This window comes from Scyliorhinus torazame, chromosome 1 (assembly GCF_047496885.1).
Source record: "Scyliorhinus torazame isolate Kashiwa2021f chromosome 1, sScyTor2.1, whole genome shotgun sequence".
Lineage (NCBI taxonomy): Eukaryota > Metazoa > Chordata > Chondrichthyes > Carcharhiniformes > Scyliorhinidae > Scyliorhinus > Scyliorhinus torazame.
In genome coordinates, this window is record NC_092707.1 from 397,280,034 (window position 1) to 397,424,212 (window position 144,179).

The window sequence follows — 144,179 nt, forward strand, 5'->3', positions numbered from 1 at the left end:
CTTTAGTGTTGCTGATTGAGGGATAACCAGGAGAGGCCCCCTGCTCTTTGAAATAATGCTACGGGTTCATTTTGCCTACCCGAGAGCAGATGGAGCTTCAGTTTAAAAGTCTTACCCGAAAGAAAAAGCAAAGCCGATGTTAGTGATATGTATACTATTGGGAACTGTCACAGCTGGCAGTAGAATTGCCCGTCAACATCCCTTCTGCTGGTTTCATCCATTATTAAGCCACGGATGGGGCAGTTTAGTACAAGGGTTTTTGACATCAACGTGCCCTAGTAAACATTGGTGACTCCATGTAGGTGTGTCAAAAGATCATAGAATTTACAGTGTAGAAGGAGGCCATTCGGCCCATCATTGAAACAACAACTGGTACAGGCATTGCAAGTCTGAGAGATAGTATACAGTTAACTACAGGGCAGTTAGCAAACATCACCGGCTGGATTCTCCGCTCCGCCACATTTCAGGTTCATTCCGCCGGCGGGATGCTCCGTTACACCGGCTGGTCAATGGGGTTTCCCATTGTGGGTCAGCCCTACGCCGTTGGGAACCCCCCTCCCACCCACCCCCGGGGACTGCCGGCAAAACGGAGCATCCCACCAGCGGAGAATCCAGCCCCACATGCCTTTCAGTTACCATTCAATCCACCCAATTTATCTTTCTACAGTAACAGAAATCCCAACATGCCATCCAATGCCTCCAGAATAACTTGAGCTATACCAGAACCATTCACGGTATTGATCACCGTGTGAAGTGCTTCCTGACGACAGTCCCAAATTTATCTTTTACCTGTTAACATACATGTCTCCTTGTCCAGAAGTTCTGGTTCACCTCAAAATAGTACTCAGGATTAACCTCCTCTTCGCAATTCAGTATTTTGTTTCATGCATGTCCAGATTATAGGCATCACTAACAGACCAGTGAATTGTTCATCCCTCGTTGCCCTCAGGAATGTGCCTTCTTATACCTGTTGTAGCCCCTGCCAAGTAGCTGGTGCTGGGATTTTGATCTAGTGAGGAGGAAGGAACAGTGATATATGTCCATGTTGGGGTGGTGCGTGAAATATCTTTCATTTTAGTGGCACAGTTTCACTATTTGACAAAGGAGAGTTTATGACAGCAGATGAATGAGTTGGATTATATTTCTTACTGCAGACTCGGACTCTATAGACATATCAGTGGTTAATTTTCTTTGAAAAAAAGATTACACTGATCTTTCTAGGTCGCGTGTAACACTATCACACTCGTGGATTGTAGCTGTATTGTGGCTATGAACAGTTCTATCAGCAAACACTAGACTGTGTGTCATAGTCTCAGGAAAAGGAATAGGCCATGTAGGACAGAGATTAGGGGAAAGCACCTACCCTCGGAGATTGTGATCCCAGAGAGATGCAGATGCAATGGGTACTAAGGAAATCCAGGGATATGGGGTGGCACTGTAGCACAATATTCTTCAAACTTTTTTTCCAGGGACCCATCTTTACCAACCGGCCAACCTTCAGGACCCAACTCGGCCAACCTTCGCAACCCACATCGGCCAACCTGCGTGACCGACCATTTTCTCTTACCTTGTTTGCTGCGGACAAAAATGGAGGAAATGGTTTTGGGTCCCTTTGGCCCTTGTACACGCTCCTACAATGGAACCTGTTGGATGAAGGTGAAGCCTTCCGGTGTCGGAAAGTATGGAGTCTCCATCTGTCCAAAGTTCTGCATTTTTTCCTGTAGAATTTTATCAAATAAACCCCCCCCCCCCCCGAACTTGTAAAAAAATTAAAAAATTAAATGAATAAAATAAATTTAAAAAATAAAAATTAAATGAATAAAATAAATGAATTAAATGAATAAACCCCCCCCCCCAAACTTGTAAAACAAAAAGCTGCGACCGTTTAAAAAAATAGCGGCCGCACTGCGCATGCGCATAGTTTTGCACATGCGCACCGATGTTTGTGCGCGCATGCGCAATGCGGCCGAATTTTTTTTTTTACATGTTCGCGGCCATTTTTAAGGCCTCTTGTAGCCGGCGTTATTAAAAGCCGGCTGCTGCGCGGGGATTTGCGCGATCGGGTGCACCGCGAAGGACGGCTCCGTGACCTTCCCGGCACCCGCCCGCGACCCATCCACGGGTTGCACCTCCGAGTTTGAAGAACACTGCTGTAACACAGTGGTTAGCCCTGTTGCTTCACAGCACCCAGGTTAGATTCCCTGCTGTGCAGAGTCTGCACGTTCTCCCAGTGTCTGCGCGAGTTTCCTCCCACAAGTCCCGAAAGGCGTGCTTGTTAGGTGAATGGGACATTCTGAATTCTCCCTCTGTGTACTTGAACAGGCGCTTTCCACAGTAACTTCATTGCAGTGTTAATGTAAGCCTACTTGTGACACTAAGATTATTATTATTACAGGGGAAAGATGGAAATGAGCAGAAGTTCAGCCATGATCTTACTGGATGGCCCAGCAAGCTGGTGGTCTCTTATGGCTTCCTCCTGCTCCCATTTCTTTAGGTTCTTATGAACAGAGAATGGAGCAAGTAGTCAGATAAAATATTGTGCTGTTTTATTTGTGTAAAAATCACAGTTGCTAGTTTGCTCTGCCAAGATACATCCATGCACGTTAACATCCAAGATCCCAGAGCTAGAATAAGCAATTAAATAGAGTTGCTGTTAGTCAGCAATGTAATGGAAATTTACATACAAGATCAAAAGTGTATATTATACAATTTACATCATTCCCCTTATACAGTACATTGACCTGAACAAGGCGGCTCGGATTAGACCAGAATATGAAGCCTTTCCTCCCTGTCCATCCCTCCTCTTTATCAAAGTACAAAGCCAGAACAGCAAGGCTTGAAGTTACAGAAACCAAAGAAAATCCCAAATTGAAAGAAAACATTTTTTTTTCTTTGAACAGAGAGGAATATATATATTTTCGGACATAAGAAACCGCAAATCACATTAACCCTTAGAATACTGAAGGCGGAAGTAAAACTTAATTATAAAATCTTGTTCTTCGCATAATAATTTAAAGAAATATTCTCCAGCTCTGTACAATTTTCGATTAAACACCCAGTATTTAAATTTAAAGAGGATCATCTTTCCCAGTGTCAGGGAGAGGGACAGTATGTATTCAGTACTCAGAAGGCTATTTTGGTGGAATGGAAATCAGTCAGTAACATGCAGATAGAGGCTGTGTTGTGAGAAATATCAGAGCTCCCCGTCATTAACACATCCACACACACAAAAACTTGTCTTTCCTAAATCAGCGCAATTTATCCCCACATACTCTGCTACTGCACAAACCCCACATATTAGACAGTCATTTTGAGCAAGAATGGGAAGAGGAGTATAGATTCACCCGCTTAATGAACAATCCATGCAAACTGCACAGATTCGCCCCCAGCCTCCCTCCTGAATGATTTAAAGAGAAGCGACATTGCTGTTGCTGCACTTTGTTTTTTTTCCCCCTTCTCACAGGCAGGGCCTGTCGTTTTAAGATCCTGTTACCTTTGATGGATGCACCCTACGAGTGGACAGGCAGCAGCGATGGATGGGGATTGCAAAGCCAAAAGCATAACACTTGCACCTCATCCCTTAACTGCAGGGGCATGAGCAGCCGTCAGGTTCATGTACTGTATGAAACAGTTAAGCCACTGGGATATGGCTACACAGCAGCTTCATTAGTGAGTTCAGTGGACTCAAGTTAAAAAGGCCAGCTGACCACAAGCATCTTGACATACACAAACCAACAGACTGCTTTAACATAGACACAACAGGCTGTTAGTCCTTAACAACTGACTGTCTTATATTTATTAAAAAACCTTAGCGGCTGTCTCTAAACTTTCACCCCGACTTTGAACATATATTATCATTTACCCCCTCCAATTAAAAAGTGGTTTTGAACCATGCCTACCAGTTCATGAATACACTTGTACGTCAGTAGTGCAAAATATTTAATTACATATCTCCTCCCCCCCGAGGTTGTTCCAAATGTATAGGGACATTGCGTTCTTAGTGTTTTTCTGCAGTAATGCAATGAAACAATTTTTTTTTTTTTTTTTGAATGATCTGAAAGTATAAAGGGCAAGGCAAGCCATTTTCACACACAAAATGCGAGAAAGCCCCGCTCCTCGTCCAAAAAGTAAGCTATGCAGATTCAGGAGAGAAGCATTTGAGACACTGGCACGGACATTTTCCACTCCAGCACAGCTCTTCCATCCCTAACTTTTGCACGACCACAATAACTCTAATCAAAGTAACATTCCCAAACTAAATACCAGTCAAGGAGTTTGACCGACTGAGCGCGGGGGTGCTTCACTGTTGCAGCTGGCTGGTAGCTTCCCTCTTTCAACCACAGCAAGTCCAGAAGATTCAACAGGGCATCTCATTTAGGATCTCTGTCCTGTTGGCAATCGAGCTCTGCTGTCTGTAATGTTGGACTGATCCAGGAGGGTTTGTTAAAATATTCGCTCTTCTGTAGAATCAACACTGTTGCAAATCCCTCCCCATCCAGGCCCGAATGCCCATAAGCTTTACAACTTCCTCTTACATTATTGCCCCCTCCCCCAATACCTGAAACACACTGCAGCCACATGTCAAGTCTGCAGCTTGATAAAATTAACCACGTAAACTATCTCTGCATAGTAGACCGGCGATGCTGAACACGGGTAAGCTGTCTGCAGGGTGGAGGGTCCGGTGACACACTCGGACCAAACACGGTTTTTAGTCTCATCCAAGCATCAGGAGGCTCTGTTACAAGTGCGAAAATGGCCGAAGCTGCTCCAGTTGGACCTCGAGAGAGATTCTCTCCTCAAGCACATCCTATGATGATTGTCCGGGATGGAGAGAGGAGAGGGAGAGAGAAAGAAAAGGCTTTGGTTAATTCTTCACACTTGCAATGAAATGAAAATCGCTTATTGTCACGAGAAGGCTTCAATGAAGTTACTGTGAAAAGCCCCTAGTCGCCACATTCCGGCACCTGTTCGGGGAGGCTGGTACGGGAATTGAACCGTGGCTGCTGGCCTGCCTTAGTCTGCTTTAAAAGCCAGCGATTTAGCCCAGAAGAAACTTGAGCATTTTCAGGACATGCTCGCCCACTTGTTCTCACACTTCTGCCAAGAGCAGCACTGGCTAATTCTCAGACTCAGGAAATGCAGGCAGGGAAGATCCTGGGCCCCAGGAATTTTATTAAAAGTTTTTGGGAGACCTGGGGCCCCTGCTGGTCAAGGACATTCAATGAGGCGAGGGAGAAATGTCAGCCCCCCCCCCCCCCCCCGTTACCCTCAACTTTGAAGCAGGATAAGGACCCGGAGCTGTGTGGGTCCTACCATCCGATATCACTGCTGAATGCAGACGGCAAATTGCTGGCAAAGATCCTAGACCCGCAAATTGAGGACTGTGTGCCGGGATGATAGGGGAAGACCAGACGGGGTTTGTTAAAGGGAGGCATCTGCCGGCTAACGTTAGGCATTTGTTGAACATTATAATGATGCCCTCGGAGGGACGGAATGTGGATGTGGCGGTTGCTATGGACGCGGAGAAGGCCTTTGATCGGGTAGAATGTGAATATTTGTGGGAGGTACTTTGACGGTTCGGGTTTGGGCAGGGGTTTGTGGATCGGCTCCAGTTGTATAAGCGAGTGTAAGGACAAGCCGGGCGAGTTTGGGGTATTTCAGTTGCATCATGGGATGAGGCAGGAATGGCCACACTCCCCATTGCTCTTTGCCTTGGCGATAGAGCCAAGGAGAGCGTGGGGGGTGGAGCACAGGGTTTTGCTAGATGTGGACGATTTGTGGCTTTACACATCGGACCCATTGGAAGGTATGGGGGGGGCATGGACAGTTTGGAGGAATTTGGCTGGTTCTGTGGGTATAAGTTAAACATGGGAAAGAGCGAGGTCTTTCTGATCCAGGCGAGGGGGCAGGAAAGGATGTTGGACGAGCTGCCGTTTAAGGTGGTGGTGGCGAATTTCAGATATCTGGGCATCCAGGTGGCACAGGATGGGAGCAGCTACATAAATAGAACTTGGCATGGCTGGTGGAGCAGATGAAGGGGGTTTTAAGGGGTGGGACAGGCTCCCGCTTTTGTTGGCGGGGTGGGTGTAGTCCGTGAAGATCACGGTACTCCTGAGGTTTTTATTAATGTTCCAGAACCTTCCAATTTTTATTCCAAAGTCCTTCTTTAGGAAGATTAATGCATTAATCTCGAGGTTGTGTGGGCAGGGAAATTACAAATTAACTCACTGTTAACGGCTCAGGATTCCGCCCATATCCAAGTCACTTGTGGAAAGGACTATTGAGCAACTTTTAATTGGGAGCCATAAAAGATTAATGAAACTAATAAAGAGCCAAAATACTTGGATTATTGAATCGTTTAGAATCGATCCAATTGTCCTTATGGTGATCTCCATCCTTTAGTATCACCTCTTTAACCAAGGTAATTGGAGAGAAAACACAGAAAGATAGGCCAAGTTAAATTTGCTGTTCGGAGTGTCACAAGCATTGATGTTTATTTAAGTTTCAATGGTATTGCACCCAGTACCTTCAGCTGCTGTTGTAATTCACTGTTGAGTCTGGCTAACACCGTGTTAGTTTCCTTATTTCTTCGGATCGAAGCCTGAATAGACTTTTTATCTTTGCCAAATGACCTATAATTAAAGAAGGTGCATTAATAGCTTTCTCCCTCTTGACCCCCCCAGCTTTGTCACATTTTGTTTCTGCTCCCCTCACAGTAAGGCAGGGTGGTGACTGGTACATAGACTGGCAACATGTGTTAGCACTCGATGCAATAGAACTCAGTAGGTCCAGTCCCGTCCAGGATTCTGCCACTGGAAATCAGGTCTCATTTTCCTGGTGCAAGTAAAAAGCAAGGGGGGAAAAATGTCAACAAGGTCGTGATCAACGCTTTTCACAAGGCCCTTAAAGTGGCACTCCCAGGATCTGGTGTGGATGCAAAGTAAAGATCCAATTCTGTCCCAGCATAATTGAGCTCCAATGTCAAGTGACTGGAGTTAAGTCACTAATTCACCAATGCGATACTTCCCATTTTCAACAATCCTCGGCCCTGGCCTCAGCGACATGCAAGTAATAAGGTAAGAAATAGGAACAGGAGTAGGCCATTCGGCCCTTCAAGCCCACTCTTGCATTCAATGAGATGGCGACTGATTTTCTAACACTATTTTCACATCCCGTAAATTTTTAATGTTAAAATCTATGTAACTCTCAGTTGACCGTTACGTGACTTCACAGCCCTCTGGGGTTTGAGAATTCCAAATATTCATCAACCTCGGTGTGAAGAAATCCCTCATTTTAGTCCTAAATGGCCTGTTTTTAAAAAATGTATTGATGAGACGTGGGTGTCGCAGGCTGGGCCAGCATCTATTGTCCACCCCTAATTGCCCTGAAACGGAGTGGTTTGCCAGCCCGTTTCAGAGAGTTTTGAGTCACATGTAGGCCAGATCAGGTAAGGACGGCAGATTTCCTTCCCTAAAGGACATTAGTGAACCAGATGGGTTTTTCGACAATTGACAATGGTTTCAGATTTTTATTGAACGCAAACAAAATGGTGAATTCATCTACCGAGGTGGGGTTTGAACCCAGGTCCCCAGAGCATTATCCTGGTCTCTGGATTACTAGCCTGCCCAGTGACAATTCCATTACGCTACTGCTTCCCCTAATTCAAGCAAGTCCCCAGCTAGGGGATGGCATCCTTCCTGCATCTACCCTGTCAAGCCTTGTAGGAATATAGATGTTTGAATGGGATCACCTCTCATTCCTGTATACCCCAGAGTATAAAGGCCCAGTCTATTTAACCTTTCCTTTCAGGACACTTCCTCCATCCGAGGAATTATTTTGGTGCACCCCTGTTGCACTCCCCCCACGGCAAGTATATTTATCCTTAGATAAGGAGACCAAAACTGCACACAATACTGCAGGTGTGGTGTCACCATGGCTCCATGTAATTGCAGTAAGACGTCTTTCCCCTTATACAAATATCCTCTTTGCCTTAATTGCTTCCTGTACCTGCACATTAGCTTTCAGTGACTCAAGAACAAGGACACCAACCTGAGTCCCTTTGAAGTTCAGCACTTGATATCAACCACTGTACACTATTAAGCCTTATCCCAACTAGGAATCAGTTAGATGTGACTAAACTATTCCATTAAAATCTTTCCAGCCAATGGAAGGGATTGGGGATGGGGCGGTGTATTGGCACGGGGCAGACATTCAGCTCACTGATTTATTTGAATAGATGATTTTATGGGTCAGCTATAATCTCCCGTTCCTCTTTATAAACATTACATTTGTAGTGAAAGAGTGTAACAGAATATTAAAGCCACAAATTTACCACATGGCAAGTCCCCAATTTCAAGCTGAACTATTGTGGAGAATTGGTAGGCAAAGATTAGCCACTTACCGTTTGGGGTAAGTGAGCAGAGAAGAGGGTAATTTACAGCAAGTTGTCACAGCGTGCTTTTGCTCATAACGGCAGTCAAATTATATTTCAGCAGATGAGACTGCCTCCGCAGTTTGGAAGAGTTCACAACACCAAATGGCAGGAGAAAATAAACTAAATATTGAGATGAGTAACAATGTGGATAACGAACTGTCAATTATCATAGAATTTACAGTGCAGAAGGAGGCCATTCAGCCCATCGAGTCTGCACTGGCTCTTGGAAAGAGCACCCTACCCAAGGTCAACACCTCCACCCCATCCCCATAACCCAGTAACCCCACCCAACACTAAGGGAAACTTTGGACACTAAGGGCAATTTATCATGGCCAATCCACCTAACCCGCACATCTTTGGACTGTGGGAGTAAACCGGAGCACCCTGAGGAAACCCACGCACACATGGGGAGGATGTGCAGACTCCGCACAGAGTGACCCAAGCCGGAATCAAACCTGGGACCCTGGAGCTGTGAAGCAATTGTGCTATCCACAATGCTACCATGCTGCCAATTGCTTTGACATGCACCCAGATCCAACATGCTACACTGATTGATCACTGGAAAACAATCTGGATGGGTACAGGATTTAAATAGAATTATACCTTGGAATCGATGACTGTGCAATGGGCACAGGATTAATTATACTAGTTTTTGGGGCAAGCTCATCCGGTTCAGCACGAAGTTCGTCATCAGACTTCAGTCTCCTGCGGACAGGCTTTGGAGGAGGGACAAGAGATGATGTACTTTTAACCTGTAATTTCAAAAACAAAAAAAAGGTAGGATTCATAAAATTCCTAAATAATATTCAACATCAGATTCCATTTCAGCTGATTTGTAGGTGGCTCTTGGATCAGATTTTCACCCTGGTGTCCATTTTTATCCTCTGCGCTGCACGGTTTTCTGTGGCATCTCTCGAAACATGCAGTGCTGCTGAAGTCTCGGCTGTTTTTTGATGAACATTGCAAACGTAATTGGTGAAATCAGACATTTTTTCTGATATCTAAAACTCTGCTGCCCATGTTCCAACTTGCACCATGTTCAATTCACCCAACATTCCCTTATGTTCATTGACCTCAGCCCAATAATGCCTCGATTAAAATTCTCATTCATGTCATCTAACCCCTTTTCCCTTCCCTCTGTGACCATCTCCAACTCTGGCCTCTTGGGGCATCCCGGACTTTCACAGCTCATGATGTGGAGATGCCGGCGTTGGACTGGGGTGAGCACAGTACGAAGTCTTACAACACCAGGTTAAAGTCCAACAGGTTTGTTTCGATGTCACTAGCTTTCGGAGCGCTGCTCCTTCCTCAGGTGAATGAAGAGGTCTGTTCCAGAAACACATATATAGACAATTTCAAAGATGCCAAACAATGCTAGGAATGCGACCTAGCAGGTGATTAAATCCTTACAGATCAGCCATTGGCTTCAGTTACACTGCTAAAACCTCTCCTGCCACACTGTCCTCCTTTAAGAGGAGCCTCAAAACCTACATCTGTGAGCAAAGCTTTTGATCACCTGCCCAAATATGTCTTGGTGTGAAACATTGCCTTGGTGTGAAACATTGCCTGATTAAGCTCCTCTGAAGCGCCATGTCATTTTATGACATCAAAGATGCTGCATAAAAACAAACTGCTATAAAACTTAGGAAAGATGGAAAAGCATTGATGTTAAAATCTGAACTACAAAACAGTGCTAACTGCAAAAGAATGATAAGTTTGGGCCTTTTCAAAGCAAAACAGAAGTGGAGACGAGTGGGGCATTCAAAAAGGAACGTGCATCTATGTTCGTCGTAGTGTTCAGTTTTGCAGGTAATCCAGAGAGTGACAAGGTTTGGTTGTATCCTAACGCAGGTTCAGATTTCAGATGTCTCTTACAATAGGTCCAGATGACTGGATGCAGATATGCCGTTTTCAGGGTATTCCCTTCCAAAGGGAACTTAAAGTGGGATGATTTAAAAAAAAAAAGCAATCACTGACTTATTTGATGTGGGGGGGTTAGCGGAAAATAATTGAGCATGGTCTCCATAAACTATTGCAGTCCCCATAGAACAGCAGCCACCCGACTCCTATGTGTAAAGGTTCTCCTGTAACCTGGAATTAGGATGGCATGGGCATTCAGAGGCCACTCTATCACTTATTATAAACAGCTTAATTAAGGATTCTACGTACTGTGTTTCCAGTTGGCTTTTCATCACTGGAACCATCTAATTTTGTTGTTCTTAGGGTCCCTGTTGAATCTTGAGGTTTTTCAGCCTAAAATACATTTAAATGTTGATTGAATATTGGTCACAAATGCAGACGATTAACATTTCAGCCCTAATCGCCAGTGACGAAGCTCAAACAATGCTCACCGGAATGGCTTCCGAATGCTTGGCCGAGTCATCCATTTGCTGCTCTGTGCTCTTTGACACAAACGCTTCAAATTGCCGGAAATCAGCAAAGTTGGGCTGCTCTGGCATCTGGTGAGGCGAGGTGCTAGTGTGGGCTGCGTGGCCATCAGCCTCTGCAGCGCGATGCAATGGGGGCGCAGTGACCTAGATAAAGGCAGCACAACAGGAGAGATGCATTTCATCCTTAGCGTTGTGGCGCACCAATTTAAATTCAAGACACGTACAATTGTCTGAAAATTGTCACTATTTGTTGAAGATACTACTTCAAAAATTCTGAAACACATACAGCGAGTTTTCCGCAGCTTTAAATAAAATGGCATGATATCCGAATGACCTGTACTAAAAATGGAAAAACTTGGGACAATTACATTTTATTAAAAATGCTATGCCAAATGTGTTTGTTGACACTAAACTTAGACTAGACTAACAGCAGGAACATGGCATAAGTCTGGCGTTTCAAGTCCCGATTATTCATACCGACTCCCAATCATTTTACTTTAGTTTTCACACACTGGCGTAGGCAAGTGAGTGCCTCAGTCAAGTTCAGCATACACTTCACAGCCAACATTAGATTTTTAAAGCTCAGCCCTATTGAGCCAATTCATTTACCTGCGTGGGCTGAGGTCTCGGAGGCACTGCAGGGGGACAGGTGACAACTCCAGCTTGCGGTTGCCCTTCAGAGCAGCAGTTATGAAAAGGAAAAGCAGAAAAGCAAATGACCAGATATTCTCAAAAGCACGTCACGTTCGACTTACAAAACATCACAAACTGACCTATTACCACACCAGCAGCCGACTCCTTCCGCACGCTGGTAGCAAGATGCCGCGGCCAGAATTTAAACTGTAATCTCTGCATCGATGACCATACTCCCCAAACCGCTTTTAAAATATTCTGCACGATTTGACAAGAAAATCTCTACAATAAACCCACCTGCGTTGCTGGCAGCGAAGGTTCTGTTCATATCTAGGGATGAGGATCTTGAATGTGAAGGCTGGGGTCTTGGTGGAGGTGGAGGAGGTGCAGCAGTCTTGAGAGTATTGTCTGGGGAAGTGCCTGAATGTGAACTGTGGAGAGCACAAACATGTCTGAGAAAGTGATGTATGCTTTCACCTCCGTGATCAGGTGCCTTCTCTACTGAATTAAGCCCATTACGTTTTTTAAAAACTCTCGAGAGAACATATTAATCATAATATATTTCCCTCCACATAGTAATTTAATTCTATAAAACCACAAGCCTAGCATCTCCCCAGAGAAGTCTCCACTTACCGTTGCCGAGTTATGTTGTTTCCGATCTGATCAGTCTCTGAAACAAACGAATCTGAACTACTGTATCCATCAGCTAGAAAAGGAATTGAATTTAAAACATTATTCAAAATTGCCCAAATATAATGCAGAAATTCCAGCAAAAACAGTACATATTCCATGAGTAAATTAGACCACACGTCATAGGAGCAGAATTGGGCCACTCGGCCCATCGAGTCTGCTCCGCCATTCAATCATGGCTGATATTTTCTCATCCCCATTCTCCTGCCTTCTCCCCATAACCCCTGATCTCCTTATTAATAAAATTCTGATGAAGCGACTTGAGTAGTAAGAACTGTGCACAGAATGGGCAGCCAAAAGAGAGAAGGACAAAATAAAAGCAAGTCATGAAAATGAAAATCGCTTATTGTCACAAGTAGGCTTCAAATGAAGTTACTGTAAAAAGCCCCTAGTCGCCACATTCCGACGCCTGTTCGGGGAGGCTGTTACGGGAATTGAACCATGCTGCTGGCCTGCCTTGGTCTGCTTTCAAAGCCAGCGATTTAGCCCTGTGCTAAACAGCCCCTAAGTTAAGTCCTCATCTCGTGTAGGTTGCAAGTCAAAACAAAAAAAGTGACCATCCTGGTTGGGGCCATTGGCAGAGTCTCCTTGGACTGGAACAGTGTCAATCCTCTAGAATAATCCTAACAATTCTATACCTGTGCAGGCTCATGGTACTTTGAGGACTGGGAATCTTCCCGACATTGTTCTCATGCAAGCAGCGTGCTTTCTGCTGGTGAGTTGCATGATTTTAAGTTAAAGCACCATGTGGCAGAGATAAAATACAATGGAAACTCCTGTCAACAACAAATAGACGACAAAGTTGCCTGTGGCAGCGATGTTCACATCCCATGAAGGAATCAAAAACAAAAACATAGAAATTATACTGCGGCTTACAATATACAAAAATAGAAGTGCTACAAAACATTTATTTCCCTTACCTACAGTGTTTCCTGCAACAAACTTCACAGTGGTGGCTAACTTAGCTTCTTCTGAAAGCTCAGGCGAGTTTGTAAGCAGAGGACTAGTTGGGTGTGTTAGTTCTGTAACACAACATCAGAAATCATTTGGATTTCATCAACCACAATTCAAAATGTGAAGAAAACAAATCCTTCCTATGATTAGGCCACAATTTCTGTCACAACAGATCACTGGATGCACTCTAACAGCAGCACGAGCACCCATTACCTTTCAGAAGGGATAGTAGTGGGTACGCTCAGCAAATGCAACAATCCATTACTCCATTTCATGAAATGAAGTCATACAGTGTGGTGTCATCACAGTTCATGTATCTTTGGGAAATCAAACTGACAGCGGCGGAGACAAAATCCGGCCGCCTAATTCGATTTCTAGTTTCAAACACAAAATGCAGTAATGCCACTACAATGAAAAGGGAGATCAATAACTGCAGGGACCAAGTACAAGTAAAAGCATGAAGTGCTTCCCATCGCCAGCTGTGCACTGGGTAGCCTCATCGATCAGTTTTACATTGAAAGGGCATTTTAGAGGCCAGAAATTCAAAATATAACCATTATTAATATGAACAAGTCTGCAAACTTGTGCGTTGTGAAGTTTCCTATTCACTCCTTAAAATGGCTCCTGATGTAAACTAAGTAATGTCCACACAGCTACAATCATGAATTTTACCCGATTTGAAACACTGCACTTTATATAGTGATCTCGCTTGCCCATTGCACCCACTACCACAAACTGACAAACCTATTATATTTAATATTCTAGCCCCAGCATACTTCTTCAGTTTGAGAACCTGTTATGAGACATTTGAACCAATATAACAAAAATAACATTATATTTGTATTCCTAAAGGATATCGAACCACAAAGTGTTCCTTTTTATTGAAGATAAAAATAATACAACAGGGGCTGGGTGGAGCGCTGCAGCTGTGAACTGTTCATTCATCTCTGGGATCTGGGCTCAAATCCAGGCCACAAATGATGTACTGAAGACTCTCTGCCAGCTGAGGTTCAGACATTCAATTCAGTCCCAAGCCAACATAGTATTAGCGAGCTTAGTGTTAGCCTAAGCTGGCAACCTCACTGAAGTGGACATAATGACTGGAAGGAGAAAGTGGGGAATGGGTCAGATACTGAATGATTCCTGAGGTTGGGCAAAGGTTGGAACAATGTAGTGGAAATGTTATTCCATATCCACCATAACCGAACTGTGAGACCTTATGCAATGGGTGCAAAAAGTGAAAGTTGTCCACTCTCCTGGTACTATGATAATCACAAAAGCTCTCATTAAAATCCTGAATGTGCCTGACACAGATACTCTGCATCTATCTATATTGAAGAAAACTGAAGGCTGGAATACTCCTGTTGTGGCGGGACCTGCCATGGGAGATTCAATGGCCCAGCCAAGTCAATTGACTGCCGTTGGGACCGGACAATCAGGGCAGTAGGTTGGGCCAGAAATTCCTGTCCAGAGACTTTGTAGACAGCAGGTCGATTACCATGAATGCATTTTGGTCATGGAGTGACTACACATCAACCTGTGAACAGTGGAGTTTGCATATTCTCCCAGTGTCTGCCTAGGTTTCCTCCAGGTGCTCCAGTTTCCTCCCACAGTCCAAAGAGGTGGTTAGAGGGATAGGGCGGGCAGCAGGCCCAGGTGGGTGTTCTTTCAGAGGGTCGATGCAGAAACAATGGGCTGAATGGCCTCCTGCTGCACTGTAGAGATTCTATGATTCCATGAACTCCTGTGCCTCACCTATTGGCCTCTCCTCTCAGGGAGGTTGAAGACCAGGGAAGGGTGTAGAACGTCCTCAGCAATTTCACAGGAAATATCGAGTCAGTTAATCATTCTCTCGGCACCCTGCTACTACCCTTCTTTTCAACCAGGGGAACAGGATAAGTGCAATTTCTGGCAGGAGCCTTACCACGTGATAGCGGTTGGAGGGAGGAACTCTGGTTAATCTGTCTTCCTCAAGTGTCCAGAAGCACTGAAACCTACTTGCTGACCCACCCAAATAACTCAGCAGAGTTGAGGAAATGGAGCAGGAGGACTCTCGGGTTGTGCACCCAGCACAAAGCTGGGCAGTGATATTACTGACAAAGTCACGGGAATAGGAAATGGATAAGTCAACCAATTTGCACCCTTTAAACATGGTCTGCCAATACCTGGAAGAGCACTTGTTAAATTTTGCCTGCCACAACGAAAACACAAAAAGTGTGTGTCAAAGCTAATCTGCCCATCATGATGGCAAATGGTAACAGAGGTGTTTTTGGAAAGAACCAAAGTAAATCCACACACCTTCCATTCATGAAATGGGTTGCAACTCCAGGGGGAGATGCTGAAGAACTGCCATGTACCCACCCATCCCATCAAGATTCCACGGTTGAACAAGTAACCTTATTCCACGCCCAAGCAGAGAGTGTCTCATTTTATCACCTGTTTTAAAAGAGGTGCTGACAAATAATTTAGAAAAGATATTCTTTAGCAAGCTAGGAGAGGCAAATGTATATATATAAAAATTACATTTTCTCTGGAACTAAGGAAGATTATAGTTACACAACCAAAACCTTGATGGTCAGCCCAGAAATAAATGCTGAATGAGACAGACAGACATGGGAGCAGCCTTTTCATTACCACTTCCAATTCTTTTCAGCTCCATCTCTTGCATGTGAATTTTACTTGGAGTCATGCGGATTGGAACAGGGTGAACGATAGCGGTATCCTGCAAGTTAATTGTTTGGGTGGGGGTAAAGGAAGGGAGGTTGGGGTGGAGGAAAAAGACAATACCATTAGCAATTGCAGAAGAAATGAAATGAAAATGAGATGAAGAGGAGATTTTTTAAAAAAAATTTATTTGAATCAGACTATTCACAATTCTCAAGCGAAGAACTTTTTAAAATGCACCCAATTAATAATCTCACTTTCTGAATATGAAGAGCACATAATGATTTTGACGAGAGTGCATAGAACAGCTGTTATTAAACTATTGTGATTAAGGGGCGGCACGGTGGTGCAGTGGTTAGCACTGCTGCCTCAAGGCGCCGAGGTCCCAGGTTCGATCCCGGCTCTGGGTCACTGTCCATGTGGAGTTTGCACATTCTCTGTTTGCGTGGGTTTCGCCCCCACAACCCAAAGATGTGCAGGGTAGGTGGATTGGCCATGGTAAATTTCCCCTGAATTGGGTTCTCTAAATTTATATTTAAAAAAACCTATTGTGATTATAAAAATGTATAATCCTTGGGGGTCAGGAATCAGTTTTGCCTGAATTACCTCTGACAAAAAAAAAGCTTCAGCACATTCAAATATCAATTCAGTACAATTCCTACTGGTCTCTGATATTTGAAAGAAGACATGATATTCTCTCTCGATGGCTATGGTTTCCTTTCAAGCCAGTTTTTGTATTCCAGTGGTGGAGGTGGCTTGCCATTGACCATGTGTTCTGGTCCCCGCCGCCAGCAACACCTGCCCTCGGGTTTGCCTCCAGTGCATCCCGCTGGCGGGAAAGGATGGAAAATCCCACGCACAGTTCCTCCACAGTGGGATGGATAGATAAGTTCTCTGGGCTCTGCTTCTCCATACCAATGCTGGTGGAGTGTGCAACAATAAAGCAATGGATTTTCCTGGGCCTCTCCGCATCGCACTTTTCAAATCGTACTGCAGCAAAAGGCAAATGCAATCACAAATGAAAGATGTGACATAATTTCATCATATCAATTAAAGGCACCAAAAATGCTGGAGTAGAGCAATGCTAACAGTCATCTCATCAGGGCATTCTGCTTGCAACGTTTCTGCACGTTATCAGGGCAGTGGCAGATTCCACACCTGGGGAGGTGGGGACTTGGTGGCAGAGGGAGTGAAGGAGTGGCGGTGGAAGAATGGGTCTTTTTGGTCTGTGGGACAGAACCCCGTCAACGTTAGCATCATGTGGTCACTAAGTGCAGTAATGAGTAGTGGGAGAAGGTACATAAGACACTTCCCTGGAGTAAAGCACATAACTTTCCCTTTCTGCCTCTCTCGGTGGTGGGCAGAATCTCTGATGTAAACCCCACTAGTTCGAATGACATGACTCGACACTGCAGCAGAGGTTACTTACTCTCCCACTTACAGGAAAGGAGGTGGATACAAAGCTCTTTAAAATCACACTTATTCAAACAGCAAACACATCCAAACAAGGGTATGAAACAAATTAAAATATGCAACAAAAAAAAGGCGAGTGATTGCCCATAAACTTAGCCGAGTCCTTAATCTGCAATGTATGCTAAACAGCACTGCGATCTTATTCCACTATTAAATCAGTAAAGAGCTAACACCAAAATGAGGCAAAAAAATTACAAATGTAAATGACATTTTAGGGGGTGGGAAAGTAGATGAAGAAGAGAAAAAGGAATAGAAAATTATCAGTATTCAGCAATAAGTGCATCCCATACTCATGTTGATTTTTAAGCTAGGATTATAAAACTATATAATAGGCTAGGAAGCCACTTAACTAAAATCAAGTCTGCTCCATCATGTTGCGAACCACAGCTATACTTGTTTTCAGACCCAAATTCCTGTCCTTCATTTGTACTTTTCAATAACTTCTTTTTGTGTGTCTATCTCCCTTTTAAACACCTCAACTGATTCTGCAACTGTGATCTCCTACACAGAAAGCACTCAATTTCTTCCCAGTGTGGAACTGCAAAAATGGAACAGCGTTCCAACCGATCTGACGAGCACTCTATTTGACTGTAACAAACTCTTTACCCTCAGAGCTTTTGTGATGAAGTTCAGCACCAACATGGCCATCGTTATAGCTAGCCTGCGGGTGGTATAAGTTTTAACTGGCCTGTGTACAAATACTCACCCCTTTTTTAAAATTTTAAATTGACAACATAGAACGATTGTTTGCCCCCAGCCAAGTCAGTGAAGGGGTTAGAATTCTGCTCACGTGGAAGTTGAACACGGATGTGCCTGCTGTTTCCATGCATCTTCATTCTGAACTTCTCGGCCACCTATCTACCATTCCTTAAATATTACCATGGCCTCGACTTCAAATCACCAATTCTAGCAGTGTATTCCACAGCCTCACAATCTCAAAATAAAAATACTTAAATCACAGAGACAGCCTGAAACCGGTGGCGTTATTTCTACGGGAGTAAAGAGTAGTTAATGGTTCTCGGTCCCGAATTCCCTGTATCTAATTTTGTTTCTACACTTCATTGTTCCACTCTTCAATCGCAGGTTTCACATACCTTCCTCGCTCTCTTTGCTTACATTTTCACACCATTCATCCATCCAAAATAGAAAATTAACTGGAGCTGCAAGACTGCCACGGACATTTCCTCTTCCATTGTGGGCGGTAAAAGTGAGGCAACAACTGGTTAATCTGTAAATGGATGTTCCTGTATCCAGCTAATCAGTGGAGCAGCAGATCACCCTGGCTAATGCTGTGTTCATGACAATTCTACTGGTCAGCAGTATATTTGGAGAAACCTGATGAATTAAGGAACCTCGAACATCCGTATTTATACAACAACTGGCAATCTGGATGGCACTAAATTCACTCCAGCTTAACGGCTTACCCATGTAACAACCCTGACAAATTCGACATTGTTGCACTAACAACAAGCAAGGCTACTGCACAGTACAAGCTGCAAATACACTTTCTTCTCCCACACGTTTCAATATACATATACCGAAGTAACTTTGCACTGAGAGCAATTGAACAATCTGATTGAACTGATTAACCTTCTATGGAACCCAACTATTAACTACTCTTTATTCCCATAGAAATAACACCACAGGTTTCAGGCTGCCCCTGTGACACTGTATGATTTGATGCAATATTGTGAACAGGAAGTGCCCCATGGTTAATACCCAGAGTGAGCAGATTGTGCCAAGTCTGCAATGGAGTGCAACAACTGGCCTGGGAAGGGAAGAGAAGATTTGAGACTTCAGTCAGTGCTCTTAATCCAGAATGCCTCCCCTGCTGGTTAACTCATATTTGGATACTGGATAGACAGGGCTATATGTGTCTGCTCTGCACTGGCAAACAGTCCAGGTCGCTCAGGCTACACTCTCATCAATGATGGCTTGGTGGGTTTGAGACTGAAGGGCTCCCAGCACTATATCTCGGGGCGGGTGGAATCTGAGAGGAAAGGTGTGGGTATAAAACAGACGGGGAGAGAGGTGGTGCCACAATGAGAGAGGGGAAACAAAAATGGAGACACAAATAAACTGGGCTGGGAGAAGCAAAAAATTAAATTTTAAATCTTCATACAGAATTTAGCCTCCTATCCAAGGACAGTGATTATGCAGATTTCTCACACTTGTAACTGATGCGCCAGTTACAACAAAAGGGAGACCATTTCATTACAGCAGGCTTTAGAATTAGAGACAGAACTTCAATTGTAAGCGCATGCTGATGATTTGGATACAGCACAGCAAGAAGCAAAAAAGATCTGAATGCATCACTATCAGCAGCTCCTTCGAATAGAGTTGATTAGTATATACATATAGTCAATTTCTAACTTTAGCACATGCAAAAGCAGCAAGTTATTTTAAAAAGTTCAGGGTTAATAAAACAAAAGCGTAACATCAGAAAGCCCACTCTACGTGATTCACTTACAGGATCAGCTGGTGCAATGTTAGAATCAAACTGGGTCAGAGTTTGCGAGCTGGAGGAGCGTTCACTAAAAGTCTCCCACTGCTGGACAGACAGAGGAGAGACCAATCAGAATGAGAAAGGTCACACATCACAAAGCTTTTATAAAGGTAATTTTGCAGAGAGAGTAAAAAAAAAGGAGATGATTCAAGTCAAGCATTTTAATTCACAACGCTTAGAACTGCTTGAAGAGGTGGCACCCCTCCTGCTTGCCAGCATGCATTCAATTTTTAAGCATAAATCAATCCTCCAATTCACTGACCCAAATGGGAATATTGTACAAACGCTGGGCTGGGTGTAGGGAAAAATAAAATAAAGTTCTTTCAATATAATAAAGTTATTCTTCATCCTGCCTGATGAAAGACCCCCTCCACTACAAACGGTTATTCCTATTTGGCCAATTCCCCACCAGATCTGTGGGAACTCAACTCTGGCTAGTGAGGAAATGCTCCGGCCCACATAACTGCTCTTCCTCTGGTTGTGTGTGAACGAGAGGGGGCGGGGTTGCCAGCATAGAACATGTAATTTTAACTGTGGACCTGATTAAGGACTGTATGGTCTAAACCTCACCAGCAGGAGCTGCTGACAGCCATGATTCAGGCCACAGCAGATACAAGCAAGTTTGACCTTTTAAAGAAGATGCTTTGAAGGACAGGAATGCTATTCCTGGCTCTAGAAGGCTCCCTAGATTCTTGGACACGTGGCACGCCTCCCTCTCCGCCCCAATTTCAGACTGTCCAAACCTCCAATCTGTTCACTCACCTTGCCGGGGTTTCGGTTCCATGGGTCCTGGCAGCATCCCCACACCAAGTCCCCCATTTTCCACCATAATTGTTAACTTCCAGCTAATGGTGACATAATTCTGCTGTGGGTGGGAGTCAGTGCTGGGAAATGTTGATGAAACCTTGGCATTAGAATATCCCTGGCTTCACACTTCCAAGAGTTTGCTGCCTGCTTCAGCACCCTACATCGCCTGCCCTGAGTAAAAACCCTGAGTTAAGTTGCAGCAAAAAGGGGATTTAAATTGGGATATTTGCACCAAGTGCTTTAAACAAAGGTTGCTGCAGCAGGATTTGAAATCGGTCTATTTTTTTTTATTTTTTTTTTTTATAAAAAGAGTGCTTTGAGCGAGGGAACCTATTTCCACAAGTGTAATTCATGCACTGTGCAATGGTTTTACGGTATTAAATTATCAGTAAGAGATAAGTTTCAAGACAAAAAAAATAAACAAATATTCTGAATTTTGAATACTCCAGCACCTGATTAAAATGCCAGATGCATTAGGAGTTATAATAGAAGGCGACCACATTCAAAATAAAAGCACAACTGCAATCCCATTTTCAATCATCTCACACTGTCTCATTTTATTCCTCAATATCTAGGAACTCAAACAAGACAGTAGTGTCAGAAATCTCATGTGCTGGAAGGAAAGGCAAACCTACCCAACACAACAGTGTGCGGTGTCATGTGTGGAGGCAGTGGAGTTTCAGCTATAGCTGACATTTGCACTCTGCTGGCTTAACATGGAAGGAGCTAACCGCACAGCGAAGAGCACTCTACCCTGCAGACTACAAAGTGGCACTAGCAACTCATCTTTCTATAGTGCCTTTAATGTAGTTAAACATCCCCAGATGCTTCACAGGAGAAATAGCAAAGAGAATGTGACATTGAAAACAGGTGAGAAAAAGCTTGGTCGCTGATGTAAATTCTAAAGGAGCGTCTTAAAGGAGGAGATGATATACAGAGATTTAGGGAATTCCAGAGCTTAGGAAGTAGGCAGCTGAAGGCACGGCCACCAAAATCAGGGATGGGCAATTGGCCAGAATTGGAGGAGTTCAGATACCTCAGAGGTTGTGAAGCTGGAGGAAGTTACAGGCTTAGGGAGGCAGAAACCAAGTCGAGAAAGAACATAATAAATGGGGAGGGGGTCAGGGGTGCCAGGTTGAGAATAGATGAAAGCAATTTGTGGAAATGAAAGCTTTTACAAATCACCCTCGACTATCACGGAAACCTGACTGCTCTCCAGTGAGCACAGTCTGCTTGCCACTGACCGAAGAATCCACCTGCCAGGTAAAGGTAATCCTTTCACTGGTATTCAGAGTGGTCCTGCTCTAGATATCAGTGGAAGGCTTGATCAATGTGTACAGAGAGAAATAAAAAAGGGAATTATATTTTACCTATGCAAGAATACCCTTCTCAAGTTATTCTCAGCAAACAATCAGGTCAGCTTCAATTATTAGTTAAATACAAGGACAATTTTGGTTTTAACATGCATGATCTAAGCACACTTAGCAACTTTTATAAGACTAGGCTTTTGCATTCACTGCATATTTTTATATGAATTCAGCATATTACAACTGGTTCAGACATTCCCCTCAAATGCCCATCTGTGTGAAACATGCTGAATCGCCCTGTGTGACGGTGAATGAAGGAGAGAGTGACAGACGGTGTTTTCACTTTTTCCAGCAAGGCTGATGTCAAGAATACAGGAAACCAAAGGCCATTTAGCTCCATCACTCAAACTCTCAAGTTCTGAATGCTCAATGTCAGAAGTGACCTTTCCCGCAAGTTGTCTTACAATTGTGGAGTACGTGCGGGAAAGAGAAGGGAATTTAACATCCTTATGTACAGCCGACAATGGAGAGCACACACTCCATGACAGATTGCAAAGTCATACTGATCCACATCCCTGCTCTATGTCGGGTTAGCCAGGGATGCAGTATTTTTTTTTAATAACAGGGAATGGTGGGTTGGTGGTGGATGCTACGGCCAATCTCATTGATGCTGGCGGAAGGAAGAAAGTAACACACATAACAAAATAACCTGCTAAAGTTTTCACTCCAGATGAATTTCCAGCTGTGCTCCACCTTTGGGTCCTTGGATTAAACTGAACTGCAATGATCCTAATGATCAAACAGTCCTCCAGTACTCATGGTTCAGGCTCACATAAGAATGACCATTTGTACAAGTTAGCACTGCTGTGCCCCATCTTCAAACAGCAAGTCACTGCCTCCAGGAAAGAAATGTGTGGTGGGGAACTGGGATAACAGGGGCAAATGAAACAAGACAAATGTAAAATGAAACTTGTAAATGAAAATTGTATTTTACGCCAGATATAACCTACAAACTAGTAAACTAGTAAAGACAGGCTGTGGCTATTTGATCTGCAACGGGAATGGATTTCGGCAAAGTCACATGCCAATTATCTTTCTGGCGCAATACTACTTTAATTGTAATAAAAAGTAACATTTGCACGCATTTGAGCTATATTTTTGGATAAGACACTTACTTGCCCCTTGCAGTTCACCTCATTCACATTACACGTCACATTGTATCCACCAATAATGATGAAAAAAGAACACCCTGTCTGTTTGCAAGAATCTATGGACCATCTGCAATGGGACGGATGGACAGCAATGGAATAGAATTTAAACCAGTTACTAACCTCACTGCCCTGGTTCAGTTCTGGCCATGTCTGATTTAGTGAGGGCATCGATGGCGATTTGCTAGGGGGCACTTCTGTTGGCGAGGCTGAGAAGCCAGTCTCAGAACCCCGGTCAGCAACTCCTAAAACAAAAGGTGTGCTAATGAGAACTGTACAACACTAATCTATAAACGAGCTAAAGTGGGGACAGTATGAAGCAAATGAACAACAGAAAAGTTTAACAGTTAAAGAAGGTTTCACTTAATGACTCTTCCTTCAGCAACGGTTGAGAGAACAGGCAAATGGCCAGTGACCAAACCATAGCTCTCTGAAATGAGACTGCCGATGAAACACTATTTTAGCCCAGGGTAGCTAATCTTTCCCTTTTGAAAAAGACTAAACTCCATTCTCTGGGGCCCCATCTAACACCCAATTGTATCCAGATTGCATCAGTCCCTTGCAGCACCAACATTTACCACATTCAGGAAATCATCACAAACCCTGGGTTATTTTCCAGCCCCACTTCCATGTGACAACTCAAGGTTGGAAATGAACCATGACAACCTCTTTTTGAGCGGTCAGGAAGTGGGCGAGCTCCTGGAACAAAGAGCTTTAATGCTGATTTTGCAGTCAGTAACTTGTGCCAACCAGAAAGTTGTGGGTTGTGCACTTTTAGACTACGCTTGGGTACCAGTCTGTACTGAGGAAGTGCTGCACTATTGATCTTTCAGATGAGAAGTTAAAATGAGGCAAAGTCCTACTTGTACAGGTGGACATACAGATTCCTATTTCACTACTTGAAAAACAGAGTTCCATTAATTCTTAGCTTATATGCAACTGTCAAAAGAACAGAATATCTAATCATTTTTCATTTGCTGTATGTAAGACAGTGCTGCATAACTGGCTGTTTGCCTACATAATAACAATTGCAATTCAGGAGTAATTAATTGGTTGCAAAGTGTTTTAAGGTGTTGAGAAAGAGGTGCACTCAGAAAAGCGATGGTTTTGACTTCCGGGTGCGGCAATGACCAGCTGAGTCGCACGTTTCGGCAGCTCCCGGTGAAACGGACTTTTGGGCTCTTGATAGGAGCCCCAACGGCAATTTTGACGGCTAAAAACACTGTGCGGTAAACCAGAAGGGAATCCCCCCTGGATACGGATGGAAAAAGGAGGAGAAAGTGGCCGGATTGCAGTGGATCCTTTAGAACAGCGGCAAGGAAGGCAAGCAAAAACCAAGATGGCGTCGGAAGGTGGCAGTTGAACATGGGGCCCTGAACAACAAGAGTTCTTGAAATGCTGTGTGGAAGAGCTCAAAAAGGAAATGAAGAAAGAGCTGTTGGCCCCGATACTACAGGCGATCGAAGGGCTAAAGGAGGAACAAAAGACCCAGGAGCGGGAGCTTCGGGTCGTGAAGGCAAAGGCAGCCGAGAATGAGGACGACATACAGGGCCTGGTGGTGAAGACGGAGACGCATGAGGCACATCAGAAACGATGTGTGGAAAGGTTGGAGGCACTGGAGAACAACGCAAGGAGGAACAACCTGAGGATTCTTGGTCTTCCTGAAGGTGCGGAGGGAGCGGACGTCGGGGCATATGTGAGCACGATGCTGCACTCGTTAATGGGAGCGGAGGCCCCGGCGGGTCCGTTGGAGGTGGAGGGAGCATACCGAGTGATGGCGCGAGGACCGAGAGCAGGAGAAATTCCCAGAGCCATAGTGGTGAGATTCCTCCGTTTTAAGGATAGAGAAATGGTCCTTAGATGGGCAAAGAAAACTCGGAGCAGTAAATGGGAGAACGCGGTGATCCGCGTTTATCAAGACTGGAGTGCGGAGGTGGCGAGAAGGAGGGCGAGCTTTAATCGGGCCAAGGCGGTGCTTCATAAAAAGATGATAAAATTTGGAATGCTGCAACCGGCAAGACTGTGGGTCACATATCGAGGGAGGCACCACTACTTTGAGACGGCGGATGAAGCGTGGACTTTTATTGTGGAAGAAAAACTGGAATGAGCGCGTTATTAAAAAGAACGTTTGAACAAAGTGGTGGGGCGAATGTGGGGGGCTAAAAAGGGGGGAAAGAGGAGTTTTATGTATTAATCCTGCGATGTGGTAACTTTTCTCTCTTCCACAGGTGGTGATGGGGGGGGGGGGGGGGAAGAGGAGGGGAGGTGGAGGAGATGGGGCGTTGGCCATTGGGGGCGGGGCCAAGGGAGAAGCGCGGGCTTGGTTCCCGCGCTATGATAATCATGGCGGGAATAGAGAAGCAGGAAGGAGGGGGCGTCGCACGGTGCGAGCCGAGGTCACGGGGGGAAGCCGAGGTCGGCCAGAGTTTGCTGACTTCTGGGAGCAACATGGGGGGGGGGGGGGGGGGGGGGGGGAGAGTAATTACGCTAGCGGGGGATCTAGCGGGGGGGGGGGGGGGGGGGGCGTGGGAGGGGGGAATTACTGGGTTGCTGCTGCTGGGGAGAGGGGGGGGGTAGGAAGCCCCCCAACCCGGCTGATCACGTGGAACGCGAGAGGGCTGAACGGGCCGATAAAGAGGGCACGGGTACTCGCACACCTTAAGAAACTTAAGGCAGATGTGGTTATGTTACAGGAAACGCACCTGAAACTGAGACCAGGTTAGGCTACGCAAAGGATGGGTGGGGCAGGTGTTCCATTCGGGGCTAGGTGCGAAAAACAGGGGGGTGGCTATATTAGTGGGGAAGCGGGTAATGTTCGAGGCAAAGACTATAGTGGCGGATAATGGGGGCAGATACGTGATAGTGAGTGGCAAACTACAGGGGGAGACGGTGATTTTGGTAAACGTATATGCCCCGAACTGGGATGATGCCAATTTTATGAGGCGGATGCTAGGACGCATTCCGGACCTAGAGATGGGAAAGCTGATAATGGGGGGAGATTTTAATACGGTGTTGGAACCAGGGCTGGATAGGTCGAAGTCCAGGACTGGAAGGAGGCCGGCAGCAGCCAAGGTACTTAAAGATTTTATGGAGCAGATGGGAGGTGTAGACCCGTGGAGATTTAGCAGACCTAGGAGTAAGGAGTTCTCGTTTTTCTCCTATGTCCAGAAAGTCTACTCGCGAATAGACTTTTTTGTGCTGGGAAGGGCGTTGATCCCGAAGGTGAGGGGAACGGAGTATACGGCTATAGCCATTTCGGATCACGCTCCACACTGGGTAGACTTGGAGATAGGGGAGGAAACAGGAGGGCGCCCACCCTGGAGAATGGACATGGGACTAATGGCAGATGAGGGGGTGTGTCGAAGGGTGAGGGGGTGCATTGAAAAGTACTTGGAACTCAATGATAATGGGGAGGTCCAGGTGGGAGTGGTCTGGGAGGCGTTGAAGGCGGTGGTTAGAGGGGAGCTGATATCAATAAGGGCACATAAAGGGAAGCAGGAGAGTAAGGAACGGGAGCGGTTGCTGCAAGAACTTTTGAGGGTGGACAGACAATATGCGGAAGCACCGGAGGAGGGACTGTACAGGGAAAGGCAAAGGCTACATGTAGAATTTGACTTGCTGACTACGGGCACTGCAGAGGCACAATGGAGGAAGGCACAGGGTGTACAGTACGAATATGGGGAGAAAGCGAGCAGGTTGCTGGCACACCAATTGAGGAAAAGGGGAGCAGCGAGGGAAATAGGGGGAGTGAGGGATGAGGAAGGAGAGATGGAGCGGGGAGCGGAGAGAGTGAATGGAATGTTCAAGACATTTTATAAAAAATTATATGAAGCTCAACCCCCGGATGGGAGGGAGAGAATGATGGGCTTCTTGGATCGGCTGGAATTTCTCAAGGTGGAAGAGCAGGAAAGGGTGGGACTGGGAGCACAGATCGAGGTAGAAGAAGTGGTGAAAGGAATTAGGAGCATGCAGGCGGGAAAAGCCCCGGGACCGGATGGATTCCCAGTCGAATTCTATAGAAAATATGTGGACTTGCTCGCCCCGGTATTGACGAGGACCTTTAATGAGGCAAAGGAAAGGGGAACACTGCCCCCGACTATGTCTGAAGCAACGATATCGCTTCTCTTAAAGAAGGAAAAGGACCCGCTACAATGCGGGTCCTATAGACCTATTTCCCTCCTAAATGTAGATGCCAAGATCCTGGCTAAGGTAATGGCAATGAGAATAGAGGAATGTGTCCCGGGGGTGGTCCACGAGGACCAAACTGGGTTTGTGAAGGGGAGACAGCTGAACACGAATATACGGAGGCTGTTAGGGGTAATGATGATGGCCCCACCAGAGGGGGAAAACAGAGATAGTAGTGGCGATGGATGCCGAGAAAGCATTTGATAGAGTGGAGTGGGATTATTTGTGGGAGGTGTTGAGGAGATTTGGTTTTGGAGAGGGGTATGTTAGATGGGTGCAGCTGTTGTATAGGGCCCCGATGGCGAGCGTGGTCACGAATGGACGGGGATCTGCATATTTTCGGCTCCATAGAGGGACAAGGCAGGGGTGCCCTCTGTCCCCATTATTGTTTGCACTGGCGATTGAGCCCCTGGCGATAGCGTTGAGGGGTTCCAAGAAGTGGAGGGGAGTATTTAGAGGAGGAGAAGAACACCGGGTATCTTTGTATGCGGACGATTTGCTACTATACGTGGCAGACCCGGCGGAGGGGATGCCAGAAATAATGCGGAGTTTGGGGATTTTTCAGGGTATAAATTGAACATGGGGAAAAGTGAGTTGTTTGTGGTGCATCCAGGGGAGCAGAGTAGAGAAATAGAGGACCTACCGTTGAGGAAGGTAACAAGGGACTTTCGTTACCTGGGGATCCAGATAGCCAAGAATTGGGGCACATTGCATAGGTTAAATTTAACGCGGTTGGTGGAACAAATGGAGGAGGATTTCAAGAGATGGGATATAGTATCCCTATCACTGGCAGGGAGGGTGCAGGCGGTTAAGATGGTGGTCCTCCCGAGATTCCTCTTTGTGTTTCAGTGCCTCCCGGTGGTGATCACGAAGGCTTTTTTTTATAAAAAGGATTGAAAAGAGCATCATGGGTTTTGTGTGGGCCGGGAAGACCCCGAGAGTGAGGAAGGGATTCTTACAGCGTAGCAGGGATAGGGGGGGGGCTGGCACTACCGAGCCTAAGTGAGTATTATTGGGCCGCTAATATTTCAATGGTGAGTAAGTGGATGGGAGAGGAGGAGGGAGCGGCGTGGAAGAGATTAGAGAGGGCGTCCTGTAGGGGGACTAGCCTACAGGCTATGGTGACAGCCCCATTGCCGTTCTCACCGAGGAACTACACCACAAGCCCGGTGGTGGTGGCTACACTGAAGATTTGGGGACAGTGGAGACGGCATAGGGGAAAGACTGGAGTCTTGGGGGGATCCCGGATAAGAAACAACCATAGGTTTGCCCCGGGGGGAATGGATGGGGGATATGGAATGTGGCAAAGAGCAGGAGTAACGCAACTGAAAGATCTGTTTGTGGATGGGAAGTTCGCGAGTCTGGGAGTGCTGACCGAGAAATATGGGTTGCCCCAAGGGAATGCATTCAGGTATATGCAACTGAGGGCTTTTGCGAGGCAACAGGTGAGGGAATTCCCGCAGCTCCCGACACAAGAGGTGCAGGACAGAGTGATCTCAAAGACATGGGTGGGGGATGGTAAGGTGTCAGATATATATAGGGAAATGAGGGACGAAGGGGAGACTATGGTAGATGAACTAAAAGGGAAATGGGAAGAAGAGCTGGGGGAGGAGATCGAGGAGGGGCTGCGGGCAGATGCCCTAAGCAGGGTAAACTCATCGTCCTCGTGTGCCAGGCTAAGCCTGATTCAGTTTAAGGTATTACACAGGGCGCATATGACTGGAGCAAGGCTCAGTAAATTTTTTGGGGTGTTTGATAGGTGTGCGAGGTGCTCGAGAAGCCCAGCGAATCATACCCATATGTTTTGGTCATGCCCGGCACTACAGGGGTTTTGGATGGGGGTGACAAAGGTGCTTTCAAAAGTAGTGGGGGTCCGGGTCGAACCAAGCTGGGGGTTGGCTATATTTGGGGTTGCACAAGAGCCGGGAGTGCAGGAGGCGAGAGAGGCCGATGTTTTGGCCTTTGCGTCCCTAGTAGCCCGGCGCAGGATATTGCTAATGTGGAAAGAAGCCAAGCCCCCGGGGGTGGAGACCTGGATAAACGACATGGCAGGGTTTATAAAGCTAGAGCGGATTAAGTTCGTTCTAAGGGGGTCGGCTCAAGGGTTCACCAGGCGGTGGCAACCGTTCGTCGAATACCTCGCAGAAAGATAGATGGAATGGAAAAAAGAAGGCAGCAGCAGCAGCCCAGGATCAGGGGGGGGGGGGGGGGGGGGGTGGAAGAGGAGGAACCAGAAGGACTCTCAGGGTTGTTAATATATACTGTATAATATGTATAGGTCGTTGCGACAGATAATTATATATTGGACTGTTAAATTATATTTTTGGAGAGTGTTACTTGTGATAAGGCAGTTGCCAATTAGGGTTAGTTTTAATTTTTGTTATTTATTATTTATTCATTTTTTGTTTATAAAATAGGTCATTGTTATTTGTGTTGTTATAATATTGTGTAAAGGATGCACAATGTACTGTGTTGGTTGACCAAAAATTTTCAATAAAATATTTATAAAAAAAAAAGCGATGGTTTTTATTCATGCAGTAACTGTAACGTGTCGCTCAGATACATTCCAAACCATTGTGTGTGGTTACAGTGGCAGTCATGTATATGCCAGAGCCCACATACAGCAATGAAATGAGTGATCAGTCAATCTGTTCGCAAGTGGTGCTGGTGCTTGGTCACAATATGAGGTGGACACGGATTCTCTTTGAATTGGATTGGATTGGATTACCGTCACGTGTACAGAGGTACAGTGAAAAGTATTTTTCTGCGAGCAGCTCAAACAGATCATTTAGTACATGAAACGAAAAGGAAATGGTACCCATTTGGTCTTAAGTATCCATTTCAATGCGCAAGTCACCAGAAAACGATAGAACTTTTAACTAATGTGTATGCAGCTATCATGTATGTTTGCACAAATAGCACATACTTCACCCAAAAAGCATCATTTGTGTGATTAGCAATAACGAAACAACTCTGTTAATTTGCAGTAAGCCACCATTCCCCGAAGCATTACCCCCATTTGAAAAATGTAAGTTCAAAACTTTGTTGCATTAGATGTTTGGACTCAACGATTTGGATGAGAATGTACATGGCATGATCAGTAAGTTTGCAGATGATACTAAAATGGTCATTGTAGACAGGGAAGAATGTTATTAAAAATTGCAGCAGGGTGTCTTCCGGTGGCGGCCATGGAGGAGTAGGTCGCACATTTGATAACTCCCACCTGTGACGGACTTTTGGACCTTTTCCCCCCGTTTTTTTCTGGATTTTATGGGATAAATCGGTGAAGAGTGAGACAGTGAGGAGAAATCCCCCTCCGGTGTATGGAGAATTGGACCAGAAGTGGATAAGAAGACAAAGTCCTAGAAGGAAGACGCGAGCAGAGCTGGCAACGCGGGGAAAGCATGAGCAAGGGCCGCGGAGAGACGGCACAGTGGTCGACTGAGCAGCTGTTGGGAGTGTTTTGAAGATTGCTTCGCCAAGGTGGAGGACGACACGCTGGACCCGATTAAGGCTTCGATTGATGAAGTTGTGCAGAATCAAGAGACCCACTGGAGAGCGATCCAGGAGGTGGAGAAAAAGGCGTCCGCGCACGAGGAGTACATAACCGAGGAGGTCATAAGCTTTGACAAAGAGTCATCGGACTCGAAACTTTAGCTCTTTTCTCTCCCTACAGATGCTGCCAGACTTGCTGAGATTTTCCAGTATTTTCTCTTTCGTTTCAGATTCCAGCATCCTCAATAATTTGCTTTTATCGAGCACATAACCGTGCTGGAGACCAAGGTGGAGATGATGAACGACCGCCAGAAAAGAATGCAGGAGAAGCTGGAGGACCTGGAGAACAGGTCCAGGAGGCAGAATCTTAGAATTGTCGGCCTCCCTGAAGGCAGTGAGGGATCGGATGCAAGGACTTATGTGACGGACATGTTGGAGAAGTTGATGGGGGCTGAGGCGTTCCCTTGGCCCTGGAAGTGGATAGCGCGCACAGAGCCCTCGCGAAGAAGTCCCGAGCGAACTAGCCGCTGAGGACGATGGTGGTATGCTTTCTCCAATTCCTGGACAAGGAACACGTTCTGCGATGGGCCAAGAAGGAACAGAGCAGCAAGTGGGAGAATTGTGAGCTGTGCATTTATCTGGGAGAATTGTGAGCTGTGCATTTATCAGGACCTGGGCGTGGATCTGGTCAAGAGGTGAGCTGGGTTTAATTGGGCAAAAACAGCCCTCTTTAAGAAGGGGGTGAAGTTTGGGATGCTGTACCCAGCCAGTCTGTGGGTCACACATGAGGAACGGGACTTCTACTTCGAAACACCAGACGAAGCATGGACTTTGATTAAAGAAAAGAGGCTGGAGGCGAATTAAAAGACACTGAAGCCTTGGAGATGTACTGTGGCGGCAATTTGTTGTGCTGGGCTGTATAAGTATAAGTAGAGCTATGTGTAATAAGGGGTTGTTTGGATGGCTAAAGGTAACTTTGTCTTGCAGAGAGCTGGTTAGAGGGGGGATGGTCTTTGGGGTTGGTTCTGTTTTATGGGTGTTTCTTTTTCTAAAGTGGCTGTTTCTTAACTTTTTTTTCTGACGTTTGTTTACTGGGGAATGTGATGCTTTTAATATGTTTGTCCAGGTTGGGGGGGGGGGGGGGGGGGGGGGGGGGGGGGGGGGGAAAGAGAACAATGGGGAGACAGACTGCTTGGTGCCAGGGGCGGGTACTACCAAGTCAGCATGGGTCAGCTGACTCTCGGAAGCGCAGTGGGGGGTGAGCAGGTGTTAAGCTGGAGCGTGCCTTGGGGGGTTGGGTTTCTAGTGTTGTTACTGGGGGGGGGGGAAGAGAAGGGGAGCTGCATTGCTGACAGGGGAGGAACTGTTACTAGGGGACAAATGGGTGGTCGGGAGCGGCGAATGCCCGAGGGGGGGCTCGAGGAGGCGGAGTGCACGAGCGAGAGGCTTGCCTAAAATGGGTGATGGCTAGTCGGCAGGGGGGGGTGGGGGGGGGGGGGGGGGGGGGGGGGGGGGGGTGGACTGGAAGCCCCGACCAGGCTGATTACATGGAACGTCATAGGGCTGAATGGGCCGGTCAAGAGGGCTCGCGTGTTGGCGCATTTGAGGGGGCTGAAGGTGGACGTGGCAATGCTACAAGAGACACACCTAAAGGTTACAGACCAGACTAGATTGAGAAAGGGGTGGGTTAGCCAAGTATTCCACTCAGGGCTGGATTCAAAGAGCAGGGGGGTAGTGATCTTGATCAACAAGCGAGTGGCATTCGAGGCAGGGAGAATCATTTTTAAAAATAAATATGTTTATTCAAAGTTTTTCAATAATTTTTACAAAACACTCCAAATAGGAAAGAAAATATACAAAATAAAAATAAAAAGGGCGATACGCCAACAAACAAAGCAACTTAATCCTCTCACCCTTAAACAATTTAGCAAATTAAGAACAAAATGGGGCAAACGCCCCTTACATAAACCAAAACAAGAAAAACCGCCCCCACCCCCCTGGGTTGCTGCTGCTATTGACCTTCACCTAACGTTTCAAGAGAAAGTCAAGGAACGGTTGCCACCGCCTGGAGAACCCCTGCACAGACCCTGGCAAGGCAAACTTTATCTTCTCCAACCTGAGAAACCCTGCCATGTCATTGACCCAAGCCTCCACACTTGGGGGTTTCGCGTCCCTCCACATTAACAAGAGCCTTCTCCGGGCTACCAAGGAGGCAAAGGCCAGAACTCCGGCCTCTTTCGACTCCTGCACTCCCGGCTTGTCTGACACCCCAAATATCGCTATCCCCCAGCTCGGTTTTGCCCAAGTGTCCAAGACCTTGGACATAGCCTTTGTGAAACCCCTCCAAAACCCTGCAAGCGCCGGACACGCCCAGAACATATGGACATGGTTTGCTGGGCTCCCGACCACCTCACACACCTGTCCTCTACCCCAAAAAACTTACACATCCTCGCCCCTGTCATATGCACCCTGTGCACCACTTTAAACTGGATCAGGCTGAGCCTGGCGCAAGACGAGGAGGAATTAACCCTGCCCAGGGCATCAGCCCACAGGCCCTCACCCAGCTCCTCCTCCCACTTGCCCTTCAGCTCCTCCACCATGGCTTCCTCCGCCTCCTGGTATATCGGCAAGACCTTACCTCTCCGACCCACACGCCCAAAATCACCCTGTCCTGTATCCTCCAGGCTGGCAGCAGCGGGAACTTCACTACCTGCCTCCTCACAAATGCCCTAACCTGCATATACCTGAAGGTATTTCCCGGGGGGTAACCCAAATTTCTCCTCCAACGCCCTCAGACTGGCAAAAGTCCCATCAATGAATAAGTCCCCCATCCTTTTAACTCCCGCCTGATGCGAACTTAGGAATCCGCCATCCATCCTGCCCGGTGCAAACCTATGGTTGTTCCGTATCGGGGACCAGATTGAGGCCCCCACCCCCACCCCTGTGCCATCTCCACTGCCCCCAGATCCTCAATGTTGCCGCCACCACCAGGCTCGTGGTGTACCGCGTCGGCGGGTAGCGGCAACGGTGCCGTCACCAGTGCCCCCAGACTATACCTACACATGACGCCGCCTCTAGTCTTTTCCACGCCGCCCCCTCTCCCTCCATTACCCATTTCCGAATCATTGCCACATTAGCTGCCCAGTAATAGCTACACAAATTCGGCAGCGCCAGCTGTCCGTCCCCCCCCCCGGTCCCCCCCCCACCTCACTCCCCGTCTGTGCTCCAAGAACAGTCTCTTAACCTTCGGGGTCTTACTTGCCCATACAAACCCCATAATGCTCTCACTCGCTTGAAAAAGGCCTTGGGGATGAGAATAGGCAGGCACTGGAACACGAACAAGAACCTAGGGAGGACCGTCATCTTAACAGACTGCACCCTGCCCGCAACACGTCCCATCTCTTAAAGTCCTCCTCCATCTGGTCCACCAACCGCGCCAAGTTGAGCTTATGCAGGACCCCCCAACTCTTGGCCACCTGGATACCCAAATACCGGAAACTCCTCTCCAACTTAGCGTCCACATTGAGGAGCGAAATCAGCCTATACGAGCCACACTGCAGCGGGTCCTTGTCCAGCTTGAGGATAAGCGAGATCAGTGCCCGAGACATCGTCGGGGGAAGAATCCCTTCTTCCTTCGCCTCATTGAAGGTTCTCACCAGCAACAGGCCCAACAGTTCCACAAACTTTGTATAGAACTCGACTGGGAACCCATCAGGCCCCGGGGCCTTGCCCACCTGCATGCTCCCCAACCCCTTAACCAAGTCCTCCATCCTGATCGGGACCCCCAAACCTTTGACCTGTCCTCCTCCACCCTCGGGAACCTCAATTGGTCCAGGAACTGCCGCATCCCCTCTCCCCCCTCTGGAGGTTCTGACTTGTACAGGTCCCCGTAGAAATCCCTAAAGACCTCATTTATTTTGGCTGGACTCCGCACCTTGTTTCCCCCTCTGTCCCCGATTCCTCCAATTTCCCTAGCCGCCTCCTTCCTACGTAGCTGATGCGCTAGCATCCGACTCGCCTTCTCCCCATACTCATACGCTGCCCCCTGCACCTTCCTCCGCTGGGCCTCAGCTTTCCCCGTAGTCAGCAAATCAAATTCCGTTTGGAGGCTCCGGCGCTCCTTCAGCAGCCCCTCTTCAGGGGATTCCGCGTATCTCTTATCCACTCTCAGTAACTCCCCCACCAATCTCTACCTCTCCATTCGTCCCTCTTCTCCCTGTGAGCCCTGATTGAGATAAGCTCTCCCCTGACCACCGCCTTCAGCGCCTCCCAGACCACACTCACCGGTACCTCCCCATTATCATTGGCCTCTTATGTACCTTTGAATGCACCCTCGGACCCGCCCACAGACCTCATCATCCGCCAGCAGTCCCACATCCTTGCGCCACAGTGGGCACTGGCTCCTCTCCTCCCCCAACTCCAGCTCCACCCAGTGCGGGGCGTGGTCCGAAATTGCTATGGCCGAGTACTCCATCCCCTCCACTCTCGGGATCAACGCCCTACTCACCACAAAGAAGTCTATCCGTGAATAGGCCTTGTGCACATGGGAAAAGAAGGAGAACTCTCTCGCCGCTGGCGTGGCAAATCTCCACGGGTCCACTCCCCCCATCTGATCCATAAACCCCCTCAGAACCTTGGCCGCAGCTAACCTCCTGCCCGACCTCGAACGATCCAGTGCCGGTTCCAGTACCGTATTGAAGTCTCCCCCCCCACCACCCCCATTATCAGGTTCCCTGCCTCCAGATCCGGGATCCGGCTCAGCATGCGCTTCATGAACCCTGCATCGTCCCAATTCAGGGCATATACATTCACCAGCACCACCCGGGCTCCCTGCAGCCTACCACTCACCATCACATAATGGCCCCCTTTATCCGCCACAATACTCACCGCCTCGAAAGTCACCCGCTTGCTCACCAGGATTACGACCCCCCTGTTCTTCGCATCCAGCCCAGAGTGAAAGACCTGCCCCACCCATCCCTTCCTCAGCCTGATCTGATCCGCCACCTTCAGGTGCGTCTCCTGCAACATATCGACGTCTGCCTTCAGTCCTTTTAAAGTGCGCAAACACCCGGGCCCTCTTGACTGGCCCATTCAGGCCTCTCACGTTCCACGTGATCAGCCGGATCAGGGGACTACCCTGCCGACGAGCCATCTCCTTTCTTAGGCCAGCCACGTGCCCACGCCTCCTGCACTCTCCAGCCCCCCAGACGGGGCCTCCCCACCCCGACTCTCTCTCTTACCTCCAGCTCCTCCTCAGTCAGTACAGCAGCAACCCAGATCCCCCCCCCTCCCACCCCGTCCAGGCAATTGCTTAGCCCCCTTGCTCCCCCCATTGCACTCCCGTAAGTCAGCTGACCCCGGCCACTCCCACCTCTGCCGACGATCCCCCGGTTGAATTCCCCCTCGAAGTCTCCCCCCCCCCCCCGACAAACCAGTGCGATCTCCCGTCCGGTACCGCCCCCCGGGTGGGGCCACGCGCCCCCCTTTTGCACGGGAAAAAGCCCGCGTTCCCTGCCTGGGCCGGCCCCGCCCTCCCGTGGCGCAGCTCCTTTTACCTGCAGCCTCTCCCCGATCCCCAAAGGCCCAGGGCCTCCGGCCCCCACTCCAGCCTTCAAACGCGGGAAACAGCCCCTCCCAAATCAAAACACATACCCAGAAAACACTCCCATCAAATCAAATTGCCCCTTCCCACTCCCCAGCATCCCCATAACCTGCCGCAAACCACTAATTAGAGTCCAGCTTTTCACTTTGGATGAAGGTCCACACCTCGTCCGGTGTATCAAAATAATGGTGTCGGTCCTGATGAGTGACCCACAGCCGAACTGGCTGCAACAGCCCAAACTTCACCCCCTTTCGATGGAGAACTGCCTTGGCCTGGTTGAATCCTACCCTCTTCTTGGCCTGCTCTGCACTCCAGTCCTGGTAGATTCGGTTTTCAGCGTTCTCCCACCTGCTACTCCGCTCCTTCTTCGCCCACCTCACGACACACTCCGTCGGTGAAACCTCACCACCACAGCCCTCGGCGGCTCATTCGCCCTCCTTGCCAGGACTCTGCCCCATCCAGCTTCAGGGGCCTCGGGTAGGATCCCGCGCCCATCAGCGTGCCCAGCATTGTAGCCACATACGACCCGACATCCGACCCCTCCACGCCTTCAGGGAGACCCAGAATCTGCAGGTTCTTCCTCCTCGACCGGTTTTACAGGTCCTCGAACTTCTCCTGCCATCTTTTGTGCAGCGCCTCCACTTTCACTGCCAGGCCCAGGATCTCATCCTCGTTATCAGAGGCCTTCTGCTGCACCTCCTTAATCGCCGTCCCCTGCGCCCTCTGGGGCTCCACCAGCCTCTCGATCGACGCCTTCATAGGGGCCAACATCTCCACCTTCAACTCTACAAAGCAGCTTTTCAGAAACTCCTGCTGTTCCCGAGACCACTGAGCCCACGCTGCCTGGTCTCCACCCTCCGCCATCTCGCTTTTCCGCACCCGCTCTCCTCTCTTTTCCAGTGCCGCTTTTTTGACCGCTCCGCTCCTGGTCCACTCCATACAGTGCTGGGGGAACCTCACTACTGCCTTCCCACACCGGGAATGGTCGTCCAAGTGCCGCAGGGGCTCTTAAAAGGGCCCAAAAGTCCGTTCACGGCGGGAGCTGCCGAACGTGCGACCTATCCAGGCATAGCCGCAACCGGAAGTCTCAGGCAGGGAGAATCATATCAGATAAGGGGGGTAGGTACATAATGGTGAGTGGGAAGCTGGAGGGGGTGCGGGTGGTACTTGCAAACATATATGCTCCGAATTGGCACGATGTGTAATTTATGAGGTGGGTTTTAGGTAAGATCCCAGACTTACGAGTCACATAACCTGATCATGCGAGGAGACTTTAACACAGTCATTGATCCGGAATTGGACTGGTCAAAATCCAGGACATGAAGGAGGCCGGCTGCGGCAAAGGAATTGAAGGAGTTTATGGAACAGAAGGGGGGGGGAGGGAGTAGACCCTGGAGGTTTGCACGGCCAAGGGCGAAGGCGTTTTCCTTTTTCTCACGTGTCCACAAGGTATTCTCTTACATCAACTTTTTTGTTCTGAACAGGGCGCTAGTACCGGAGATGGTGGATACCGAGTACTCGGCAATCGCAGTGTCAGATCATGCCCCGCACTGGGTGGATCTACGGGTTAGTGTGGAGAGAGGGCAATGCCCGCTGTGGAGACTATATGTGGGGTTGCTAGCGGACGAAGCGATCTGTGGGCGAGTTAATAAATCCATCCAGAACTACCTGGAAACAAATGATACGGGAGAGGTCTCTGCAGTGATGGTTTGGGAAGCTCTGAAGGCAGTAATCAGAGGTGAATTAATCTCAATATGGGCCCACAGAGAAAAGGCGGAACCGGCTGAGGGGGATAGGTTAGTGGAGGAGATACTCCAGGTGGACAAGAGCTATTCGGATGCCTGGACGCGGGGCTACTGAGGGAGCGGCGGAGGTTACCGGCGGAGTTTGGGCTGTTGACCACAGGGAAAGTGGTGGAACAGTTGAGGAAGGCAAGGAGGGGCGATTTATGAGTGCGGGGAAGAGGCAAGCAGAATGTTGGCGCACCAGCTCAGGAAAAGGGAAGCGGCCAGGGAGATAGATAAAGTAAAGAGTAGAGTCGGGAACACTGTCCTGGACCCAGCGGGGGTGAACGAGGTGTTTAAGGACTTCTATAGTAAATTATGAGTCGGAACCCCTGGCTGGGGTGAAGGGGATGAGGTAGTTCCTGGATCAGTTGAGGTTTCCGAGGGTAGATGAGGATCTGGTGGAAGGGCCGGGAGCCCCAATTGAGATTGAGGAAATAATCAAGGGGCTGGAGGGAATGCAGTCGGGAAAGTCCCCGGGGCCTGACGGCTACCGGGTGGAATTCTAGAAGAAGTTTTCAGAGATATTGAAACCATTGCTGGTGAGACATTTAATGAAGCAAGAGAAAAGGGAGTCCCCCCCCAACAATGTTGCAGGCCTCAATTTCATTGATCCTGAAACGGGAGAAGGATCCAGAGCAAAGGCAGATCATACAGGCCAATTTCTCTACTGAATGTGGACGCCAAACTGCTGGCTAAGATACTGGCCACGAGGAGAGAGGACAGTGTTCCGGGGTGATAGGGGAAGACCAGACGGGATTTGTAAAGGGCAGGCAACTCAGGGCCAATGTTCGAAGACTACTCAATGTTATTATGATGCCCTCAGAAGGAGGGGAGGCGGAGGTAGCGATGGATGCGGAGAAGGCTTTTGATTGGGTGGAGTGGAATTACCTGTGGGAGGCCCTGGGAAGGTTTGGGTTTGGTGGGGGCTTCATTGACTGGGTACGGTTGCTCTATCAGGTACAAGTAGCGAATGTGCGTACGAACCGGCTGAGGTCGGGATACTTTAAACTACACCGAGGGACGAGACAAGGGTGCCCCCTCTCCCTGTTACTGTTTGCTCTGGCCATAGGGCCACTGGCCATGGCGTTAAGAGCCTCTAGGAACTGGAAAGGGCTGGTTCGGGGGAGCACCGGGTCTCGCTTTACGCAGATGACCTGCTCTTGTATATTTCAGACCTGTTGGAGGGGATGGGGGAAGTAATGCAAATCCTGGGGGAATTTGGCAATTTTTCAGGGTATAAATTGAACATGAGGAAAAGTGAGATGTTCACGATCCAGGCAAGAGGACAGGAGAAGAGACTGGGAGAGCTGCCGCTTAGAATGGTAGGGAAGAGCTTTCGGTATCTGGGAATCCAGGTGCCTGGGAATGGGAGGTACTGCACAAATTAAACCTATCCCGGCTGGTAGAACAAATGGAAGGGGTCTTTAAGAGATGGGATATGCTCCCGCTATCACTGGCGGGGAGGGTACAGACCGTGAAAATGACGGTCCTCTCCAGATTTCTGTTTGTCTTTCAGTGCCTCCCCATCTTCATCCCAAAGGCCTTTTTCAAGCGGGTGAATAAGGTTATTTTGGGCTTTGTGTGGGTGGGTAAAACCCTGCGAGTGAAGTGTTGCTAGAGCGCAGTCAGGGAGAGGGTGGGTTGGCGCTGCCGACCTTCTGCAATTACTACTGGGCGGCTAATATAGCCATGATCAGGAAGTGGGTAGTGGGGGAGGGGTCGGCATGGGAGCGGATGGAGGTGGCGTCATGCAAAGACACCAGTTTGGGAGCACAGATAACGGCACCTCTTCCGTTCTCGCTGGCCCGATACTCCACAAGTCCGGTGGTGGTGGCGGCTCTGAGAATCGGGGGGCAATGGAGGAGATACAAGAGAGTGGAGGGAGCATCGGTTTGTACCCTGATTTATAATAAAAGAAGAAAGAAGAAAAGAAAATTGCTTATTGTCACAAGTAGGCTTCAAATGAAGTTACTGTGAAAAGCCCCTAGTCACCACATTCCGGCGCCTGTTCGGGGAGGCTGGTACGGGAATTGAACCGTGCTGCTGGCCTGCTTTAAAAGCCAGCGATTTAGCCCAGTGTGCTAAACCAGGCCCTAATAATCAGCGGTTTGTACCGGGTAGGCTGGATGGTGGGTACCGGAGATGGTAAAGGGCAGGAATTAGAAGGATGAGGGATCTATTTATAGATGGGAGCTTCCCCAGCTTGAAAGCCTTTGAGGATAAATTTGAATTGCCAGCAGGGAACGGGTTTAGGTATTTGCAGGTGCGAGACGTCCTGAGAAAACAGGTGCCGGCCTTTCCGTTGCTGCCGCCACATGGGATACAAGATAGAGTAGTCTCCAGTACCTGGGTGGGAGAGGGGTAGGTATTGGATATTTGCCAGGAGCATTCGGAGGCAGAGGAAACTCCGGTGGAGGAGCTCAAGGGCAAGTGGGAGGACGAGCTAGGAGGAGAGATAGAGGCAGGTCTATGGGCGGATGCCCTAAGCAGGGTTAATACCTCCGCATCATGTGCCAGGCACAGCCTGATACAATTTAAGGTAGTCCACCGGACAGATACATGGATAGGAAAGGTTTAGAGGGATATGGGCCAAATGCAGGCAAATGGGATTAGTTTAGATGGGCTTTATAGTTGGCATGGACCAGTCTGGGCCGAAGGGCCTGTCCATGGGCCGTAGATTCTATGATAAAAACGGCCACAGAAAGCCATATTTAAAATATCAGCTAAACCTAGTTCCACTTAAGTGTCAATCCTGAGTTAGGGCTCAATATTCAGTTGTCTGATCGCACTGGGGCTACGACTAGATTGATGAGCCAGTACACCCAAAACCCTCAAAAACCACAAGTCATTCCACACAGTCCAGTTTATCCTCAGTAATACTGAACGCCAATCTCCAATAACAAACGCGGGCCGGAATACATTAGATCTTAGAACCACGTGAGCCAAACACAGCAAGAAATTTAACTCCCTAGAATCATAACTCTTTTGCTATTAAATTGGGTCACAACAAGCTAGAACGCCTCCTCACTGAAATCAAATATTTCTACACCCCAACTGTAACATTTTATAACCCCGATTAGACAGGAAATCAAATGCTACTTACCTCCTGAATCATCAAGGTCAATCAACTTTGGCATCAAACTTTCCGGTAACTTTTCTGGTAAATCATAGCCGTTTTTTCTGGCCACTACTAGGTGGAAGGCTGCACAAAACTCATCCAACGTCAACGCGCCATCTTTGTCAAAGTCTGACAGCTCCCTGAATCACAAAGGAAACACTGACAAATTCAACATTTCTCAAGTATTTGTTACAAACCTCGTGTTCATTAAGGTGAGGGGTTCTAATGTGTGGTAATTCCCATCATTGCAGTGTTAATATAAGCCTACTTGTAATGCTAATAAAAATTAAGATCTGCGCGGACGACCTGCTCCTGTACGTATCGGACCCGCTGGCTGGGATGGACAGCATACTAGGAATATTGAGAGAATTCGGCAGGTTTTCAGGGTACAAACTGAACATGACTAAGAGTGAGATGTTTGTAGTGCAGGCAAGGGACCAGGAAAACAGGTTGAAGGGGCTGCCATTTAGGATGGTCAGAGAAAGTTTCCGATATTAGGGATACAGGTGGCGCGAGACTGGGGCAGGCTGCAAAAGTTAAATTTGACTAGAGTGGTGGAGCAAATGAAGAGCGAGTTTAGGAGATGGGATGCACTCCCACTGTTACGTGCGGGGAGTGCGCAGACGGTAAAGATGACAATCCTCCCAAGATTCCGGTTTATTTTTCAGTGCCTCCCGAATTTCATCCCGCGGTCCTTCTTCAAAAGGGTCAACAAGATTATTATGGGCTTTGACTGGGCGGTGAAGAAAGCGATGCTTGAGAGGAACCGTAGCGAGGGGGGGCTGACGCTGCCGAACCTCAGCATCTACTACTGGGCGGCCAACATAGCCATGGTAAGGAGTTGGATGGTGGGTACGGGGTCTATTTGGCGGTGAGTGGAGGCAGCTTCGTGCAGGGGCACCAGTTTGTCAGCCCTGGTCACGGCCCCCCCTACCGCTCCCGCCGGCCAGGTACTCCACCAGCCCGGTAGTGGTGGCAGCCCTGCGGATCTGGGGCCAGTGGAGGAGGCATGTAGGGGAGGTGGGAGCATTGGTCTGGTCTCCAATATGTGACAACCACCGATTCGCCCCAGGGAGTATGGACGGTGTATTCAGAGCGTGGCGGCGGTGGGAAGGATGGGCAATATGTTCTTTGGGGGGGGGGGGGGGGGAGAAGAGTATCTCAAGCATGAGGGCCTTGGAGGAGAAATTCGGACTAGTAAGAGGGAATGACTTTCGGTACTTGCAAGTGCGTGACTTCTTACGCAGACAGGTCCCATCCTTCCCACGTCTCCCACCAAATGGGATCCAGGACAGAGTAGTTTCTAGTGGAGAGGTAGGAGAGGAGAAAGTCTCGGATATTTACCGAGAACTTATGAAAGAGGAGGAGTCCCAGACAGAGGAACTGAAGGTCAAGTGGGAGGAGGAACTCGGCGAGGAGAGGGAGGAGGGGGTATGGGCGGAAGCCCTGAGTAGAGTAAATTCAACTGCAACATGTGCTAGGCTCAGCCTGATTCAGTTCAAAGTCGTCCACCGGGCCCACATGACGGTGGCCCGGATGAGTACATTTTTTTGGGTGGAGGACAAGTGCGCTGTGTGCGCGAGAGGGCCAGCGAATCACGTCCACATGTTCTGGGCATGCCGAAAACTTAGGAGATACTGGGAGGGATTTGGGACGTCATGTCCCAGGTACTGAAAACTAAGGTGGTGATGAGTCCAGTGGTGGCAATTTTTGGGGTCTCGGAAGACCCAGGGGTCCGGGAGGAGAGGGAGGCTGACGTCTTGGCCTTTGCTTCCCTGGTAGCCCGGCGACGTATATTGCTGGCATGCAGGGACTCAAAGCCCCCGAAGACCAAAGCATGGCTCTCGGGCATGTCGAGCTTTTTGGGGCTGGAAAAAATTAAGTTCGCCATGAGAGGATCTGTATTTGGGTTCGCGGGGGTGGGGGAGATTAGAGGAGAATAGGAGGGATAAATAGGTGGGTACTGTTTACGAGAGAGGATTGGTCTCTTGCACTATGTTTCTGTTTTGGGTTGATATTTGCACATTACTGCATACTGTAACAGTTTAAAATGCCAAAATACCTTAATAAAATTGTTTATTAAAAAACAGATTAATATCTGGCCAATTTGCTTCACAAAGCAACTTTAGTAAAAAAATTCAAAATATCCTTTTTAAAACCAAGTGGTTATCATCCAACGTCCCATTAAGATTATGAATTTCAGAATTACACTAATTAGTCTCTAGTTTGATATGGAGTTTCTACAGTTTGCCAAACGCTTTTGCATCGCCAGGAAAATCCTACAGTATAGCTAATCTTGTCCGGAAATTCTACAAAAGATATTGAAAAGAATCTATCGTTGCCTTGGAGGAGAAATTCGGACTAGTAAGAGGGAATGACTTTCGGTACTTGCAAGTGCGTGACTTCTTACGCAGACAGAAGTGATTATTTCAATGAAGTTATATTGAGTCTCTCGCTCTACCCCCCCCCCCCCCTCCCCCCAACCAGGAACATGAGAATGTTTGAATGCGTCACAAACTATGAATATCAATCATACCATGTTAATACTTACCAGATATGAGAAAGCTCAAGAATTGGGAGTTTAGATTTTGTGAAAAATTCTTTAGCTGCAGATCCTGCAAGAAGAGGGTAACAGACTTAGTAAGAATTTTTTTCAATGACTCGCAACAAAATGCACGCTGTTCTTTTTCAGTATTGCTAACTAAGAGGAGAGCTTCCCCACCTCTGGGCCAGTAGCTCCGGGTTCAAGTCCCACTAAAGGACTTGATGGCCACGGAAGGGGGTGTTCATAAACATCGCCAAACAGGCCAATTACCAGCCTGTAAATCCGTCCAATGTGCCTAATGGCAGGTGGTAAGAGCAGGACAGTTTTCTGGTCAGCCATACTGCAGAAGACGACGGCAAACCACTGGAGTACTTTGGCAAGCACAATCCAATGGAGGTCTATGGTCACCAATGTCCTCTTCGGGTATGGTGCCTGGAGGAGGACTTCGCATTTTTCTGACATGGCGTTATAATAAAATATTTCAAATATAAAAATGAAGGAAGTGATACCTTGTGGCTGAAAGAAATTCTATTCGGACTTGGGTAACCTAATGAGTTCCCTTTTCCGGTTTCATAGTTTAGCAGCGTATTGCTTACTGCCTCCACTATTTGCTCTGACCTCCTGAATCCATATTTCTCAGACCAAGGTAACAGGATGCACTTTTGCTTGTAAACCCCTGCTAACAGCAGAGTGAACGGTCTCCAACAGTCCAGCAAGTGCAGACCAGGCTAGTTGGAGCATGATCTGCCTCGTCTCCATTCAATGCAGCACAGGTGACTTGGAACCTCCTGATGGTGGGAAATCCCTCGCCAATTTTCCCCCTTCACATGTTCTCGAGCTGATTTACACTATGTGGATAAAATTATAGTCCTTCCTTGCATCACTGACTAGGTTCAAACCTTATGTCAAAACATGCATTTGGTTCATTACTTCTGGTCAATTTACAGCAAGATAGCAGTTAATCTCCTGGACAATAGGCTTTGAAGGAATGCAAGCAATGTCAAAAAGCAGATCACTGCTGAATTTTACGGAGGTTCTGAAAATCATTTCAGTATGCAGTTAGCAGTTTACAGCTGGGTCATGTACAACCTAGGAAGATTAGCATACGAATCAGTTTCACAATAATAATGACTCAATGACCTGTCATTGACAAATTCATTTTGGACCATTTTGCATTGAGTTAAAGGCCAGCTGTTTATTTTTTTTAATCCAATAATCTGAGACCAGCTTTTTCAAATTCATTTATGGGATGTGGACGGCGCTGGCTCGGCCCATTGCTAGTTGCACTTCCGATGGTGGTGGTGAGCTGCCTTCTTGAACCTCTGCAGTCCAGGTGGTGTAGGTACATCTACTGTGCTAGTCGGGAGGGAGTTCCAGGATTTTGACCCAGTGACAGTGAAGGAACGCGATACATTTCCAAGTCAGAGTGGTGAGTGACTTGGAGGGGAACCTCCAGGTGGTGGTGTTCCCAGGTATCTGTTGCTTTCGTCCTTCTTGATGGTAGCGGTCGTGGGTTTGGAAGGTGCTGCCTAAAGAACCTTGGTGAGTTACTGCAGTGCATCTTGTCAATGGTACACTCAGCTGCCACTGTTAGTCAGTGGCAGGTTTGAATGTTTGTGGAAGGGGGAGCAATCAAGCAGGCTTTGTCCTGGATGGTGCTGAGCTTCTGGAGTGTTGTTGGAGCTGCACTCATCCAGGACAGTATTCCATTACACTTCTGTCTTGTAGATGGTGGACAGGGTTTTTTTTGGGGGGGGGGGGGGCCCGCGGCTCAAGAGGTTAAGTTACTTGCCATAGGATTCCTAGCCTTTGACTTGCTCTGGTACCCATAGTATTAATATGGCTAGTTCAGTTTCTGGTCAATGATAAACCCCCAACACGGAGCCTAACAGGGAAGACAGTGGAACAGCAATGGCAGGGGTTTTGGGGGGTCATTCGGGAGGCACAAGAGAAAATCATCCCAAGGAGTAAACATGCTAATGGGAGGGTGAGGCATCCATGGCTGACGAGGGAAGTTCAAGGACAGCAGAAAAGCAAAAGATAAAACATATAACATGGCAAGGATCAGTGGGAAGCCTTTAAAAGCTAGCAGAGGACAACTAAAAAAGCACCAAGAGGGAGAAGAGAAATATGAGTGTAAGCTAGCCAGTAATATAAAAGAAAATAGTGAGAGACTTTTTAAATATACAAAAGATAAGAGAGAGGCAAGAATAGACATTGAACTACTGGAAAATGAGGCTGGAGAAGTAATAATAGGAAACAAAGAAATGGCAGAGGAACTGAATAGTTACTTTGCATCAGTTTTCACAGTGGAAGACACCAGTGGGATACCAGAACTTCAGGAGAACCAGGGGGCGGCGGTGAGTGTAGTGGCCATCCTAGGCCAGAGAAGGTTCTGGAGAAACTGAAAGGGAAGGTGGCTAAATCACCTGGACCGGATGGACTACACCCCAGGGTTCAAAAGGAGACAGCCGAGGAGATTGTGGAGGCATTGGTGATAATCTTTCAGGAATGACAGGAGGAAAGGAGGGCTCCAGAGGACTGGAAAATGGCTAATGTAACAACTTTGGCACAGTGGTTAGCACTGGGACTACGGCGCTGAGGACCCGGGTTCGAATCCCGGCCCTGGGTCACTGTCCGTAAGGATTTTGCACATTCTCCCAGTGTCTGCGTGGGTTTCACCCCCACAACCCAAAGATGTGCTGGTTAGGTGGATTGGCCATATCTTTTTATTAAAACAGTAAAAAATATATACAAGGCCAAACGGTACAGACACTCATTTTGTGTTGGAGAAACAGGGTACCCTCCCCTCAGTACCAATTAGGGGGGGATGGATACTCTGATTATTAAAGCAGTTCACAACACATTTCTACAAAAAACAAATGGTACAAGCACTAAACTTTGCGCTAAAGAGACCAGACACCCTCGCCTCTGTACCAACAGAAGCGAAAGGGAGGGGGGTGGTGGGGAGAGAGGGGAAAGGACGGTGGTGGGAGGGAGGGAGTCGGAGTCTTGGTGAAGGGTCCAATAGGGAGGCCCAATACAGAGGCAGAAAAACAAAAGAACCCGAAAAGAAAACTAATTGGGTACTCTAAATTTATTAAAACAAAAAGAAGGGAGGGAGGCAGAAGACACAAAATTACAGGGCAGTTAGCCGGACTTCGGTCATTGGTAAGATTTAGAGTCCATTATTAAAGATGAGATTGTGGAGTACTTGCAAATGCATGATAAAATAGGATTGAGTCAGCACGGCTTCGTCAAGTGGAGGTCATGTATGACAAATCTGTTAAGAGTTCTTTGAGGAGGTAACAAGGAAGTTAGACAAAGGAGAACCAGTGGATCTGGTCTATTCAGATTTCCAGAATGCCTTTGACAAAATGCCAAATAGGAGGCTGTTAAATAAATTAAGAGCCCATGGTGCGAATGGTAAGATACTGGCATGGATAGAGAATTGGCTGAGTGGCAGAAGGCAGGGAGTGGAGATAAAGGGGTCTTTTTCAGGATGGCAGCTGATGACCAGTGGTGTGCCCCAGGGGTCAGCATTGGATCCACAACTTTTCACAATATACATTAACAATCTGGAAGAAGGAACTGAGGATACTGTTGCTAAGTTTGCAGATGGTACAAAGATGTGCAAAGGGTAGTATTGAGGAAGCAGGGGGCTGCAGAAGGACATTGGACAGGCAATTGATTGGGCAAAGAAGTGACAGGCAGAATACAATGTGAAAAAGTGTGAGGATATGCACTTTGCTAGGAAGAATGGAGGAATAGATTATTTTCTAAACGGGAAGCGGTTAGGAAATCAGAAGCACAAAGAGACTTAGGAGTCCTAGTAAACGAGCAGGTTTAGTCGGCAATTAAGAAGGCAAACGCAGTGTTAGCATTCATGTCGAGGGGGCTACAATACAAGAGCAGGGATGTACTTCTGAGGCTGTATAAGGCTCTGGTCAGACCGCATTTGGAGTATTGAGAGCTGTTTTGGGCCCCGTATCCAAGGAAGGATGTGTTGGCCTTAGAAAAGGTCCAGAGGAGATTGACAATAATGATCCTCATCTTATGAGGAGCTGTTGTGGACTCTGGGTCTGTACTCGTTGAGAGTTTAGAAGGATGAGGGGGAATCTTATTGAAACTTACAAGATACTGAGAGGCCTTGACAGAGTGGACGTGGAGAGGATGTTTCCACTTGTAGGAAAAACTAGAACCCGAGGCCTAAAGCCTCAAACTGAAAGGACGATCCTTTAAAACTGAGATGAGGAGGAATTTCTTCAGCCAGAGGGCGGTGAATCTGTGGAACTCTTTGCCACAGAAGGCTGTGGAGGCCAAATCACTGAGTGTCTTTAAGGCAGAGATAGATAGGTTCTTGATTAATAAGGGGATCAGAGGTTATGGGGAGAAGGCAGGAGAATGGGGATGAGAAAAACAGCCATGATTGAATGGTAGAGCAGACTCGATGTGCCGAATGGCCTAATTCTGCTCCTATGTCTTATGGTCTTTTGTATCTCTAATGCAGAGATTATACAATTTATTCAGCAAGGAGTTGCAAAGACTAGACACTGGACTGCGTTTGGTTTGCAAACATACCTGGAATAAAACCATTCAAATCTGGTTGAATGTTTTTAAACTGGTTAATATAGTACTGTCTCTGCTCATCTGTAATCTTCCAAGGATCATCGTACCCACTAGACTGCCTGCGAATTTCCATGGCATTTGTTGCAGATGCCACAGTCCTAACTGTTGTATGCTCCTGCAAAAACAATCACAATGCAAGCATTATTTTAAACCATTATTTCAAATCCTTGGTCCTACACTCAATGATACTGGAGTTTTAATTGATCAATCTGACATGCTGGCTGAACCGAAACGAGAATGTGACTCGACAACCTGACCCGGCAAGTCAAAGTTAACTTTTCACTTTAAATTATGTATGCAGGGACAGTGCTTCAGACACTCTTTTATTGGAGAAACAAGATCTTCAACTTGCTGGGGCAGCTAAATTTACATAAAGCGAAAACCAAATTATCTAGCAGTGTATTATTTGGGTGGTGGACAAAAGCAGTTTTGTGGCTGCAAACGTTTACCTTTCCTTTAGGAAAAAGCAACAATTAGAACAAACGTACTGGTAACTGAAGAATGCCATTTGGCAGTATTCGCCTGGAAACTCAATGTGATTTTGATAACTGTGCAGAGTCAAACTAATAATCCAGTAAACACTACCACATCAATTTGAGAATTTTAATTCATTTTTAAAGAAATATGTCAATAAAAAGCTAGCACGAGTAAAAGCCGTGAAACTGAGAAAAAAATCCCAGTGTGCATGGTGTAATATAGACAACGGTGATCATTCAGAGTTATAGGATAAAGGGTGGAATTCTCCCATTTTGAGACAAAGTGCGGTGGCAGGTTGCTCCTGTCCCGCTGACCAGAATAGTGGGATGTCATGCTTGGAAGCTCATTATTATACACAAGTAAGTTCCGCTCGGACTCTCCTGGAGGGCTGACAGCAGATTTGTCTGCCCATCCTCAGCTGATGGGTTTGGGGTTTGAAGGTCCCGGCACCACATTTAAATCCCAGTCCAGCACACTCATGTCACTCTCTCCAGCCCACTGTTCTTCACAAGTTCGTGCAGGATGTCAGCAGCCCTGAGGGAAAAGGTTAGCAGCATCAAGAAGTCTGTCCCTTGATTCAACCAACCTCCCTCCCGAGCCCATCACCTGTGAGGCACCCATGCCCCACTTGGACCTCTAGCCACTGTATCTGGAGTTTTTGTGCATCCCCTTCCAGTAAACCATGTGGTATCCGTTTGACCCGTTTGTTTGTGAGCTTTTCATGCAGCCTTGTCAGAGTCCAGCTTCCCTCTTCTTGGTCTTCCCTGTGCCTCCAACTGTCCATCTTCTTCATCCTGGTTTGGTTTCCACCCAGTCTAAAGATGTGCACATTCGGGGGGACTGGCCATGCTAAATTGCCCCTTAGTGTCCAACAGTTACAGGGACAGGGTGGGGGAGTGGACCTGGGTACCATGCCCTTTTGGAGTATCAGTGCAGACTCAATCGGCCGAATGGCCTCCTTCTGCACTGTAGGGATTCTACGTCCTTGCCCCTCTGCATGACATCGTGAGCCCTCAGCCCACCACCTTCGTTAGGCCACAACACCTTGCTTCTCTCCTCAGTTTGGAGAGACCCCTGTACTCCCCAACCCCAGGTGCAGCATCGAACAGAGACAGCGACACAGCAGCACAATGCTGTCCATAAAGAACAGCACGGCATGGAGATGGAGGCAGGAACCTGTCTGCCCTGGCAGAGTGGTAAACAGCGCATCAGAGGCAGCGCAGCGCTATGACAGAAAGTTGTTGCATTCACCCCAGAATCTCCAGTGAATTGAGGATTGCCATGTCCACGCCACTCACTCACAATCGGATTTGACGCTGGCATACCGGCATGACCCAAGATTGAAAGGCCTGACAGGATGCCTGGCCGACAGCAGTTTTCATGAGCATTCACGAGATGAATGCAAGTGGCATTTCCGCCACCTGCCAGAGGGAAAGAGAGACCCACCACTGGGAGAATTGCAATGGGATTTTACGTTGGCAGGTTACCAACGTTTTGGTTCCCACCAGATGCACCGTGCCCCCCAACGCACCACCAAACCCATCAGTCAAATTGGGAGAATTCCGCCCAAAGTGTCATCGAACATCCACCCATCCTATGTACTTAAACACCATTGAATCCCTTAACTGCGGGTTTGCTTCTTAAAGCAGCACTGCAGGTGCTGGCACAAAATTCTTTCCCACCCCTCACTGGTGTTCAAGAAGCACCCACATCCCCACAATCAGTATCATTTATCACCATGTAACTGAGAGAAAACACCAAGTTCAGTAGGTAGAGCAAATAGCGTCACAATTTGCTAAGACGCTCTCCTTACCTGAATGGAGGCCGGATGCATTGCAGGAAGTGTGCTGCTAGGGGGCGTGTCAGTGAAACTCACCCAGTTCTCTTGGTTGGGAGGGGGAGAGTGGGCAGGCCACATTCCATCACCAGCAGCTGACCCTAGAGAGCAAGAGGAACAAAAGTGAAACCATGGACACTGAAGAGCAGGATTTGAAGAAACCATATAGCAAATAAATAAAGTGAAAGCCTCGTGTAGCTAAACAAAAGATATCAAGGGGGCAGCACGGTGGCACAGTGGGTTAGCCCTGCTGCCTCACGCGCTGAGGTCCCAGGTTCGATCCCGGCTCTAGGTCACTGTCCGCGTGGAGTTTGCACATTCTCCCCGTGTTTGTATGGGTTTCGCCCCACAACCCAAAGATGTGCAGGGTAGGTGGATTGGTCACGCTAAATTGCCCCTAAATTGGAAAAATTAATTGGGTACTCTAAATTTATTTTTAAAAAGATTTCAAAGTATACGAGAGGTCAAACTGCCTGGGGAAATAAGGAGGAAAGCAGATATCCCAAACAGCTGTGCAGGATAGGTACACTGGGAACCTATTGAATGCAGAGTTCGATATCAACACCATGAATCATACAATAAACTTCTATTTATGTCACAGAAACAAAGCACACCCCTTTTTAATAATGACAACCAGTCTAGTAACTCTTTCAAACTACTGGAGGCCACGGGTTTGTGACTGGTAAACATTCCTGGAATCCACTGCAATAAAGATGCAATCTGAGTCAGCCCCCGACATGAACAGACCTGAGATAATCTAATAGCAAGGGATCAAAACAGAATCTTGGGACAAAAATTTTGGACTCCTTCAGTAGGCAAAGACACCAGGTCAGGTGCCACGGTCAATCTATGCTAATAGGTCATTTCTTCTAAATCAGCAGGATTGCTGCTATAATTGACTCGGATGGGAGACTTAAGACGGTACATTTGTGGACAACTGCTCTCCAGTGACCTCTGCTGGAAGGAGCAGATTTACACACAACTCAGACAGGTCGGTTGTGATGCTATTCCAGAATAACCTGCTACTATACACGGTCTGCCCTCTGGTTGGAAGAATTGCCAATTAGTTGAGGTAACTAGTTGAGGGCAGCACGGTAGCACAAGTGGATAGCACTGTGGCTTCACAGCGCCAGGGTCCCAGGTTCAATTCCCTGCTGGGTCACTGTCTGTGTGGAGTCTGCACGTTCTCCCCGTGTCAGCATGGGTTTCTTCCGGGTGCTCCGGTTTCCTCCCACAGTCCAAAGACGTGCAGGTTAGGTGAATTGGCCATGATAAATTGCCCTCAGTGACCAAAAAGGTTAGGAGGGGTTATTGGGTTACGGGGATAGGGTGGAAGTGATGGCTTAAGTGGGTCGGTGCAGACTCGATGGGCCAAATGGGCTCCTTCTGCACTCTATGTTCTATGTTCTAATGTAGTGTTACCAGCACCTGTGAAACAGGATCCCAACACAAGTCTTCAGGAAAGATGGAAAGATTCTGTGGCTTCCTAGAATCATAGAATCACTACAGTGCAGAAGGCCATTCAGCCCATCGAGTCTGCACCGACCCTCTGAAAAGGTACCCTACCTAGGGTCAGGCCCCCACCCTATCCACTTAACCAAGTACCCCACATAACCTAACATTTTGGACACTGAGGGCAATTGATCATGGCCAATTCATCCAACCTGCACATCTTTGCACTGTGGGAGGAAACCGGAGCACCTGAGAGAAACCCACGCAGACACGGGGAGAACGTGCAAACTCCACACAGTCACCTGAGGCTGGAATTGAACCCGGGTCCCTGGAGCTGTGAGGCAGCAGTGCTAACCACTGTGCCGCTTCAACACAAGGCAAGTATGTTTTTCTTGTTAGAATCAGCTTGATACTTAGGTAAGGCCATTGGAGATTGAGTAAGCCAAAAGGATTTGATGCACATATCCCACTAAGGGAGACAAGAAATTATTTGCAGATATGACGCCCATTAAAAAAAAACTAACAATTTTGATCCATGTCATTACACAATTAAAACTTTCACTAAGATGAGCCTGTACTCATCTCACATCAACCAAATCTACATTGCTTTACACAGAAGCTGGAAACCGATAGTTTGGAATCGTGTGAACCAATGACCAACTCGTTTTAACAAACAATCGCCACAAGAAAAACCTGTACTTTAAAATATTATCAACGGGTTAATAGTGTAGACAAGCTATTTTTCCACTTTGTGGGCGAGATCGGGACTAGGTGTCATGAATACAAGATAGCCATTGATCGAGTCAATTGGGAAAAGAGACTTCTTTTAATTTCCCCAAGCGTGGTGAGATTGTGGAACTCACTACTGTAAGTAGGTGAAGCAAACAGTAGAGTTGCATTTAAGGGAAAGTTAGGTAAGCACAAGAAAGGGATAAAGGATATATTAATATGGGTGAGGTGAAGTAGGGAGGGAGGAGATGTGTGTAGAGCAGGGATCAGTTGGGTCAACTAGCCTGTCCCTGTGCTGGAAATTTAATGCAATATGCAAAACCTTCCACTGCAGCATTCTCAAACAAAATGTATCCCTGAGCCACTCCAGACGGTATTAGGGTAGATAACCAAACGTTTGGTCAAAGGGGTAGGTTTCAAGGAGTATCATAAAAGAGGAGAGTGAGGTAAAGGGTTTAGGAAAGGAATTCCACAGCTTGGGGCTTTAGCAGCTGACAGCACAATCTCCAATGGTGAAGTGATTAAAATTAGGGATGCTCAAAAGGCAAGAATTACTGGACTGTAGAGATTTCAAAGGGTTGTAGTTTTGGACGAGATGACAGAGATTGGAGGGAGGCATGGGGCAAGGCTATTTTTAAATTGAGTCATTGCCATACTGGGAACCAATGTAGGTCGGCAAGCAGAGATGATCAAGGAGCGGAACTCTGAGAATTAAATACAGAGAGTAAACCACCAGAGCAAGGTTGTGTCCTTTCTGAGGCCCCAATGTAATCGGCATCCCCAATTTGTGCTATTGACGGTGCATACAGAGGCCAATATCCCAAAACTAACTCCAGGCTTTGGGAAGACAACTTAAACTGTTATTCAACAATAAGAGCAGTTAGGGATAACCAATAAATGCTGGCCAGTGGCATTCTCCAGTCTCTGCAGGGAGAAGCATTCCACCTACATCCATGGAAAACAACTGGATGCTTCAGGGTTTTGCTGAAGCAAATCAGCAGCTTCTACCTTTTGTCACCCTCATCTTAACTGCTGCTCAATACCCAACCGTGCTTCTTCAAAGGGAGTCCTGCTCGAGTATTACCTCCACTCGGATGTTGTTTGCTCCAGGCAATTGGTGAAGATAGCGGCGATTGGTGAGGGGAGATAACTGGGGAAGTTGAATCCTAAGAGTGGAAAGGAGAGAAAAAAAAATCAGAAGAACAATCTGTGCGTCACATATCAAGAAACTGCTGGGGGCAGCACGATGGTTCAATCCTGGCCCCGGGTCATTGTCCGTACGGAGTTTGCACATTCTCCCCATGTCTGTGTGGGTCTCACCCCCACAACCCAAAGATGTGCAGGGTAGGTGGATTGTCCACGCTAAATCAACTCTTAATGGGAAAAGTGGGTGGTGGGGGGGGAAAGAGAGAGAGCAAGAGGGAGAAAACGCATCAAGAAACCGCTGCAGAAATTAACCAGTCTTATGTAACAACATTTTAATTGCAATAACACCGAGGATCTGAGTTCCTTTTCACAAAACACTGCAAAGCTTCATTTTACATTCCAACGCTGACCTTCTGTGCAGAGAGACAAGTGAGGAGAGGGCTAACTGAAGAGAGCTTTTCACCTTGCTGAAAAGAGAGACATGTTGCTGAAGCTTTTCATCTCGCACTCCTCAGGACAAATGCAAGCAGCCAAATTTCAATGACTTGTCAAACAACCAGCACCCTTTTCCGACCACGGCATAAATTGCTCTGATAGTTTGAAATTTGGTATTCTTGCATTGTCCTGAGTGCAAGATGAAAAGTTTCGACAACATGTCTCTCCTTTCAGCAAGATTCAAGTTTTGTGATACCGCAACGAGAATTCTCTGGATTTGCTGTACCTGCCGTTCTGTTGACGCCACGCGCTGTGCTATGACATCATGAGGCACATTGGTGGAGACCTTTTTGACTTGTGTCCTGCTGGGGGGTGGAGGGATGACACTGGTGTATGTGCCCTGGCTGTCAGGATCAGAATACATAGATGCGTGCCTCAGCTGCTGCTTATTCTCAGAAAAGGCAGAATAGGATAATGGATCCTTCACTGTTGGGGAAAAGAAATGGTTATTAATGGTGGAACAGAATACTATATTGTATTTATTTGCAACAGCTAAACTTAGCTTGTTAAAAATTCCACTGTAGAGCGAGGAAACAAAATATTTTGAGGCACAATTTTACCAATTAAAATTTGTCATTAAAAAGCTCTCAATAACTGAGCTGAAGGTTGTTACTGCATTAAACCTAATCTGGTGACTAGGCAGTTCGGCAGCATGCTAATCTGTGCAAAATAAATGACGCGCTAACAGTGACAGGACCTATTTAGCTACATGTCCTTGATGCTACAGATAGCAATGCTGAGTTTCCAGCTAGCAGGTGATGCAGGCTAGTATTCCACCAGGAGCAGAAAGGGGCTTCCCCACACAGGACCAAGTTAGTGACACCCTAGCTACCCTCATGCATGTTCCTGTGGCTGGAAATAGATTGCTGGCCCCACAAAATTACAAATAGTGCAAAATCAATTTTCAATATCCACAGCCGTCTGCAGCTCGTGAGCTGTGATGGTGTCCATACCCTAACATCCTAACTTACAATGCTGTCTGACCTGCTGTGTACTTCCAGCTTTTTATTGCTGTACCTACATACTGCAGCCCTCATCACTCATATCTGCAGTTAGCCTCCAGTTTCAGCTATAAACAACTAAAATTGCCAGTCTTTTCTTCCTGCCCCCTCCAATTTATTTTCCCCATCTTTATTCTTGTGTCAACTATTACTAATTCACTCGGGACAGAGATCATCACTACAATGTCAAGATGTCACACAAGGCCATGGCAATAAAGCCAGATGAGTTCAATCGAAATAGAATCAGTTTAAAACTAGTATCGCACTTTGTGACTGATGTTAAGTCACCAGGTCCCCAGCCTATGTAGATTCCTTTTTAAAATAAATTTAGAGTACCCGACGGCAGCACGGTAGCCTAGTGGTTAGCTCAGCTGCCTCACGGTGCTGAGGTCCCAGGTTCGATCCCGGCTCTGGGTCACTGCCCGTGTGGAGTTTGCACATTCTCCCCTTGTCTGCGTGGGTTTCGCCCCCACAACCCAAAAATGTGCAGAGTAGGTGGATTGGCCACACTAAATTGATCCTTAATTGGAAACAATAATTGGGTAATCTAAATTTATAAGAAAAATGAAAAGAACAAAACATTTTTTTTTTTTTTTTTTTTTATAAAAAAGAGTACCCAATTCATTTTTTCCAAATAAGGGGCAATTTAGCATGGCCAATCCACCTAGCCTGCACATCTTTTGGGTTGTGGGGGCGAAACCCACGCAAACACGGGGAGAATGTGCAAACTCCACACAGACAGTGACCCAGTGGCGGGATCGAAATTGGGATCTCAGCGCCGTGAGGCAGCTGTGGTAACCACTGCGCCACCGTGCTGCCCCCACCTCTGTAAATTCCTGAGATGTTCAACTGATTTAACACCAGCAAGATTCAATCCTGCATCAGTACATCCACACACAAATCAAATAAAACCATTATTCATACAATCACCATATAGATAAAAAGTCAAAAACATGGATTCAAAACCAAGTCGCCAAAATTGGATTGTTGCCACTACTGCATTTGCAGAGGCTGACATAATCGAATGACTAAAACAGATTTGGTCTTTGACCCGATGCATTTGCTAAATATGAAGTGCACCGCAGCCTGGATTTCAGCTGAGTTCTGTGCAGGGGGAGGGACCTGTTGTACAAGGGTCGGGAAACCCGGGATAATGTCCTGCCGAATTAAACTGCAGCGCTGCTTTAAACAATTTCCTGGGGGGGGTTGTTGCTGGGGCCCTTTCAGGTGGAAAGCCTGCCTGGCACAGCAGTTAGCTACACTGGCAGAGTGAAAGAGATCATGCTTGACATACTTGGTACCTTGTTACCCTGGAGGAAACACTCCTACTCCTGGCCCACCAGCAATGGCACTGAGTCATGGACTCAGCCCCTCTCGCCTTCTTTAATAATTATTATTATTGGTGTCACAAGTAGGTTTACTGTGAAAATCCCCTGGTCGCCACATTCCGGCGCAAGTTAGAGTACAGAGGGAGATTTCAGAATGTCCAATTCACCTAACAGCACGTCTTTCAGGTCATGTGGGAGGAAACCGGAGCACCTTGAGGAAACCCACACAGACACGGTGAGAACATGCAGTCAGTTACCCAAGCCGGGAATCGAACCCGGGTCCCTGCCACTGTGAAGCAATCGTGCTAACCACTGTGCTACTGTGCCTTTCGCTGCTAAGTACAAAACAGAGTAAGAAAGATAACCCCCCCCCCAAAAAAAAAACACAACAACCCTCCCTCAACGGTGACTAGCTCTTTAAATGGCAGAATAAATGGATTCCATCTTTTGTAAAACCCCTGAATTGCACCCCTTATGGTGCACTTAATTTTCTCACGGTATAAAAACTCCAAGATCCCCCAGCCATACGGAGGCGTTGGGGGGAGATGCTGACCTCCACTCCAACAGAAACCGCCCGCGAGTTATCAGCGAGGCGAAGTCTAAAACATCCGCCCAGCACCCATCTGCAGAACTGGCAGGTCTGACAACCCAAATATGGCCCCTAGGGGACTAGGCTTTAATTGCATCTGTAGAATGGCCGACATGGTGCTGAAAAAGGAGACTCAGAATCTCACCAGCTCAGGGCATGCCCAGAACATATGCACATGGTTTACCGGCCCCCTCCCACAGCACACACACTTATCCCCTCAAACAGCCGTTAAATGTTAAATATGCCCGGTGTACCACCTTTAACTGTGCAAGTCTAAGTCTCACGCACAACAAAGTGGGGTTCACCCTTCACAGGGCTTCACACCAATACCCCCTCTTCCAATTCCACCCTCAATTCCTCCTCCCACTTGGCCGTAATCCCTTCCAGGGATGCAGCTTCTGCCGGCAAGATCCTCCTCTAAATTCCAGAATACTCCCATCCTCCACACTTTTCTGCATTAAACTCCACTTGCCACCTCTCAGCCCAGCGCTGCAGCTTATCTATGTCCTTCTGATGATAAGGGAATAGTGTTGATGGACTTGAGTGGTTTCACAGGTCGGCGCAACATTGAGGGCCGAAGGGCCGGTACTGCACTGTAATGTTCTATGTTCCGTCCCAACGAGCGACAAAACCCTTTCCAACAACAACGGCAGCAATGCCGGGAATGATGGAGATATCTTCCTCGCAGAGTCCTGAACCTGCAGATACCCAAAGTTTTCCGATTGGCAAAACCCGCACGGCTCTGACAGCTCCTCCAAACTCATGAACCACGATTCCTAAATCCAGTCCCCCATTCCTTCAACCCCCTTGTCCTCCCAGCCTCTAAACCTGGCATCCAATCTTGCCAGCTCAAACATGTAGGGCAGCACGGTAGCCTTGTGGATAGCACAATTGCTTCACAGCTCCAGGGTCCCAGGTTCGATTCCAGCTTGGGTCACTGTCTGTGCGGAGTCTGCACATCCTCCCCGTGTGTGCGTGGGTTTCCTCCGGGTGCTCCGGTTTCCTCCCACAGTCCAAAGATGTGCAGGTTAGGTGGATTGGCCATGATAAATTGCCCTTAAGTGTCCAAAATTGCCCTTAGTGTTGGGTGGGGTTGCTGGGTTATGGGGATAGGGTGGCGGTGTTGACCTTGGGTAGGGTGCTCTTTCCAAGAGCCGGTGCAGACTCAATGGGCCGAATGGCCTCCTTCTGCACTGTAAATTCTATGATCTATGTGGTTAGCACAAATCGCCGCCATCTTCGACACCATCTCCAATTTAAAGTGCTGTCGAAATTGTCTCCATAATTGCAATGCAGCGACCACCGTCGGATTACCTAACTATTTCGCTGGAGAGAACGGAAGGGAGGCCGTCACCAATGTCCACAGCCCCGACCCCCTACTCGGCAGACTCAAAATTTAATTTACGAAGCCGGGCCCAATCGAGAGCTACCTGCACTCCTAAGTACCTCAAGTAAATGCCCGTCAAACAGAATGACCACACCCCCAGATTAGCTCTCTTCCCCGGCTGGGTAACTGAAAAACACTAATTTCTCCAAATTTAGCTTATATGGTTGTGGATGGAATAACTGTTAAATTGAATCCAAGCGGCCATATTATAATTTTAAATAACCACCTCCTGCAAACATATTGGTCATCTACCCCTTAGTTAGAAGGGGACTGGTTTGGTTCGGTCGCTGTTCCAGATTTTAAGCTCTGACATGAAACTCGCCTTTTTTTACGAGTTAGGATTCAGCCCAATGTGTGGAAAAGGGTAATCTTTTAAACAACGTCTCTACTTCCTATGGAAGCTAAAGAAATTTGGCATGTCTGCATCGAAGTCTCACAGACTTCTACAGATGTGCGATAGAGAGCATCCTATCCGGCTGCATCACAGCCTGGTATAGCAACTGCTCGGTCCAAGATCGCAAGAAACTGAAGACTGTGGTGAACTCAGCCCAACGCATCACACAGACTTGCCACCCCAACATTGATTCTGTATACACCTCTCGCTGCCTCAGGAAGGCAGACAGCATTATCAGAGACCCCTCCCACCCAGGCATTGCCTTCTTCCAGACCCTTCCATCAAGCAGAAGTTATAGGAAGATACATCCAGACATAGGAACAGCTTCTTCCCCACAGCTACAAGACTCCTCAACAACTCCCCCCTCGGACTGATCTTTTCCCTGTAAGAACACTATTCACGACGCCCTATGCTGCTCTTGCTCATGTATTTGCTTTGTTTAGCCCCTTGCTCCGTACTGTAACTAATGTTTTGCCGATGTACCATTTGTCAATGTTCTCTGTTGATTATTCTTGTCTACTATGTAGGTACTGTGTACGTTCCTCGGCCGCAAAAATATACTTTTCACTGTACTTCGGTACATGTGACAATAAATCAAATCAAAAATCAAATCATGTTACTGTAACAGAAAGCCATGGGAGGGGGGGGGGGGGGGAGGGTTGCTGCTGCACTGGCCGAAAGGGAATGGGACACAGAAGAGGTGGTCGGGACGGGGGACTGGAGGGTGAGGGAGGTGTGGACACGGGACTGGCCCAGAAAAGGAGATGGCTAGTCGGCGGGGCGTGGGGGGGGGGGGGGGGAAAAGAGAGCCCCTCCAATCCGGCTGATAACGTGGAATGGGAGGGGCCTGAATGGGCCGGTGAAGAGGGCTCGAGTGTTCGCGCACTTAAAGGGACTGAAGGCGGACGTGGCCATGCTCCAAGAGACACACCTGAAGGTGGCGGACCAGGTCAGGCTAAGAAAGGGATGGGTAGGACAGGTATTCCACTCGGGACTGGACGCGAAGAATAGAGGGGTGGCAATATTGGTGGGCAAGCGGGTGTCATTTGAGGCCAAGCCAAGACTATTGTAGCAGACAATGTAGGGCAGTATGTAATGGTGAGCGGTAGGCTGCAAGGGGCGTGGGTGGTGTTGGTAAACGTATACACCCCGAACTGGGATGATGCAGGATTCATGAAGCGCATGTTGGGGCGCATTCCAGACCTGGAGATAGGAGGCCTGATAATGGGAGGGGACTTCAATACAGTGTTGGATCCAGCACTGGACCGCTCCAAATCAAGGACTGGAAAGAGGCCGGCGGCGGCCAAGGTACTTGGGGGGGGGGGGGGGGGGGGGGGGGGAGAGAGAGAGTGGACCCATGGCGGTTTCAAGGCCACAGGCCAGGGAATTTTCTTTCTTCTCCCATGTACACAAAGCCTACTCCCGGATAGATTTCTTTGTTCTGGGTAGGGCGCTCATCCCGAGGGTGGAGGGGACGGAGTATTCGGCTATAGCCACTCATCCCGAGGGTGGAGGGGACGGAGTATTCGGCTATAGCCGTTTCGGACCATGCCCCGCACTGGGTGGAACTGGAGCTGGGAGAGGAGAGGGATCAACGTCCGTTGTGGCGGCTGGATGTGGGACTGCTGGCGGACGAGGTGGTGTGTGGGAAGGTGAGGGGGTGTATCGAAAGGTACTTGGAGGCCAATGACAACGGGGAGGTGCGGGTGGGGGTGGTATGGGAGGCGTTGAAGGCGGTGATCAGGGTAGAGCTAATTTCCATTAGGGCTCATAGGGAGAAGACAGAGGGTATGGAAAGGGAGAGGTTAGTGGGGGAGATTTTGAGAGTGGACAGGAGATACGCAGAGGCCCCGGAGGAAAGATTACTTGGGAAAAGACGACGGCTCCAGATGGAGTTTGACCTGTTGACCACAGGGAAGGCGGAGGCACAGTGGAGGAAAGCGCAGGGGACGACCTACGAGTATGGGGAAAAGGCTAGTTGGATGCTGGCACACCAGCTCCATAAGAGGATGGCAGCGAGGGAAATAGGGGGGAGTCAAAGATGGAAGGAGAGCCAAAGTTCGGAGTGCGACGAAAATAAACGAGGTATTCAAGGCCTTTTATGAAGAGCTGTACAGATCCCAGCCCCCAGCGGAGGAAGAGGGGATGAGACGATTCCTAAATCAGCTGAGCTTCCCGAGGGTTGGAGGAGCTGAGCAAGGGTTTGGGGAGCATGCAGGCGGGGAAGGCCCCGGGACCGGACGGATTCCCGGTGGAGCTCTACAGGAAGTACGCAGACCTGTTGGCCCCGCTACTGGTGAGGACCTTTAATGAGGCAAGAGAGGAGGGGACCCTGCCCCCGACAATGTCGGAAGCGACAATTTCTTGATCCTAAAGCGGGACAAGGACCCACTGCAATGTGGATCGTACAGGCCGATCTCGCTCCTCAATGTGGATGCAAAGTTGCTGGCAAAAGTGCTGGCCACAAGGATCGAGGACTGTGTCCCGGGGGTAATCCACGAGGACCAGACGGGATTTGTAAAAGGCAGGCAACTAAACACCAATGTGCAGCGGCTCTTAAACGTGATAATGATGCCATCGGAGGAGGGAGAGGCGGAGATAGTGGCAGCTATGGACGCGGAGAAGGCCTTTGACCGAGTAGAGTGGGAGTACCTCTGGGAGGTGCTGCACAGGTTCGGGTTCGGGGTAGGGTTTATCAATTGGGTTAAGCTCCTTTACAGAGCACCGATGGCACGTGTAGTGACGAACCGGCGGAGGTCGGAGTACTTTCGACTGTACCGAGGGACGAGGCAGGGGTGCCCCCTGTCCCCCCCTGTTGTTCGCATTGGCGATCGAACCATTGGCCATGTCATTGAGGGAGTCTAATAAATGGAGGGGGGTGGTCCGAGGGGAAGAAGAGCATCGGGTGTCACTATATGTGGATGACCTGTTGCTGTACGTGGCGGATCCAATCGAGGGGATGGTGGAGGTCATGCAGACTCGAAGGGAGTTTTCGGGCTATAAGCTCAAATGTAGAGAAGAGTGAGCTCTTTGTATTACAGGCGGGGGACCAAGAAAGAGGGAAAGGGGACCTACCGCTGAGGAGGGCGGAGGGGAGCTTTCGGTATCTGGGGATCCAGATAGCCAGGAGTTGGGGGACCCTACATAAACTGAATCTGACGAGGTTGGTGGAGCAAATGGAGGAGGATTTCAAAAGATGAGACATGTTACCGCTCTCGCTGGCGGGTAGAGTGCAGTCGGTCAAAATTGTGGTCCTTCCGAGGTTTCTGTTTGTGTTTCAGTGCCTTCCCATCGTGATCACTAAGGCCTTTTTTTAAGAGAGTAGGCAGAAGTATTATGGGGTTTGTGTGGGCGAATAAGACCCCGAGAGTAAGGAGAGGGTTCCTGGAACGCAGTAGGGACCGAGGAGGGTTGGCGCTGCCAAACCTGGGTAGCTACTACTGGGCAGCCAATGTGGCGATGATCCGCAAGTGGGTTATGGAGGGAGAGGGGGCGGCATGGAAGAGGATGGAGATGGCGTCCTGTAAAGGAACGAGCCTGGGGGCGTTGGTGACGGCACCGCTGCCGCTCTCGCCGACAAAGTATACCACGAGGCCAGTGGTGGCGGCAACGCTAAGGATCTGGGGCCAGTGGAGACGGCACCGGGGTGCAATGGGAGCATCAGTGTGGTCCCCGATCAGGGGTAAGTCCCCGGTTTGTCCCAGGGAAGCTGGACGGGGGGTTCCAGAGCTGGCATCGGGCGGGGATTGGAAGAATGGGGGACCTGTTCATCGACGGGACGTTTGCGAGCCTCGGGGCACTGGAGGAGAAATTCGAGTTACCCCCGGGAAATGCCTTTAGATATATGCAGGTGAGGGCTTTTGTGAGGCGACAGGTGAGGGAATTCCCGTTGCTCCCGGCACAAGAAGTTCAAGATAGGGTGATCTCGGGTGTATGGGTCGGGGAGGGCAAGGTGTCATAAATACACCAGGAGTTGAAAGAAGAGGGGGAAGCGCTGGTAGAAGAGTTGAAGGGTAAATGGGAGGGGGAGCTGGGGGAGGAGATCGAGGAAGGTCTGTGGGCCGATGCCCTAGGTAGGGTTAATTCCTCCTCGTGTGCCAGATTCAGCCTGATACAATTTAAGGTGGTCCACAGAGCGCACTTGACGGGGGCGAGGTTGAGTAGGTTCTTTGGGGTAGAGGACAAATGTGGAAGGTGCTCAGGGAGCCCGGCGAACCATGTCCATATGTTTTGGTCATGCCCGGCACTGGAGGGGTTCTGGAGAGGAGTGGCGGGAGCAATATCTCAGGTGGTGAAAGTCCGGGTCAAGCCAAGCTGGCGGCTAGCAATATTTGGAGTAGTGGACGAACCGGGAGTGCAGGAGGCGAAAGAGGACGGCATTCTGGCCTTTGCATCCCTAGTAGCCCGGCGAAGGATCTTGCTAATGTGGAAGGAGGCGAAGCCCCCCAGCCTGGAGAAATGATATGGCTGGGTTCATAAAGTTGGAGAGGATTAAGTTCGCCTTGAGGGTCTGCGCAGGGGTTCTACAGGCGGTGGCAACCGTTCCTAGACTATCTCGCGGAGCGTTAGAGGAAGGTCGGTCAGCAGCAGCAACCTTTGTTTGGGGGGGGGGGGGGAGAGAGGGGGTGGTGGAGGGGACGTCCTGGGAGGGGGGGGGGAAAAGAGAGGGGACGGGGAAAGGGGGGACTGTCTGGGAGGGTGGATGAGCAAGAGATAACATGAAGGGTTGGGGAAACTGGCACGTACGGCTGAGGGCCAGTGTACAAAGCTGTGTAAATATATCATTTTGCCATGTATTTATCTTGCTCTGCGCAATTTCTCGTTTTTTTTTGTTACCGGGGGGGGGGGGGGGGGTTATTGTTTGTAAGGGAGAAAAATTGTGTTAAAAACTTTAATAAATATATATTTTTTTTAAAAAGAAAGCCATGAGATTCCTTGCAAAAATGCCTCAAATCTCCAGGAAAGTCTGATAAAGATCCCAATTAGCCCCAGGGGCCCTGCTGGAATTCCATTTGGGAGTTAAAGCTTGATTCCAAGGTTAAGCAACATGATTCAAACTTCCCAAATGAGACAACTTGCCAAGTTTTGTTTGCTTCCTGGCACCGCGGATGGAGGTGGGGCATTGAAATCAGCAAGGTCATTCATTGCTGCACAAATCTTTTAGTAAGCAAGGCAAAATTCATGACTTATTCCATAAAGATTTCTTGCTGCTAGACTGTCCTCCAGGCTCGAGAGCAAAGAAAGGGAGGTGGCGACTGGAGAACAGGAGGTGGGAAAGACATTCAGGAATTAAACACGAGAACCCGGTAACTTTAAGGGTTTCTGGGTGAAATTGACACGGTTCTCATTATTGGAAGACATGGAGAAGGTTTTTGTGGATTGCTCATGATGAGTTACAGGGTCCACCGTTAAACCAGATAATAAAACATATTATAAATGGACCATGGTTGGTGTTGCAAATAAAGTATTAGAATATTGGTGGAATTTGCAACCTCAAATTCCACAAATGTGCCCGTAGTTGCACCTAAGGTGTTTGTCGAGTGATCATACGCTGTTTAGATGATGCTGAAAATTAAATGAGTGTGGCGTGAGATTTTGGTGTGGAGCACTCGATGAGGTTCAGTTACACATAATTCTAAAAACTATTTCTTCTTTCATTAAAGCTCAAGGGACTTGGACTGAATGGAGGGGGTTTGAATGGGACTTTGCTGGTGGTTGGGACGGGTTTGTATGGGGATGGTGTTGTAGAGTTGTGTTTTTTCTTATCTGCCCTTCCTTTTTTGTATAGTTTTGTTGTTAACTGAAATGGGTGTTTTTTGTTGTTGTTTTTTTGGTTTGAGAGAGTATATGGCTTGGGGGAAGGGGAAGGCTGTTTGGTAGTTTCAGGATTGAAGGAGGGGGTGGGGGAGTTTCGGCTTTTGGGTTTAGGCTTCTTTCTTTGGTTATTTACTTAGGTGAAGTGGGTTCTGGCATTGGGGGTGGCTACCTCCCTGGCAGGCAGAGGTTGGCTAGTGAATGGGCTGCAACTTGCTGGACCTGTTCAGGTAGGTTTTGATGAGTTTAGAAGATGTACATGGTTTGGCGGGGGGGAGGTGTTGGTTCAGAGTATGTTGCAGGGGGATTTCTGGGATAGGGGAGGGGGGGGTGGGGTAGGTTGCTGATGGTGACTGGGGGTTAATTCTTTGTCACCTTGGTTGGGTGGGCTCTGGTTTCAGGAATATGGGAGGTATAAGGTATTACACAGGGCACATATGACTGGAGCACGGCTCAGTAAATTTTTTGGGGTGGAGGATATGTGTGCGAGGTGCTCGAGAAGCCCAGCGAATCATACCCATATGTTTTGGTCATGCCCGGCACTACAGAGGTTTTGGATGGGGGTGACAAAGGTGCTTTCAAAAGTAGTAGGAGTCCGGGTCGAACCAAGCTGGGGGTTGGCTATATTTGGGGTTGCACAAGAGCCGGGAGTGCAGGAGGCGAGAGAGGCCGATGTTTTGGCCTTTGCGTCCCTAGTAGCCCGGCGCAGGATATTGCTAATGTGGAAAGAAGCCAAGCCCCCGGGGGTGGAGACCTGGATAAATGACATGGCAGGGTTTATAAAGCTAGAGCGGATTAAGTTCGTCCTAAGGAGGTCGGCTCAAGGGTTCACCAGGCGGTGGCAACCGTTCGTCGAATACCTCGCAGAAAGATAGATGGAATGGGAAAAAGGCAGCCCAGGATCGGGGGGGGGGAGGAACCAGAAGGACTCTCAGGGTTGTTAATATATACTGTATAGTATGTATAGGTCGTTGCTACAGATAATTATATATTGGACTGTTAAATTATATTTTTGGAGAGTGTTACTTGTGACAAGGCAGTTGCCAATTAGGGCTAGTTTCCATTTTTGTTATTTATTATTTATTCATTTTTTTTTTGTTTATAAAATAGGTCATTGTTATTTGTGTTGTTATAATATTGTGTAAAGAATGCACAATGTACTGTGTTGGTTGACCAAAAATTTTCAATAAAATATTTAATAAAAAAAAAGGAATATGGGAGGTGGGGGGGGGGTTAATCTCTCACAGTCGAAATGGCTGATTTGAGGGGGATGTGAGAGATCCCCCCCCGTTTCAATTGGTTGCATGGAATGTGCAGGGTTTGGGGGGCCCAGTGAAGCATGCAAGGGTTCTCTCTCATTTGAATAGTTTGAGGGCTGATGTGGTGCAGGAGACCCACTTGCAAGTGAGGGGCTAGCCTGGAGAGAGAGAGAGAGCGAGAGTGAGAAAAGAAGAAAACGAACAACACTAACTAAAAGAGCTCGGTTTCAGATGCGTACGGTGGTAGTGGACCAGAGTGGTAGGTATGCCATAGTTACGGGACATTGGAAGGTAGGTTGGTGGTTTTGACATGCATATATGCCCCAAATTGGGACTAAGTAGCGTTTAAGAAGAGGATGTTGGCTGCCATACCAAACATGGACATGCACCAGTCGATCTTGAGGAGGTTTGAATTGTGCTTTGAATCCAGTTGGATCGGTCTAAGCCAAAATCGTTGGCCCCTTCAGGGTTAGCCATTTATGAAGCAGTTAGGTAGAGTGGATCCGTAGCGGTTTCTGCACCCTGGGGTAGGGAATTTTCCTTTTCTCCGGTGCATATCATGTGTTCACATATCGACTTTTTCATGATGGGGACATCTCTGCTGCCAGATGTGAGTAAAGTGGAAGATTCCGCGATAGTCATTTTGAGTCATGCTCAGCACCTGGTAGACGTGGTCTTGGAGACGAGGCTGTTTCAGCAGCCGGCGTGGAGTTTGGATGTGGGGCTGTCGGCGGATTTGAGATGGTGTGTGCAGATAGCAAGGTTGATTGATGAGTATGTGGGGTTTAACAAAAATGGTATCGCCCTCGGTACTGTGGGAGGCCCTGATGGGGGTGTGAGAGGGGAGATAACCTCACAGAAGGCGCAAGTGGATAGGGAGGCAAGGGAGGAATGTCAAAGGTTGGTGGATGAGATCTTGGGAGGTATTCGAGTGACCCTACTAGAGCTCCTGGCTAGTAGACGGTAGCTGCAGTTTGACCTATTATCCACTGATAAGGCGGCACACCGGTTGCGGTGCTCGGGAGGGGAGGAATATATGAATATGGGGAGAAGGCCAGTTGTCTTTTGGCTGGTAAGTTGAGGCGGCCTCCCGAGAGATTGTTCAGGTTCGGGTGGTGGACTTGTGTCTACACTGAATAAAGTTAATGGGGTATTTGAGGCGTTCTATAAGAATCTTTATAGGTCAGGGCTGCCTGGGAAGGAGTTGGACATGGAGGAGTCCCTGGAGGGGTTGGAGTGTCGCATGGTGGAGGAGGATCTGAAGGGTTGGGGGAGCCACTAGGGATGGAGGATGTCCGGACAGCTATTTGGCGAATGCAGACGGGCAAGGCACCAGGGCCTGATGGAATTATATAAAAGGTTTGCTGATCGGCTGGTACTGTTAATGGTGGAAATGTTTGAGGATTCAATAGCACGGGGGTCTCTTCCGGAGACAATGATGCAAGCATCCATCTTGCTTCTGTTAGAAAAGGATAAGGACCCGGTGGAGTGTGGGTCATACCGCCAGATTTCCTTATTAAATGTGGATGCTAAGATTTTGGCCACGTTTGGAGGTTACTGGCGAGGATCAGACGGGGTTTATGAGTGGGAAGGTTTTTCATCTATGTGTGGCGGCTGTTAAATGTGGTGCTGATGCCATCAGAAGTGAGGGAGGAGGAGGTTATTGTGGCGTTGGATGCCGAGAAGACTTTGGATAGGGTAGAATGGGAACATTTGTTTGCAGTGCTAGAACGGTTTGGGATAGGGCCTCAATTCGTGTTGTGGATTTGGTTGTTACATAAGCCACCTATGGCTAGTGTCCGTACAAATAATGAGTGTTTGGGATATTCTCAGCTGCACAGAGGAATGGGTCAGCGGTGCCCAATGTCCCCACTTTCTTGTTTGCGTTGGCAATAGAGCCTTTGACCATGGCCGAGGGCCTCGGATCGGTGGAGGGATAATGGTGGTGGTGGGGGAGGGACAGGGTGCCCTTGTACACTGATGATCTTTTGTATGTGACAGACCCAATCCCCACAATCGGTAATATCATGGCGATGGTTGAAGCGTTTGGGGCTTTTTCAGGGTACAAATGTGGTTGGCTATTAACTGCCCTCTCAACGGCAATTAGGGATGGGCAATAAATGCTGGCACAGCCTGCAACGCCCACATCCCATGAACAAATTTTGTAAAAATTGAATTAGGAGAAATGAGTGTTTTCCAGTCACTCCACCGGGGAGAGAAGCCAATTTGGAGGTGCTGCCATTCCTTTTAACGGATTCTCATTTTTAGGTATTTGGATATGTAGGTAGCTCGGGTTTGGGCCCGACTTTGTCAGTTGAATTTTATGAACTTGGCGAGTAGGCTCAAGGCCAACTTGCAGATATGGAATGGTCTCCTTCTGCCCTTGACGGACGGAATTCTGTTGGTAAAGATGAACGTTTTACCACAATTTCGGTTTTTGTTTGTGTTTGCTGGTTTTCCTGCCAAAATCCTTCTTTGGGAAATTGAGAGATTGAATTTGTCCTTTATTTGGGGAGGTAAAGGAGCTAGGATTCAAAAGATTGTCCTTCAGGAGGGACCGGCAGTCAAGGGGTTTGGCATTGCCGAGCTTGACATATTATTACTGGGCGGCGAATGCGGAGGAAGTGCGGGGGTGGTGTGGGGATTCCGAGGCTGTATGGGTGCGGAGTCGGGTTTACACCGGGGGTCAGGGCATTAGTGACAGCCTTGCTTCAGTTTTCACCAGGGAATTATTCAGCCATCCCGATCATGGTCTCCAATTGAAGAAATGGGGACAATTTCGGCAGCATAACTAGTATGGCAGGGGGGTGGGAACCAGAGTGTTAGCTTAGAAGGTGTCATAACTGAAAAGAGAACGACATCACCCTCAGGCAGAGCAAAAAAGATGGCAAGTGTGAGAAGGGAGGTGGTCAATGCAGGACTGAGGGTATTGTACCTTAATGCGCACAGGGAACAAGGTAAATGAGCTTGTTGCGCACATTGAAATTGGCTAGTACGATATTGTGGGCATCACAGAGACGTGGTTGCAAGAGGATCAGGGCTGGGATCTAAATATACAAGGATATGTGTCCGATCGAAAGGACAGGCAGATGGGCAAAGGGGGTGGGGTTGCATTGTTAGTAAGGAATGAAGTTAAATCGATAGCAAGGAGCGATATAGGATCAGAAGGCGTAGAATCTTTGTGGGTAGAGTGGAGGAATCGTAAAGGTAAAAAGAACCTGATGGGAGTTACGTATAGGCTCCTAACAGTAGTCAGGATGTGGGGCAGAAAATAAATCAGGAGATAGAAAAGGCATGTAAAAAAGGCAATATTACAATAATCATGAGGGACTTTAATATGCAGGTGGACTGGGAAAATCAGGTTGGTAGTGAATCCCAAGAAAAGGAATTTGTGGAATGTTTAAGAGATGTTTTCTTGGAGCAGCTTGTAGTAGAGCCCACTAGGGAACAGGCAATTATGGATTTGGTGATGTAATAATAATAATAATCGCTTATTGTCACAAGTAGGCTTCAATGAAGTTACTGTGAAAAGCCCCTAGTCGTCACATTCCGGCACCTGTTCGGGGAGGCCGGTACGCTACTGGCAGTGTGCTGACTTACAAGCCAGCTGTTTAACCCACTGTGCAAAACCAGCCCCTATAATGATGTGAAATGGGGGAGACTTAATTAGGGAATTTAAGGTGAAGGAACCCTGAGGGAACAGTGACCACATTATGATAGAATTCACCTTGCTGTTTGAGATAGAGAAGCTGGAATCAGAAGTAACGGTATTACAATTAAATAAGGCTAACGACAAAGACATGAGGGAGGAGTTGGCCAGAGTTGGTTGGAAATGGAGCCCAGCAGGGAAGACAGTGGAACAGCAATGGCAGGCGTTTTTGGGGGTTACTGGGGAGGCACAGCAGAAATTCATCCCAAGGAGAAGGAAACATGCTAAGGGGAGGACAAGGCATCCATGGTTGATGAGGGAAGTCAAGGACAGCATAAAAGCAAAAGAAAAAGCATACAAAGTGGCAAGGAATAGTGAGACGTCAGAGGATTGGGAAGCCTTTAAAAGTGAGCAGAGGACAACTAAAAATGCAATAAGGGGAGAAGATGAAATAGGAGTGCAAGCTAGCTGGTAATATAAAAGAAGAGAGGAAGAGTTTTTTTTCAATATATAAAAGGTAAGAGAAAGGCAAAAATAGATATTGGACCACTGGAAAATGTGGCTGGAGACAAAGAAATGACAGACAAACTGAATAGTTACTTTGCATCAGTCTTCACGGTGGAAGACACCAGTGGGATGCCAGACCTCCAGGAGAATCAGGGGGCAGAGGCGAGTGCAGGGACCATTACTAAGGAGAAGGTTCTGGGGAAACTGAAAGGTCTGAAGGTGGATAAGTCACCTGGACCGGATGGACTGCACCCCAGGATTCTAAAAGAGATAGCTGAGGAGTTTGTGGATGCATTGGTGGTGATCTTTCAGGAATCACTGGAGGCAGGAAGTGTCCCAGAGTAATGGAAAGTAGCTAATGTAACACCACTGTTTAATAAATAGGGAGGCAGAAGACGGGAAATTATAGGCCGGTTAGCCTGACTTCGGTCATTGGTAAGATTTGAGAATCCATTATTAAAGATGAGATCGCGGAGTACATGGAAGTGCATGGTAAAATAGGACTGAGTCAGCACGACTTTGTCAAAGGGAGGCCAAATCTGGAGATTGTTAAATAAGTTAAGAGCCCATGGCGTTAAGCGTAAGATCCTGGCATGGTTAGAGGGTTGGCTGACTGGCAGAAGGCAAAGAGTGGGGATAAAGGGGTCTTTTTCAGGGTGGCAGCCGGTGACTAGTGGTGTGCCTCAGGGGTTGGTGCTGGGACCACAACCTTTCACAATATACATTAATGATCTGGAAGAAGGAACTGAAGGCACTGTTGCTAAGTTTGCAGATGATACAAAGATCTGTAGAGGGACAGGTGGTATTGAGGAAGCAAGGGGGGCTGCAGAAGGATTTGGACAGGCTAGGAGTGGGCAAAGAAGTGGCAGATGAAATACAATGTGGAAAAGTGTGAGGTTATGCACTTTGGAAGGAGGAATTTAGGCATAGACTATTTTAAAATGGGGAAATGCTTAGGAAATCAGAAGCACTCGAGTCCTTGTTCACGATTCTCTTAAGGTTAACGTGCAGGTTCAGTCGGCAGTTAAGAAGGCAAATGCAATGTTAGCATTCATGTCAAGAGGGCTAGAATACAAGACCAGGGGTGTACTTCTGACACTGTACAAGGTTCTTGTCAGACCCCATTTGGAGTATTGTGCGCAGTTTTAGCTCCCGTATCTAAGGAAGGATGTGCTGGCCTTGGAAAGGGTCCAGAGGAGGTTCACAAGAATGATCCCTGGAATGAACAGCTTGCCGTATGAGGAACAGTTGAGGACTCTGGGTCTATACTCGTTGGAGTTTAGAAGGATGAGGGGGGATCTTATTGAAACTTACAGGATATTGCAAGGCCTGGATAGAATGGACGTGGAGAGGATGTTTCCACATGTAGGAAAAACTAGAAGCAAAGGACACAATCTCAGACTAAAGGGACGATCCTTTAAAACAGAGATAAGGAGGAATTTCTTCAACCAGAAGGTGGTGAATCTGTGGAACTCTTTGTCGCAGAAGGCTTTGGAGGCCAAATCACTGAGTGTCTTTAAGACAGAGATAGATAGGTTCTTGATTAATAAGGGGATCAGGCGTTATGGGGAGAAGGCAGGAATGAAAAGGAAGCTCGCCACCAAACACATCATCCTATCCCTTTTCACATCCCTGATGGAGGAGTTGGGGGTTCAGGGGCAAAGGATGAATGAGTAAAATATAATCCATGATTGAATGGCAGAGTAGACTCGATGGGCCGAGTGGCCTAATTCTGCTTCTATGTCTTATGGTCTTGTGGGTGGAAGGAATGAGGGATTTCCTTTTGGAGGGGAGATTTGCGAGCTTGGAGGAGCTGTCGGAGAAATTTGGGCTTTCGCAGTTGGATACATTTAGGTATCTACAGGTTCACAATTTCAATATTTCCGACATTCCCTGTGGTGCCACCATCTCATTAGGAGAGGCTTTGTTGGTTGCAAGGGAGTACCTTGGGGATTTATGGAAGGATTATGGCAGTGGCTGTAGTATTGGTGGATGGGGTTAAGGCCAAGTGGGAGGAGTTGGGAGTCGTAATTAGAGGACAGGGTGTGGTGTGAGGCTCGACAGAAGGTGAATTCTACATCTTCGTGAGAATAGAGTTAATACAGTTGAAGGTAGTGCATAGGGCTCATTTGACTAGGTCTAGGATGAATAGGTTGTTTGCGGGAATGAGGGATAAGTTTGAGCATTGTGGGAGGAGTCTGGCTAGTCATGTGCAGATGTTCTGGTTGTGTCCTAACCTCGTGAGGTTCGGAGTCTCCATCTTTAGTACCATGTCAGCGATTCTACAAATTGCCCCCCTTGGGGGCCATATTTGGGGTGTCAGACATGTCAGAGCTGCAGACAGGGGATGATGTTCTGGCCTTCGCCTTGCTGACTGTTCGAAGGCGGGTGGGTATGGGGTAGATGGTTGGGGATGGGGTGGCTCAGTATGGCTGAGGGATCTCACTGCATTTTTGTACCTCAGGAAAGTCAAGTACACCGTGAAGGGAGCAATTGAGGGCTTCTACCGGAGATGGCAACCATTTATTCTGTAACTTTAAAGAGCTGGTCACTGTCAGTTGCTGGGGATGGTTTGGTTTGTTTGTTATTATTCTATTGTTATGTATAAAATTGAAAATGAGGAAAAAATATTAAATTAATCACCAAATAAAATGGAACTATATACTGGAAGGTTGCATATAACTAACATTTTATGAATTAAGCGAATAAGAGCCAAAATAAATAGAACATAGAAAATACAGCACAGAACAGACTCTTCGGCCCATGATGTTGTGCCGAACGTTTGTCCTAGATTAAGAACAAATCAATCTATACCCCAGCATTCTACCATAATCGATGTACCTATCCAATAGCCGCTTGAAGGTCCCTAATGTTTCCAACTCAACTACTTCCACAGGCAGTGCATTCCATGCCCCCACTACTGTCTGGGTAAAGAACCTACTTCTGACATCCCCCTATATCTTCCACCATTCATCTTAAATTTATTATCCCTTGCAATGGTTTGTTCCACCCGAGGAAAAAGTCTCTGACTGTCTACTCTATCTATTCCCCTGATCATCTTATAAACCTCTATCAAGTCACCCCTCATCCTTCTCCGTTCTAATGAGAAAAGGCCTAGCCACCCTAACCTTTCCTCGTAAGACCTACTCCCATTCCAGGCAACATCCTGGTAAAGCTCCTTTGCACCTTTTCCAAAGCTTCCACATCCTTCCTAAAATGAGGCGACCAGAACTGCACACAGTACTCCAAATGTGGCCGTACCAAGGTTTTGTACTGGTGCACCATCACCTCACGGCTCTTAAATTCAATCCCTCTGCTAATGAACGCTAGCACCATAGGTCTTCTGCACAGCTCTATCCACTTGTGGCAACTTTCAAAGATCTAGGAACATACACCCCAAGATCTCTCTGTTCCTCCATATTGCCAAGAACCCTACCGTTAACCCTGTATTCCACATTCATATTTGTCCTTCCAAAATGGACAACCTCACACTTTTCAGGGTTAAACTCCATCTGCCACTTCTCAGCCCAGCTCTGCATCCTATCTATGTCTCTTTGCAGCCGACAACACCCTCCTCACTATCCACAACTCCACCAATCTTCGTATCGTCTGCACTGACCCACTCTTCAACTCCCTCATCCAAGTCATTAATAAAAATCACAAACAGCAGAGGACCCAGAACTGATCCCTGCAGTACGCTACTGGTTACTGGGCTCCAGGCTGAATATTTGCCATCCACCACCACTCTCTGACTTCTATCGGTTAGCCAGTTCGTTATCCAACTGGCCAAATTTCCCACTATCCCATGCCTCCTTACTTTCTGCATAAGCCTACCATGGGGAACCTTATCGAATGCCTTACTAAAATCCATGTACACTACATCCACTGCTTTACCTTCATCCACATGCTTGGTCACCTCCTCAAAGAATTCAATAAGGCTTGTGAGGCAAGGCCTACCCCTCACAAATCCATGCTGACTATCCCTAATCAAGCAGTGTCTTTCCAGATGCTCAGAAATCCTATCCCTCAGTACCCTTTCCATTACTTTGCCGACCACCGAAGAAAGACTAACTGGCCTGTAATTCCCAGGGTGATCCCTATTTCCTTTTTTGAACAGGGGCACGACATTCGCCACTCTCCAATGCCCTGGTACCACCCCTGTTGACAGTGAGGACGAAAAGATCATTGCCAACGGCTCTGTAATTTCATCTCTTGCTTCCCATAGACTCCTTGGATATATTCCGTCAGGCCCAGGGGATTTGTCTATCCTCAAGTTTTTCAAAATGCCCAACACATCTTCCTTCCTAACAAGTATCCCACTTGTCCCAGTATGAACAATGTTCATTAAATAAAATAGCCATAAATATTTAATTATGTGGAGATGCCGGCATTGGACTGGGGCGAGCACAGTAAGAAGTCTTACAACACCAGGTTAAAGTCCAACAGGTTTTTTTCAAATCACTAGCTTTCGAAGTGCAGCTCCTTCCTCAGGTGAATATTTAAGGCATGCATTCAATATTTGTCAATAGAGATTAAAGATTACAGGTAGAGTATCCTTTATCCATAAATCTAAAAACTAAAGGCAATACCACTTCTCTTAGCTGAGGGGTCAATCAAGCATAGTTTTTTTCCTTTTAAAAAATAAATTTAAAGTACCCAATTATTTTTTTCCCCCAATTATGGGGCAATTTAGTGTGGCCAATCCACCTACCCTGCACATCTTTGGGTTGTGGGGGCGAAACCCATGCAGACACGGGGAGAATGTGCAAACTCCACACAGTGACCCAGGGCTGGGATCGACCCCGGGTCCTCAGCGCCGTAGGCATCAGTGCTAACCACTGCGCTACCCCCAAGGGGCATAGGTTTAAGGTGATTGGTAGATCTATTAGAGGAGATATTAGGAAACACATTTTAACCTGGAGGGTGGCGAGTGTCTGGAAATCACTGCTCAGATTGGTGGTTGAGGCAGAAACCCTCAACTCATTCAAAAAGGTACCTAGATGCACCTGAAGTGCTATAACCACAAGTCTACAGACCAGGTGCTGGAAAGTAGCATTAGAATCAGCGGCTAGTAGAACAGCACAGTGATGAGCACTGCTCCTTATGGCGCTGAGGACCCGGGTTTGATCCGACCCCGGGTCAGTGTGTGCTGTTTGCACATTCTCCCCGTGTCTGCGTGAATCGCACCCCCACAACCCTATGTTGGGTGGATTGGCCACACCAAATTGCCCCTTAATTGGAAAAAATAAATTGGATACTCTAACTTTATATTTTTTTTAAATTGGCGGCTTTTATTTTTTCAGCCGGCATTGATGCAACGGGCTGAATGATCTCTTTCTCTGCTGTATCTTTTCTAAGGTTCATCCAGAAGCTGCACTTTTTTTTTTTACAATTTAATTGACTGAAAGCACGGGAAAGTGTCTGATCGTGCTGACATGACCCGAGTCAACATGAATCTCACCAATCATACCCTTCCTTTCACGCAGGAATGGCTGAAATGATTACTTTGCCCCGACAAGAAGAATCACCAAATGGCACCAGGGGCAGAAATTTATTACAGGTACCTTGTATTTACTATTCAGTGATACATTTTCCATTTTATTTACTTTAAACTATAAGTAGCCAAGGCTTCAGCATTGTAGAATAATTAGGACTACATGCAGTATCCAAAAACTAAAATTATCTGAAATCTGAAATGCAATTGGCCCGAGGGTTTCGAATAAAGGATTCTCTACCTGTATAAGATCTCAGTGTAGTTTCTGAGCTGTGAAAAGTTGGGTACACATTAACCAGTGCCTGGTGATGAATCACACCTGGGTTTGGTGAAAATCACCACCTTCCATAATATGGATTCATATATATTCTCTTCCACCGTAGTAGGTTGGAACCTGAAACTAGTCAGTCTTAGGTGACCTGAGGGCTTCCCTTATCTTCACCTTCTATCCCATCAGTCTCTGCATTCAAAATACCATCCTCTGTTATCTTCAACACAAGCGCGCCACCAAACACATCATCCTATCCCTTTTTGCATCTCTGATGGGAGGAGTTGGGGGTTCAGGGGCAAAGAAGGGGAGACTATACTCTTGACAGTGTGCTAGACTCTTCCATTTGTTTTTCTTGCCCGGTCATCTGCCTATTCAAGTACAGCAGATACGTCACCTTCTCACTTGTATCCTCCTACACCACTATCCAAGAATTCCTTTCAGGTGAAACAGCAATTTACATTTATTTCCTCTGCCTGGTGTACTCCATCACCACTCAGTGCGGGCTCCTCTATATCTGGGAGTCCAAATACGGATTACACAACCACTTTACTGAACATCTCCAGCAAGTGTAACGCCGAACTTGTGTAGCTTGCCACTTCCATTCTGACTTCTCTAGTGCATGGTAAACGGCCAAAGGCAATGAAGATTACCACAAGCTCAAGGGACAGCACCTTGTCCTCTAGGCACATTACATCTGTAGGAGTATTGCACATCAATTTGTGGACAGGGTAGCTTTATGCTTCATTGGGGAAAGCCCTGTAAACTGTCTAGAATATGACTAAAGTGAAACAGCCCACAAAATGGAATTTAGCGGTTGAACTGAATGCCAGAAAGTGGCTGGCTATTTAGCCACGGAGGCCCCAGATAATTATTAAAATCGAAGCTAAAAGCCCTTAACTAATCGAGTCACAAAATACCCGATGTAATGGCTCCAGAAACGACTTGCATATAAACAAAACAACTTTTATTGAACAAAATATTTTACTGCTCCTTATGTAAAACCACACCAAGGAGGGTCAGAGATGGCTCATTTCTGTATGTGATAGGGGAAAACCCTTCAAAACGGAAGATGAATAAGTAAAGATTGTAAAGTATAGATTTGCTTGGGTAACAGCATGCTCCATGGTCAGAGATATTTACAGGAACCTCGCATTATCAGGGAAGTTTGGCAAAAAAGGCTGACCTGTTTTGTTACTGGTCTCTCTGGTTAAATTAAATGAGGAGTATGGTGACATAAAAATAAGATAAATAATTAAATGCACGTTATTAAAAAAACCTCCACTCAGTAAAAACAGCCAAAGTCTGTTATTAGTAGAGCATATGAAGAACGACAAGGCCTCTGGCACAGATGGAATCTCTGCAGAAGTTCTAAAATATGGCAGATGCGCACTCTAGACAAGAATCCACAACCTCATCACCCTGGTCCGGAAGGAAGAGAGCATGCTGGATGATTTCAGAGACGCCTTAATTGTGACCATCTTCAAGAAAGGAGACAGGTCCGACTGCAAAAATTAGAGAGTGATTTCCCTACTCTCCGCCACGGGAATACTCCTCAACCGCCTCCTCCCAATGACTGAAGAGCGCCTCCCCGAGTCTCAGTGCAGCTTCAGCTCATCAAGAGGCTCAATGGCGTGATCTTCAGTGCGTGACAAATCTAGGAAAAGTGCAGAGAGCAGCATCAACCTCTGTATATGGCCTTCTTCGATCTCACAAAGGCCTTTGACTCTGTCAACCACAATTGTGGAACATACTCAAATTTGACTGCCCGCAGAAATTTGTCACCGTTCTCCACCTGCTCCAAGGTGAAATGCAAGGCAGTGTCTTTAACAACGGAGCCACCACAGACCCAATTTGTGCGCAAACTGGGGTCAAACAGGGCTGCATCAGCGCATCAACGCTCTTCTCCATCTTCCTTGTAGCAACACTCCACCCAGTCACCCTGAAGCTCCCCGTTGGAGTGGAGCTAACCTACCGGACAAGCGGGAACTGTTCAACCTCTGCGCCTCCATGCCGGGACCAAGACCGCCCTAACCTCTGTCATCGAGCTACACTACGCAGACGATGGTATGCGTGCACATTCAGAGGCCGAGCTACAAACCAATGTTGACGCATTCGCCAAGACATACGGGAGAATGGCCTCAGACTAAACATCCGGAAAACAAAGGTTCTCTACCGGCTGCTCCTGCCACATAAAACTGCCCCCAACCATCAAGATCCACGGTGAGTCCTTGGACAATGTGGATCATTTCCCATACCTCGGGAGCCTCCTCTCGTTGTGGGCAGACGTTGACAAGGAAATCCGACATCGACTCCAACACGCCAGTGCAGTCTTCGGATGCCTGAGGAACAGAGCGTTTGAAGACCGAGACCTCAAACCGAGCACCAAGCTCACCATCTACAGAGCAACCATGGTCTCCGCCCTCCTGTATGCACCAGAGACATGGACAACGTACAGCAGACACCTCAAATCCTTAGAGAGACATCATCAATACTGCTTCTGCAAAATCCTGCAAATCCACTGGCAGGACAGGTGTACCAACGTGAGCGTCCTCTCCCAGCCCAGTATTGAGGCACTGGCCATGTTTGGCCAGCTGCAAAGGGCATGCCCGACAGACTTCCGAATGCCCACATGCCCAACACAAGACTCCCAAAGCAAGTGCTCCACTCCAAGCTCCGCAATGGCAATCAATCACTCAGAGGGCACAGGAAACACCACAAGGACACTCTGAAAGCCTCCCTGAATAAATGCAACATCCCCACCGATAGGTGGGAATCGCTTGCCTTGGAATGCACAAACTGGACAAAAAGCATCCGCAAAGGCACCAATCACCTCAAGCGTCGTAGGGTGGAGCACACGGAAGCCAAGAATAAATAGCGGAAAGATAGCGCAGAATCCAGGGTGTGCCACCCACCTCATCAAACATCACCTGCCAAACTGTGGCAGAGTCTGCAGATCCAGGGTCAGACTACTCAGCCACTGCAGAACCCACCTCCCCGGAGTAGAAGCAAGTCATCCTGAATGCTGAGGGACTGCCCAACAAAAATAAAGCAAAATCTTATTATTTTTAAAAGCAAAATCTTATCAGATGTAGTTTCTCTTTGAAGAACTGATGTAGCAGATGCACGTACAAATATATTCCGGATATAATGTTATGAAAGTTAAATTAAACATCTATAACAGCTACAGATACATGCATGCAGATGAAGTATGCCAATAATTGTATAAGCGTCTAAGATCAGGAAAGGTGCAAGTGAAACCAGCTCAGACAATGCCATTTGTGCACAAGATGGAGTCAGCAGGAAGTGAAGATCCAAGTGCAACTGACAACCCCACAACCGATGCTTCTCAGCAATTCAATACTCGAGAAGCTAACACACACATTATGGGGAAGGGAAGAGTTGAACTCAGCCGCACCATTCACAAGGACAAGGTGGTGAAAACTCTTTGAAACATGCTAATGATGCACATAGACCTGAATATGATTGACTAGGTATTGAATGCTGTTAACCTTGCAAGAATCTCAGACTCTGAACTCTGCTACAATTAATACCCAGGTTTTCATTAATGTCGATTGAAAGTGAAACACTGATTTGCCTGTGTAACCTGTTGTGTGTTTGCCAAATCACTCTGTCCATTAATGATTAGCTGTTCAGCCTACTCGATGACCTTGGCATTTATTCGTATCTGACTAGTTGTATACCCAAGTTGTGACTGTGTAGTTAATAGTTGTTAGTGCTTGACTTGTTCAACTTGATCTTTGATGATTTGGCATTAAAAAAAGAATTAACCATGCTTATGTATTAGCTTGCGTGTGTCCTCACTGACCAGAGGTCATGACAGGGAGTCCTAAAGTTGTGAAAGGTGCTATATTAAGAAGTTTCTTCTTTTCTAATTGGGTGCGAGTAAAATAAATTAATTTCAATCTGAACAGTTAACGCAAGGTCAGTTTGGTGCTCTGAAGGGCAGCACGGTGGCACAATGGTTAGCACTGCTGCCTCACAGCGCCACGGTCCCAGGTTTGATCCCGGCTCTGGGTCACTGTCAGTGTGGAGGTTGCACATTCTCACCATGTTTGCGTGGGTTTCGCCCCCAAAATGTGCAGTGTAGGTGGATTGGCCACACTAAATTGCCCCTTAATTGGAAAAAAAAATGAATTGGGTATTCTAAATTTATATTAAAAAGTTTGGTGCCCTGTTTTTCCCATAAGTACAGTTAAGCTCATTGTATTCATTCCTCTCCAACCCCCGTCAACCAATTTCTGTTATTTTTAAAATGTTATGCTGCTGTGAGATTCTTTTCATTTCAGAGAATACCTGAAACTTTAATTTTGTTCTCACTCCAGGTGCCTATCAGCCAAGTGTTTTTTTTCTTTTACTTTTTCATATTTCCAGCATGTTGCTCTTAAGTGAAGCTTTGCTATCAAAGAGATGAGGTGATGTTGGCACATAGGAATTAGGCAGCAAAGTAGGCAACTCAGCCCATTGAGCCTCAACAATCTAACCTTGCAGCCTAAATCAGCTCACATTATAGTTTACTGTCCACCAAGCAATAACTCTAACCTCATGTGCCTGCTCAGTTACCAAGTCCCTTAATGCCCCTTTTAGCCACCGATCCAACCTATGCTTAATGTTGACCAGCTCTGCTTCAAAATACTCTAGTACGGCTTTACAACCTTGTGTCTAAAACAGTTTCTCTTGTTCTACCCTAATTTCTTCTGTCTAATCATACATCTACATTCCCCCTTTTCATACCAATTCATCACTGGAAACAGTCCATTTTTATATAGTCTGTCCCATCACTTCAGAATATTAAACACATATACCAAATCCCATAAACACAAGTTAAAAGCAAATTACTGCGGATGCTGGAATGTGAAACAAAAACAGAAAATACTGGACAATCGCAGCACTTCTGACAGCATCTATGGAGAGAGAAGGGAGCCAACGTTAACTCTTTGGTCTTCGTTTTTTCAAACCAGTCTTTTTACTTGGGTCACATAATGCATAATCTGATCTACTGCCTGATCATCTTTTCTATACTGCAGAGCTCCAAACTGCACTGCACACACAATGTGGTCTTACCGAGGTTTCACAGATTTGCCTTTGCCATTGCATTTTTACTTTTATATCTGCTTCCTTCCCAAGAGGTTAGATACAGTAGATGTCCAAAGACACTTTTTTGGGGGGCGGGGAGGTTCAGGTGCATAGATCCTTAAAGTGCCAGGAACAAGTGCAGAAAATAATCAAAAAGGCTAATGGAACGCTAGCCTTTATATCTAGAGGATTGCAGTATAAAGATGCAGCAGATTACAAGACGATTACTCAAATTTGACCTGTTCCGCTAGAATTTAGAAAGTTATGGAGTGATCTGATCGAAGCATTCAAGACATTAACAGGGAAAGACAGGGTAGACAAAGATAAACTATTTACTGGTTGCAGATTCCAAAACTGGGGGGCATAGTTTAAAAATTAGGGCTAGACCATTCAGGAGAGATATTAGGAAGAACTTCTTCACTCAAAGGGTGGGAGGTTTGGAACTTTCTTCTACAAACAGTAGAAGTTGTTAGAACAGTTAGAAAAGTTGTTAATTTTAAATCTGAGACAGATAGATTTTAGTTAAGCAAAGATATTAAGGGATATGGTCCAAAGGCAGGTATATGGAGTTAGGGCACAGTTCAGCCATGATCTCATTGAATAGTGGAGCAGATTTGAGGGGCTGAATGGCCTACTCCTGTTCCAGTTGAATGTGGCTTATGAGCAATGCTCCTGTGCAGCCCATTCAAATGAATGCATATATGGTCAAAGAAACAGAACTGGGGCACAATACCCGTGGACCTGAAAATAGTCAAGGGAATCCTCACTCATTCGCTATCTCGCAAGTGCTAGTTCAAAGACATTCAGCCCAAAACAGAAACATGCACTGGGGTAATACACCAGGATGAGTGTCAGGCAGTCAACATACATCACTCCTTGGTTGAACAACCCAGAGACCAAGCTCTTTTTCATAGAATTTACAATGCAGAAGGAGGCCATTCGGCCCATCGAGTCTGCACCGGCTCTTGGAAAGAGCACCCTACCCAAGATCAACACCTCCACCCTATCCCCATAACCCAGTAATCCCACCCAACACTAAGGGCAATTTTGGACACTAAGGGCAATTTATCATGGCCAATCCACCTAACCTGCACATCTTTGGACTGTGGGAGGAAACCGGAGCACCCGGAGGAAACCCACGCACACACGGGGAGGATATGCAGACTCCGCACAGACAGTGACCCAAGCCGGAATCGAACCTGGGACCCTGGAGCTGTGAAGCAATTGTGCTATCCACAATGCTACCGTGCTGCCCACGTTTTAAAAAGCAGGATGCTTACGCAGCATAGAACACATTGCTTTGTTCCTGGATTGGAGATCGAATTACCCGCATGCACGATGGGAGACTGGCAAAGAGAACCCAAGTTCAATCCACATAAACTTTAAACAAAATTTCCTAGAACACCACTGACAGCATTCCATGAGACACAAAGTCCTGACCCCTATTATACCTGTCAACTTGGTTCCCTTAACTGATGTGCAGAATTCAAAGCCTTCTACAACTATCCCAATCTCTGCAATCTCCTTTATTCCAACAAGCCAGCAGCAGCCCCTTTGTTCTTTCCAATCTAGCATGCTCCTCCCAGCCACCAGCCTTTTGCTGACAGAATCTCAGCAAATCTGGCCTCAAAGCCGATAACTCTCTCTAAAACCCCCTCTCATGTCTTCCCATCCTCAAAAACTCGCTACCTCTGGCTGTTTGCCAATTTCTCTTTGATGTTGTTGTTCAGTATTGGCAGCTTTTGAACATTTATAAAGAATAAATTTAGAGTACCCAATTAAGGGGAAATTTAGCGTGGCAATCTGCACATCTTTTTTTGGGTTACAGGGGTGAGATCCACGCAGACACGGGGAGAACGTGTAAACTCCACACGGCAGTGACCCGAGGCTGGGATCGAACCCGGGTCCTCAGCGCCGTGAGGCAGCAGTGTCAACCACTGTGCCACCATGCTTTTGTACATTTTATTAGTGACGTGCAAGTTGAGGGGCAGTTGAGAAAATACAGGCTATAAGGGAGGCATGAAATATCGGAGATTAGTGGTGGTGAATCTGGGGCTTCAAGCATACATGAAAACATGCAAGAATCCTTGGAGACGTCGGATGGGTATTGACTAAAAGCACTTGTAACAAGAGGCATAATGTATATAATTTGAACTACAATAACTGACTAACTGTGGGTGATGTACTTTGAGGAGACTAGTGATGATAATAATCTTTATTAGTGTCACAATTAGGCTTACATTAACACTGCAATGAAGTTACAGTGAAAATCCCCTCATCGCCACACTCCGGCACCTGTTTGGGTACACAGAGGGAAGATTTCAGAATGTCCAATTCACCTAATAAGCAAGTCTTTCGGAACTTGTGGGAGGAAACCGGGGCACCCGGAGGAAACCCACGCAGACACAGGCAGAACGTGCAGACTCGGCACAATTAGTGACCCAAGCCGGGAATCGAACCCAGGACTCTGGCATTATGAAGCAGCAGTGCTAACCACTGTGCTTCAGTGTTTGATATAATCTACATTTGACATGGATTTAACTTGTACTCTCAAACAATCCTTAAAAAGCATTCTACGATAGGGCAGCACAGTGGTGCAGTGGTTAGCACTGCTGCCTCACGGCACCGAAGTCTCCGGTTCGATCCCGGCTCTGGGTCACTGTCCGTGTGGAGTTTGCACATTCACCTCGTGTTTGTGTGGGTTTCACCTCCACGACCCAAAGATGTGCAGGGTAGGTGGATTGGCCACACTAAATTGCCCCCTTAATTGGAAAAAATGAATTTGGTACTCTAAATTTATATATTTAAAATAGCATTCTATGAAATGTTCTTATTCCCATGAGGATATGCAAACAAAAAGGGGAAATTGGATTTGCTACATGTCCATCATCGCACACAGGTGAAAAGATAATGATTTTTAAAAAAAGATAAAACCCTTCTTCCAACACAAAACCATATTCCAACTGAATAGTCAACTTAAACGTCAAGCAAATTTAAGAATTTTCCCCCAGAGTATGCAATAAGTTATAACACTCTTACCAGAATTTAATTATCAAGTGCAATATCAAAAGCAGTTAATTCCAATTCAACTCCTTCCTCCACTGCGATTCATTAAGCACATTTTGGCAATTACCTGGAGTAATGTGGTGTTACCGATCATCACAACACAGCTAATGCACGCAGACATAAACAAAGTGGTTGGTGATGAAGGGCAGTCCGCACTCTCAATGGTGACGTGAATAGTGACGTGCTATATCCGTCTCCCAGGCGAATAAATAATAACCCCAGCAAAGATTGCTAGCTGCTTCTGGAAGCTCAGAAAGTTGGCGTCTTTAAAAGTCAAACTTCATCATTTAAATAACATTTGCCCTCGGTAGTTAAGTGCGCAGACCAGCAAACAAGCTGGCATTCACAATTGCTCAATTTCTTGCACAGGACATTTGACAATTAGGCTGGTAGATTTCCAAACCGGTGAACATGGCTTGAAAGCTAGGATGGCAATATAAAAAGAGCCGAGATTCACAACCAGTCTCACTCAGAAAGCACTGCATTTCAGCATGTTAACTTTACAACTGGCTGCTGCAGATCAGAGTAGATGGCATGGATTAAAAACATGTGGTTTCTTTGACAAATATAGTTACTGAACAGTACCCGCAATAGTCTGCGCTCCCATATGGTAATTCATCACTAGGAAGCCCAATCATTCAGTTGCAAATGAGAATTATGCCATCTTATTACATTGAGGTGTCAGTTTGGCTCAACTGGTAGTGTTCTCACCCAAGTCAAAAGGTAGTGGGTTCAATTCCCAATCCAGTACTCGAGCATGGAACCTCGGCTGATACTTCAGTGCAACACGGAGGGAATGCAGCACTGCAGAGGCAATGTAAAACTGAGGCCCCATATTCAAGATTCCATTACACTATTTTGAAGAGGAGCAGGGGAGCAATCCTGGACTCTTGGCCAATATTTATCCCTCAATCAACATCGCAAAGACAGATTATGTGGTCATAATCACATTGCTGTGGGAGTTTGCTTTGCGCAAAATGACAGCCACAATTCTACATTACAACTGTTGGGACTCTTCAAAGCACTTCATTGGTTTTAAAGTGCTTTGATCCATCTGGTGGTTGCGAAAAGCACAATGTAAGTGACCGCCTTTCTTTTCAAAACAGCAACTGCACACTTCAAAACAAATTCAGTGTACATTAATTATGTTGGGCCATTTTAGAGACATGTTAAGGAGAGTTAAAAGATAAGTTATTTTAAGTGAGAATTTCTTGATAAATGCATAGTGTATAGAAAGAAAAATATATGGAACATAATGCCAATACCATCACAGATCTAGAACATAGATAGAACATACAGTGCAGAAGGAGGCCATTCGGCCCATCGAGTCTGCACCGACCCACTTAAGCCATCACTTCCACCCTATCCCCGTAACCCAATAACCCCTCCTAACCTTTTTGGTCACTGAGGGCAATTTATCATGGCCAATTCACCTAACCTGCACGTCTTTGGACTGTGGGAGGCAACCGGTGCACCCGGGAGGAAACCCACGCAGACACGGGGAGAACGTGCAGACTCTGCACAGTGACCCAGCGGGGAATCGAACCTGGGACCCTGGCCCTGTGAAGCCAGAGTTGTGCTACCGTGCTGCCCGAAGGCTTATGAATTTTCATCCAGAACTCTTTCATTGCTGACCCATATCCAATATACCCAGAAAGTCAAATTGAAACTACGACTGATGGATTGCAAGAGGCACAAGACATATCCAAGAAAATGCGCCTTTGCAATTACTTTCCTTCTTCATCACGTTCACCTAGCTTGAACAGCTGCCATTTAGAGAACACAAAACATTTCACAGGGATTATGTGCAGTCACACACCAGTACTCATTAATTTGGATAATAAAGTCCTATAAATTGTTCTCCATTGAAGAGGAAGCCTCAAACAGAATTGGATTAGAGCAATGATAAACACTTTTTTGGTAAAAGAGATTCAAAGAAACAGACACTTAGGGTGGCACAGTGGTTACAGCTCAATGTTCACTGCCTCACAGCTTCAGGGTTCAATTCCGGCCTCAGGTGACTGCGGAGTTTGCACTTTCTCCCCATGTCTGCGTGGATTTCCTTCGGGTGCTGCAGTTTTCTCCCACAGTCCAAAGGTATGCAGGTTAGATGGATTGGCTACGCTAAATTGCCTTTTAGTCTCCAAAAGATGAGGCATGGGATTAAGTAGGGTGCTCTTTCCAAGGGCCGGTGTAGACTCGATGGGCCAATTGGCCTCCTTCTGCACTGTAAATTCTATGATACTATTACTCTGCTTAACACTGTCGAACACGAACAGACTTCCTCAAGTCGTTGCAGTGAAACTGTTGTTCTGCTTGTTTAAACAGGACACAATCATACAGTCAAGACCATCTTCATATGCACACTTATTTCAGTTACACTAAAATTCTTAGTAACTGGGAATGATAAACTTCTGCATTGAATGTTTCGAATATCATTTTCACTGTTAATTGTGTTTAATTGTATGCAGCAGGTGGGCATTAACTAGGGATTCACTTGTTCTCTGACATATAGGAACAGAAACTGTGATGGCAAGCTTAAGAGGTACATATTTATAAAGCATATCTCTTTAAATAAAAGCATGTAAAGATTGGCTGCAATTCAAATTTATAGATGGATGTAACATTTGTGATTCTCTAGCCCTTTGGCACAACTCCAGTATTTTAAGAGGACTGACGTTATGGACGATACAGCGCCTTTCCACCCTTACTTCTCGAAGCATTGGAGGGAGATGCATCCCATCTAGTCCCTGGTGACTTATCACGTTTAAGGACAGTCAGCCTTTTTCATACCACCTCTTTATTCTATCCTTCAACAACTGCCTTTCTGGAATGGAATACACGTCAAAGCTTTTCAATTAACTCCAGGTGAGAAGGGGCCATTTCGTCCCCGCGGTTCATCTTTCCACGGAAATCTGCAACACCCACCCATCGCAACATCAAACTGACACTCTTGAATGATTCAGGACTTTTTGCCTTCAGCATCTACCTGGATGACCATTCAAAACATTGAACACACTTTACATGAAGTGCTCCATTCTTCAGGTGGAAATTTCCGACCTGGCTACATCACAGCCTGGTGTGGCAACTGCTCGGCCAAGACCGTAAGAAACAACAGAGAGTCGTGAACCCGCCCCTCATCCACTGACTCCATCTACACCTCCTGCTGCCTTGGGAAAGCGGGCAGCATAATCAAAGACCCTCCCCACCCAGGTTATTCTCTCTTCCAGCCACTTCCAGCGGACAAAAGATACAAAAGTCTGAGAACACGCACTAACAGATTCAAAAACTGCTTCTTCCCCACTGTTACCAGACTCCTGAATGACTCTCGTATGGACTGATCTGATCCCTTCACACATCTTCTCTACTGAGTAGTACTTCACTGATGCCTGTGCATTTATGAATGTCCTGTGTTTTCATGTATGGAATGATCTGTTGGACTGTACGCAGAACAATACTTTTCATTGTACCTCAGTACATGTGACAATAAATCAAATCCATACCAATCTTCTTGCTGGTCCATACAAATGTCTCCACATTTTGAAATTGTGTTTTACCGTAAACAGCACTGTCAACTTGCTTTTTAAGGCAAGTTTTTTCCGTTACAATTCAGTCCTCCAGCGTGACTGATCACCCCGTTAGTCCGTCTCAGCAGCATTTTTTCAGGGCATGGATTTTTTCCTTTAAGCGACTGAATGCAATACTTTGATCACAATACTTTCTTTTTTAAACTTTAGAGTACCCAACTAATTTATTCCAATTAAGGGGCAATTTAGCATGGCCAATCCACCTATCCTGCGCATCTTTGGGTGGGGGGGCAAAACCCACGCAAACATGGGGAGAATGTGCAAACTCCACACGGACAATGACAGAGCCGGGATCGAACCTGGGTCAGCGAGCCAGTCTGCAGCTGTGGGTGGCGCTGCCAATCGCCAGCCGAGCAGGATTCTCCGGCGTGCGATTAGGGAAGCGAAAACGAGGGCCCCCTTCCCACATGTAACTCTGGCTGCTCCGATACCCCGAAGATTGCCACTATTGGGAAAGGCTTCACCCTCACCCCCACAACCATGGACATTGCCTCGGAGAAGGCGGTCCAGAACCCAGCAAGCTTGGGGCAAGCCCAAAACATGTGGGTGTGGTTGGCCGGGCCCCTCTGGCACCGCTCACATTTGTCCTCCACCTCCGGGAAGAACCTGCTCATTCGGGTTCTGGTCAGGTGCGCTCTGTGCACCACTTTGAGCTGGATTAGGCTTAGCCTTGCGCAGGAGAAGGTGGAGTTCACCCTGCTCAGTGCTTCGCTCCAGAGTCCCCATCCTACCGCTATCCCCAGTTTGTCCTCCCATTTTTGTCTGGTCTCGTCCAGTAGCTGTCCGTACATTTTCCCACATAAACCCCCCCCCCCGCCCCCCCTTCTCGTTGCTTGTGCCTATCAGGTCCCACACCCCCCTTCTCGTTGCTTGTGCCTATCAGGTCCTCTAGTAGTGTGGTTTCTGGGGCCCCGGGGTACCCTACTGTCTCTTTGCGGAGAAAGGATCCCATTTCCTGTCCTTTTGCTAGCCTCCACTTCCTCGTCAGTTCGTCTAGTGTCGCCAGTCTGTGCCCTACGTAGAAGTCCCCGACCGTCAACGTGCCCCCGTCCTGCCTCCATCTTTTGAAGGTGGTATCCAGCATGGCTGGGGGGGGGGGGGGGGGGGGGGAAAGAAAAAAAAAAAAAAAAAAAAAAAAAAAAAAAAAAAAAAAAAAAAAAAAAAAAAAAAAAAAAAAAAAAAAAAAAATCGGTGATTGCCGCATATGGGAGCCATGGGGGACATTTTGGCTATCCAAAAGTGTTGTCTCAGCTGGGTCCATGTTCTCAGCGTGGCCCCTACTACTGGGCTTGTTGTGTATCTTGTTGAGGAGGATGGGAGTGCTGCTGTGGCCAGGGCCTGGAGGGTTGTTCCTTTACAGGATGCCTCCTTCATTTGTACCCAATCTGTGTCGGGTTCTTGTACCCATCCCCTCACTCTTTCTGTCATTGCTGCCCAGTAGTAGTATTGTATGTTTGGTACAGCCAAGCCCCCTTTGATTTCCCTTCTTTACAGTGCCCGTTTAGGAATTCTCGGGTTCTTACTCCCCCTCACAAACGCCATGATTAGACTGTCCACATTTTTGAAAAAGGCCTTGGGGATGAAGATCGGAATGGATCTAAACAGGAAGAGGAACCTTGGCAGTATGTTCATCTTGATCGTCTGCAATCTCCCAGTCAGAGAGAGTGGGAGTGAGCCCCACCTTTGAAGGTCTCTTCTTACATCCTCCACCAGGCTGGTCAGGTTCCATTTGTGCATCTGTGTCCAGTCTCTGGCTATCTGGATTCCCAGGTAGCGGAATCAGTTCTGGGCTGTTTTGAACGGGAGCCCCTCCAGCTCTCTCCCTCCCTCATTTGGGTTCACTGGGAATGCCTCGCTTTTGCCCAGGTTAAGTTTGTAGGCCGAGAAAGTTCAAAACTCTTTCAGTATTTGCAGTACTGCCTTTGGGCCTGTACTGCGCTGTAATGTTCTATGTTCAGTCCTCCTATGGCTTCGAGACATAGAGCAAGTCATCTGCAAAGAGTGAGACTCTGTGCTCTCCGCCTCCTCTCCGGATTCCCTTCCAGCTTTTCGCATCCTGCAGGGCTATCACCAGGGGTTTGATTGCTAGCGCGAACAAGAGTGGGGACAGGGGGCGCCCTGTCTTGTGCCTCTCAGCAGCCAGAAGTATTCAGAGCTGGTGGTGTTAGTTCGGACGCTCACTTTGGGAGCATTGTATGGGAGCCTCACCCAGGTGGTGAACCCCACTCCTAGCCCAAACCGTTCCAGTACCTCACGGAGGTATTTCCATTCGACTCTGTCGAAGGACTTCTCTCTCCCCGGGTGTGTGTGTGTGTGTGTGTGTGTGTGTGTGTGTGTCATTATTACGTTCAGCAGCCGCCTGATGTTCGCTGTGAGCTGCCTACCCTTGACAAAGCCCGTTTGGTCCTCTGCGACCACCTCTGGTACACAGCCCTCCAGCCTTTTGGCCAGGACTTTGGCGAGTATTTTCGCATCCACTTTCAGCAGTGAAATGGGTCTGTATGATCCACATTCTGTCAGGTCTTTATCGGGTATCAGTGAAATTGTGCACTAGCGTGGGTGGGTGGGTGGGGGAGGGGTGCCCCTTGCCAGTGAGTCCGCGAACATGTCCCTTAAGTGTGGGGCCAGGACTGGTGCAGATTTTTTGTAGAAGTCCGCCGGGAACCCATTGGGTCCCGGAGCCTTCCTCACCTGCATGGAGCTGATGCTCTCCATGATTTCTCCCAGATCTCTAGGTGCTTCCAGCTCCCCGCTTCTGTCTTCCCCCATAACTGGTAGTTCCAGTCCATCTAGGAACGGTTTCATCCCCACGCCCCTGTTGGGTAGCTCGGAGGCATACAGTCCCTGGTAGAAGGTCTCAAATGCCCGATTGACCACCTTTGGTTCGGTTACCAGTCTGCCTCTGCTATCCTTTACTTGCGCTATTTCCCTTGTGGCTGCCTGCTTTCTCAGCTGGCGAGCGAAAAGGCGGCCAGCCTCGTCTCGGTGTTCGTAGAAGGTCCCCCGTGTCTGGCGGAGTTGGTACACTGCTTTCCTAGTGGATAGCAGGTTAAAGTCCATTTGCAGCTTTTTTCTCTCCGCCAGCAGCTCTACAGTCGGGGCCTCGGAGTATTTTCTGTCGACTTACAGGATGGAGTCCACCAGTTGTTGCCTGACCAACCTCACTTCCCTATCTCTGCTTGCCTTGTAGGCTATGATCTCCCTCTAATCATGGCCTTCAGTGCCTCCCAAAACGTGGAGGGTGAGACCTCCCCGTTTTGGTTGTTACTAATGTAGTCGCCAAGGCCCGTGATATTTTTTGATTGAAGGCCTTGTCGGCCAGGAGGTCCGTGTCCAGCCTCCAAGTGGGGCGCTGGGCCTGGCCTGTCTGCAACCACACATCCATATAGTGCGGTGCATGGTCAGAGATAACGATCGCGGAGTACTCCGTTCCCGTGATCCCTGGAAGCACCTGTTTCTCCACTGCAAAGAAGTCGATACGGGTGTATACCTTGTGTACTTGAGGAGTATGAAAATTCCTTCTCTCCCGGGTGCAGGAACCTCCATGGGTCCACCGCCCCCATCTGCTCCTAGTTCCCTAGCCATGCCAGTCTTTTTCCCTGCTCTGGGGTTTGATTGGTCGGTCAGTGGGTCCTGTACACAGTTGAAATCGCCCCCCCCCCCCGCCATGATCAGTCGGAGTGTGTCAAGGTTGGGGATTTCTGCCATGGTCTTCTTTATGAATTCTGTGTCGTCCCAGTTGGGAGCGTACACATTTACCAGTACGACCGGTGCCCCTTCCAGGACACTGCTGACCATGACATACCGTCCACTTGGGTCCGTAACTGTCTTGGTTTCCGTAAACCACGTCCTCTTGCCAATTAATATTGCTACCCCCCTAACCCTTGTCCCGTAGCATGAGTGGTATGTCCGTCCCACCCAGTCCTTTCTTACCAGCAGTCGGACGTTCTCCATCAGGTGCGTCTCTTGTAGGTAGATTATATCTGCTTTTCGGCTACTTAGGTGGGTGAAGACTCTGGATCTTTTCACTGGGCCGTTGAGTCCCCATACATTCTAAGGTAACAATCCTAGTGAGGGGTTTTCCACCCCCCCCCCCCGGCCTACAGGATCACCCATGGCCGCGCCCCTGCACTCCAGGGTCTCCCTTCACCCTGAAGCCCTCCCGAGTGGCTGTTCGTGGCTTGGTTCCTCGCCCTGCTCCATGCCCGTCGAGGGCAGTGTTCGTGCTGCTCATCTACCTCACCCTTCTCTTTGCTTCTTGTCCTGCGCTCAGGCTCCCTTTCCCCTGAGAGGTGCGCCGCAGCCCTCCTTTCTTCCTGTCCTCCCTCCTAGCTAGCACGGTGGCTCCCCTCCCAGTACTTACCTTGCTCTGGTCCCGTTTTACCTTCCTTTTGCTAGCCCTTGTCTCGCCCTCCTGTCCGCCTTTCTCACCCTCATTTATCTTGCTTCGCTCCCCCCCATTGCATTGAGAGATGGAGCGAGCCCGGGAACAAGTCAGCACAGTCCCGCAAACATGCTTGTACAGTTCGTGATCTTATGGTCTCTGTTTGCGGTCTGCAGTCCGCTCTTTGTTCCGATTCTTCCTTTCTTTTCCATCCCCCTCGCTTTCATGATGGCCGTTGCGGCTGTCCCTCCCCCAGTTTGTTCGCTCTAACAAACTCCTCCGCTGCCGCTGGGGTGTTAAAAAACAGCTCCTTCCCCTCAAATGTTACCCAGAGTTTGGCCGGGAATAACATCCCAAATTTCACCTTACTTTTGTAGAGTGCTGATTTGGCCCTGTTGAATACAGCCCTTCTTTTGGCCAGGTCCGCCCCAATGTCCTGGTACACCCTTATGATCTTCCCTCCCCACGTGCTCGATTTCGTCTGCCGGGCCCACTTTAGGATTCTTTCCCTGTCTTGGAACCTGTGCAGCTTCACGATAATTGCTCTGGGCTGCACCCTGGCTTTGAGCCTGGGTAGAAGTGACCTGTGCGCCCTGTCAATTTCTGGAAGGTTTGGAAATTTCTCCCTTCCCACTAGCTTGCCCAGCATTTGGGTGACGTAGCCTGCTGTGTCTCTGCCCTCCAGCCCCTCTGGCAGACCCGCTATTTTAACATTCTGCCATCTGGATACATTTTCTTGGTCCTCCACTTTCCCTCTTAGGCTCCCCTGGGTCGTTACCAGCCTTTTCACCTCGGTTTCCTGAGTTACCATCCTGTCGCTCTGGTCCTAGGCGGCCCGCCAACTCCTGAATTGTTTTCTCCTGCGCCTCCACCTTCCTTTCCAGGCCATCGATGGTTCGCTACATTTTGTCCATCGTCTCCGCCAACATCTCCTTCATCGTGTGGAGCTCTGTCCTGAGTGCCTCCCTCATGGCGTTTATCTCCGTTTTTATCTCCTCCTTTATGGCATTTATTTGTGTTTTCAGCAGGCTTCACCATTCCACTCCGTGCGAGGGGGATGATGGTCGCTGCGTCCTGTTCCTGCGCGGCTCACCAGCTTTTCCGCTTCCTGGTTCGCCTGAACCTCCGTCTCACCTCGTGGGGCCGTCTGCCTGCGCGGCCGCAGCTCCTGCCTTTTTCCTTCACCGTCGCTGCTGCTCCTTCTTGCGTCTCGTGCCCCCCCCCCCCCCCAATTTATTATTATTTGCAGGCATTTTTCTGCTGTGTGCCTTTCCCTTTTTTTCCTGGGTTTTGGTGCGAGAAAGAAATCCCCCCCCCCCCCCACCCCCCCCAAAAGACAAAAAACCTAAGTGTTTTTTCTCCCTTTAAAAACAATTTTTTTTTGTAAAAAGGAATTTTTTTTTTTCTAGAAAGTTTTTTTTAAAAAAAGGTTTTTTAAATTTTCAGGAGAGGGGGGGGGGGGGGGGGGGGGGGGGGGGGAAGTTGAATCAATTTTTTTTTTTTTTTTTTTGCCTTATCCTCTCCGTGTTGACTGTTTCTTGTTGCGATCCCCACTCCTCCATGTGCAGCTGCTCCACTGACCGGGACAGTCTCTTTTTTTTCTCTTCAGCTCCGTGGAATGGAGCTTTGGCACCTGGGCAGGGCGAGGGAGACAGGGCCGATTTTGCGGGTGTTTAATTTTTTCTTTAATCCCGCTGTGAAGGCTCCCGGAAAAAGCCGCGATTTTGTGGACCTGCGGGAGCCTCTTTCTATTGAAGTGCCTTCTGCCGTTCAATGTGCAATATCATAAATGTATTTGTACTGAATTGCAACAGCGTAATTCCAACAGCTTAGTTTAAATGCATATCCATCTCCAAGTACTATGTTATCTGGCTATCCACTCTGGTACCATAAACTTGTGTAATGTTATTGTATGTCAACATTTATCAAAAGTAGCCCAATACACATGTATCACAGTCAACTTGGAATCCCATTTGCTAAAAGTGCAAAATTGCCCCTCGGCTTGACCGGTCAGTTACTGGATTTTCACCTTTGCTCTTGCTGACTGAGCAGTTATTTTCAGCTTTACTGATGCAAAGCTAATGGATATGCATAGTTCATAGATAACCAAATTTGTTGTGTTGGGTTTTTGAAAACAGATATTCTGGTATCTTAGTCCCAATTTAGTGGCTCCTCGTCTGCTTTTGTCACTTCCCTGCATTATCAGCTTCCTTTTGCAGAGTTTCCCACTCATCACCACCTTATTTATCCCAGTCCCACTTAGCATCTCACACATATACCACACATTCTTGGGGTTTGATTCTTTTTAAAATTTGCATCTTGGTAAAATTATACTTAGCACATCAGATGTACAAGCTTGAAAGACATGTTGTTAGGTGAATTGGACATTCTGAATTCTCCCTCGGTGTACCCGGAAAGGCGTTGGATACTAGGGGATTTTGACAGTAACTTCATTGCAGTGTTAATGTAAGCCTACATGTGACAACAATCAAGATTATAATTTTTTTTTTTTTTTTTTTTTAAATGGGGTTGGACCAGGGCCTTATACAGCCTCCAACAGTACATCCATCCCTACTATTGTATTCGACTATTAAAATCAAGTTTTTAAAAAACTTCCTATGACTTCCGGGTGCGGCGATGACCAGCTGAGTCGCACGTTTCGGCAGCTCCCGGTGAAACAGACTTTTGAGCTCTTGATAGGAGCCCCAACGGCAATTTTGACGGCTAAAAACACTGTGCGGTAAACCAGAAGGGAATCCCCCCTGGATACGGATGGAAAAAGGAGGAGAAAGTGGCCGGATTGCAGTGGATCCTTTAGAACAGCGGCAAGGAAGGCAAGCAAAAACCAAGATGGCGTCGGAAGGTGGCAGTTGAACATGGGGCCCTGAACAACAAGAGTTCTTGAAATGCTGTGTGGAAGAGCTCAAAAAGGAAATGAAGAAGGAGCTGTTGGCCCCGATACTACAGGCGATTGAAGGGCTAAAGGAGGAACAAAAGACCCAGGAGCGGGAGCTTCGGGTCGTGAAGGCAAAGGCAGCCGAGAATGAGGACGACATACAGGGCCTGGTGGTGAAGACGGAGATGCATGAGGCACATCAGAAACGATGTGTGGAAAGGTTGGAAGCACTGGAGAACAACGCAAGGAGGAACAACCTGAGGATTCTTGGTCTTCCTGAAGGTGCGGAGGGAGCGGACGTCGGGGCATATGTGAGCACGATGCTGCACTAGTTAATGGGAGCGGAGGCCCCGGCGGGTCTGTTGGAGGTGGAGGGAGCATACCGAGTGATGGCGCGAGGACCGAGAGCAGGAGAAATTCCCAGAGCCATAGTGGTGAGATTCCTCCGTTTTAAGGATAAAGAAATGGTCCTTAGATGGGCAAAGAAAATTCGGAGCAGTAAATGGGAGAACGCGGTGATCCGCGTTTATCAAGACTGGAGTGCGGAGGTGGCGAGAAGGAGGGCGAGCTTTAAATCGGGCCAAGGCGGTGCTTCATAAAAAGATGATAAAATTTGGAATGCTGCAACCGGCAAGACTGTGGGTCACATATCGAGGGAGGCACCACTACTTTGAGACGGCGGATGAAGCGTGGACTTTTATTGTGGAAGAAAAACTGGAATGAGCGCGTTATTAAAAACAACGTTTGAACAAAGTGGTGGGGCGAATGTGGGGGGCTAAAAAGGGGGGAAAAGAGGAGTTTTATGTATTAATCCTGCGATGTGGTAACTTTTCTCTCTTCCACAGGTGGTGATGGGGGGGGGGGGGAAGAGGAGGGGAGGTGGAGGAGATGGGGCGTTGGCCATTGGGGGCGGGGCCAAGGGAGAAGCGCGGGCTTGGTTCCCGCGCTATGATAATCATGGCGGGAATAGAGAAGCAGGAAGGAGGGGGCGTCGCACGGTGCGAGCCGAGGTCACGGGGGGGAAGCCGAGGTCGGCCAGAGTTTGCTGACTTCTGGGAGCAACATGGGGGGGGGGGGGGGGGGGGGAGTAATTACGCTAGTGGGGGATCTAGCGGGGGGGGGGGGTGGGAGGGGGGGAATTACTGGGTTGCTGCTGCTGGGGAGAGGGGGGAGCTGGTATGGGAGGGGATGGGCGGGGGGGCACCGCCTGGGGGAGATACAGCTGCGTGGGAACCGGGTGAGGAGCTGGAAAAAGGGGATGGCTAATCGACAAGGGGGAAGGGGGGGGGGGTAGGAAGCCCCCCAACCCAGCTGATCACGTGGAACGCGAGAGGGCTGAACGGGCCGATAAAGAGGGCACGGGTACTCGCACACCTTAAGAAACTTAAGGCAGATGTGGTTATGTTACAGGAAACGCACCTGAAACTGATAGACCAGGTTAGGCTACGCAAAGGATGGGTGGGGCAGGTGTTCCATTCGGGGCTAGATGCGAAAAACAGGGGGGTGGCTATATTAGTGGGGAAGCGGGTAATGTTCAAGGCAAAGACTATAGTGGCGGATAACGGGGGCAGATACGTGATGGTCAGTGGCAAACTACAGGGGGAGACGGTGGTTTTGGTAAACGTATATGCCCCGAACTGGGATGATGCCAATTTTATGAGGCGGATGCTAGGACGCATTCCGGACCTAGAGATGGGAAAGCTGATAATGGGGGGAGATTTTAATACGGTGTTGGAACCAGGGCTGGATAGGTCGAAGTCCAGGACTGGAAGGAGGTCGGCAGCAGCCAAGGTACTTAAAGATTTTATGGAGCAGATGGGAGGTGTAGACCCGTGGAGATTTAGCAGACCTAGGAGTAAGAAGTTCTCGTTTTTCTCCTATGTCCATAAAGTCTACTCGCGAATAGACTTTTTTGTGCTGGGAAGGGCGTTGATCCCGAAGGTGAGGGGAACGAAGTATACGGCTATAGCCATTTCGGATCACGCTCCACACTGGGTGGACTTGGAGATAGGGGAAGAAAGAGGAGGGCGCCCACCCTGGAGAATGGACATGGGACTAATGGCAGATGAGGGGGGGTGTCTAAGGGTGAGGGGGTGCATTGAAAAGTACTTGGAACTCAATGATAATGGGGAGGTCCAGGTGGGAGTGGTCTGGGAGGCGCTGAAGGCGGTGGTTAGAGGGGAGCTGATATCAATAAGGGCACATAAAGGGAAGCAGGAGAGTAAGGAACGGGAGCGGTTGCTGCAAGAACTTTTGAGGGTGGACAGACAATATGCGGAAGCACCGGAGGAGAAACTGTACAGGGATCGGCAAAGGTTACATGTAGAATTTGACTTGCTGACTACGGGCACTGTAGAGGCACAATGGAGGAAGGCACAGGGTGTGCAGTACGAATATGGGGAGAAGGCGAGCAGGTTGCTGGCACACCAATTGAGGAAAAGGGGAGCAGCGAGGGAAATAGGGGAGTGAGGGATGAGGAAGGAGAGATGGAGCGGGGAGCGGAGAGAGTGAATGGAGCGTTCAAGACATTTTATAAAAAATTATATGAAGCTCAACCCCCGGGAGGGAGAGAATGATGGGATTTTTGGATCGGCTGGAATTTCCCAAGGTGGAAGAGCAGGAAAGGGTGGGACTGGGAGCACAGATCGAGGTAGAAGAAGTGGTGAAAGGAACTAGGAGCATGCAGGCGGGAAAGGCCCCGGGACCGGATGGATTCCCAGTCGAATTCTATAGAAAATATGTGGACTTGCTCGCCCCGGTATTGACGAGGACCTTTAATGAGGCAAAGGAAAGGGGACAACTGCCCCCGACTATGTCTGAAGCAACGATATCGCTTCTCTTAAAGAAGGAAAAGGACCCGCTACAATGCGGGTCCTATAGACCTATTTCCCTCCTAAATGTAGATGCCAAGATCCTGGCCAAGGTAATGGCAATGAGAATAGAGGAATGTGTCCCGGGGGTGGTCCACAAGGACCAAACTGGGTTTGTGAAGGGGAGACAGCTGAACACGAATATACGGAGGCTGTTAGGGGTAATGATGATGCCCCCACCAGAGGGGGAAACGGAGATAGTAGTGGCGATGGATGCCGAGAAAGCATTTGATAGAGTGGAGTGGGATTATTTGTGGGAGGTGTTGAGGAGATTTGGCTTTGGAGATGAGTATATTAGATGGGTACAGCTGCTGTATAGGGCCCCGATGGCGAGCGTGGTCACGAATGGACGGGGATCTGCATATTTTCGGCTCCATAGAGGGAAAAGGCAGGGATGCCCTCTGTCCCCATTATTGTTTGCACTGGCGATTGAGCCCCTGGCGATAGCGTTGAGGGGTTCCAAGAAGTGGAGGGGAGTACTTAGAGGAGGAGAAGAACACCGGGTATCTTTGTATGCGGATGATTTGTTACTATATGTGGCAGACCCGGCGGAGGGGATGCCAGAAATAATGCGGATACATGGGGAGTTTGGGGATTTTTCAGGGTATAAGTTGAACATGGGGAAAAGTGAGTTGTTTGTGGTGCATCCAGGGGAGCAGAGTAGAGAAATAGAGGACCTACCGTTGAGGAAGGTAACAAGGGACTTTCGTTACCTGGGGATCCAGATAGCCAAGAATTGGGGCACATTGCATAGGTTAAATTTAACGCGGTTGGTGGAACAAATGGAGGAGGGTTTCAAGAGATGGGATATGGTATCCCGGTCACTGGCAGGGAGGGTGCAGGCGGTTAAGATGGTGGTCCTCCCGAGATTCCTCTTTGTGTTTCAGTGCCTCCCGGTGGTGATCACGAAGGTTTTTTTTAAAAAGGATTGAAAAGAGCATCATGGGTTTTGTGTGGGCCGGGAAGACCCCGAGAGTGAGGAAAGGATTCTTACAGCGTAGCAAGGATAGGGGGGGGGGGGGGGGTGGGGCTGGCACTACCGAGCCTAAGAGAGTATTATTGGGCTGCTAATATTTCAATGGTGAGTAAGTGGATGGGAGAGGAGGAGGGAGCGGCGTGGAAGAGATTAGAGAGGGCGTCCTGTAGGGGGACTAGCCTACAGGCTATGGTGACAGCCCCATTGCCGTTCTCACCGAGGAACTACACCACAAGCCCGGTGGTGGTGGCTACACTGAAGATTTGGGGACAGTGGAGACGGCATAGGGGAAAGACTGGAGCCTTGGGGGGGTCCCCGATAAGAAACAACCATAGGTTTGCCCCGGGGGGAATGGATGGGGGATATGGAATGTGGCAAAGAGCAGGAATAACGCAACTGAAAGATCAGTTTGTGGATGGGAAGTTCGCGAGTCTGGGAGCGCTGACCGAGAAATATGGGTTGCCCCAAGGGAATGCATTCAGGTATATGCAACTGAGGGCTTTTGCGAGGCAACAGGTGAGGGAATTCCCGCAGCTCCCGACACAAGAGGTGCAGGACAGAGTGATCTCAAAGACATGGGTGGGGGATGGTAAGGTGTCAGATATATATAGGGAAATGAGGGACGAAGGGGAGACTATGGTAGATGAACTAAAAGGGAAATGGGAAGAAGAGCTGGGGGAGGAGATCGAGGAGGGGCTGTGGGCAGATGCCCTAAGCAGGGTAAACTCGTCGTCCTCATGTGCCAGGCTAAGCCTGATTCAGTTTAAGGTATTACACAGGGCGCATATGACTGGAGCACAGCTCAGTAAATTTTTTGGGGTGGAGGATAGGTGTGCGAGGTGCTCGAGAAGCCCAGCGAATCATACCCATATGTTTTGGTCATGCCCGGCACTACAGGGGTTTTGGATGGGGGTGACAAAGGTGCTTTCAAAAGTAGTGGGGGTCCGGGTCGAACCAAGCTGGGGGTTGGCTATATTTGGGGTTGCACAAGAGCCGGGAGTGCAGGAGGCGAGAGAGGCCGATGTTTTGGTCTTTGCGTCCCTAGTAGCCCGGCGCAGGATATTGCTAATGTGGAAAGAAGCCAAGCCCCCGGGGGTGGAGACCTGGATAAATGACATGGCAGGGTTTATAAAGCTAGAGCGGATTAAGTTCGTTCTAAGGGGGTCGGCTCAAGGGTTCACCAGGCGGTGGCAACCGTTCGTCGAATACCTCGCAGAAAGATAGATGGAATGGAAAAAAGGCAGCAGCAGCAGCCGCCCAGGATCGGGGGGTTGGGGGGGGGAGGAACCAGAAGGACTCTCAGGGTTGTTAATATATACTGTATGATATGTATAGGTCGTTGCTACAGTTAATTATATATTGGACTGTTAAATTATATTTTGGGAGAGTGTTACTTGTGATAAGGCAGTTGCCAATTAGGGTTAGTTTTCATTTTTGTTATTTATTATTTATTCATTTTCTGTTTATAAAATAGGTCATTGTTATTTGTGTTGTTATAATATTGTGTAAAGGATGCACAATGTACTGTGTTGGTTGACCAAAAATTCTCAATAAAATATATTTTTTTTTAAAAAAACTTCCTATAATGTGCAACTCCACTTAATTTTCTGGTGAAAATTATACCAAAGGTCAGAATGTGCTAGTTTCTGAAATAGAAAAGTTGGGGACAAGAAAAAAAATCTATATGTGGTAAAATAATGCTGGAGTACAGCTGGTTTAGCTCACTGGGCTAGACAGCTGGTTTGTGATGCAGAACAAGGCCAGCAGTGTAGGTTCAATTCCCGTACGAGCTTACCTGAACAGGCACCGGAATGTGGCGACTCGGGGTTTTTCAAAGTAGCTTCATACTTCTGACAATGAACGGTTATTATTAAATTTTAAACCATTGTTTGGATTCACTCTTTTGTCCTTCGATTTCTATCATTAATCCAACATCGATAACATATAAAAAGGAACTCTGCAGTTCAGTATAACTTTAACACCCACTTGCCTATCAGTTGTATCACAACCCTCATGATTTAGTAGCTTCGAAACAAACACGTGCTCAGTCACAAGATATAAACCACAAGTCAATAACCACAGCAGAACACATCAACTGACAACAAAACTTGAATCAAACTCATCAAAAAAAACCGCCATAAACATTAACTAGAAACTGAAAGCTTTCAGATGTTTATAGTCTAGTTCTGATAACATTCTATTTCAACTCCACGAAATGACAAAACTTGGGTTTCAAACTGCAATTAAACATTTCTGTGTTTGTCGGGGTGCAGTGCTTCCCACTATTTTGGTTATAAACGTCAAGATTGACACATTCACACCGCCAATGGATTACACAGCAACACCAGCAGTATAGCTCATACGGAAAACCACTTGTATACAAAGCAGAAATTTAAATTAATCTGCCCATGGAAAAGTGGTCATTTGGCAGACTGAACCCAGCTACTAAATTGGGAGATTTATTCGATGAACATAGAGCGCAGAGTGTGGTTGAAGTGTCAATGGACAATTTAGATCAGTATTACTGAAAACATCACTGAAAAATAATTCACGCAAGAGGGAGGTCTGCTTTCAAACTCCAGATTATAGCAGGCGAGATAAATATTCAATTCCCGGAAATCTGGACTGGGTTACAGTTAGGGGCGATGTAAAATTACCTCAACTGTGCATCATGGGGAGGACGGGGGGCGGGCAGTGGTTAGCACTGCTGCCTCACAGCACTGAGGACCCGGGTTTGATCCCGGCCCTGGGTCACTGTCTGTGTGGATTTTGGATATTTTCCCCGTGTCTGCGTGGGTCTCACCCCCACAACCCAAAGATGTGCAGGTAGGTGGATTGGCCATGCTAAATTGCTGCTTAATTTTTAAAAACTGTGCGTCATGTAACTGCAAACAACAAGTATATTTTGATCAGCATCATGGACAGTCATGAGATTTATTTACCCATTCAATGATGGATTTGAGGAACACAGTGACTTACAGATCAAACATTTCAATGTTTAAAAATAATCTCCCATCCAGTTGATAGAAACCGCAAAGCCTCAAAAAAAACTATACAATTGTCTTCAGCAATCAAGTCTTTAAAATCCAGTCACACTAATGTACAGTGCACAAATTTTGCCACAGATTAGTTTTATGATAAAGATCTCTGAATACTAAATCATCCTGTGTGAATGTCAGTGATCAGAGACACAAAATACATAACAGTAAGCACAAAAAGAGAGAAGGCTCCGCAAAATTGCATCTATGTACACTATAACTAAGTTATTCTAGTGAATTATTAGACGGCTGTAACCTAATTGAGAGGCTTCAGGTGCTAAATCATTCATGCATCGCTTACAATTTATTCGAATAACTAGATGAGAATTATGATAGAGCCAGGGCAACCACCTGATTAATTGCATCCCTCCATATGACTGCATGCAATCCATTCTAAAGAGTATTTGCTGGTGCATGAACACTTCGAATGAGAACAGGCTTTTGAACAGGAGAGCAGCAATTTCAAACACATCTGTTCCATACCATCTCCGTCCAGCATTTAAATTTAACAGCAGCCAATTTAATTGCTTCAATTCTTTTCCACGCAGTAGTGATTTGTTATGAACCACTTAAAAAGAGGCAAAACTCTTGAAAATCGAGAACGATGAACACAAGCACCGCTGAATGAGATTGCACGTTTAACATACTCACCAAGGATCTGCGCCGACTAGTCAAAGGGACCTTAACTTCCAAAGACCACACTCTTCATTAGAACTAGTGTGCGAGTCTAGCCGAAAGGTGAAAAGGGCAAGATTCTAAACCTGCAATGCCACATGATCTCTCACATCATGCACTGCAATAACCATGACGCTTAGAAAACCACCGTCAGTCAACCTTCTGATGCTGCACGTTTCTTTTCTTTAAAAATCCTTTCTAGTTTGCAGTCAAGTGCTCGAAAACAAATCTGTCACTCAAGCATGAAAAATGACTTGCCAGTTCTGCAGAGTTGAAACATAGCAGCATGAAACTGGCATTAGCTTTTCTTACTCCACCATTTTAAACTCTTGGTACATGATCCTGCTTGAGCAATTCCTGGTAAATTGAACCCATTGCTCCATGGTGTGACCCTGCCATACCCCACGAAGGTTCCACCCTATAAAAAGTGTTCCTTTTCAGACTGCTTCAGGCTTTTAACCAGAAAATAAATCTCACTGCTAGCAGTAAAGCTAGTTTATGTATACGACGACCTAGCTTTTGAAATAATGTATTTATTTGTCTCATACTGAAATAATACTTTCACGAGTGATTGCTAAAGTGTCCTGTTTATAGTACAGGCAGAGGGAAGCAGAAAAAAAACGAACAAAGTACTTCCCCTCAAGGCGGAAAAGGGAGGTTTGCATCATTCATTGAAAACAGTAGGGGTCAAAGTGTGAAGACAAACATGCAATTAAGTGCCCACTCAGCCATGTTGTGCAGTGAGTGAAGGGCTCCTCACAGAGTCAATGTCAAGCACCACTAAGAACAAATAGAAAAGGAACGGACAACAGCACTGCCAAGAGGCTGCACACCCACTCCCTCTTGCTGGTAGAAAGATAGAGGGAGACAAAGAAAAAGCAACCTGGGTCTAACTAATCCACAACCTGTAAAGCAGTTAGAGAGCACCCCACTGGCAGAACTCCAAGAGCAGATCTGCTCCTTGTGCATTCAGCCAGGGAACAGTGCGTGGGAACTTCAGAGAAATAGCTTTCTCAATGAGGATTACAAAGGGAGTATGTGGAAGGTGAGCAATTCATAGGCATTACCAGACCATCTCTATATGTCATTAGCACCATAAGCTAAGATGGTTACTGTAGAGCTCAAGACCACAAATACAATTCTGTCACAAGCTGCTTTATTCAACAACTATGTAGAATACAAATTATATAAAATATGTTCCCCTTAATAGGGGAGAGAAAAGGTTGCCTTGTGCTAGTAGGAACAAGGTAAATGTGCCTTAGGCCGCAACACAATCATGCGCCATATTTTAACCCATGGTTTTATTTTCTTGGAAAGATCGGAGACAAACAAGTAGACAAAACTTATTCTTCACGACTGAATCTTTGAGCTGGCTGACTGAAGAAGCTGCATGTAAAGGAAGAAAAAGTTTGATGCTCGAGGCTGCGTTGCATGTAATGCAATCAGACGGTGCTCTTGAAGATTTGACACGGTCAACTGAAACAAAATATCTCACACAAACCTCACTGCAGCCTTTGAAGATAACCACTCATCATCATCAGAGTTTAGAAATAATAGTGCAGTCGCCACATCAATTAAACTTCAATTCCTCCATCCTTCTACTGAACGACCTCAATGAAGATTTACATCAGGATACTAGCGCAGGCAACCTGCTCAATCTGGTCATTTCTTTCCCCATTTCCCAAAAGTTATCCTCAAGTTCAAAATGCAATTTATTTCATAATCATTCAGGCTTATGAAAGCATCATTCACGGCTTGACAATGGAATAGTTTGTCAGCTTTATAGGCAAACTATGTAACAGGATGTAGTGGCACATCGATACTGAGCACTTTCATGAAATAAATGGAGTTGAAAAGGATGCATTGGGTTGAAAAGGAAATAACAACCAGTCCTTTTCATTGTGAAAACAAATATGGTATTATGCGGGGTGTCTCCTGATCATCCAGGGTAACTTCGGAGGATGACTGCATTATTTTGTCCAGAGTTACCACAGATCCTTTGTTAAAGTTACAACTGAATCCCTGTGGAAGTTCTATCCCAAAGCTTTTCAGTGATGATGGTCTAATCGTCCAGAAGTCAAAAGCAGCATGATGCATAGTTGTGGAAAAAAGACTGTAAGCGCACCGAAACATAATTTACTTCCTCAAATCACGTTCGAACTCGAATGTAAACAAATGAGTATGCCACAACAGGGGTGGCACAGTACACTGCTGCCTCACAACGCCGAGGACCCGGGTTCGATCCCGGCCCCAGATCACTGTCCCTGTGGAGTTTGCACATTCTCCCCGTGTCTGCGTGGGTGTCACCCCCACAATCCAAAGATGTGCAGGGTAGGTGGATTGCCCACGCTAAATTGCCTCTTTTTAAAAAATATATATTTTATTAAAGTTTTCAAACACCATTTTTTCCCTTACAAATCAACAAAAATGGTAGCATGATACCTGCTATATAACATTGTTTAAATAATATAGTAAACTAACCAAATAACACGAAGTAATGCTCCCCCCACCCCCTCTAGAACACAAACAATTTACCCCCCCCTGGGCTGCTGCTGCTGGCTATCTATCTTCCCCCTAATGTTCCGTTAGATAGTCGAGGAACGGTTGCCACCGCCTGGTGAACCCTTGAGCCGATCCTCTCAGCGCAAACTTCATCCGCTCCAGTTTTATGAACCCCGCCATATCGTTTATCCAGGCCGGGGGGTTTCGCTTCCTTCCACATGAGTAAAATCCTACGCCGGGCTACTAGGGACGCAAAGGCCACAACATCGGCCTCTTTCGCCTCCTGCACTCCCGGCTCATCCGCTACTCCAAATATAGCTAACCCCCAGCCTGGCTTGACCCGGACCTTCACCACCTTTGAGATCACTCCAGTCACTCCCCTCCAATGACGGACACAACCAAAACATGTGTGTGTGGTTCGCCGGGCTTCCGCCGCACCTCCCACACTTGTCCTCCACTCCGAAGAACCTGCTCAACCTTGCTCCCGTTATGTGTGCTCTATGCAGCACCTTAAATTGGATCAGGCTAAGCCTGGCACACGAGGAAGAGGAATTTACCCTGCTTAGGGAATCAGCCCACAAACCCTCGTCAATCTCCTCCCCGAGCTCTTCTTCCCATTTTCCCTTCAGTTCGTCCACCAGCTCCTCCCCCTCTTCTCTCGGTATATCTCGGACACTTTGCCCTCCCCGACCCACACCCCCGAAAGCACCCTGTCCTGGATCCCTTGTATCGGGAACAGCGGAAATTCCCTCACCAGTTGTCCCGTGAACGCTCTCACCTGCATATACCTAAAAGGTATTTCCCAGGGGCAGCTCATACTTTTCCTCAAACGCTCCCAAACTCGCAAACGTCCCATCTATAAATAAGTCTCCCACTCTCCTGATTCCTGCCCGATGCCAGCTCTGGAATCCTCCGTCTAGCCTCCCTGGGGCAAACGTATGGTTGTTCCTGATCGGGGACCACACCGGGGCTCCCAGCACACCCCTCTGTCGCCTCCATTGCCCCCAGATACTTAATGTTGCTGCCAGCACTGGGTTCGCGGTAAACGTTTTCGGGGAGAGCGGTAATGGCGCCGTCCCCAGCGCCTTCAAGCTCGTCCCTTTGCAGGACTTCATCTCCAACCTTTTCCACGCTGCTCCCTCTCATCATCCATTTACGAATCATCGCCACGTTGGCGGCCCAATAGTAGTCGCCCAAATTCGGCAACGCCAGTCCCCCCGTCTCTGCTACATTGTAGGAACCCCCTCCTTACACTCGGGGCCTTCCCTGCCCACACGAAGCTCGTGATGCTTCTATCTATTTTTTTTAAAGAAGGCCTTAGTGATCAGTATAGGGAGACATTGGAACACAAATAGGGAGGACCATCATCTTAATTGCCTGCACTCTGCCCGCCAGTGACAGCAGCTGCATGTCCCACCTTTTGAAATCCTCTTCCATTTGTTCCACCAGCCGTGTCAGATTGAGTCCGTGTAAGGTTCCCCAGCTCCTGGCTATCCGAATCCCCAGGTATCGGAAGTTTCTTTCCACTCTCCTTCGCAGTAGGCCATCTATCCCTCTACTCTGGTCCCCAGGGTATCACAAAAAGCTCACTCTTTCCCATGCCAAGCCTATATCCCGAGAAATCTCCAAACTCCCTCAATATCTGCATGACCTCTGTCATCCCCCCACGGGATCCGTCACATACAGCAGTAGGTCATCCGTATAGATTGACACTCGGTGTTCCTCTCCCCCTCTAACCACCCCTCTCCATTTTCTGGAGTCTCTCAGCGCTATGGCCAGTGGTTCAATTGCCAGCGCGAACAGTAATGGGGACAGCGGGCATCCCTGTCTTGTTCCCCTGTGTAGTCGAAAATACTCCGACCTTTGCCGATTTGTGACCACACTTGCCGTTGGGGCCCCATAGAGGAGTTTAACCCAGCTGACAAACCCCTCCCTGAACCTCCTCAGCACCTCCCATAGGTACTCCCACTCCACCCTATCAAATGCCTTCTCTGCATCCATTGCCGCCACTATCTCTGCCTCCCCCTCTGCTGGGGGCATCATTATCACCCCTAATAGCCGTCGCACGTTGACATTCAATTGTCTCCCCTTTACGAACCCTGTCTGGTCTTCGTGCACCACCCCCAGGACACCATCCTCGTCGCCAGTACCTTTGCCAGCAACTTGGCGTCCACATTTAGCAATGAGATAGGCCAATAGGACCCGCACTGCAGCGGATCTTTATCTCGCTTCAAGATTAGTGATATCGTCGCCGCCGACATTGTCGGGGGTAGGGTCCCCCCTTCTCTGGCCTCGTTAAAGGTTCTTACCAGCAGCGGGGCCAACAAGTCCACATATTTTCTATAGAATTCCACCGGGAACCCATCTGGTCCCAGGGCCTTCCATGCCTGCATGTTCCCCAACCCTTTAACAAAGAACAAAGAAATGTACAGCACAGGAACAGGCCCTTCGGCCCTCCAAGCCCGTGCCGACCATACTGCCCGACTAAACTACAATCTTCTACACTTCCTGGGTCCGTATCCTTCTATTCCCATCCTATTCATATATTTGTCAAGATGCCCCTTAAATGTCCCTATCGTCCCTGCCTCCACTACCTCCTCCGGTAGTGAGTTCCAGGCACCCACTACCCTCTGCGTAAAAAACTTGCCTCGTACATCTACTCTAAACTTTGCCCCTCTCACCTTAAACCTATGCCCCCTAGTAATTGACCCCTCTACCCTGGGGAAAAGCCTCTGACTATCCACTCTGTCTATGCCCCTCATAATTTTGTATACCTCTATCAGGTCGCCCCTCAACCTCCTTCGTTCCAGTGAGAACAAACAGAGTTTATTCAATCGCTCCTCATAGCTTATGCCCTCCATACCAGGCAACATTCTGGTAAATCTCTTCTGCACCCTCTCTAAAGCCTCCACATCCTTCTGGTAGTGTGGCGACCAGAATTGAACACTATACTCCAAGTGTGGCCTAACTAAGGTTCTATACAGCTGCAACATGACTTGCCAATTCTTATACTCAATGCCCCGGCCAATGAAGGCAAGCATGCCGTATGCCTTCTTGACTACCTTCTCCACCTGTGTAGCCCCTTTCAGTGATCTGTGGACCTGTACTCCTAGATCTCTTTGACTTTCAATACTCTTGAGGGTTCTACCATTCACTGTATATTCCCTACCTGCATTGGCCCTTCCAAAATGCATTACCTCACATTTGTCCAGGTTAAACTCCATCTGCCATCTCTCCGCCCAAGTCTCCAGACAATCTAAATCCTGCTGTATCCTCAGACAGTCCTCATCGCTATCCGCAATTCCACCAACCTTTGTGTCGTCTGCAAACTTACTAATCAGACCAGTTACATTTTCCTCCAAATCATTTATATATACTACAAAGAGCAAAGGTCCCAGCACTGATCCCTGTGGAACACCACTGGTCACAGCCCTCCAATTAGAAAAGCATCCCTCCATTGCTACCCTCTGCCTTCTATGGCCTAGCCAGTTCTGTATCCACCTTGCCAGTTCACCCCTGATCCCGTGTGACTTCACCTTTTGTACTAGTCTACCATGAGGGACCTTGTCAAAGGCCTTACTGAAGTCCATATAGACAACATCTACTGCCCTACCTGCATCAATCATCTTAGTGACCTCCTCGAAAAACTCTATCAAGTTAGTGAGACACGACCTCCCCTTCACAAAACCGTGCTGCCTCTCACTAATACGTCCATTTGCTTCCAAATGGGAGTAGATCCTGTCTCGAAGAATTCTCTCCAGTAATTTCCCTACCACTGAAGTAAGGCTCACCGGCCTGTAGTTCCCGGGATTATCCCTGCCACCCTTCTTAAACAGAGGAACAACATTGGCTATTCTCCAGTCCTCCGGGACATCCCCTGAAGACAGCGAGGATCCAAAGATTTCTGTCAAGGCCTCAGCAATTTCCTCTCCAGCCTCCTTCAGTATTCTGGGGTAGATCCCATCCGGCCCTGGGGACTTATCTACCTTAATCTTTGGTCACTTTGTCCACCCCAATTGGCGCCCCCAGGCCTGCCACCTCCTGCTCCTCCACCTTCGGGAACCTTAGTTGGTCCAGAAACTGCTGCATCCCCTCTTTTCCCTCCGGGAGTTGGGACCTACATAGCCTCTCGTAAAAGGTCTTAAACACCTCGTTCACCTTCCCTGCTCTCCGCACCGTGGCTCCCGTTTCATCCCCAACTCCCCCTATCTCCTTCGCCGCTGTCCTCTTTCGCAGCTGGTGGGCCAACAGGCGACTCGCCTTTTCCCCATATCCGTATCTCATCCCCTGTGCCTCTGCCCTCCCTGTGGTGAGCAGATCGAACCCGCCTGGAGTCGTCGCCTCTCCCTGTATAGTCCTTCATCCGGGGCCTCCACATATTTTTTAATCTACTCTCAAAATCTCCCCCAGTAGTCTTTCCCTTTCTTTGGCCTCCGTTTTCCCCTTGTGAGCCCTGATGGAGATCAACTCTCCCCTGACCACCGCTTTTAGTGCTTCCCATACTACTCCTACTCGGACCTCCCCGTCGTCGTTGGCCTCCAGGTATCTTTCGATACATCCCTGCACCCTTCCACAGACTCCCTCATCCGCCAATAATCCCACATCCAGTCGCCAGAGTTGACGCTGCTCCCTCTCCTCTCCTAGTTCCAGGTCCACCCAGTGTGGGGCATGATCTGAAACAGCTATGGCTGAGTACTCAGTTCCTTCCACCCTCGAAATCAGTGACCTTCCCAAAACAAAGAAATCTATCCCGGAGTACACCTTATGGACATGGGAGAAAAAGGAGAACTCTTTTGCCATCGGCCTAACAAATCGCCACGGATCCACCCCCCCCCCCCAATTTGGTCCATAAACCCCTTCAGCACCTTGGCCGCTGCCGGCCTTCTTCCGGTCCTAGATCTAGATCTATCTAACCCTGGGTCCAGCACGGTGTTGAAGTCCCCCCTCATTATCATGTTTCCTACCTCCAGGTCCGGGATACGTCCCAGCATCCACTTCATAAATCCCGCATCATCCCAATTCGGGGCATATACATTAACCAACACTACCTCCATTCCCTGCATCCTGCCGCACACCATCACATACATATCTGCCACCGCTGTCCGCTACAATGTTCCTAGCCTCGAATGACACCTGTTTCCCCACCAATATGGCCACCCCCCTATTTTTTGCGTCCAGCCAAGAGTGGAACACCTGTCCCACCCATCCTTTCCTTAACCTAACCTGGTCCGCCACCTTCAGATGCGTCTCCTGAAGCATGGCCACGTCTGCCTTCAGTCCTTTTAAGTGCGCGAACACTCGGTCCCTCTTAAATCGGCCCATTTAGGCCTCTCACGTTCCACGTGATCAGCCGGACTGGGGGGCTGCCCGCCCCCCTCCCCTGTCGACTAGCCATCACCCTCTCTGGGCCAGTCCCACGCCCCGGTTCCGCGCACCACCCGTCCCCCTAAGGCGGCGCATTCCCGCCCCGACCACCTTTTCTTTTACCAGTTCATGCTCGATCTCCGCAGCAGCAACCCAGTTATCCCCCCTCCCCTCTAGATTGGTTACTCCCCCCATATTGCTTCCGAAAGTCAGCTGACTTCAACTGACCCCGGCTTCTCCCGCTCTCTCCTTGACCCCCCCATGTGAGGAACTCCCATCCACCTTGCGCCTATCTTCCCGCCATCATCTTTCTGACGCGGGAACAAGAAAAAGAAACCTTGTGTTCTCTAGAGCCGTCCCGCCCCTCGTGGCGCAGCTCCCTCTGCCGCCCCACTCCCATTCCCCACCTGAGTCTCTTCTCCTCCCCCCCCCCCCCCCCCACCGGCACCCACATTTCTCAATGTCCCCCCCCTCCCCAATTTATATTTCTATATACATCAGCATTGTCTCCTGGTGCGTGACCCACAGTCACACCGGCTGCAACATCCCAAACTTCACTTTCTTCTTGTGCAGCACCTCCTTGGCTCAATTGAAGCTCCTTCTCGCCACCTCCGCACTCCAATCCTGATTACACTCGTACCACCGCATTCTCCCAGCTACTAATCCGTATCTTCTTGGCCCATCTCAGAACCGCCTCGCTATCATTGAAGCGGTGAAATTGCACGATCATCGCCCTAGGTGGTTCTCCCGCCTTTGGTCTCCTCGCAGGGACCCGATGGGCCCCTTCCACTTCCAAGGGGCCAGAGGGGGCCTCAGCTCCCATTAGCGAGCGTAGCATTGTACTCACGTAAGCCCCACCGTCAGTTCCTTCCACTCCCTCGGGGAGACCCAGGATCCGGAGGTTCTTTCTCCGTGATCTGTTTTCTAGGACTTCAATCCTTTCGATGCACTTCTTATGGAGCGCCTCGTGCGTCTGCATTTTGACCGCCAGGCCCAGGATCTCGTCCTCGTTGTCAGTCACCTTCTGCTCCACCACACGAAGCTCTATCTCCTGGGTCTTTTGTGTCTCCTTAAGCCCTACAATTGCTTGTAGCATCGGGGCCAGCACCTCCTTTTTTAGCAGCTCCACACACCGTCTTAAAAATTCATCCTGGTCCGGTCCCCATGTCGCCTGGGCTCCCTCCGCCGCCATCTTGCTCCTTTCTTCCTTCTGCCACTGCCCTCGAGGATTCTTCGAGAACTGGCCGCCGCCGCCGATATTTTTCTTTTCCGCTGGGGGGGGGGGGGGGGGGGCCTGTTGCCTCACCCCACACCCGGTTTCGTCCCGAAAAAATTCCCCGTTGGGGCTCTTAAAAGAGGCCGAAGGTCCATTTGAGCTGGAGCCGCCGAAACGTGCGGCTTAGCTGGTCATCGCCACAACCGGAAGTCGCTAAATTGCCTCTTAATTGGAAAAAAATTGGGTGAAATAAAAATTAATTTTTAAAAAGGAATATGCCACAACAAACACATATGATGCACAAAATCTTTTTCCTGCCAAGAATTTGGTTCACTTTGCACAGAAAAACCACTGAACAACTTTAAAGGTTCTAACTCTATTATCTATTTACTTTAGCCTAAGCATCTTCTGAATCACAGTTTTATAAACCAACACCATAATAATTCACAATATTGATCTTTTGTTCAAATAATTTAATCAACCATTGCCTAATGCTTTAGATCTGCAAGCCATTTAAGGAATGATCTTTAAAACGGAACAAGTTCTCAGGAAAGCAGAGGCCTGGTCAGTAAATTTGGGTATTTTGACACAGATAAAAAAATTTTAAGAGCTTTTAAATCACTTGTAACCAGCTGTAAGAAGACCAACAGTAGTGACCAAGGCTGTCATCTTGTTTGGCACAAGCAGCACGCCAGCCCACTAGTACACAAATCCATTCTCAGCAATTAATGACAACAGGTTCGCCCTTCATAATCAGAAACTGGCAGTGTAATAAGAATGTTTTTTTTCTTTATTGGTGAGTTTTTCTTGTAGCTGACAAAACTGACTTTTGTTGACAAGGGACTTGCAGGAAAAGAAATCTAGACTTTCGGCAAAAACAGATCAGGAAAGTCCTGCACTCTGCTCATTTTCTTCTATTTGATGAATTAATACTTAAATATTGTTACACCAACATCATTCTGTAGTTACCCAAGCCGCCAATCATGGTCAATGTGCAAGGTTACTGCAAGGGAGCACAACTAGGCAGAACGCACTTTCAGAGAGCCGGTGCAGACTGGATGCACCAAATGACCCCCTTCTGCACTGTATATACTCTGATTGAATCTTTACAGCAATATGCGACTATGGACCCCCTTCTTCATCCAACATCAGACAAGATATTAACTGAACAGCAATTAAGTGCGCAAATATTTCCCAATTCTAGAGTCCAGCCACTGCCTCGGCTGATAGCCAACTTAGCACACACCAGGGAAGATCACACAGAAAAACATTTAAAGATTCCAGCCAAACCCATGCCACCCCGGCCAACATTCTCTGACACCACTGATGCAAGGAGGGTCGCTTAGTTTGTCAACCCAGAATCATATCAAAATAAATGCAACTTTTAAAAAATAAACCGAAACGTAACTAACTTGCTCCGAAAACCAGGCTGGTTTACTGTAAATTACCAGGTTGTTATTGGAGAAGCCCGCAGTTCAATTCACAATCTCCTGCCGCCCTTTAATTAATAAACACGGTGCCGTCGCTGACAGCCAGCACTGAACATGGTACAGATCGAAAGAAAACCTTGTAGAGTCCAGCCTGGTTGTTGGGAGCCCTGAACCACCGTCCTGTACAGCCAGAAGGTGTCCATGAAACAGCTACTAGGCATGGGGAACAGGAGGGAGGCACTCAGCCGCGCCACCTTATTGTAGCATTTATTTAGGGTGCAGATAGCACCCTGACAGCATTTGTCCCATATCCACACTGAAACTGACAGCGAGCCACAAACGCAATGGTCTCACCCTGATGTGCTCCTGCAAGCGCAACTTTTTCCTCCCCCGGGCTCTGCGACTGCGCGGGGCCGCGGTGCAGGCTGGGGCTTGTAGTCCCCTGGCCTCCCTCAAGGCCGCCATGTTGGCCCCGCTCCGCTCACATCCCACCGCCGCCGCCGACCACCCCTGCCCACGCACCTCCTCATGCGGACCGGATAACCTTCAGCTTCTTCCCAAATCAGCAGCGGTCGGCTCCCTTTTTTTTTTCTCCACGCGTGTCTCTGAGGGAGCGTTCGCTCTGGCCACTTTCTCGCTCGTTCGTTTCGTTCCGTCCCCTCCCCCACCCTCCCCCACCCTTACCTCCTAAAGTCTTTCCAGCGTAATGGCCGCCCGGGTCCCGCGAACAGCGCACTCGGCGGGAGGGGGGTGGGTGGGAGGCGGGGGCGCCGCCTCCTCTCGCGATGTCCGGGAGCTCGGAATCCCGCGACTCCATTATCTCGCGAGATGACGAGACGCGCGCGCCTAGGCAGCCAATGAGCGTCAAAGACTGCCTGAGGGGGCGGAGAAGAGTGCAGCCAATGGGTGGGAGGGGGCAGGCGAGTCTGCGGGGACTGGCCGGGCGGGGGGGGGGGGGGGTGGCGCGCGTGCGCGCGACCCGAACGCCGCCAAGTGACCCACACGCATGCGCCGCAACGGCCGTTATTTCTGGCGGGAAGGCGGCCATTTTGTAGGGACGGCCCTCGGCATTTAACACGAGGAGCGGGTTTGTGGGTGAAAAAGTTTTGATTTAAAAGATCTGGATGAAATGCTGCCCCGGAGCCGCGCGACCACACTTCACTTAAGACCATTAGACGTAGGAGCAGAATTAGGCCATTCGGCCCATCAATTCAGCTCCGCCTGGGCAGCATGGTGGGGCAGTGGTTAGCACGGCTGCCTCATGGCGCCGAGGTCCCAGGTTCGATCTGGGCTCTGGGTCACTGTTCGTGTGGTGTTTGCACATTCTCCCCGTGTTTGCGTGGGTTTCACTTCCTCAACCCAAAGATGTGCAGCGTAGGTGGATTGGCCACTCTTTTGAGGTCAACCAACAAAACAGAAGAAAGGAAACAAACTGTGGGACAAAGCAAAAAAGGGCCGCTCCCGTTAGGGGCATTGTCCGAACATAGCAAAGATCAACAGAAACTTAAAAACATCAAATAAGAGTGCAATTAAAGGGGTCAATAAAGCACCCCAACCCCTGCGGTGCCCACCGCCACCCCGTACTCCCTTTCCAGGGACACCCGGCTGCAAATGTAGCCGCGGAAGAGGGGCAGGCAGTCTGGCCGGACAACCCCCCCCCTTGGTCGCCTGCTACCTGAACCTATAAATAGCACGCTTTGCCTGGGGCAGGTTCACAAGGAGGTCTTCCGCCTTCCCTGCCCCTCTCCGCACCGGGTGCCCGTAGATTAGGAGAGTGGGGCGGAAGTGCAAAGAAACCTCTAGCAAAAGATTGGTTAGCAAACTAAAAAGGGAGTGCAGCATAAAACATGTAACAAAGACATGGTCCACAGACTCCAAAAGGCCGCAAAAATGGCAGGGCAAGGAGGTGAAGGGTGTGCAGCAGCAGCCCGTACAGGAAACCCCTCCGCGTAGTGCGGGAAGGCACGGAGGGCATTTCCACGAGGTGGCTAGGATTGTGCGGCACCAGCCCCCAAGGGATGGTTGGATTGGCCACACTAAATTGCCCCTTAATTGCAAAAAATGAATTGGGTACTCTGAATTTATTTTTAAAAATCTGCTCCGCCATTCAATCATGGCTGACACATTTCTCATCCCCATTCTTCTGCCTTCCCATAACCCCTCATCCTCTTATTAATCAAGAACCTATCCATCTCTGTCTTAAAGACACTCAGTGACTTGGACTCCACAGACCTATGCGGGCAATGAGTTCCACAGATTCACCACCCTCTGACTGAAGAAATTCCTCCTATAATAATAACAATCTTTATTAGTGTCACATGAAGGCTTACATTAACACTGCAATGAAGTTACTGTGAAAATCCCCTAGTCGCCACACTCAGTCGCCTGTTTGGGTACACAGAGGGAGAATTCAGAATGTCCATTTCACCTAATGAGCACGTCTCTCGGGACATTGCGGGGGAGGCCCTGCAAACCACGTTCATATGTTTTGGTCCTGTCCAAAGCTGGAGGATTACTGGAAGGAGGTGTTTCGGGCAATCTCTAAAGTGGTGCACGTGAAACTGGGCCCGGGCCCTGAGGAGGCCATATTCGGGGTGTCGGACCAGCCGGGGTTTGAAACGGGCGCGGAGGCAGATGTAGCCTTCGCCTCATTGATCGCCCGAAGGTTGATCTGTGCCCTGGCGCGGTGGGGGGACCTGTTGGAATTCTTAACTCTTGAAAAGGTCAAATTTGAACTGAGGGGAAGGATGGAGGGGTTCTACAATTCATGGGCGTTATTCATTATGCACTTTCGAGAATTGGATCACAGCGAACATTAGGGGGTTTGGGGGCTGGGACGGTTGGGGGAAGGGAGACTGTATGTGTTAATGGTGACTGTAGGTGATTCCTGATTCCTTTTTGTCATTTGTTTATGTTAACATGCGGGCCAATGTCTGGGGTTTGGTGGGAGGATGGGATCGTTGTTATTGATATGGGGATTGACACTACATTTGTTACTGATTATTGTTTATTGTTGGGTGTAAATTTGGGAGAAAATGTGAAAAGGAGAATAAAAAAATATTTTTTAATAAAAGCACGTCTTTCGGGACTTGTGAGAGGAAATCGGAGTACCCGGAGGAAACCCATGCAGACACGGGGAGAACGTGCAGATTCCACACAGACAGTCACCCAAGCCTGGAATCGAATCCGGGGCCCTGTCGCTGTGAAGCAACAGTGCTAACCACTGTGCTACCGTGCGGCTCATCTCAGTTTTAAAGGATCGTCCATTCAGTCTGAGGCTGTGCCTTCGGCATCTAGTTTTTTCTACCAGTGGAAACATCCTCTCCACGCCCACTATATCACAACCTCTCAGTACTTTGTAAGATTCAATGAGATCCCCCCTCATCCTTCTAAACTCCATTGAGTACAGACCCGGAGTCCTCAACTGTTCCTCATGTGACAACAATCATACTTGTGAACTTCCTCTGGACCCTGACGCTGTGCTCCCTGCTGGGACTAAGACCACAGACACTGGGAAGGCAGCAGAGGGACACCACTGGCCGGAGAATGTTTGGTGAGTGTGACAAAAAAAAAGCTGGTCAAAGACTTCAAAAAGCAATTTACCTGCAATGCTGCATGTTACTGAACATCTTGAATACGGCGAGGTCATCCAACTTCAAGGGGACCAACGCAAGACCATCTGCAAGTTCCTGGCTGAGGTTGGCTTGTTAAGGAAGAGCATCTCCAGATCCATGGGTTCCGATTGACAGTTCCTCTGTGTGCAGGCCACTGCTGGATAATATCTGGTTCTGAATTATGGGCTGTACTCTTTGATTGTGGGAAGCCTAGATGTTGGCATCTAACTTGCACAACACCAGTCGTGTCCTAGGCCCAACCATCTTGATTGATTGACTGATTTGCTTTATTGTCACATGTACCGAAGTACAGTGAAAAGTATTTTTCTGCGGCCGAGGGAACGTACACAGTACGCACATAGTAGACAAAGAGAATAATCAACAGAGAACATTGACAAATGGTACATCGACAAACAGTGATTGGTTACAGTGTGGAACAAGGGGCCAAACAAAGAAAATACATGAGCAAGAGCAGCATAGGGTGTTGTGAATAGTACTCTTACAGGGAACAGATCAGCCCAAGGGAGAGTCGTTGAGTCTTGTAGCTGTGGGGAAGAAGCTGTTCCTATGTCTGGATGTGCGGATCTTCAGACTTCTCTACCTTCTGTCTGATGGAAGGGTCTGGAAGAAGGCACTGCGTGGGTGGGAGGGATCTCTGACAATGCTGTCTGCCTTCCTGAGGCAGCTGGAGATGTATACAGAATCAATGTGGGGTGGCAAGCTTGTGTGAGGCGTTGGGCTGAGTTCACCACACTCTGCAGTTTCTTGCGATCTTGGACCGAGCAGTTGCTATACCAGGCTGTGATGCAGCCGCATAGGATGCTCTCTATCGCACATCTGTAGAAGTTGGTGAGAGTCGATGCAGACATGCCAAATTTCTTTAGCTTCCATAGGAAGTAGAGGCATTGTTGGGCTTTCTTAACTGTTGCATCAATGTGAGTGCAACAGGACAGACTGTTGGCGATGGTGACCCTCAGGAACTTAAAGCTATCGACCATCTCCACTATTGATGCAGACAGCTTCATCAATGACCTCCTCGGGGCAGCACGGTGACACAGTGGGTTAGCACTGCTGCCTCACGGCGCCGAGGTCCCAGGTTCGATCCCGGCTCTGGGTCACTGTTCGTGTGGAGTTTGCACATTCTCCCCGTGTTTGCATGGGTTTTGCCCCCACAACACAAAGATGTGCAAGGTCGGTGGATTGGCCACGCTAAATTGCCCCTAAATTGGAAACATTAATTGGGTACTCTAAATTTATTTTTAAAAATCAAACCAAAAAAATCAATCATAAGGTCAGAATGGGGATGTTTGCGGATTACTGCAAAATGTTCAGCACCATTCGCGATTCCTCAGATAATGAAGAAGGCCATGTCCAAATGCAGCAAGACCTGGACAATATCCAGGCTTGGGCTGACAAGTTACATTCGGACCACACAAATGAAATGAAATGAAATGAAATGAAAATCGCTTATTGTCACAAGTAGGCTTCAAATGAAGTTACTGTGAAAAGCCCCTAGTCGCCACATTCCGGCGCCTGTTCGGGGAGGCTGGTACGAGAATTGAACCGTGCTGCTGGCCTGCCTGGTCTGCTTTCAAAGCCAGTCATTTAGCCCTGTGCTGAACAGCCCCATCTGCCAGGCCAATGACCATCTGCTCCAAGAGAGGATCTAACCACCGCCCATTGACATTCAATGGCATTACCATTGCTGAATCCCCCACAATCAATATCCTGGGGTTACCATTGATCAGAAACTGAACTGGACTAGCCACATTAATACTGGGGCTACTAAGGCAGGTCAAAGGCTAGGAATCCTACGGCAAGTAGCTCACCTCCTGACCCCCTAAAAAGCTTGTCCACCGTCTACAAGGCATGAGTCAGGAAGGTAATGAAATACTCTCCAATTGTCTGGATGAGTGCAGCTCCAAAAACATTCAAGAGGCTCGTCACCATCCAGGACAAAGCAGCACACGTGATTGCTCCCCCTTCCATAAACATTCAAACCCTCCACCACCGACGAACAATGGCAGCCGTGTGTACCAACCACAAGATGCACTGCAGTAACTCACCAAGGTTTCTTAGACAGCAGCTTCCAAACCCACAACCAGCTAGAAGGACACTAACAGCAGATACCTGGGAACACCACCACGTGGATGTTCCCCTCCAAGTCACGCACCACTCTGATTTGGAAATATATAGCCATTCCTTCACTGTTGCTGGGGCAACATCCTGGAACTCCTTCCTTAACAGCACACTGGGTGTACCTATACCTCAAGGAATACAGCGGTTCAAGAAGGCAGCTCACCACCACCTTCTGAAGGGCAACAGGGGATGGGCAATAAATGCTGGCCTAACCATCGACGCCCACATCCTGTAAATGAATAAAAAATGTTCACAATCTTTCAGCTCCTGCAGCAAGACCTCTACATACATTTTCTTTTGTCCTAGTTAACTTTTAACCTGGTTTGTCATGTTTGCGCTTTGCTTTTAAAAGCACACGTTAGAACTCTTTGTACCTCTTTTGTATGATAAAACTCACGTGAGAAACTTTTTTAAAAAGAAAGCTCTGGATGATTAACATCCGTGAATGCAAGGGATGTAAATCAATAACCATTCTCACTGAGGGCTGCCCCAGCAGATTTACAAATCAATGCAGTCCCTTTTGAAGTGGAGGTCACTGTTTGTAACGTGGGGAAATGGAGTGGTGACTATCCCTGTCTGATGTTAAATAAGGGCAACGGGACTTGGATTGTACAGTATGTGAAGTAGAACATAAATTATGGGCTCCTTCCACCACTGACGCACGGTGGCAGCGGTATGTACCATCCACAAGATGCACTGCAGCAGATAGCATGGGACGACAACCACCTGCACGTTTCCCTCCAAATTGATGTGTTAGGCAGGTAGGTTCGATGTGGACTGCACTCGATACAGGGAGGTTAGAAACAGACGTCTAACACAGGAGAAGATCCAACACTGTTTTATTCAACTAGATGAACTGCTGGACATATTCAGCTGTGGGTCGACACTATACTGATCTGACTAGTGACCTTGTAGTAGCCTGACCAGACTTACTAGCTACCGCATGGTGTTTGTGCTTGCTAGCTCGTGGACTCTGACTGTCTCAGTAGCTGGGTCCCGAGAGAGCGGGAAACCTAGTGCCCTCTGGCTTTATAGTGGAAGTGTCCTGACTGGTGATTGGCTGTGCTGTGTTGTATGCTTACTGGTCATCCTGTGTGTCAATCACAGCCTGTCTGCATCGCATTATAAAAATGAGTGGTTTTATGACACAAATCACACACCATCCTAACTTGGAACTATATTGGCTGTTCCTTTACTGTTGCTGTGTCAAGATCGCAGCACGGTAGCCTTGTGGATAGCACAATTGCTTCACAGCTCCAGGGTCACTGTCTGTGCGGAGTTTGCACATCCTCCTCGTGTGTGCGTGGGTTTCCTCCGGGTGCTCCGGTTTCCTCCCACAGTCCAAAGACGTGCAGGTTAGGTGGATTGGCCATGATAAATTGCCCTTAGTGTCCAAAATTGCCCTTAGTGTTGGGTGGGGTTACTGGGTTATGGGGATAGGGTGGAGGTGTTGACCTTGGGTACGGTGCTCTTTCCAAGAGCCGGTGCAGACTCAATGGGCCGAATGGCCTCCTTCTGTACTGTAAATTCTATGATCTATGATCCTGGAACTCCCTTCCTAATAGCAATGTGGGTGTACCTACACCAGATTGACTACACCAGGATTGCCAACCCTCCAGGAATGGCTGGGAAACTACCAGATTCACCCTTAATCTCCTTGCAGCTGCAAAGGCAGTTCAGATGATGTTAACACCATACGATCCCACCAATTGATCCCTGGTGGCCATAGAGTCCATTGGACTCAGGCTTGTCCGACCTTTCTGCATGTGAGGCCCGCATTTCAAAATTCTTCTCACTCAAGGGGCCAATGAGCAAATTTGGGAAAGACAAAGCTGAACAAGAATTTCAAAACAAAAACTGAGTTGTGAAAAGAAACAACTTGCGAAGTAATGTAACACAATGAGTAATAAATAAAACAGAGTATTAGAGTGCAATACGGTGAGTGTGTGTATTTCCGGCACCCTCCCAGGCTCAGGGTGGATAAGAGTACATGATGGTGACTTCCGGGTGCGGCGATGACCAGCTAAGTCGCACGTTTCGGCAGCTCCCGGTGGAACGGACTTTTGGGCTCTTGATAGGAGCCCCAACGGCAATTTTAACGGCTAAAAACACCGTGCGGTAAACCAGAAGGGTGTTTCCCCTGGACACGGATGGAAAAAGGAGAGGAAAGTGGCCGGATTGCAGCGGATCCTTTGGAACAACGGCAAGGAAGGCAAGCAGAAACCAAGATGGTGTCGGAAGGTGGCAGTTTCATATGGGGCCCTGAACAACAAGAGTTTTTGAAACGCTGCGTGGAGGAGATAAAAAAGGAAATGAAGAAAGAGTTGTTGGCCCCGATATTACAGGCGATTGAAGGGCTGAAAGAGGAACAAAAGACCCAGGAGCAGGAGCTTCGGGTCGTGAAGGCGAAAGCAGCAGAGAATGAAAACGATATACAGGGCCTGGTGGTGAAGTCGGAGATACAGGAGGCACACCAGAAACGATCTGTGGAGAGGTTGGACGCACTGGAATACAACGCAAGGAGGAACAACTTGAGGATTCTTGGCCTTCCTGAAGGTGTGGAGGGGGCGGACGTCGGGGCATATGTGAGCACGATGCTGCACTCGTTAATGGGAGTGGAGGCCCCGACGGGTCCGTTGGAGGTGGAGGGAGCATACCGAGTTATGGTGCGAGGATCGAGAGCAGGAGAAGCTCCCAGAGCCATAGTGGTGAGATTTCTCCGTTTTAAGGATAGAGAAATGGTCCTTAGATGGGCGAAGAAAACTCGGTGTAGTAAATGGGAGAACGCGGTGATCCGCGTCTATCAAGATTGGAGTGCGGAGGTGGCGAGAAGGAGGGCGAGCTTTAATCGGGCCAAAGCGGTACTTCACAAAAAGAAGATAAAATTTGGAATGCTGCAACCGGCAAGACTGTGGGTCACAAATCAAGGGTGGCACCACTACTTTGAGACGGCGGATGAAGCGTGGACTTTTATTGTAGAAGAAAAATTGGAATGATTGGACTACGAAAATGAACGTTTGGACAAAGTGGTGGGACGAGTGGGGGGGGGCGAAGAGGGATTGTATGATTAATCCTGCGGTATGGTAACTTTTCTTTCTCCCACAGGTGGTGATGGGGGGAGGTGGGGAGGGAGAGGAGATGGGGCGTTGGCCATGGGAGGCGGGGCCGAGGGAGAGGCGCGGGCTTGGTTCCCGCGCTATGATAATTATGGCGGGAATAGAGAAGCAGGAAGGAGGGGGCGCCGCACGGGGCGAGCCGTGATCACGGGGGGAAGCCGAGGTCAGCCAGAGTTTGCTGACTTCTGGGAGCAACATGGGGGGAGTAATTACGCTAGCGGGGGGTCTAGCGGGGGGGGGGGGGGGAGGGGGGAATTACTGGGTTGCTGCTGCTGGGGAAAGGGGGGAGTGGGTACGGGAAAGGATTGGCGGGGGGGCACCGACTGGGAGAAATACAGCTGCGTGGGAACTGGGTGAGAAGCTGGAAAAAGATGATGGCTAACCGGCAAGGGGGGGGGGGGGGTGGGAAGCCCCCCAACTCGGCTGATCACGTGGAACGTGAGGGGGCTTAACGGGCCGATAAAGAGGGCACGAGTACTCGCACACCTTAAGAAACTTAAAGCAGATGTGGTTATGTTACAGGAAACGCACCTGAAACTGATAGACCAGGTTAGGTTGCGCAAAGGATGGGTAGGGCAGGTGTGCCATTCGGGGCTGGATGCGAAAAACAGGGGGGTGGCTATATTAGTGGGGAAGCGGGTAATGTTCGAGGCAAAGACTATAGTGGCGGATAACGGGGGCAGATACGTGATGGTGAGTGGCAAATTACAGGGAGAGATGGTGGTGTTGGTAAACGTGTATGCCCCGAATTGGGACGATGCCAATTTTATGAGGCGAATGCTAGGACGCATCCCAGACCTAGAGACCGGAAAGCTGATAATGGGGGGAGACTTCAACACGGTGTTGGAACCAAGGCTGGATAGGTCGAAGTCCAGGACTGGTAGGAGGCCGGCAGCAGCCAAGGTGCTTAAGGATTTTATGGAGCAGATGGGAGGGGTGGACCCGTGGAGATTCAGTAGACCTAGGAGTAAGGAGTTCTCGTTTTTCTCCTATGTCCATAAAGTCTATTCACGCATAGACTTTTTTGTGTTGGGTAGGGCATTGATCCCGAGGGTGAGGGGAACGGAATATACGGCTATAGCCATTTCGGATCATGCCCCACACTGGGTAGACTTGGAGATAGGGGAGGAAACAAGAGGGCGTCCACCCTGGAGAATGGACATGGGACTAATGGCGGATGAGGGGGTGTGCCTAAGGGTGAGGGGATGCATTGAAAAGTACTTGGAACTCAATGACAATGGGGAGGTTCAGGTGGGAGTGGTCTGGGAGGCGTTGAAGGCGGTGGTTAGGGGGGAGCTGATATCAATAAGGACACATAAAGGGAAGCAGGAGAGTAAGGAACGGGAGCGGTTGCTGCAAGAACTTTTGAGGGTGGACAGACAATATGGGGAAGCACCGGAGGAGGGACTGTATAGGGAAAGGCAAAGGCTGCATGTGGAATTTGACTTGCTGACCACAGGCACTGCAGAGGCACAATGGAGGAAGGCGCAGGGTGTACAGTATGAACATGGAGAGAAGGCGAGCAGATTGCTGGCACACCAATTGAGGAAAAGGGGAGCAGCGAGGGAAATAGGGGGGGTGAGAGACGAAGATGGAGAGACGGAGCAGGGAGCGGAGAGAGTGAATGAAGTATTCAAGACATTTTATAAAAAATTGTATGAAGCTCAACCCCCGGATGGGAGGGAGAGAATGATGGATTTTTTGGATCGGCTGGAAATTCCCAAGGTGGAAGAGCAGGAAAGGATGGGATTGGGAGCACAGATCACGGTAGAAGAAGTGGTGAAAGGAATTAGGAACATGCAGACGGGAAAGGCCCCGGGACCGGACGGATTCCCAGTTGAATTTTACAGAAAATATTTGGACTTGCTCGCCCCGCTACTGACGAGGACCTTTAACGAGGCAAAGGAAAGGGGACAACTGCCCCCGACTATGTCAGAAGCAACGATATCGCTTCTTTTAAAGAAGGAAAAGGATCCGCTACAATGCGGGTCCTACAGACCAATTTCCCTCCTCAATGTGGATGCCAAGGTCCTGGCCAAGGTAATGGCAATGAGAATAGAGGAATGTGTCCCGGGGGTGGTTCATGAAGACCAAACTGGGTTTGTGAAGGGGAGACAGCTGAACACGAACATACGGAGGTTGTTAGGGGTAATGATGATGGCCCCACCAGGGGGTGAAACGGAGATAGTAGTGGCGATGGATGCCGAGAAAGCATTTGATAGAGTGGAATGGGATTATCTGTGGGAGGTGTTGAGGAGATTTGGGTTCGGAGAGGGGTATGTTAGATGGGTGCAGCTGTTGTATAGGGCCCCAGTGGCGAGTGTGGTCACGAATGGACGGGGATCGGCATATTTTCGGCTCCAGAGAGGGACAAGGCAGGGATGTCCTCTGTCCCCACTACTGTTTGCACTGGCGATTGAGCCCCTGGCGATAGCGCTGAGAGGTTCCAAGAGATGGAGGGGAATACTTAGGGGAGGAGAAGAACACCGGGTATCTTTATATGCGGATGATCTGCTACTATATGTGGCGGATCCAGCGGAGGGGATGCCAGAAATAATGCGGATACTTGGGGAGTTTGGGGATTTTTCAGGGTATAAATTGAACATGGGGAAGAGTGAGCTGTTTGTGGTGCATCCAGGGGAGCAGAGTAGAGAAATAGAAGACCTACCGTTGAGGAAGGTAACAAGAGACTTTCGTTACCTGGGGATCCAGATAGCTAAGAATTGGGGCACATTGCACAGGCTAAATTTGACGCGGTTGGTGGAACAGATGGAGGAAGATTTCAAGAGATGGGATATGGTAGCATTGTCAATGGCAGGGAGGGTGCAGGCGGTTAAGATGGTGGTCCTCCCGAGATTCCTTTTTGTGTTTCAGTGCCTCCCGGTGGTGATCACGAAGGCTTTTTTCAAAAGGATAGAAAAGAGTATCATGGGTTTTGTTTGGGCCGGGAAGACTCCAAGAGTGAGGAAGGGATTCTTACAGCGTAGTAGGGATAGGGGGGGGCTGGCACTACCGAGCCTAAGTGAGTATTATTGGGCCGCTAATATTTCAATGGTGAGTAAGTGGATGGGAGAGGAGGAAGGAGCGGCGTGGAAGAGATTAGAGAGGGCGTCCTGTAGGGGGACCAGCCTGCAGGCTATGGTGACAGCCCCATTGCCGTTCTCACCAAGGAACTATACCACGAGTCCGGTGGTGGTAGCTACACTGAAGATTTGGGGACAGTGGAGACGACATAGGGGAAAGACCGGAGCACTGGGGGGGTCCCCGATAAGAAACAACCATAGGTTTGCCCCGGGGGGAATGGATGGGGGATATGGAATGTGGCAAAGAGCAGGTATAACGCAATTGAAGGATCTGTTTGTGGATGGGAGGTTTACGAGTCTGGGAGCGCTGACCGAGAAATATGGGTTGCCCCAAGGGAATGCATTCAGGTACATGCAATTGAGGGCTTTTGCGAGGCAACAGGTGAGGGAATTCCCGCAGCTCCCGACACAAGAGGTGCAGGACAGAGTCATCTCAAAGAAATGGGTGGGGGACGGTAAGGTGTCGGATATATATAGGGAAATGAGAGACGAAGGGGAGACTATGATGGACGAACTAAAAGGGAAATGGGAAGAAGAGCTAGGGGAGGAGATCGAGGAGGGGATGTGGTCAGATGCCCTAAACAGGGTAAACTCGTCGTCCTCGTGCGCCAGGCTAAGCCTGATTCAGTTTAAGGTATTACACAGGGCACATATGACTGGAACACGGCTCAGTAAATTTTTTGGGGTGGAGGATAGGTGTGCGAGGTGCTCGAGAAGCCCAGCGAATCATACCCATATGTTTTGGTCATGCCCGGCACTACAGGGGTTTTGGATGGGGGTGACAAAGGTGCTTTCGAAAGTAGTAGGAGTCCGGGTCGAACCAAGCTGGGGGTTGGCTATATTTGGGGTTGCACAAAAGCCGGGAGTGTAGGAGGCGAAAGAGGCCGATGTTTTGGCCTTTGCGTCCCTAGTAGCCCGGCGCAGAATATTGCTAATGTGGAAAGAAGCCAAGCCCCCGGGGGTGGAGACCTGGATAAATGATATGGCGGGGTTCATAAAGTTAGAGCGGATTAAGTTCGTCGTAAGGGGGTCGGCTCAAGGGTTTACTAGGCGGTGGCAACCGTTCGTCGAATATCTTGCGGAAAGATAGATGGGGGAAAACAAAGAAGGCAGCAGCAGCGGCCCAGGATTTGGGGGGGGGGGGGGGGGAGGGATGGGGGGGGATGGCGGGGGGGTGGCCTGAGACAAGGCAGTTGCCAATTAGGGCTAGTTTTTATTTTTTGTTATTTAATATTTATTTATTTGTTGTTGTTTTTGTTTAAATAAAAAAGGTCATTATTATTATCTGTATTGTTACAATGTTGTGTAAAGGATGCACAGTGTACTGTGTTGGTTGACCAAAAATTTTCAATAAAATATTATTTAAAAAAAAAAAAGAGTACATGATGGTGGGTGAGATGAATGAGAACCCTGATACTGGGAGTGGGCCAGACATATGGACACATTCCAGCTCTGCACTCTCTACCCACCACACCCTGATCACTCCCCACCCCCCCCCCCCCACACCCCCGTTTCGGACGTCAATGGTCCTGCCCCTTGGCACCTGTGTTCCCCGGGCCCCATTCCCCAGCATCTCTACTCGCAAGACCTTGCACCCGGCCTGCAGCTCCCTGGCCCTTGACTCCTGGGCACTGCTCCTTGGCTTCCAGCTCTCTGGGACCCGCTACTTGGATCCCAACCCTTGGCTTGCCGCCCCTGTTCCTTGGCTCCTCAGCCTTTGGCTCCTTGGGCACCACTCCTTGGGTCCTGGTCTTCAGCTCCAAGGCTCTTGGCACCCAGGCCCAAACTTTACTGCTGCTGGTGTTCATTGGTGCTCTAATTACAGACTGTTTCTCTCCAACATTTGCTGCTAATAATGATCCTATCATCAGCAACAGTGGGAAAGAAACAGTCTGTGATTTAAGGAGCAGTTCCATGCAGATGCTTCTATTCAAACATAACTGTTTGACCCGCATTTTGAAAACTGGCTCGGAGGGCCATATAGAGGGGCTTTGAGAGCTGCATTCAGCCCTCAGGCCTTATGTTGGATAAGCCTGATTTAAATGAACAGGAACTGCAAACGCAGGCAGCACTTTTACACAGATGCACTGTGATGATATGGTACATTTATGCATAGAAGCACCTCAGAGTGCAACATGATGTATGTGGAGAACCTGAATATTATTGCACTTTGAATGATGTCCATTTTGAAAGGTTTGTAATGTTCTTTCAGATATTTTACAAATAAAGTATCTTTTTTGCAAAAAAACCCCACTTTTTTCCCGCTGAGACTGAGCATTGAGAAAGCTTTGAGTCTCAGAGTTGATCCGTCCTCTAGTCGACGCTCGAGAGAGAGAGAAGGGAGAACAAGGAGCCAACCCAGCCCAACCTAGCCAGGAGACAGAATTTCTAAAGGAGTGAGCAAATAAGCCAAGGACAACTGGCTGAATTTGCCGCTGCCTGCTGAGAAAATTCATATCCCCATCTAGCACCTGGAAAGCTTAGCAGATCCCTGGACTGGGTCCACGGCTGGAAAAGAAAGTCCCCCGAGAGGTACAGACGCAAGGGAACCCTGCTTCCAGTTTCCTGTTTTGTGCTGCTGGGCTAGAAAAAGTGCATTGATAAAGTCGAAAAGCCAAACGTTGAATGCCTTCCACTATGAAAACTGTCTCAGAAATTGGAGCCATGATTGGTAAAGGGAGCAACCCTAACTGCAGACATTTCAAGAAGGTGGCTCAGCAACTTCACCTCGAGAAAAGACTGTCTCAATTGGCCCAGTCTGCACACAACATTGGTTCACCTGCATTTGGGGCATTGCCTGCATTTCTGATCACCGCCGCCTTTCCAAAAAGGCCATTATGCCACTGGTAAAGGAGCAGTGAAGGGTACTGATCTGATTGATGTGGGAAACAGGCAACCTGAGCTATAAGGAGAGACAACAGAATCTCAGTTTGTTTCCACTGGAGGAAAGGAAACTGAGAAGAGATTTGATTGATGTATTCAAGATCCTTAAATGCGTATCGACCAGTTAAATCTTAAGAAGCTCTTGATCAAGGCACCAGGAACAATAGTAAGTGAGCATTGGATTGATCTCAGTACAGTAAAAGGTGTACGGTTTCACTATGGTTATCTGACATGTGCCTTTGCTTCAGATTTATATAAAGTGTGCATGGTTGGAGTCCCTCATCGACTATCTGATTGAGATGCTCCTTTGGCCAAATCTGCTGGCAGTGGGGGTTGTTTGGCCTGGTTAAATGCCTCTCTTGCGTAGATACATCTGCACCTATTTTCCTGGAGAAGGAGCATGTGGTGTCTGCTAGTATGCTGGGCACTGGGGTGACTAGAGTGCACCATCACTCCTGGGAATGGGGATTTTATTTTGATTTGAAAGCAAAATACTGCAGAAGTGCATACTGGAGGATTGTGCTAAACTTCAAAAGGACATAGACAGGTTAGTGGAATGGGCAGTCAAGTGCTGATCTGATTGTAACCTCAACCCCACATTCCCGCCCTACCCCGATAACCTCGTTAATGCAGAATCTATTTAAAATAAAGTATATAATCTTTAAGTGGGTGTAGGAGCAGAGGGACCTGGGGGTATATGTGCAAAAAGTATTGAAGCAAGACAGGTTAAGTTTACTGGGTTTTATAAGTATGGAGTGCAAAAGCAAGGAAGCTATGATAAACCTACTTAGAACACTAAGTTTATCATAGAATAGATTATCATAGAATTTACAGTGCAGAAGGAGGCCATTCGGCCCGTCGAGTCTGCACCGGCTCTTGGAAAGAGCACCCTACCCAAGGTCAACACCTCCACCCTATCCCCATAACCCAGTAACCCCACCCAACACTAAGGGCAATTTTGGACACTAAGGGCAATTTATCATGGCCAATCCACCTACCCTGCACATCTTTGGACTGTGGGGGGGAAACCGGAGCACCCGGAGGAAACCCACGCACACACGGGGAGGATGTGCAGACTCCGCACAGACAGTGACCCAGCGGGGAATTGAACCTGGGACCCTGGAGCTGTGAAGCAATTGTGCTATCCACAATGCTACCGTGTTGCCCTGTTTAGCCTCAGCTGGATGTGTAGTTCTGGGCACCACAGTTTAGGAAAGATGTGAAGGCATTAGAGAGCAGAAAAAAACTCATGAGAGTAGTTCCAGACATGAGGAACTATGTGGATTGATTGGAGAAGCTGGGACTGTTCTTGGAGAAGAGAAGGTTGAGAGGAGATTGATAAAGGTGTTCAAAATCATGACAGGACTGTACAGAGGAGATAGGGAGAAGCTGTTTCCAAACGTGGAAGGACTGGGGCACAGATTTGAGATAACTGGCAAAAGAAACAATGGGGAAATGAGAAAAACCTCTTTCATGTAGCAAATGATTACGTTCTGGAATGCAGTACCGGAGAGTGTAGTGGAGGATAGTCTATTAATGCTAATAATCTTTATTGTCACAAGTAGGCTTACATTAACACTGCAATGATGTTACTGTGCAAAGCCACATTCCGGCACCTGTTCGGGTACACGGAGGGAGAATTCAGAATGTCCAAATTACCTAACAAGCACGTTTTTCGGGACTTATGGGAGAAAACCGGAGCACCCGGAGGAAACCCACGCAGACACGGGGAGAACGTGCAGCTTCCGCACAGACAGTGACCCAAGCCAGGAATCGAACCTGGGGCCCTGGAGCTGTGAAGCAACAGTGCTAACCACTGTGCTACCATGCCGACCTCACCAATTAAAAGGGAATTGGATCATTATCTGAAAAGGAAACATTTGCAGGGCTACAGGGAAAATGCAGGGAGTGGCATTTGGTGAATTGGTCTTACAGAGAGCCAGCACAGATGTGACAGACCGAATGGCCTTCTTTGTCCTATATCCATTCCCTCAAATTGAGGGAAATCTGAAATACTGAGAACTGATAAAAGGTCATTAAGACCTTAAGACGAAGGAGCAGAATCAGGCCATTCCACCCATCAAGTCTGCTCCGCCATTCAATCATGGCTGATATTTTTCTCATCCCAATTTTCCTGCCTTCTCCCCATAAATCCTGATCCCCTTATTAATCAAGAACCTATCTATCTCTGTCTTAAAGATACTCAGTGATTTGGCCTCCACAGCCTTCTGCGGCAAAGAGTTCCACAGATTCACCACCCTCTGGCTGAAGAAACTTCTCCTCATCTCTGTTTTAAAAAAAATTTAGAGTACCCAATTCATTTTTTCCAATTAAGGGGCAATTTAGTGGGGCCAATCCACCTAGCCTGCACATCTTTGGGTTGTGGGGGTGAAACCCACGCAAACACAGGAAGAATGTGAAAACTCCACACGGACGGAGCCGGGATTGAACCTGGGACTTCAGTGACGTGAGGCAGCAGTGCTAACCATTGCACCACCGTGCTGGCCTCCTCATCTCTGTTTTAAAGGATCTTCCCTTCAGTCTGAGTCTGTGCCCTCGAGTTCTAGTTTTCCTACTAGTGGAAACATCCTCTCCACGTCCACTCTATTCAGGCCTCTTAATATCCTGTATCAATAAGATCCCCCTTCATCCATCTAAATTCCAATGAGTAATACCCAGAGTCCTCAACCGCTCTTCATATTTCAAGCTCTTCATTCCAAGGATCATTCTTGTGGACCTCCTCTGGACCCTCTCCAAGGCCAACACGTCCTTTGTTAGATACGGGCCTAAAACTGCTCACAATAATCCAAATGGGGGCTGACCAGAGCCTTATACAGCCTCAGAAGTATATCCCTGGTCTTGTATTCTAGCCCTCATGACACGAATGCTAACATTGCATTTGCCTTCCGAACTGCCTACTGAACCTGCACGTTAACCTGAAGAGAATCTTGATCTAGGACCCCTAAGTCCCTTTGTGCTTCTGACTTCCTTTTCCCATTTAGAAAATAGACTATGCCTTCATTCTTCCTGCCAAAGTGCATAACCTCACAGTTTTCCACATTGTATTCCATCTGCCACAGGAGTAGCACGGTGGCGCAGTGGTTAGCACTGCTGGCTCCCAGCCCCGAGGGCCCGGGTGCGATCCCGGCCCCGAGTCACTGTCCGTGTGGAGTTTGCATATTCTCCCCATGACAGCTTGGGTCTCACACCCCAAAAAGGTGTGCAGGGTAAGTGAATTGGCCACGCTAAATTGTCCCTTAATTAGATATAAAAACAATTGGGTACTAAAATTAAAAAGAACAAATAAATGTATTCCATCTGCCACTTTGCCCACTCTCCTAGCCTGTCCAAGTCCTTCTCCAGCCCCCTGCTTCCTCAGTACTACCTGTCCCTCTGCGTATCCTTGTTTCATCTGCAAACGTAACATCTGGATTCAACCCCTGAGGCACACCACTAGTCACCGGCTGCCATCCTGAAAAAGACCCCTTTATCCCCCACTCTCTGCCTTCTGCCAGTCAGCCAATCCTCTAGCCATGCCAGGATCTCACCCTAAACACCATGGGCTCTTAACTTATTTAACTTAACTTCATTGATCTGAAATATCACATTTTATTGCTCTCCACAGATATTATGGTCCAAAGGGGCTCTATTTGTGCTGTAAAACTCTAGGACTCTTGTGTTTCTGAATATTTCCAGCATTTTCTTATTTTCATTTGATTTGTTAGGTTTCTTTTGGGCAGGCACTCTTTCCCTGGGTGGAGGGGTCAGTCACCGGGGGGCATAGGTTTAAGGTCCGTGGGCCAAAGTTTAGAGGAGATGTGCGAGGCAGGTTTTTTACACAGTGGTGGTGAGTGCCTGGAACACGCTGCCAGGGGAGGTTGTGCAGCAGATACATTAACGGTGTTCAAAAGGCATCTTCAAAACACATGGATAGGATGGGTATAGAAGGATGCGGCACTAGGAAGTGGCCAAGGGTGGTATCATGACCAGTATTAGCTTGAAGGCCTGGTCCTGAGCTGTATTATTCTTTGTTCTTTTTAAATCTTATGTTTTCTCACAGTGAGTAGTGGTGCCTCTTTCAAATGGACCACCTAGTTCCTCTTGACTAAGAACCAAGTTTGGTTGAAAAGGGGACTATGTCCATTACCCTTTAAATCCATTTTAAGTTTTAAAATCTCCACCCACTCCTCTTTTGGCGACTACCTAACAGCAGATGCAGGCTTTCTTAAATATAAATTTAGAGTATCCAATTCATTTTTTCCAATTAAGGGGCAATTTAGCGTGGCCAACCCACCCATCCTGCACATCTTTTGGGTTGTGGAGGCGAAGCTGGGATCAAGAGCAGATACAGGTTTGGCAAGGAGCTTTAGGACTGAGTTGAGGAAGAACTTCTTCACCGAAAGGGTTGTAAATTTGTGGAATTCGCTGCCCAGTGAAGCAGTTGAGGCTACCTCATTGGATGTTTTAAGGCAAAGATAGATAGATTTTTGAACAGTAAAGGGATTAAGGGTTATGGTGAGCGGGCGGGTAAGTGGAACTGAGTCCACAAAAAGGTCAGCCAGGATCTTGTTGAATGGCGGAGCAGGCTCGAGGGGCCAGATGGCCTACTCCTGCTCCTAGTTCTTAATTATTTAAATGATCGAACTTGCAAAAGTCAGGCAGGTGTTGATCATAGATGTTTCTATTGCATTATGCTTGTCAAGACTGTTGCAAATGTCTAGTTTTGGCTTGTCGAACCCATGGCCCACTAGCCGCAAACCTCTGTATTTGGTTTGTGTAGCCAGTGTTCCAACGATGGGTAAATTCCGTAGAATCCATGGATCCATAGAATCCCTACAGTGCAGAAGGAAGCCATTTGACCAATCAAGTCTGCACCGACCCTCCGAAAGAGAACTCTACCTAGGCCCGCTCCCCCACCCTATCCTCGTAACCCCATGCATTGATCATGGCCAATCCACCTAACCTGAACTTCTTTGGACTGTGGGAGGAAACCAGAGCAGCCGGAGGAAACCCAAGCAGACATGGAGTGAATGTCCAAACTTCACAAAGACAGTCAGCTAAGCATGGAATCAAACCCGGATCCCTGGAGCTGTGAGGCAGCAGTGAAACCCGGGTCCCTGGAGCTGTGAGGCAGCAGTGAACCCGGATCCCTGGAGCTGTGAGACAGCAGTGAACCCGGATCCCTGGAGCTGTGAGGCAGCAGTGAACCCGGGTCCCTGGAGCTGTGAGGCAGCAGTGAACCCGGGTCCCTGGAGCTGTGAGACAGCAGTGAACCCGGATCCCTGGAGCTGTGAGACAGCAGTGAACCCGGGTCCCTGGAGCTGTGAGGCAGCAGTGAACCCGGATCCCTGGAGCTGTGAGACAGCAGTGAACCCGGATCCCTGGAGCTGTGAGGCAGCAGTGAACCCGGATCCCTGGAGCTGTGAGGCAGCAGTGAACCCGGATCCCTGGTGCTGTGAGGCAGCAGTGAACCCGGATCCCTGGAGCTGTGAGGCAGCAGTGAACCCAAGTCCCTGGAGCTGTGAGACAGCAGTGACCCCGGGTCCCTGGAGCTGTGAGACAGCAGTGAACCCGGATCCCTGGTGCTGTGAGACAGCAGTGAACCCGGATCCCTGGAGCTGTGAGGCAGCAGTGAACCCGGGTCCCTGGAGCTGTGGGACAGCAGTGAACCCGAGTCCCTGGAGCTGTGAGGCAGCAGTGAACCCGGATCCCTGGAGCTGTGAGGCAGCAGTGAACTCGGGTCCCTGGAGCTGTGAGGCAGCAGTGAACCCGAGTCCCTGGTGCTGTGAGGCAGCAGTGAACCCGAGTCCCTGGAGATGTGAGGCAGCAGTGAACCCGGATCCCTGGAGCTGTGAGACAGCAGTGAACCCGAGTCCCTGGAGCTGTGAGACAGCAGTGAACCCGGATCCCTGGAGCTGTGAGACAGCAGTGAACCCGAGTCCCTGGAGCTGTGAGGCAGCAGTGAACCCGGATCCCTGGAGCTGTGAGGCAGCAGTGAACCCGGATCCCTGGTGCTGTGAGGCAGCAGTGAACCCGGGTCCCTGGAGCTGTGAGGCAGCAGTGAACCCGGTGTGGTGGTATGTATTCGGGGTAATACGGTACACCATGAATGCCGAGGAGCTAATGGAGGACAGATGCTGGGTCCCGATTGGATCTGCCACCTACTGGGCTCCACCCAGATAGGCGGGGTATAAGAACCCGGTTTACTCCCCGCAGCTGCATTCTGTGACTGAGCTGCTGGGGAACGAGTCTGAACAAGTCTGCTCAATAAAGCCTAGATTGAAGTTCTCTACGTCTCGCCTCGTGTGTGATCAATGGTGCTACAGACTTAAAAAGGAATATGGAGCTCCGGATCGCCCCGGAGTGCCTGCGAATCGGCCCCCAAGCAGCTAACGCAACATCGGCGTTTAAACACTGGGTGGCGTGCTTTGAGGGGTACCTCCGAACGGCCCCCGTCAGACCAACGGAAGACCAGAAGATGCAGCTCCTGCATTCCAGAGTGAGTCCCGAAATCTACGCCCTCATCGAGGACGCGGAAGAATTCCCAGCGGCGATCAACTTGCTGAAACAGACCTACATTAGGCCCGTCAACCAGGTCTACGCACGCTACCAGCTCGTGACGAGATGACAAATCCCCGGGGAATCGCTGGACGAATTCTTCAATGCGCTGACGATCCTGGGAAGAAACTATGACTGCCCAGCGGTAACGGTGAATGAACATACGGACCTCCTGATCAGAGACGCTTACGTAGCAGGTTTGGCATCGTCGCAAATTCGCCAGAGACTTTTAGAGAAAGACTCTCTCGGACTCACAGAGGCACGGGCCCTCGCAGCCTCCCTCGACGTGGCCTCCCAAAACGCCCGCGCCTATGCCCCCGACCGCACTACAGCCCCTTGGGCTCCGTGGACCCCCACCGCAACCGACCCCCCGGCACCCCCCACCCCTCTGCAAGCGTGCGCGGCCAGAATCCCAGACCACCCGGGGGGGCCCCGCTGCTACTTTTGCGGGCAGCCGGAAAACCCCCACCAGCGCTGCCCGGCCCGCTCGGCCACCTGTAAAAGCTACGGCAAAAAGGGGCACTACGCAGCGGTGTGCCAGTCCCGTGGGGTCACCGCTATCTCCAGGGAACAAACGGGACCACGGGCTCAACCCCCCCAGCGACCCACGGGCGGCCAACGGGTGCCGCCATTTTGGACCCCGGAACCACGAGGGGGGGGACGGGCGCCGCCATCTTACTACCCACGGGCCGCGTGCGATCCACGGGAGCGGCCATTTTGTCCACCCCGCCACATGCGACCCATGGGAGCGGCCATTATGTCCACCCCCGGCAGCGTGCGATCCATGGACGCCGCCATCTTGGCTGACTGGCAAGGACCCCAGCGTGGACGGCTCCACACTGCCTGAAGACAACGATCTGATGCACCAACCACGTTTGGCATCGGTGACCCTCGACCAGTCGTGGCCCCGGACGCTCCAGACGACAACGACAAAGGTGCTGGTGAACGGGCACGAGACGCCGTGTTTGATTGACTCGTGGGGCACGGAGAGCTTTATTCATCCGGACACGGTAAGACGCTGTTCCATTGTAATTTGGCTAAGCACCCAAAACATTTTCCTGGCGGCAGGGTCCCACTCCGTTGCAATCAAAGGGTTCTGCATCGCAAACCTAACGGTGCAGGGGAGAGAGTTCAAAAATTACCGGCTGTATGTCCTCCCCCACCTCTGCGCTCCCACCCTCCTGGGGTTGGACTTCCAATGCAACCTCCAGAGCTTAACATTTAAATTTGGCGGCCCTATACCCCCACTGACTATCTGCGGCCTCGCAACACTCAAGGTCGAACCGCCCTCCTTGTTTGCGAACCTCACCCAAGATTGCAAACCCGTTGCCATTAGGAGCAGACGGTACAGCACCCAGGACCGGACGTTTATCAGGTCCGAAGTCCAGCGGCTGCTGAAGGAAGGCATAATCCAGGCCAGCAATAGTCCCTGGAGAGCTCAGGTAGTAGTAGTGAAGACAGGGGAGAAGCAGAGGATGGTCGTAGACTACAGTCAGACCATCAACAGGTACACGCAGCTAGATGCGTACCCTCTTCCCCGCATATCCGACATGGTCAATCGGATTACACAGTACAAGGTCTTTTCCACCGTGGACCTGAAGTCTGCCTACCACCAGCTCCCCATTCGCCCCGGTGACCGCAAGTACACTGCCTTCGAAGCTGACGGGCGGCCATACCACTTCTTAAGGGTTCCATTCGGCGTCACGAACGGAGTCTCGGTCTTCCAACGGGAGATGGGCCGAATGGTTGACCAGCACGGTTTACGGGCCACGTTCCTGTACCTCGACAACGTCACCATCTGCGGCCACGACCAGCAGGACCACGACGCCAACATCCGCAAATTCCTCCAGACCATTAACGCCCTCAACTCACCTACAACGAGGAAAAATGCGTGTTTAGCACCGACCGTCTAGCCATCTTGGGCTACGTAGTGCGTAATGGAGTGATAGGCCCCGGCCCTGAACGCATGCGCCCCCTCATGGAGTTACCTCTCCCCCACTGTGCCAAAGCCCTGAAACGCTGCCTGGGCTTCTTTTCTTATTACGCCCAGTGGGTCCCCCAGTACGCAGACAAGGCCCGCCCACTAATCCAGTCCACTACTTTTCCCCTGTCGTCAGAGGCCCGCCAGGCCTTCAGCCGCATCAAAGCGGATATCGTAAAGGCCACGATGCGCGCCATCGACGAGTCCCTCCCCTTCCAAGTCAAGAGCGACGCATCCGACGTAGCTCTAGTGGCCACTCTCAACCAAGCGGGCAGACCCGTGGCCTTTTTCACCCGGACCCTCCACGCTTCAGAAATTCGCCACTCCTCAGTAGAAAAGGAGGCCCAAGCCATAGTGGAAGCTGTGCGACATTGGAGGCAATACCTGGCCGGTAGGAAATTCACTCCCCTCACTGACCAACGGTCGGTAGCCTTCATGTTCGATAATGCACAGCGGGGCAAGATAAAGAACGACAAGATCCTGCGGTGGAGGATCGAACTCTCCACCTACAACTATGAGATCTTGTACTGTCCCGGAAAGCTGAACGAGCCGTCCGATACCCTATCTCGCGGCACATGTGCCAACGCACAAGTGGACCGCCTGCAGGCCCTCCACGAGGACCTCGGCCATCCGGGGGTCACTCGCTTCTACCACTTTATAAAGGCCCGCAACCTCCCTTACTCCGTCGAGGAGGTCCAAACAGTCACCAGGAACTGCCAAATCTGCGCAGAATGCAAACCGCAGTTTTTCAGGCCAGATAGAGCGCACCTAATAAAGGCTTCCCGTCCCTTTGAACGCCTCAGTCTGGATTTCAAAGGCCCCCTCCCCTCCACCGATCGCAACACGTACTTTCTTAACGTCGTTGACGAATACTCCCGTTTCCCCTTCGCTATTCCCTGCCCCGACATGACCGCAGCCACGGTCATTGAAGCCCTCTGCACCATCTTTACCCTGTTCGGTTTCCCCGCCTACATCCATAGCGACAGGGGGTCCTCCTTCATGAGTGACGAGCTGCGTCAATTCCTGCTCAGCAAGGGCATAGCCTCGAGCAGGACGACCAGCTACAACCCCCGGGGGAACGGGCAGGTAGAGAGGGAGAACGGAACGGCCTGGATGACCGTCCTACCGGCCCTACGGCCTAGGAGTCTCCCAACTTCTCGCTGGCAGGAAGTCCTCCCGGATGCCCTTCATTCTATCCGGTCCCTGCTGTGCACCGCCACGAACCAAACGCCTCACGAGCGCCTCCTGGTCTTCCCTAGGAAGTCCGCTTCTGGAACGTCACTTCCGACCTGACTGGCAGCCCCGGGACCCATCCTGCTCCGGAAACATGTGCGGGCGCACAAATCAGACCCACTGGTGGAAAAGGTACATCTACTCCACGCCAACCCGCAGTACGCCTACGTGGCGTTCCCAGACGGCCGACAGGACACGGTCTCTCTGCGAGACCTGGCGCCCGCCGGAGCTCCCCACACCACCCCCAACACCAATCACCACCCCCTCACTCCTGCCGGTGCACCCCACAGCCACCCCCTTCCCGGGGGGATCGGTTCTCCTCCCAGGCCCGCCCAGGAGTAAGGAAACACAGAGGGACAGCGCGATGCTCCCAGAGTCGACCGGACCCGAGCCAGCACCACCACCACCACCACGACCCGGGCTGAGACGATCGGAGAGGGCGACCAGAGCACCATCTCGACTCATCGAGTCGACTTAAGATGTATATAATTCAGTGGCCCAGTAAAGCGGCATTGTTGTAAATAGTTAACGCTGCTAATCGGGTAAAATGTGAATAATTCGGTGGCCCAGTAAAAGCAGCATGGTTGTATACAGTTCAATGGTTAAGGCACCGACCCTGTAAACCCCTACCACCATACCACCCACATCTCCGCCGGGTTCCTTTTTAACAAGGGGAGAATGTGGTGGTATGTGTTAGGGGTAATACTGGACACCATGAATGCCGAGGAGCTAATGGAGGACAGATGCTGGGTCCTGATTGGATCTGCCACCTACTGGGCTCCACCCAGATAGGCGGGGTATAAGAACCCGGTTTACTCCCCGCAGCTGCATTCTGTGACTGAGCTGCTGGGGAACGAGTCTGAACAGGTCTGCTCAATAAAGCCTCGATTGAAGTTCTCTACGTCTCGCCTCGTGTGTGATCGATGGTGCTACACTCGGATCCCTGGAGCTGTGAGGCAGCAGTGAACCCGGATCCCTGGAGCTGTGAGGCAGCAGTGAACCCGAGTCCCTGGAGCTGTGAGACAGCAGTGAACCCGGATCTCTGGAGCTGTGAGACAGCAGTGAACCCGGATCCCTGGAGCTGTGAGACAGCAGTGAACCCGGATCCCTGGAGCTGTGAGACAGCAGTGAACCCGGATCTCTGGAGCTGTGAGACGGCGGTGAACCCGGATCCCTGGAGCTGTGAGGCAGCAGTGAATCCAGATCCCTGGAGCTGTGAGGCAGCAGTGAACCCGGGTCCCTGGTGCTGTGAGACAGCAGTGAACCCGGATCACTGGAGCTGTGAGGCAGCAGTGAACCCAGATCCCTGGAGCTGTGAGGCAGCAGTGAACCCGGGTCCCTGTTGCTGTGAGACAGCAGTGAACCCGGATCCCTGGAGCTGTGAGGCAGCAGTGAACCCGGATCCCTGGAGCTGTGAGACAGCAGTGAACCCGGATCCCTGGAGCTGCGAGACAGCAGTGAACCCAGATCCCTGGAGCTGTGAGGCAGCAGTGAACCCGGATCCCTGGTGCTGTGAGGCAGCAGTGAACCCGGATCCCTGGAGCTGTGAGACAGCAGTGAACCCGGATCCCAGGTGCCTTGAGGCAGCAGTGAACCCGGGTCCCTGGAGCTGTGAGGCAGCAGTGAACCCGGGTCCCTGGAGCTGTGAGACAGCAGTGAACCCGGATCCCTGGAGCTGCGAGACAGCAGTGAACCCGGGTCCCTGGAGCTGTGAGGCAGCAGTGAACCCGGATCCCTGGAGCTGTGAGACAGCAGTGAACCCGGGTCCCTGGAGCTGTGAGACAGCAGTGAACCCAGGTCCCTGGAGCTGTGAGACAGCAGTGAACCCGGATGCCTGGAGCTGTGAGACAGCAGTGAACCCAGGTCCCTGGAGCTGTGAGACAGCAGTGAACCCGGATCCCTGGAGCTGTGAGGCAGCAGTGAACCCGGGTCCCTGGAGCTGTGAGGCAGCAGTGAACCCGGATCCCTGGAGCTGTGAGGCAGCAGTGAACCCGGATCCCTGGAGCTGTGAGGCAGCAGTGAACCCGAGTTCCTGGAGCTGTGAGGCAGCAGTGAACCCGGGTCCCTGGAGCTGTGAGGCAGCAGTGAACCCGGGTCCCTGGGGCTGTGAGGCAGCAGTGAACCCGGATCCCTGGAGCTGTGAGACAGCAGTGAACCCGGATCCCTGGAGCTGTGAGGCAGCAGTGAACTCGCGTCCCTGGAGCTGTGAGGCAGCAGTGAACCCGGATCTCTGGAGCTGTGAGGCAGCAGTGAACCCGGATCCCTGGAGCAGTGAGGCAGCAGTGAACCCGGGTCCCTGGAGCTGTGAGGCAGCAGTGAACCCGGATCCCAGGAGCTGTGAGGCAGCAGTGAACCCGTGTCCCTGGAGCAGTGAGGCAGCAGTGAACATGGGTCCCTGGTGCTGTGAGGCAGCAGTGAACCCGGATCCCTGGAGCTGTGAGGCAGCAGTGAACCCGAATCCCTGGAGCAGTGAGGCAGCAGTGAACCCGGATCCCTGCAGCTGTGAGACAGCAGTGAACCCGGATCCCTGGAGCTGTGAGGCAGCAGTGAACCCGGATCCCTGGAGCTGTGAGGCAGCAGTGAACCCGGATCCCTGGTGCTGTGAGGCAGCAGTGAACCCGGGTCCCTGGGGCTGTGAGGCAGCAGTGAACCCGGATCCCTGGAGCTGTGAGACAGCAGTGAACCCGGATCCCTGGAGCTGTGAGGCAGCAGTGAACTCGCGTCCCTGGAGCTGTGAGGCAGCAGTGAACCCGGATCCCTGGAGCTGTGAGGCAGCAGTGAACCCGGATCCCTGGAGCAGTGAGGCAGCAGTGAACCCGGATCCCTGGAGCTGTGAGGCAGCAGTGAACCCGGATCCCTGGAGCAGTGAGGCAGCAGTGAACCCGGGTCCCTGGAGCTGTGAGGCAGCAGTGAACCCGGATCCCTGGAGCTGTGAGGCAGCAGTGAACCCGGATCCCTGGAGCTGTGAGGCAGCAGTGAACCCGGATCCCTGGAGATGTGAGGCAGCAGTGAACCCGGATCCCTGGAGCAGTGAGGCAGCAGTGAACCCGGGTCCCTGGAGCTGTGAGGCAGCAGTGCACCCGGATCCCTGGAGCTGTGAGGCAGCAGTGAACCCGGGTCCCTGGAGCTGTGAGGCAGCAGTGAACCCGAATCCCTGGAGCTGTGAGGCAGCAGTGAACCCGAATCCCTGGAGCAGTGAGGCAGCAGTGAACCCGGATCCCTGGAGCAGTGAGGCAGCAGTGAACCCGGGTCCCTGGAGCTGTGAGGCAGCAGTGAACCCGAATCCCTGGAGCAGTGAGGCAGCAGTGAACCCGAATCCCTGGAGCAGTGAGGCAGCAGTGAACCCGGATCCCTGGAGCTGTGAGACAGCAGTGAACCCGGATCCCTGGAGCTGTGAGACAGCAGTGAACCCGGATCCCTGGAGCTGTGAGGCAGCAGTGAACCCAGATCCCTGGAGCTGTGAGGCAGCAGTGAACCCGGATCCCTGGAGCTGTGAGACAGCAGTGAACCCGGATCCCTGGAGCTGTGAGACAGCAGTGAACCCGGATCCCTGGAGCTGTGAGGCAGCAGTGAACCCAGATCCCTGGAGCTGTGAGGCAGCAGTGAACCCGGGTCCCTGGAGCTGTGAGGCAGCAGTGAACCCGGGTCCCTGGAGCTGTGAGACAGCAGTGAACCCGGATCCCTGGAGCTGCGAGACAGCAGTGAACCCGGGTCCCTGGAGCTGTGAGGCAGCAGCGAACCCGGATCCCTGGAGCTGTGAGACAGCAGTGAACCTGGATCCCTGGAGCTGTGAGACAGCAGTGAACCCGGGTCCCTGGAGCTGTGAGACAGCAGTGAACCCGGATCCCTGGAGCTGTGAGGCAGCAGTGAACCCGGTTCCCTGGAGCTGTGAGGCAGCAGTGAACCCGGATCCCTGGAGCTGTGAGGCAGCATTGAACCCGGATCCCTGGAGCTGTGAGGCAGCAGTGAACCCGAGTCCCTGGAGCTGTGAGGCAGCAGTGAACCCGAGTCCCTGGTGCTGTGAGGCAGCAGTGAACCCGGATCCCTGGAGCTGTGAGGCAGCAGTGAACCCGGATCCCTGGAGCTGTGAGGCAGCAGTGAACCCGGATCCCTGGAGCTGTGAGGCAGCAGTGAACCCGAGTCCCTGGAGCTGTGAGGCAACAGTGAACCCGAGTCCCTGGAGCTGTGAGGCAGCAGTGAACCCGAGTCCCTGGTGCTGTGAGGCAGCAGTGAACCCGAATACCTGGAGCTGTGAGGCAGCAGTGAACCCGGATCGCTGGAGCTGTGAGGCAGCAGTGAACCCGGATCCCTGGAGCTGTGAGGCAGCAGTGAACCCGAGTACCTAGAGCTGTGAGGCAGCAGTGAACCCGAGTCCCTGGAGCTGTGAGGCAGCAGTGAACACGGGTCCCTGGTGCTGTGAGGCAGCAATGAACCCGGGTCCCTGGAGCTGTGAGGCAGCAGTGAACCCGAGTCCCTGGACCTGTGAGACAGCAGTGAACCCGGGTGCCTGGAGCTGTGAGACAGCAGTGAACCCGGATCCCTGGAGCTGTGAGGCAGCAGTGAACTCGCGTCCCTGGAGCTGTGAGGCAGCAGTGAACCCGGGTCCCTGGAGCTGTGAGACAGCAGTGAACCCGAATCCCTGGAGCTGTGAGGCAGCAGTGAACCCGGATCCCTGGAGCTGTGAGGCAGCAGTGAACCCGGATCCCTGGTGCTGTGAGACAGCAGTGAACCCGGATCCCTGGAGCTGTGAGGCAGCAGTGAACCCGGGTCCCTGGAGCTGTGAGACAGCAGTGAACCCGGATCCCTGGAGCTGTGAGGCAGCAGTGAACCCGGGTTCCTGGAGCTGTGAGACAGCAGTGAACCCGGGTCCCTGGAGCTGTGAGGCAGCAGTGAACCCGGATCCCTGGAGCTGTGAGGCAGCAGTGAACCCGGGTCCCTGGGGCTGTGGGGCAGCAGTGAACCCGGATCCCTGGAGCTGTGAGGCAGCAGTGAACCCGGATCCCTGGAGCTGTGAGGCAGCAGTGAACCCGGGTTCCTGGAGCTGTGAGACAGCAGTGAACCCGGGTCCCTGGAGCTGTGAGGCAGCAGTGAACCCGGATCCCTGGAGCTGTGAGGCAGCAGTGAACCCGGGTCCCTGGGGCTGTGGGGCAGCAGTGAACCCGGATCCCTGGAGCTGTGAGACAGCAGTGAACCCGGATCCCAGGTGCCTTGAGGCAGCAGTGAACCCGGGTCCCTGGAGCTGTGAGGCAGCAGTGAACCCGGGTCCCTGGAGCTGTGAGACAGCAGTGAACCCGGATCCCTGGAGCTGCGAGACAGCAGTGAACCCGGGTCCCTGGAGCTGTGAGGCAGCAGTGAACCCGGATCCCTGGAGCTGTGAGACAGCAGTGAACCCGGGTCCCTGGAGCTGTGAGACAGCAGTGAACCCAGGTCCCTGGAGCTGTGAGACAGCAGTGAACCCGGATGCCTGGAGCTGTGAGACAGCAGTGAACCCAGGTCCCTGGAGCTGTGAGACAGCAGTGAACCCGGATCCCTGGAGCTGTGAGGCAGCAGTGAACCCGGGTCCCTGGAGCTGTGAGGCAGCAGTGAACCCGGATCCCTGGAGCTGTGAGGCAGCAGTGAACCCGGATCCCTGGAGCTGTGAGGCAGCAGTGAACCCGAGTTCCTGGAGCTGTGAGGCAGCAGTGAACCCGGGTCCCTGGAGCTGTGAGGCAGCAGTGAACCCGGGTCCCTGGGGCTGTGAGGCAGCAGTGAACCCGGATCCCTGGAGCTGTGAGACAGCAGTGAACCCGGATCCCTGGAGCTGTGAGGCAGCAGTGAACTCGCGTCCCTGGAGCTGTGAGGCAGCAGTGAACCCGGATCTCTGGAGCTGTGAGGCAGCAGTGAACCCGGATCCCTGGAGCAGTGAGGCAGCAGTGAACCCGGGTCCCTGGAGCTGTGAGGCAGCAGTGAACCCGGATCCCAGGAGCTGTGAGGCAGCAGTGAACCCGTGTCCCTGGAGCAGTGAGGCAGCAGTGAACATGGGTCCCTGGTGCTGTGAGGCAGCAGTGAACCCGGATCCCTGGAGCTGTGAGGCAGCAGTGAACCCGAATCCCTGGAGCAGTGAGGCAGCAGTGAACCCGGATCCCTGCAGCTGTGAGACAGCAGTGAACCCGGATCCCTGGAGCTGTGAGGCAGCAGTGAACCCGGATCCCTGGAGCTGTGAGGCAGCAGTGAACCCG

General features: G+C 49.0%; 1 protein-coding gene across 5 annotated transcripts; it reads right to left on the reverse strand.

The window, feature by feature from the left end:
• Window positions 1-2,524: 2,524 nt before the first annotated feature.
• On the reverse strand, window positions 2,525-114,132 carry reps1 (RALBP1 associated Eps domain containing 1). Of its 5 annotated transcripts, none has more exons than XM_072513655.1 (19): window positions 114,039-114,132; window positions 54,790-54,989; window positions 54,007-54,088; window positions 50,718-50,842; window positions 48,380-48,542; window positions 43,805-43,868; window positions 41,239-41,393; window positions 23,190-23,311; window positions 19,709-19,789; window positions 15,736-15,823; window positions 13,068-13,169; window positions 12,091-12,163; window positions 11,755-11,888; window positions 11,434-11,498; window positions 10,786-10,968; window positions 10,604-10,687; window positions 9,038-9,186; window positions 6,527-6,632; window positions 2,525-4,807 (listed from the first exon to the last, which is right to left on the reverse strand). In XM_072513655.1, the coding sequence occupies exons 2-19, from the start codon at window positions 54,925-54,927 to the stop codon at window positions 4,739-4,741; spliced, it is 1,983 nt and encodes a 660-aa protein (XP_072369756.1). In that variant the 5' UTR covers window positions 54,928-54,989; window positions 114,039-114,132; the 3' UTR covers window positions 2,525-4,738. The 5 variants fall into 5 exon arrangements, with proteins under 5 accessions (XP_072369756.1, XP_072369747.1, XP_072369766.1 ...); XM_072513646.1 differs by lacking the exon at window positions 114,039-114,132 and adding an exon at window positions 113,877-114,028; XM_072513665.1 differs by lacking the exon at window positions 114,039-114,132 and adding an exon at window positions 113,709-113,851.
• Window positions 114,133-144,179: the final 30,047 nt, after the last annotated feature.

Excerpts from the sequence above, each read along its gene's own strand:
- reps1 (XM_072513637.1), bottom strand. Across the intron at positions 54,089-54,789 it reads TGGCGTCAACAGAACGGCAG|GATTCAACTTCCCCAGTTAT; the intron begins GTACAGCAAATC and ends TTCCACTCTTAG. Across the intron at positions 6,633-9,037 it reads GCACAGTCATCGATTCCAAG|GTCATTTGGCAAAGATAAAA; the intron begins GTATAATTCTAT and ends CTTTAATTATAG.